This window comes from Camelus ferus, chromosome 20 (genome assembly GCF_009834535.1).
Source record: "Camelus ferus isolate YT-003-E chromosome 20, BCGSAC_Cfer_1.0, whole genome shotgun sequence".
Classification (NCBI taxonomy): domain Eukaryota; kingdom Metazoa; phylum Chordata; class Mammalia; order Artiodactyla; family Camelidae; genus Camelus; species Camelus ferus.
Window position 1 is genome coordinate 9,074,832 of NC_045715.1, and position 144,179 is coordinate 9,219,010.

General features: G+C 47.5%; 2 protein-coding genes and 2 long non-coding RNA genes across 10 annotated transcripts in view; 2 read left to right on the forward strand and 2 right to left on the reverse strand.

The window, feature by feature from the left end:
* Positions 1-1,184, reverse strand: part of TBC1D7 (TBC1 domain family member 7) — a 19,068-nt gene extending 17,884 nt beyond the window's left edge. For 2 of the 7 annotated variants that reach the window (XM_032462508.1, XM_032462506.1), the window contains exon 1: positions 975-1,179. The gene's annotated coding sequence lies outside the window, so the exon portion shown is untranslated. Of the gene's footprint in view, positions 1-930 lie in introns of all 7 variants that reach the window. The other 5 variants (XM_032462509.1, XM_032462510.1, XM_014557476.2 and 2 more) reach the window with 5 other exon arrangements.
* A 22,407-nt stretch (positions 1,185-23,591) lies between these two features.
* GFOD1 (glucose-fructose oxidoreductase domain containing 1) lies at positions 23,592-115,130 on the reverse strand. Its single transcript, XM_032462505.1, has 2 exons — positions 114,177-115,130; positions 23,592-30,615 (listed from the first exon to the last, which is right to left on the reverse strand). The coding sequence occupies exons 1-2, from the start codon at positions 114,427-114,429 to the stop codon at positions 29,696-29,698; spliced, it is 1,173 nt and encodes a 390-aa protein (XP_032318396.1). The 5' UTR covers positions 114,430-115,130; the 3' UTR covers positions 23,592-29,695.
* LOC116658204 lies at positions 38,445-63,654 on the forward strand. Its single transcript, XR_004313426.1, has 3 exons — positions 38,445-38,568; positions 51,633-51,637; positions 63,641-63,654. It is a non-coding gene; the product is annotated as an uncharacterized LOC116658204 (long non-coding RNA).
* A 417-nt stretch (positions 115,131-115,547) lies between the features above and the next one.
* Positions 115,548-116,231, forward strand: LOC116658205. The gene is made up of 2 exons (XR_004313427.1): positions 115,548-115,684; positions 115,763-116,231. It is a non-coding gene; the product is annotated as an uncharacterized LOC116658205 (long non-coding RNA).
* The last annotated feature ends 27,948 nt before the right edge of the window (positions 116,232-144,179 follow it).

Sequence of the window (144,179 nt, forward strand, 5' to 3'; positions counted from 1 at the left end):
AAGAGTACATACACAATGATTGCTTTTGTTTTAAATATGATGCATTTTTAAAATTAAGACTATTTGGAAATATTAACAATGGTTATGTTTAGGTAGCAGAATTCCAGCTCTCTTGCTTAGCTGTAGCTTTCTACAATGGGCATTTCGAAAATGGGTAAAACAAAAATTAAATTATAAAAGTTTAAAAAAATCCACAAGCTCCTCAGTTTTCCTTCAAGCACAGTCCTACCAAATGTAATGGTCAAAATTCAAAACCCACAGATTAAGCATTAAATTAATTATAAATTAGAAGAGGGGCAGGAATGTTTCTGGTTGACAAGGGATGCTACAGAGTCAGAGACAATAACGACTTAAAATCTGGCATCAGAATTCAGAAAGTTTGGTGGTTTCAGTTTCTTTCACAATAACCTACAGTAGACTAATGGCAAGTCATCAGGAAAAGGTAAAATTAGGTTTGTGTTTTAACAATAGAATGGATATAAAGCACTTTCCAAAAAGTACTGTCCTGCCCGATCCAAATGCTTAAAGCGTCAGTGTGAACAGAGTATAAGCCTCAGGTTTTAGAAATTCTGAGCTGTCCCCAGGGACCAAGGGGGCGTTCTAGACAGCCAAGGTCTTCCTTATTGACAAGGGCCGGCTCGGGCACAAGAAAGAATAGGATTCGTTTCCACTGAGGAATTCTAAAGGGTTTTCAGGCTTTTAGGACCAAATTAAAAACAAAACAAAAAACAGAATTCCAAAGCATTAAGAAGCTAAATAAGTAGGGATTTTATTTAAAAGAGGCATCCAAACAGCTGCTAGGCGTTACGGTGGTTGCCGCTTAAGGACACCATCCTCGAATTGCAACGCAACAGCAAACGCGTCCTCACGGGAGGAAATATGTTTCCTTCCTGCCCATGAACGCCCACCTGACGGGAAAAGTACACACACCCTGGTCTAACACCCCAGGTTCCACTCTCCCTGTTATGCTTCACCTTCAGTAGTGGAAACCACACCCGGGTTGAGACTAAGTGGTCCGGGGAGGCAGCGGAAACCAGGCCCGGCGCGCTGACCAGCCGGCGGGCGGGCGGGCGGCGACGACGGGGCCGCCCAGGTCCCGGGGACCACAGCGCCAAAGGCGGGCCGGCGGGGCGGAGCGGAGCGAGACGGCGCGACACTCGCGCACGCGCGCGGGGACACAGCAACCCGCCGCCGCCGGACGTGACGTCAGCTCCACGCCCCAGGGGCGGGGCCGAGTGCTCGTGCGTCAGAGCTTGCGCAGTCTCCACCCACACCGTGCGGCCGAGGGCTTCGGTAGCAGACGCGAGGAGGAGGGACGTGCACCCGGCGAGGGCGGCGCAAGCTCCTCTCCCACGACAGCGTTCCCCGCATCCGCCCCACTCTGGGTTTGGAGAACCTCGCGAGCTACCTTACTACCGCTGTCCTGGCGGTGAATGCCAGGATGCTCTCGCCAACCCTGCCATGCTGGTGACCTCAGAGCCCCCAAACAGTGCTCCTCAAGCTGTCTGCTGACCCCTGCTGCTTTGTTCCGCTTCCTTTTTCCCGGTGTGTGGAAATAAATGACCAACCAAATGGAAAGTGTAAAGGCACCTTACTGAGAACTTGCTGTACAAGAGGCAGCCCCACGCTCACGTGGATTTTGGCAGAAACTTAAAGGCAGGCAGAGGAGGGAAACGGTTGATAGTGGGAAAAAGGAAAGGTTTCGGGTGTGCCCTGTTGGAGGCTGCTGGCATAGGGAAGGTGTAGGCAGACTAGAAGCGGGCGTCCTATGTGGTCCGTTAGCCATGTTTGACTTTCTCTGGTTGTTCTTTAATTTGGAAGCAGAGACAAAAGTTCAGTTAATAATCAAGTCCTGTCCATTAATCGAGTGCAGGCCAATTGTTACAGTAGTTATTGTTCAGCTTCCTGGGTTGTTACTAAAGCTAACAGTCAGGCTCCCTGCAAGTCTGACTTACAGTAGGCTGGCTTTTGTAGATGAGGGTTTGGTTTTCTAGGCGGGTTGCTGCAGTTTGTGGGGCAGTCCTGTTTTTACATATGGTCCAACCTCTGTCTGTATACTCCGCCTCTCAAGTAAAACACTATAAAAAATAAGGCACTGTAAAACTAAAAACGAAGTTCTAAAACAAGATATACTAAACACAAGCCCCAACTTACTAGATTCAGCAGTCGAAATTACTCTTTAAACGAGTTATTAAAGTTTATAAACACTTTGCTTTCCCCACTGACCTTGTAACGGACCAGCACTGGTCCCAGAGACATCCCTGTGAGCAGCACTGCCAGAGCAGGTTTTTTAAACCCGTTGGGTTTGAGAAGAACTGTTCCTGAACCAGACTCATTTTGCCCAACGCGCAGCAAGCCAAACGCTGAGACACCAAGGTTTGCAGCAAAGAGAGGGAGAGCAAGCCTCAAACCTGGTTTGCGGAGGCAAGAGGCTTGGGTACTTATGGGATGAAAAATAAAGAAGCAGGGCGGTCCGAGGCGTGGGGAGCGTGGAGAAACGTGATTGGGAGAAGGTGCAGTAATAGTCATTCTGCGCAGGTGCAACTAAGCTACACTTTTAATCGCGCATGCCCAATTGGATGGTCAGTGGTCCCATCCAGTCTTAACCAGCTCAGCTCTAACTAGACACAGCTAACTCTAAAGTTCCTGCAAAACACTTATGGCAAACAGCTTATTGTTTAGGCCATGGGCCACTTGGAGGAAAAGCAAGCCTTAAAACGATCTTGATTAGTGAAGTCACATGAAATGGTCTTGACCTACGGTTTCAGTACCATCTCAAAAGAAATAGGTTCAGTGATAGGAGCTGCTTCCTTAAGAGCCCAAATCTGTACAAAACAGACTACAGAGGGACCAAGCTCTAGAGGGAATCTTAGGAATCAACAATACAAAAGTCAGTCCAGTTAGAGTCAGTAAGCTTGTGGTGTAGCGGCTCCTCAGAACTTTAAAGCAGTGTGTGATAGTTGAACTCAAACATTTATGCTCCTCCAACCCCCTACCATCACCGTCTTTAACTCTGCAGTACTGGGGTACTAAGCCTTGCTTAAGCAGTGTTTCTGCACGTTAGCAAGTAGCATTCTTCAAGTTTTCATTTTCAAGAATTCCACTGACTTTATCTAAACCTTGGACCAGTCAATAACTTGGACCAGTCACTAACTTTTATAATCTTCTTTTTCTCACCTCTAAAAGAGAGCTAATGGTGGTGATGCTATCATAGAGGTTATCAGAAGGGTTAAAGGAGAAAGTACGTCAAGTGCTTGGCCCAGTGCCTGGCACCTGGCACAGTGAGGATGTATTCAAATTGGCTGCTATTAGCTAAATGGTGACAGAAGATGGTTGCCTTTAACCTCCATCCACTGTGCTTTTGGATGAGCTGATAAACCGAATATTTTGGAAGCTACTATAGAAAATAAGTCTCTTGGAGACTAGTCTTAACACTGCAGCCAGAGTGACCCTTTGGAAAGGTCCTTCTGCTCACAGTCCTGCAGTAACTCCCCCGTTCACTTCGAGTGTATACCTTGCTGGCATCTCTCCTTACTGCCTTGTAACACGACTGCCCTCTGGTGGTTAGTTATTCTTACTAAATTATGGGAGTAATTACACTGCTGATCAAACAATCAAAATTTCAAGGTTGAAAGAGACTCAAAGTTCAGCCAGTTCCATTCAGTGTGGTGGGCCTGAGAGCTAGACCTCAGGGTATGAAAACAGCAGAAAGTGTTTAGGAATGGCATTGCGTCTTTTTAAATTCACCTGTAGTAGGATAGTAATGATCAAATACCATCAACCTCAGCCCCTTGGCCCTCTTTTTTTAAGAGGTAAGGAAATGGAGACCCAGTGAGGTCCTAGCTCTAAGGCAACTGTCTTCATTTTCAGTAGCATCTAAAATTAACATAGTTTAAAAAAATCCAATACAGTGCAAGACTGGGACGTTGTGCTGTACACCAGAAGTTGACACATTGTAATGGACTGTACTTCAATTTAAAAAAATCCAATACAGCATGATGGGGCGGGGTGCTATATAAATTAAAGTAATTGACAAGTCAACTCACATCTCCAAAACATCTAAAGAGGGACAAATTTGGATGGTCGTAGAGGCTCATTTTCTCCTTCATTTTGGTCATTTGACAGAGAACTGGTTGGTTCCGCAGGTCTGGGCTGGCTAATCACATAGACAGATACCAGCTGCAGGACTCGAGTCTCCCCTTTCTAATCAGGAAGCTTCCCTTAGTGTCATAGCCGTTCTGTGCTTCACCCCACCCCGACCCCATCACTGTAAATATATAAAGAATCAGGGGCACAGGGGCTCTCCTTGATTGCAGCGTCAGCTGCAGTGCATGTAGACCCTCTGGGTCTGGTCTAAGCCATGGGATAGATTTGAAGGATTGTGTACACTTGACTATTTCCTATTTGTAAAGTCTTCCTCTAATAAAGCCTACTTTATACTTGCATCATGTTACAGTAGTGATGGTCCTTTTTGAGGATTTATAACTGTTAGAGGGAAGAGACATTACTTTACCTGTCAAAACTGGGAGCATATATATCAGGTGGATGTGATTATAGACTTCCAATACTGTCCTGGTATATGGAAACCCCTGGTCGGAGGTCGCAGGGTGCCTCGTACATAGGGGGTCATTTAACAAATAATGAAATCCATTAGCCATCAGTAATTATTTGGCCTTCGCCGTGTCTTATATTTTGCATCAATCTTTGGCCCTTTAAGTGTCAAGATGGCACATAAAGTCAGCAGGGTAAAAATAAAAACTGCATTTCAGTTTCAGTGAAAGTAGAAAAAATATATATAAAGTAGAAGTTTCCAAAAGCAGTGGAGATCAAGCAGGGCATACATCGGAGAAAGTAGAGACTCCAAAGCCGCAGACCTCAGAGCTAGCAGTACACGCCTCCCAAAGGCGTTTTTATCAGGAACAGATGTTAGAATTTGCCGCATGTGTTTTCAGTACATGTGGGGATAATTACACAGGTTTTCATACATGCTTTTTTAACATGGTGAATTACATTAATTGATTTTCAAAGGTAAACAAATTGTGCATTCCTGGGATAAACTCCGCTTGATCATGATGTATTATTGTTTTTACATATTGTTGGATTTGATTTACTAGAATTTCATGTATAAATTTTGCATCTAATTTCACGAGGGATAAGATTCTTTAGTTTTTTTTTTCTTGTAAAATCTTTATTCAGTTTTAATATCAGGCTAATGCTGACCTCATAGAACAAGTCAGGACGTGTTCCTTCTTCCTATTCTATTTTTTGGGACAGTTTCTGTAGAATTGCTGTTATTTCTTCCTTGAATGTCTGGTAGGATACCATCTGGGCTTCGAGGTTTCTTTGTGAGATGGTTTTAAACTATATATGCAATGTCTTTAAAAGATAGAGGGCTATTCAGGACACCTGTTTCTTCTTGATTGAGCTTTGGTAGTTTAGGTCTTTCTAGAAATTTCTCCATTTCATTTAGGTTTTGAAATTTATTGCAATAAAGTTTTTTTTTCTGCCATGAGCTGTTTAACCCTTTATATATATATGTATTTTTTTATTGAAGTGTGATCAGTTCACAATGTGTCAATTTCTGGTGCACAGTACAATACTTCAGTCATATAGGAACATATATATGTTTTCATATTCTTTTTCACCATAAGTTACTACAAGATATCAAATATAGTTCCCTGTGCTATGCAGTATAAACTTGTTACTTACCTATTTTATGTATATTAGTTAGTATCTGCAAATCTAGAATTTCCATGAAGTTTTTCATAATGTACCCTTGGTACATGTAACTGGACTTGTTTTGTGACCTAACATATGATTTAGGTCTGTTAGGTCCATCTGGTCTAAGGTGTAGTCAAGTCCAGTGGTTCCTTACAGACTGTCTATAGGTTCTATCCATTGTTGAAAGTAGAATATTGAAGTATCTTATTATTATTGTATTGCTGTCTATTTTTTCCTTCAAATCTGTTAGTATTTGCTTAATATATATATAAGTTCACTGGTGTTGGGTACATATATATTTACAATTGTTGTGTTGCCATGAGGAGTGACGTCTTTATCATTATGTAATGATCTTTGTAGTTTTCATCTCTAGAATTTCAACTGCGGTCTTTTTTATATCCTCCATGCTTCTACTGAACTTTTTAATTTAAGGAATAGGGTTATAATAACTGTTTTAATGTCCTTGTCTGGTCATTTTAATGTCTGTCAGTTCTGGGTCAGTTTCAGTTGATCAATTTTTCTTTCCATTATGGGTCATATTTTCTCCCTTCTTTACATGCCCGGTAATGTTGTATTGGATGCCAGACTTTGTCAACTGTAACAGTTTGGGTGCTGCATATAACTGTATCCCTGTAAATATTCTTGAGCTTTGTTCTGGAAAGAAGTTTAGTGCCTGGGAAACAGTTTGATCCCTGTGGATCTTGCTTTTAAGATTTGCTAGGTGAAACCAGAGGCATGGGTACTCTAGGGCTAATTATCTCCCACTACTGAGGCAAGAGCCTTCTGAGTCCTCTACCTGATGCTCCGTGAATTGTGAGGCTTCCCAGTCTGGCTGGTGGGAAGAGGCACTAATGTCCCCAACCCAGTGGATACAGTTCTCTCTCTTTTGGGGTGGTTCTTCCCCCAAACTCGGGTTGTTTCCTCTCATGCATGCACTGCTCAGGACTCTGTGGAAAACTTGAGGGGGTCTTCTACAGATCTCTGAATCTGCTCTCTGCACGGTTCTCTCCTCTGCAATACTCTGTCCTGTGAACTCTAGCCATCTTGGGTCCCCAGTCTCTCAGCTCTGTCCTCAACGTAAGGAGTCCACCAGGCTCCTCGTGGGCTCCCTTTCCCTGCACCACGGCTTGGAAACTCTCTCAAGGCAGTAAGCCAGGTTAACTGTAGGACCTGCCTCCTTTGTTTCCTGCCTTTCAGGGAATCAGTGTCCTTTGTTGCCTGATATCCTGTGTCTTGAAAACCACCGTTTCATACATTTTGTCCCATTTTTTGGTTGTTTCAGATGGGAGATAAACCTGTCATTTTTAGTCTACATCTTGGTTGGAGGCAAAGGGCCAAAAGTATTTTTAATTTCATCATAATTTTCTTTATGAATTTCCCAAATTTCAACAAAACGTTTTATCAGAATAGTAACTTAAGTCTACCCAAGTAACAATGCATTTGTTCGGGGTGACCTGAGTAACACATAAGAAATGCGATAGAAATTGAGGCACTGTTTCCTGGAGTGTTAAGAGAAGACAGTGGAGGAAATAGCATTTGAGCTGAGTTAGTAAAGAATTTTTGAAGAAATGAGGGTATTTTTGACAAAAGAAACAGCATCTGCTAAACCTCAAAGGAAATCATGGGTATATGGAGATGGGAGTTGGCCTGTGGCAGCCGTGTGGGGGTCACACAAGATAAGACTTGAGAGCAAGAAGGGTCAGATGGAGGACAAGGGAGCGCGGACTAAGTGTGGGCAGTGGAGACGTGACTCGGATCAAGAAGACGTTATAACCACGGGTCTCAAAGACCTGTAAAGGGGAGAGACTTGGAGGCGGGGGGGGGGGGGCCCTGTGGAGGTGCAGAGGGAAGGAAGGATGAGTTTGGGCAGCGGAGAGGATGTGGGGTCACAGCTAACTCGGCACTCAAGACTGGACCTCTGGAATATGGGGGCATGAAACATCAAAATGAGGACATCAGCAAAGAGCAGGTTTGAGAGCTGGCCACATTCGATTGCAAATAGGCTGAGCTTGAGGTAACACATAATCTGCATTTGATGGCAAAGTCCAGAAGCAGTTATAGATGGTCTGCCCATGTGAAAATGCAAAGCTATGATGTGGAAGGCGAAGAACAAATTCTAGGACATTTCATTAAATTCTGAACACAGTACAAATTGATAATCCCCTCCATTTGCGGGGAGATGTTGCCAGGCTGCCGCGGGAGAAACACTGCTCGGCGTCATCCCCGACAGAAGCAGCAGAGGGCAGCAACGGTAGGCGGCTGGGACGTTCCTCACACTGAGCTTCAAGCCAAAGGGGTGCTGGGATTCTGCCTCCACCAAGATCTAGCAGGTACATCCAGATGCTGGGGAAGGGAAGATGGGCCCTGGCTTGTCACATAAACCACAGATTCATCTTCTTGCAGATGGAAATGTGAGCAAGGGAACAAAGACCTCTTCATTCCCTCAGGTAAAAAGATTAACAGCTAAATTTACCAAGTGCCTTCTGTTCGAAGAGCTGTATGCATTCTATGCCTTTTAACTGTCTTAATAACCCGAAACAGTTGGCATTATTCTTACCATCCACATGTTACAGGAAATGAGTTCAAGTGGATGCAACTTGTAAATGATCGATATCTTGCTCCAGAGTCCATATACTCAACCTACATTGTATTACCTCTGTAGGGAGTGGTATTGTTATTGGGGGGGGGTGTGTGTATGTGTGTGGCGCATAAAGAGTTTTTGTTAGTTGTTTAGATTTAGGGTAAGATGGAGAACTTGTAGGCATTTTGATCTTTCCTATAAACCAAAACACTGTAAGGTAGAAACAAGATACTTTGGTTTGCTGGAACAGAGTTGCTTTAAAGTGTGGTCCTCTGTCTAGTGTTGGTCCATGGACTGTGCGTGATGGGTCTGCAACCTGGTAAGTACAGAAGTTCAGAGCACCCAGTCAGACACTCTGATAGCAATTTGACAGAGTAGCTTTATGCCTGTTGCATCTAATAATCAAGACTGGGGACTTACACGTGTATGTCTTTTTTATTTCATTTTCGAGTCATTCGTCTTTATTATATTTGAGAAAAGTTAAGTCCAGAACAGAGTGGAATTTTTTTTTTATCAAGAAAGCTGGTTCTTTGCCACAAGATTGCTTGAGAAGCCCTGCAGTGGAATTCATAACAGAGATGTAAAAGTCTGTAGGATTTTAGATCTGTTCCTTTAACAGGGAAAATGAGCCCCCAGCACAATGATTACAACATGGAGGAGCTACTCCTGTAAATCCTCCAACAGCTCCACTGATGGTCGTGATTATAATATAATGAAGAGGGAGGCGGCAGCGGAGGAGGGAGCAGTGGGAAGAAGATGAAGAGGGGGAGAAAGAGGAAGGAGAAATCTTGATAAGACTTAAGGAACATGGAGAGGTGGGTGTAGCTCAGTGGTAGAGTGCATGCTTAGCATGCACAAGGTCCTAGGTTCAATCTCCAGTGCCTCTGTTTAAAAAAAAAAAAAAAGACTTAAGGAACAGGAACCTTTTTCACTTCTTAGCTTTGGGCCAAATCACTGCAATGAATACAGGAAAAGCACAAAATAATGAAGAAACAGATGGCATACGGAGTAATATCATTTAACACCGGCCCTTAGGAATTTCTAATGCATCTTTTGCACATACATTTGATACAGCGAAGGATCCCAAGATCCATGTAATAAACCAGGCTTCCACACTGATTTGTTCCTAGTCATTTATGATGAAAAAATACCTGATTCTCGGTTGAAAAATGAGCCCTTGGCCTTCCTCCAGCTTTGGCATCAAAAAGTTGCTATTTACGAGTGTGGGTGTCGGGGTGGGGAAAGTTCTAGGAGAAGTGGCATTTCCCATAGGAAAATCAAAAAACAGAAAAGAACTTGTCAAGGCATATGTAAAATTTTTAAATGTGGAATGGGGTTTGCTAGAGTAAAAGAAGAAGAAAATGCAATGTTCTTTATTCACTTTCAGGCATTTTCCTTCTTTGAGAAAATAAAGGGGAAAATGCTCAGCTCTGCCTTGATATAGGAGCAGCTGCCTCACGCTGCGCAGACACAGAGTTGATGTCCATCCATCCAATACGATTTGCCAACAAGTGTTGCCCGGTTCCCCCCACATCTTCCCGCCTCTGCTCCTGCTCTGCTTTAAATGCCACTTCATTGACTTAAGACTCTCTGCTGTTAGAAAGCAAGGAGCCCTGGAAGGATCCAGACTTTCAACCAAATTGCTCATTTGTGTCCGAGAGCATGTGAGTTTATCAGATTCTCTCCAGAGAATGTGATTTGATAGGAGAGTAGTTGAGACTGGAGGTGGCTGCAAGCCTTCATTCTTCTTCCACAAATGTTTTGAGTCCCCACTATGTGCCAAATACTGGGAATGCACATCCCTACTCTCAAGAAGCAGCTCAAAGTCTACAGAAAGAGACACAGATGAATCCCCAAAACCACACAGATATCTGATGTTGTAATGCATATACAAGATGGCGTCTAGGAGTCAGAGGAGAATTCATGCAGACTGGGAGGGGTCATAGAAAATGAGGAAATGGGGGCTTTGCTCTAAGAGCCACGGGAAGGCACTGAAGAATAACGCATATAGAAACAGGAGCCCAAGCCCTGTGATCCAGGATGAGGTCAGGCTGTTCTGATTTGGCTCCATCTGAGCCTATTAAGACCGATTAAGAGCAGTTTACTTTGGAAAATTACATTGGACTTCCATCCCTTGATAATTCAGCTCAAAACCAATGTTTAATTCAAGTTCAAGTCAGGTTTCGCTCCCTCCAAATTAGTAACTGTCATTTTCAAGACATCAAACTTTCTGGCCAAAAGGCACAGATGCATTCTGGCTCCTTGATTTACTGGTTGGGCACAGTACTTAGCTTCCCAATGTCTTCTGTAAGACGGGGAGAATGGAACTACGTGCTTCACGGTGTTATCATGAGAATTAAATAAAAGGAATATGTCGAGTGCTTAAGAGTACCATGATTACCTGCAATTGCTCAAGAGTGACATCCATGCCCAGTAGTTTGATGAACTGAGGGATGGTGGGAGGGACTGCTTCTCTGACTCTATGGACAAGATAGTCCCAGAATTTGGAAAGAGAGGGTTGGAAGTAAGGAGCAGCATGTGGACACCCAGGTGGATCCTCAGAGAGGCTGAAGCCATTGAGATGTGCCCCAGATTAGAAGCAGACCCTTAAGGAGGGCCTTTGGTACAACACAAGCTTTTAGCAGAAGGAGAGAGTAACTTTTTGCTGGTCAGGAGCTGGTAGGAAGTGTGGTCACTGGTGCCTCCTCTGTTGAGGACACACACCAGCTATTCACTTTTCCACTAATGTTTATTGAGTTCCTACTATGTTCAAGGCACTTTTCTAAGGGCTTGGGGCATGTCCATATAAATAAAGAAAAAGATAAACATATAGTAGATAAAAAGTAAAATATCCCTTCCATGGAGTGGGGTAAATGGATAAAAAACAATATATACAACAAATAAGTAAATTTGGGGGAAAGAAGAAAAGTTAGATGAGGGTCACGGTGGTTGGGGTCTTGGGGGTGAGATTGCGTATGTCTTTACTTGAAAAATGACAAGGAGGCCGGTGTGCTTGGACTGCAGTGACAGAGGGGCAGAGCTATTACAGCGGTAGGCAGAAAGGTTTATGGTGGGGTGGCGGGATCACATTGGTAACTGAGAGAACTTTAGCCTTTTCTGGAGTGAAATGGGGAGTTCTGAGCAGAGAAGTGACATGGTCTGACTCATATTTTAAAAGAACCACATTTGTCGCTATGTTGCCAACAGACTTCAGAGGGACACATGGAGAAACAGATACCTGTTAAGAGCCAAGGCAGAAATCCAAGCCAGAGGATGGTATTAAGCACGTTTGCAACTTCTGTAAACGTGATGTTTTAACATCTATCCCACATGTACAAGCCGGACACGCCTCATTCTGGAGGACCTCAACGTGCCGGGGTCCCCACGTGTCTCCTGCCTCCCTCGCTGGCCCCCTTCTTGGGAGGAGTCCCCCTCCAGGAGCGTGCTTTTCAAATGCAAACCAACCAATCCAGAGTCCACACCCCCAAGCACCTCCCTTATCAGCTCTCACACTCTGGGCCTCGATTCCCCTGCCCTAATCCTCCCAGGGCCACACACCAGACACCTAGGGACAGCCCCTGTGCCCAGAGTCCACTGGAAGTATTCGAACCAGCCAATCCTAAGCCTCCTTTCCCTGCCTCGTCTCTGCTTTCCAAGGGAAGCCACAGCAAACGCTCTTGCCCACAATTCCCCTCTCTCGCTGCCTCTTGATGACCCTGGTGCTTCCCCGGGTGCCCCCCCCCCCCACAGGGCAGCATGCCCCCCTCCTCTTAGGAACTATGAGTCAAACAGTCTTTTCAATGGCAGTCATCTCCTGATCCTGTGGCCTTATTCAACCTTGCACTTTCCATCCATCCACTGTGCTTTAGAACAGGGATGATGATGATGACTTGAATGGGGAAGTAACACTGGATAGGGGGGCAGGTGGTCAGATTATAGATATATTTTTAAAGGTAGAGCCAACAGGTTTTCTTCACAGATTAGATACAGGGAGTGAGAGCAGTGACTTGGAGAGACTTGGGCCTCAGAAACTGCAAGAGTAGGGAAGGGAGTGAGAATTTGGGAGAATTTGGACACTGGTTCAGCTGTGGACACAGTAAGCTTGAGATGGCCATCAGACATCCCAGTGGAAATGTCATGTAGTTGACTGATCACAAGTTTGGAGATGTCAATTATATGCCTCTCAGCTCCCAGCCCACCTTTCAACACCTGCTGTGTGATAATGGAGCTGAACCCTGTGAACATTTTTACTTGGCCCTCTGGCATGATATTAAGTTTCCTCAGCAGAGTGCATTGGAGGGACCCTGCAAGAAGAAAGGGTTTCCTTTCCTGATTCTGGTTCACTCTTCTTGACAGACACTTGCACTGTGCCTGGCATCTAGAGCTTGGCTCTTGCAGTGACAACCAATGACAGCCCCTGGCAGGCAGGAACACAGGATACCTCCTCATGGATGGCTTCCTCTGGTGCTCTTTTGTGAAGTTTTGCAGCAAGTTCCAAAGTACAGCACCAACCAGCAGAAGCTTCCCCAGCACCAGAGAGGGCCGTTCTCAGTAAATCCCACCAGCACAGCAGCTAAGTGGACTTCTCCACCATCCCATGAGCCACAGCTCTGCCCCATCTAACTAGGTCTGGATCTCAGTCCTAGGGTGTGAATGGGGGGGGGGTCCCCTCTTCCAGATTTGTTCCCTCCTGGGTTCTCTATCTCAGCCATAGGGGTAGTGGGTGTTCCCTGTAGCTGCAATTCCTGTATTCTTTAGAGTTTTCTTTACTCCTTGATAGCCAATCCTCCATCACTCCAGTCCCCTGTCATAATTATATTAAACTGTCCTGGTTCAGGTTACTGTGTTGTGTCCGTCTCCTGACTGGTCACAACTGATGGGTTCAGCAGAGGAGTCCAGGCAGGAGATACACACTTGGGAGTTGTCAGCATATAAAGGCTACCTAAGAGCCATGAGGTCACCAAAGCAGTGGGTAATTGAAGGAGAGAAGGAAATAGAAAGACACTTCAACTTTAAAAGGTCAAGAGAGAAGGAGGAAATTGCATAAGAGGCCAAGAGGGAGCAATCAGTGAGGCAGGACGAAAATCAGGAGGCTTTCCTGGAAACCAAATTTTGAAAGTGTATCAAGGAGGGAGCAATTAGCCGCGTCAAATACTGCTGATACATCAAGTAAAAGAAGACTGAGAACTGATCACAGGGGGTCGTTGATGATCTTGACAAGACCACGAGACCAAAAGCTTGGTTGGAATGGTTTTAGGAGAAAATGGGAGGAGAGGAATTGGGGACAGGACATATCAGCTGCTCTTTTAAGAAGTTTTGTTGCAAAGAGAAGTGAAGAACTGGGCGGCTGTTGGGTTGGGGTGAGAAGGAAGTTGTGTCAAGGTGAAGCAGCAGCAGGGACGCGATGGTAGGTTAGCGAAGGAAGACTTGGTAAGGGGGGTGCAATTTACTGGAGCCACATCCTTGAGTGGGGGAGATGGTCCAGGATCTGGAGCACAAGTGGGAAGACAGCTGAGGACGGGTCTTTAGGGGGTGACCTAAATCGAAAGTCAAGTGTGAACATGGAAATTAGGTCTAGTTGGATCAGAGTAGGGCAATCTCAGGTGGGGATAACAGAACCACAGAATCAAGGCTGCATTTCTCAGCCTTGCCTGCAGGTAGGTGTGACGATGAGGCTAAGTCCTGGCCACAAGTTGTGAGGGGGACATTTGTGTGAAACGTTGGGTCATGCCTTCCAAGGGAAGGGACATGTTCTCCCATGCCCTTTTCATGCCGGCTGGGATGCAGACACAGTTGCATAGTGGGGAGCCCCCTAGAAACATCCGGACACAGACAACGTTTTAGGGAAGACAGAGCCACCAGATAAAGAAGCCAGGCCCTCCACTCTAGCTTCAGCTGCTACACAGACAGAAAGCTACTCTTACTTTGCCTAAGCCACTGTTATTTTGAGACTCTGTTTTATGCACCTAAACATAGCCAAATGAATATAGATTTCCAAATACGCCCCACAGCATGGGGAAGCTGTCTTGGAGGCTAACTCGATCTCATCTGGGTTTAACAACAGTTAGAAGTTAAAACATCCCCTCAATTGTAAAATTAAAAAAGAAAAGAATCAAAGATGCAACCAAAACATTAAACAAGATGCAAAAATCTCTTTACTCGTCAAGGCAGTAGGAACGCTAAGAAGTAGTGTGTGGAATCTATACCTCTAAACCTTACCTATCTCCCCGAGAAACTTCTAGGTGGCATGATCGGACTGCAGACCTGGGGTCCAGAAAACAAGTCTCTTCAACGGCAAGGGGCACATACATGAAAGAGAGTAAAAGTCACTGGTCTTGATCTGCACACTAAATAAAAAGCACGGCTAGGATTCTCGGCCAGCTGCACTTGAGTCTCCCAAATTCAAGCTGAGACATGGGTTAGGGGCTTAGAACTGGCTGGCCACACCCCCTCCCTGCACATCTCCTCCAGAAAAGACAAGTTTTCTGATGATAGAAATGGAGAAGGGAGTGAAGGTTAGAAGGTGAAACTCTTGCACAAAAGATAAATGCTGGAGAGTGTGGAGAAAAGGTAACCCTCCTTCACTGCTGGTGGGAATGTAGTTTGGTGCAGCCACTATGGAAAACAGTATGGAGATTCCTCAAAAAGCTAAAAATAGACTTACTATATGATCCAGCAATCCCACTCCTGGGCATATATCCAGTGGGAACCTTAATTCAAAAAGACACCTGCACCCCAATGTTCATAGCAGTAATATATACAATAGCCAAGACATGGAAACAAACTAAATGTCCATCAACAGATGACTGGATAAAGAAGCTGGGTATATATACACAATGGAATACTACTCAGCCATAAAAAATAATAAAATAATGCCATTTGCAACAACATGGATGGACCTGGAGAATGTCATTCTAAGTGAAGTAAGCCAGAAAGAGAAAGAAAAATACCATATGATATCACTTATACGTGGAATCTAAAAAAAAAAAAGAAAGAAAAACAAACGAACTTATTTATAAAACAGACTCATAGACATAGAAAACAAACTTGTGGTTACAAGGAGAGGAACGGGGTGGGAAGGGATAAATTGGGAGTTTGAGATTTGCAGATACTAACTACTATATATAAAATAAACAACAAGTTTATACTGTATGGCAATATGTTGTAGTAACTTATGGTGAAAAAGAATATGAAAACAGTGTATGTATGTTCCTATATGACTGAAGCATTGTGCTGTACACCAGAAATTGACACAAGATTATAAACTGACTATACTTCAATAAATATACCTATATTAGTAAATAAATATATATTTATATATATATAAAGAAGGTAGGACTCTGGCATGTTGAACACAATGTCCAGATCTGCACTGTCCCCAGAGTGACTTGGGCCACAGCTGGGAAGGCCTGGCTGTATTCTCTGGCCAAGTTCCCAGGTTCCTTTTTCAGTGTTTCTTTTGCGTTTCTGAAGGAATTTCTAGACATTCGAGATCCACTTGGCTAATTACATAGTACCGTTGACATAAGATCACCCTGAAACCACTTACCATCCTCTCTCAGCCTTCGAATCTCATCACTTACTGTCGGGGGGGGGGGGTTAGGAGGGAGAGGAATTCCAACCTATCTTGTTTTCCGGGAAGAAGAAAGTGAGCCAACCAAAAACATTAAGCAACTGATGCAGGAAACACTCAGCCTATTCACTTTCTCCATCCTGGCCCACTCGGCTTGCTTTTTTTTTAACAGGAGTCTGTACGTTAGCACAGCACAGGCTGATTACGGTACAGTTTTTGCTGAGCCAAGAAAAAAAGAGGGGAAGGGGAGAAGGAGTCAGGAGGAAAGGCAGGTAGCTGAGTAGACGTGAAAAGAGTCAGGCGTCCATGAACATGGGGTAGCTGGGCTGAACGTGAACATGGGCCGCCCTCCAGACAGACTGCTGAGGGCCCGCTGGGACGTTCTAAAGCAGAGTAAGAACGCAAACCGTTGTAGCGGCTTCTTTTTTGGCATCTGTTTGTCTCAGAGTACCAGCTTCTTTTAGACTCAACTTATATTTGGAAATACTACAAAAACACAAAATTGACCAGCTCACAATATTTTCTGTCCATCCTGGAGGGAGTAAGATTAAATATTAGCAATTCTATGCTGAAGACAAGTTCTGACCTTTCAAAATCTCCTAGGACATAAGTTTTGTTTTGTTTTTTTGCTGGAAAAGACTTTGACTATCAACTAGCTCTCCGACTTAAGAAAGGAAGGAATTATTAATATAATTTCTGTTTTAGACATGAGGCAACTGAGCCCTAGAAAGATGAAAGGATTTAATTTTCCTGAAGTCCTGCAGCAAGTAAAGGGGGCTGAACCCAAGTGTCCCCTCTGGCAACGCTCTGTCTTACCTCCTGTTGTCTCTCAGGCTGATGAGGGATCATGCTGAATTACAAGGAGTAATTCCTTCTGTGCTGGAAGGAGGGAAGTGGGGAACAAACCGGTGGTTACTTACAAGGCTGCCAAAATCTGCAGAGAGAGGAGCGTGAGTGGTTCTTGAGCCCGGGCTGTGCATTAGAATCACCTGAAGACCTGTGATTGGGCCCCTGGCAGAGGAGTTAAATCAGAATCTCGGTGAGGTGGGGGGTGGGGTCAGCCTGGGTATCTATTTTGTGAAAGTTCCCCCAGGTGATTCTAAGATGCAGCCAGGGCTGAGAGCCACTGTTCTAGAAGCATGAGTGATTCTACAGGGGGCTAGATGGAAAACAAAGACTGGCCTAGGGCTGTGATGCCTCACCTTCACCTGGAGGGCTTGCTGGGCCCAGGTCCGAGTTCCCCTGTTTCCCGAGACCGAGGATTTGTGTTTCTAACAAGTTCCCCAGCTGATGGCACTGAGCCAGGGAGCACACTTTGAGAACTGCTGCTCTGCAGGTCACTTTTCAAACTGCCCCCAGCCTGAGAGTCTGTTGTACCCCCTAGAGTGGACTTGGGGAGCACAGGACGGGGAGGGGGGCAGTTCTGATTAAGACTCTGAGCAAAAATGATTGCAGCGTACATGGCACCCACTGTAGTTGGTGCCGTCTCTCAGGAATCCTGGGCAGGAAAACATGGCCACAAGCGACCCACGACACAAAAAGCAGAACTGAAAGTTAATTATATTTCCTTTCTTGGCTAAAAGTCAAGTCTCTTGAAAGTCATCCTAGAGTTAATTGTCGGGAAAGAGTTCTGAAAAGGCTACACGTGGTCCATGATCAGGCCACTGAGCAACCCAGCCACCAGGAGCCAGCGCTGGGTTGAAGAAAACCAGCTTGCCAGGAGATTCGGGCCTTTGGAGCTCCGTGGGGCTTGTCCCAACTCCTTTTCTTCACCTTATAGGGTAGTTGCCAGGACCTCAGTCACAGAATGAGGTCTGAGAACAATCTGATCTCAGAGGAAAGGCAGCAGAGAAATGAACACACAATGGGTGTGGCAGCCACACAGTTCTCTGGATAGAAAAGCCTGGCACTGCCGCTGCTCCTCGGTCCTGTGCCTTCATGACGAACCATGCCTGGGCCAGGCAAGGCCACAGCGGCTCAAAGAAATGGTGTGTGAGCCGGTCAAACTCTGAAAGCGGGGACAGTGGCCTAGAGTTCACGAATGCATGGAAAGACCGTGTAGGCAATGCGGGGAGGGGGCTGGCACACAATGAGACCTTCCAGAAAAGTAGCCATTAGTAACTACGTAGGGCGTAGAAAATTGAAAAGACTCTCCAGTGAACGTGTAAGTTCACAGCCATGCCTCACCAAAGACTCCTTCCATGAAGTGTTGAAGTGTTGATGTGTGCAATGACACAGCAAAGCACTCCAGGGAGGGGTGAAACCTTGGGAAAATTCTTCTCTCCAACAGAGTAACCTCACGGGCAGGACCCTACTGATGGAGACGCGGACAAACTCACAGAGCCAGCTACATATATGTGGGAAGTACACATACAGGCTTTTCAACGTGAGATTTTAAGTTATTCCTTAACAGGGAGAGACAAGAATTTGGTGCCACAGTCACTTTTCCAGGTCACTAAGGCAAGGGTCTGACTTGGTGCCCTGAGTCCGTCTGCAGCCAAGAACAAGAGCTCCCACGGACTTGACATGAAACGTGGGACCGAGGCTCTGGGCAGTGGGGGCTGCCTGGGAGGAGGGCTTCACCTCTGATCTGTTCCCTCTGATCTGAACTGCCCGAGTCCCCACATCAGTGGAAGTGCGTTAAACTGCACAGATACACCACCTGGTGCTGAATTTCAGGGGACATAGCTTATCTGAACGTGCCACTTGTGAAAAAGGCTTTTTCCAAGCCCATTAGCTGGGTCAAGGATGCCAAAAAGCCAGTGAAAGAAAGCACATGGAGGCGTTAGTGTCGACTTTGGGGTTGTTTACGACCAGGCTTAAATTGTTTCACAAGCCCTGGCCTAATTTCTGCAAAGCTTTCAACACTGAGGATGAAAGGCATTCCAGAGCTGAAAAGGATGCTGTCCTCCCCAGCGCTGGGACTGTCGGTGGTAATGCCAGCTGTTTGCTGCCTCCTGACAGGCTTAGGGAAGAACCTTTCATCCACTTACACTCTGCTAACAGCCACCCGTGGAAAGGAGGGCTTTTGTTTCCATAAAGAAATACGAATGAAAGGGCTCTGAATGGCGGTAGACAGGCAAAAGAGAGGGGGCGTTTCCAGAATGTCAGATTGGCTGACCTAAAGGGGGGAGGGAAGAAGAGGTGGGGGAGGGGTGGGAGACGAAGTGGGGGAGGAGGGGGAGGGAGGGAGCTGGTGGGGGAGGGGTGGGGGCTGGGGCTGCCCCTCAGTTACCTGGGGAGCTTAAAATTTTTTAAATTGTGGCAAAATATACAACACATAAAATTGACCATCTTAACCATCCAGCTTTGTTGAAACAAGAACTTCCTAAAGATGGCAGTTTGGGCACCTAGAAGGGGTCTTTTGATGTCAGCGTATCATTATTTAAATCATATTCAATCACGATGGAAAATTTTCATAGTTGAGAGTAAGAATCATGCAAAAGCTGTTTCTGCCAGACTCAGGGGTTCTCAACTTTTTTGTGCCTTGTATATCTTTGGCAGTCTTGTAAGTCAATGGATCCCTTTTTGGAATAATGTTATTATAATTTAATGACATTTGGAATAATGTCATTAACCTCCAGGAAAATGTTTTCAAATGTATAAAATAATACACATATGACTATAAGGTAGTGAATTATATTGCTATACAGGTACCTCTAAATTTTTTAAAGTTGTGATAGGGCAGTGTATGGGCTTTTTACTGAAGTATTAAATAACAAGATCTGGTTGTAGTCTAATGATTTCCATAATTTTAGAGAAGTCATGAGTATAAATGATATTTTAAGATATCGGCAAAACCAGTGATGAGATCTGAAGATATATGTGATTCCTATTGGTGATAAAGTCACAGATGCCACTAATCCACCTGTGACTTGATGCCACAATTGAAGAAAATGCTGAATTTCAGTTAGAGTTAGTAAAAATTAAGATTTTTGTTTGTTAGTTTTTTTCTTTCGATCCAACTTCAAAGACTGCCTGGAATTCATATTCTGGCCCAACTGAAGGATGAAGGGAGTGTTGAGTGGACAAGGAGAGCTTCAAGGTGGGAGCGGGAGCAGGCTGGGAAGGGATGTGGTCCAGCATAGCAAAGGCAGAGGTACCCGCCTTTGTTTCCAAGCAAGGATGAGGAAGCAAGTCAGATACAACCCACACTCAGTGATCAGGAAAACAGGCAGGGAGGCGCTCATCAGATGACCTCTGTTTGGATGAATGGATAAATGAAAGCAAGAGGTTATTGTCAACAAGGGGAAAAACCTGAGTGTCACAGCAACCCGATGAGATCGGGGACAGAGCTGAGGACTGAGCGGGGGGTCCAAGGCAGCAAGCCACGGCTGGATGCGGCTAGGGAGCACCTCCTCCTGCTCCCCGAGGAGAGTGCCTTCAGAAATGCTCTCGGCAAGAGGAGAAAGCAGATTGAGTGATGGCCTGGTGGGCGGGGTCCCCGAAAGCTGAGGAGGGTGAGACATCCTGTGTGTGGGAAAAAATAAAGGCTATCTGGCAGATTCCTGAATGTGTCCCCAGGGGGGACGAGCAGACAGGGTGAAATGGAAGATGTAGAATCCTTGGGGACTGCAAACAGCAAAAGCAACAAGAAAGGAGGAGGGGACCCAGGGTGCACTCGGAGTCTGGTGCTCATTTAACACAGAGGGTCGTATGGAAATTTTCCCAGCAAACGCCGACGGTTTGATGGCTTTGAACAGCTCTAGAAGTGAGTCAGCCCAGCTCTTCCAAGTTCCTGTAAGAATTCCGCCCTCGTGCTTTCTCGTCTTCTCTCCTCCTCCTCAAACAAGCTGTTCTCAGCACACAGATAAGGCTGTCAGCCGCAGAGGAGCCACGTCTCAGGTGTCTCACGTAACACAGTTATCTCCAGAACCTTCCACATCTTACATGCGTGCCTCTGGTCTTCTACCTGTTTCCCTCCGCTCGTCTTTTTACCCTTGGCAGGAATGTCCACTCTTGCTTCTGCCTCATGTCCCTGCTGCCACCCCCCAAGACCCCAGTTCCTTCTCTTTTTGCTCCCCATCACTTCCGCCCACTCGCCTTCTCAGTGAAGCAGATGTTTTAGCTCCTCACAGCAGGGCTGATACCAGATACCCAGTTATTCTTCCCCGGCTGGCTCTCTCTTCTGCTTCATGGTAGAAACCTGAGTACTCAGCCCAGCACACTGAAGAGGGACTGAGGCCCCAGCCTCACCTGTTAGCTGCCACATCCCAGACAAGCAGCCTCAGAAGACCTAGAAAGACAGCAGGGACTCTGGCCTTCCTTTCCGCCTCTATATTTTCACCAGCTATTCTGTCTGTTTGATCTTGGTTTTAAGGAGCCTAGAGTGAGTCACTATTCCCAAGGCAGCCCCAAACAGCTTTGGTCTGGCCTGATTTAGACCCCTCAATGCTCCCTAAAAGGGAGTCAGTGACTTGGTGGGGTTCAAGGCTGAGGACAGCCTAGGGCCTCATGGGCTTCATGGTCACGATCCCCATGGCCCTCTTAGGTTCCTCCTCCCAGGGCATCCGGCTTCCAAGGGGCTGATGGCCAGTGATAAATGGGTCAGAGACAATGGGACTTACATACATGTGCCTCCCAGGTTGTAATTCTGGGATTGAGCCCCACCAATGTACAAATCATCTACCAAGAAAGAAATGCATCTATAACTGCCCAAGAAGTTACTCCTAAAGTTAGTCTTTCATTTTTACTCATGGCCAAAAGGAGAGTTTTGTTTGACCTAAGATGGTTAGAATATGGGTAACATTAGGAGAGAAAGGGGTTCCCATCATTAGGATATTTGGGAGCAAGTCCAATAACCAACTTAGAAGTCCATCTAGTAGAGGTGTGGTTGGACCACAGTGGTGCTGCAAAGACTGTCCTAGCTCAAGTCATCTCTCAAGAATTTACCCAGCAGATGGAGACTCAGAGATAGGATTCAAAAGGGAGCCTGAACTTGAATGAACAAGGCAAAGAATTCTGAACATTTTGCATAAGCGTCTTCATAGAGGTTTTGGCTAAAGTAAGCTGTAACGCTGTCTAGTTGGTCATGACAAGGCTCACATGCTATCAAGTGCCTTTTTTCTATTTCTGTGGTTGTCACTTCTCGGCCAGCCTTCCGCAGGGAGCACTGCTCCTGACAAAGGCATGTGGAGACTGCCTAGGACAATCAAGGCAGAGGGATCTTTTCTCAGGCAAGATTCAGGTAAGTGTGGGTTCATAAAATGGGAGCATACAACTTATAGAGTGAGGTGAAATTATTTTTCTATGCAAAATTCTGCATACTTTGTACATGTATAGTCCATTCTCATAACAATTGTAGCAGTCATTTTATTTTTCCACAAAAGGTGCTAAAACGCTTAAGACAAAAGCAGCAGGAGATAAAACCAGAAAATGGTCATGCATGTGTGCGCACACGCATGCACGTGTGTGTGGTGGGGCAGGGGCTGAGGTAGCTAGGCACGGGAGGAGACACAGATTTCTCTTCATTTGACCCGTAAACTACAACCTCAATGACTCGCAATGTAATTGCAACTGTTCTTTGGAAACCGCAGTCCAGAGACTATGAAAGCAATGCGATCATATCCTGTGATTTCGTAGGAGGCAGCATAATCCCTGGTTTATGTAACAGGAAATGAGCCTAAATTGAGAGGAACCAGCATCACCAAGAGATTCCAAATCTGCGAAGGAACAACTAGCTCCTGGATTGAAAATATACATAAGTGCTTAGGAAAGTGATGTCTTCCATGAGGGGCTGGTTCCCAGACCACTCTGCTGGAAGAAACTCAGAGGACCGGACCCCACGGCAGCCACGTAGTACATTTGGGCAAGTGAGGCGTTCAGCTTTGACAAAGTGTTCTCTCTCACTGCCTTCTTCAGTACTGAGCTTAGACTTACTACAGTGTCATAAGGTTCAGAATGTTATACGTGCATCGTAATAACCCATGTGAACCCAAGAGTTTGCTGCAATTTTATTGCCTTAACAGATGGGCTGCGTTCTGAATGCATTAACATCATGACTTGCTCATGAAGGAATGAATCACGGAATCTCAGCTTTTGTTTTCTTCTTCCTGAGTCTAAACTGTTTTTAAGTGAACGGAAAGCATGGACCAGAAGAATTACCTACGTGCGTTCTTTAAGACAGCAGATGGTGGAAAGGAAAGGCCAGCCCATCCTCATTCATGCAAATTTGAAATTCGGCTGAGCTCAGTTCTAGATGGTTGCCCTTAAACACTACTAAGAACGAAGTAAGCAAAGATGCTCTTGAAAATAGTCAGCTGAGCCTGTTAGAACATGTCTTGCAGAGCTTGGTGGGTGGTATTAGGTCAAGATCTTGAAATAACAGAGAATTCTAAAATTTTCTCCCCCAATCTAAAGTCTATGCTGTCATCTTCTTGTTTGTTGGGACCAGACTTTCAACCACCCAGACACACACACACACACCCCAAATGGCCTTATACAGGTTATCTCCCCACCATTTCCACATTTTCAAAATGAGGCTTTGAACCAGATTGCTCTAAATTGCCTCCAGTTCTAACATCCACATCTACATGTATCTACAATCAAAAAGAACAGCTTCTCCCATGCTAGATACATACACACAGACACCCACACACACCCTGGATGCTCCACCATCATTCCCACCCCATTCTTGCTTCACATCCCATAAACTGGCCAGGTACCTAACTCATCAGATGGAGCACCCTCTAATAAACAGGAAAACAGCTGGACTCGTATCTTCTCTTCAATATTTATTTGGTACTTCCATTCCTTTATCCAACCAACGCAAATTGAGGACAGCAGGAAGCCAGGTTTGAAGTGGTACAGGCCAGTGGGTGGAATGATGGTAACCACAGCCCCCTGAGCATCGCAGAGGTAACAGCAGGCATCTGCTCTGGGCCGGGGCACGGACTGTCCAGCCCGAGGGCCTGGTAGGGAAGGCCGCCTCCCACAGCAATGTGGCCTTTAAAACACTAAGAACAGTTGCATTCATTGTCTTTTTTTGTTTTGCTTTAATAATTAAAAAAAACCCAAACCTTCTATAATTTATAAGCTATTTTTTTGCTATCACATTATATATAAAATATAGACTCTGTTTACTTTATAACACACATCTTTTGCCCTTGATAAATAACTCTTTAAAATATCTAGTATACATGCCTTGACTTTTATATATAAGTTTGGTTTTATACATATACATACATATATATACTCATGTTTGTAAAACACAATAAATATATACTCGACGCTGACAATCAAACAAATGCAATTTTGGTTAAAAAAAAAAATGAAGTACAGTAAAAGCACCAGGCAACAAACAGAAAGCCATACTTGCTAGAAACTTCCCCCTCCCCTGGGCAAGGCACAGGGCGGAATACTAAATTCAGCTGGATGCCTGGCAGGGGTCCGGGTGGGGGTGGGGGTGGCGGACAGGAGTAGGCAGGTCTCCTGCTTGTGTTTTCTTTCTGAGCCTCGGACTAGAATCACAAAGAATCCCATCAAGTTTATGAGGAACAACTACGGGGAACATCCAACAACATAGCCTTTGTGATGGCTGCGGGGCACAGCAGAGACCTGGATGGACGGGGAAGGACAGATAGCTGGCACCAGACTTAGTCTGTGGGCCCTGCTCACACCCTCCCAGACAAGCTTTTGACTGCCACGCTAAGCATGGAGCCACTGCATGTGACATGGCCTCGTGATGACTCTCCTCACTGCTGGCGTAAACAGAAAGGGGCAACAGATTCGAGAGCATTCAGTAGTGCAACACTTTAGGAGCCTGACTGAGCCAGCCGCTTGGGTAGCCCTCCCAAGAACTCCGGCAAATAGGGACTGTGTCTCGGGGAAGGAAAGGTCGGTAGGCCACCAGCTGCTGCTGCTAACTGGTGTAGCTACTCGGATAAGGTCTTGGCTTCACCTCCAGGCTATGATGAGACCACTGTGCCCATCACCTCTTTAAGCAGCAAGAAGGTCTTCACTCCTCTTGGGAGACATCCTGAAGCACTCCCCACCTGCCCACTTCTCTACCCCGGGGTGGGGTGGGGCAGGGCAGGCTGGGGGGGGCCTGCGGGCTGCAGACAAATACAGCTTTTCTTTCATTACCTTCCTATCCCCAAAAAGGAACTGAAATGCAGGGCTCTGAGAGTTGATCAAAAAAACAACAACAAAGCTCCCCAGCGTTGTGGCCTCTGCCCTATAAACTTCTGGATTTGGACGGCCGGAAAAGTGGGTGGCGGGGAGGGCAGGGGTCCTAAGGGAGTCAAGGCCTAGATCTGATCCGGGAGAGGGGTGGGGGCCTCAGGAATCCCAAAGGTGGACATCTGCATATGTGCCCTCCACCCTGGCCAAAGACAATACAAATTAGAGACTGTTGTTCACATTACAGTCACAAGGGGAAATTTTAAACAGCTAGTTTTCTGAGTCCTCTCAAGACATCATTGAGTTTCTTAAAAAAACCAAAAAAAATTCAGCTGCAACAGCTCAGGTCCACTGCAGGTCTGAGTTCTAAATGCAGCTCTTCCATCAACTAGCTATGGGACCTCAGACGAGTCATCGCACTTCTGTAGGCCTCCCGCTCCCCATCTGAGAGCTCTGAAGATGCTGTGTGAGGCAGGATGGGATCTTAGAGTCAGAAAACTGGAATTTTAGTCCTGGCTCTACCGCTCTGAAGCGGTGTGACCTTGGTCGTCACTTAACATCTTCGGGATGTAAAAATAAAGGAACTGAACATATTGATTGGGCTCTGAAGTCCCTTCAGATGAAAATAGATTTACCTTCTCCCCAAGGTACCCTTAGCAATACTGAATCCCCACCCCACAGCCACCAGAATAAAAGCAATGCAATCAGAAACCTATTTTATGACCACAGGTCAATTTCCACAGCTGCAGCTACGAGACATGATGAAGACTTAAGAGAGTCTACAGGTAGAAACACAACGCACAGCTCAAATCTGAGTCCCAAACAAATGAACTTTAGGAGCCCCATTCCCTGAGAAAAGCCATTTTCCTGTTATACTCAGACCAGCAAGAGCAAAACCCAACCGTCTACAATAATCGGCCAACAGTGTTTTGAAACTTCCCAAATCTGCAGTTTGCTGCATCACCTACAATCAGAATCAACCCACGAAGTTGGTTCTAAAAGAAGCTGAGTGACATTCCCCTTTTGGAAGGGGAAGAAAAATCGACTCTTCTATATGCAGCTCAACAAGGAACCTTCTGGCAGAACATCAAACGTGGCGTCCTGCTCAACGGGAAGGTGCCGACAGTGGCAGAGTGGAGCCCCACGCAGGTCACACTGAGCTCTAATTGCTGTTGCTCCATAGACCCCAACAGGGTTCCACCAGGAGTGCTTCCCTGCCCCGCACGGAACTGGAGAAACTCAAACCTGGGAGGCAGCGTGGTTTGGAGGCGAAGAAAGGTTTGGGATTCGAGTGATCCCTCCTCTACTTAGTAGTTCTGTGGCTCTGGACAAATTACTTTTCCTCTCAGCCCCCATGTTCTCACGTGTAAAATGGAACAACCCACTACTATGGAGTTGTTTTTATGGATTAAGTGAGATACTGTACTTAAAACACCCTGCACACAGTGGAAGGTCAGGACATGTGGGAGTGTGGGGAGTATTTAGATGGATCCCCGCAGACAGGGCAGGGTCTGGGAGAAGATCATCTTCAGCTGGAGTCAACCAAGACTGCCCTTAGAGGCTAGAGGTACCTGCTACCAGGTAGGCTGAGGAGCGTCCCCTGCCGTGCCTCTGCCATCGGGGGCAGAAGTCGTAAGGAAGCTGACAGTGGTCCTGGACTCTCTCCAGAAGAAACCTCAGAGCATCCAAACCTTCTAAGCAAGCACGGAGCATTCCCAAACCCTTGTGGGCACCGGGTAAGAGCCTGACTTAGAATCTCAGAATCTGGAACATCAGCAGAGGCCACCAGTGGCAAACATACGATGATGGCCACAAAGCAGGGAAGGAGGGACTAAGTGTGATGCCCCTAAAATGGAGACTCCATTACTCCAGGTCCCCAAAACACAATCAATAAGGCAGAAAGGGGCCGATCACTCCCAAGACTCCATCTGAGCCCAAATCCTTCTGATGGTACCCAGTCCCCTGTGGGGGACTGTTAGGGATGCTGGGCCGGAACAAAGTCCTTCTGTAGAATGTTGCTGAAAGCTTGAGATTTCTGCTGTACCTTGTGGCTCCCAGTCAAGTCTTTGCAAGTAGTAGGGCAGGGGCCAAAGGGGCACCAGGGAACCCATTTACTATAGTTTTTGTTTTTTTCAAAAATGAACTATCTAGGTCTTGTCTTCCTCTTGTCCCTACCACATGCATTTCAGTAGATAAAATTTGAGAACACTTACTAAAATATTTTCATGCTTCTTTTAAAGAATATATATTCTTTCTCTATACCCCAGCCTCAAGTGAGAATTTTTATTTTAGACACTAAATATTTATCACAGAGCTCAGAGATCTTTTAGGGGAAAAAAACTCCCAAGTATTTTAGTTAAGTACAGAAACAGGAATATCCCTACTTAGATTATAAATGACTTAGAAAAATGAGACCCACAGAGTCACTAGTTTCCTTTTTCTTCATCCTTAATCACAGCCTTTGGGCTAGCTAGGAAAATAAAAATTATTTCCACTCAATTTCCACAAAAGCTATTTATCTAGAAAGGAATTTAGGACAATCTGAACCAAAACAGTCCATGGCATGACCCTCTGCTCAAACTGTTACTGGGAGACTTCCATTCTACCAAGTCTCTAGTTTTGAACTGATAGCTACAAAAGCTGGCACGCTGATCATGAACTTTGCCAACAGCACAGGGACCTAACGTACAATGGTGAGTTTCAGGTGACTAACCTCAGCATGTTGCAGTGAGGCCCCAGGAAGCAAGGTCATTCCTTCTGGGAATGTAATCCTTACTCCTCTGTGTGAGAGAATCCCAACATCCCCGTGGTGTTGGGGCTTGACCACGCTGCACCCTCGTGCACCGACCTAGGGAGGAGGAGGGAGGCTGCAACTGACCAGACTGCTCAGTTTCAGGTTTTGCTCTGAGAGCCTGGGGGTGCCCTCTGGGCCCCTTAAATTCTCTTCCAGGCCGCCTGCCAGCCGTCTGAAAAGAAGCTTAAGCCTCACTTGTGTGCCAAAGACAACAGTTGGATTTCTGTGACTGTAAACACACACTATGTAGATTTACAAGTAACAGTCTCCACACTGACCTTGACAAATGTCCTATGGGGGAGAGGAAGGGTGAAGGATTAAGAAAAGAGAACAAAAGTGTAATTTCCCATTTTCAAAATGTATTTGACTTGGGCTTTCTTTTTGGTTTGAATTTTTAAGAGTGATTTCTAGTAACACTGGTGATAGTGAGCATTTATCAACGTGTGTGTGTGTGTGTGTGTGTGTGTGAGTGAGTGAGTGAGAGAGAGAGAGAGTGTGTGTGTGTCCAGTGAGTCCCTTCCGCACTGCCTGCTCCAAGCCTACAGTTATAAGCAGAGGGTGACAAGACAAGAGAGACAGGAGACCAAGGGAAGGAAGATTTTTTTTTCCTACATTAGGCTTTTCAAGCCTACGTGAAGTATACACATCAGAGGGCTTTGAAACCCTATTTAGAAACACTGAAAATGATATTCCTTGCTGGCCTTTTAATACCTATTCAAAATTTTTCAGGTGTGTGATTCATGAAAGCAAAGGTCAAAGCTAAGGAAAAGAGCCTTGACTTTTATTTATTTATTTACTTTTTAAGGGAAGAGGATTATATCTGAGTAGACCTGAAGATTTCCCTTTTTCAATCCACAAAGCTGGGGAATCTCCGAAGAGCCCTTCCCCAGTTTCCTAGGAGAGCCTGGGCCTGGGCTGGCTCACTCTCTGCTGCTGGGGAACCGTCACTGCCACCCGGGTGCGCACAGCTGCCCCCAGTCCTGGAGACCAGCACAGAGCAGGCCCTCAAACCCCAAGCTCCTGCTGTCTCCTTGGCCCCGTCAAAGGACAGCCTCCCCACCCCAGTACCCGGCCCCTCTTACCCTCCACCCCATCCCACGGGAAATAGTTACACGGTGGCTCCTCGTGGGCTTTTCGCTGCTCACAAATCCAAAGGGACATTTTCCTCTCTGCCTCATCTGTCTGGGTGCAGGGTGTACCCTTGCTCTCTCCTTTCGGTTCAAGGGAACCCCTCCCTCTTCTTGTGGTTCCTGGCATTCCCACACCCCACCTCAGGTCAGAAGGGCAAAAAGTCAGTGAGGAAGGCACGCCCTCCTGCGTCCTGGGAGGAAGACCAATCAATCAAGAAAGCTACACACTTTGCTACCAAGTACTTTCTCCTTCAGACACTAAGTGGCTTCCTGGAATCTGAACTTTCTCGTTAGCCGCTGCGCCCCCACCTCTCCCCAGACCCACAGGCTTGCGTGGACGTGTGAAGATGTGCCTTCTCCTGCCAACTGAGCTGCCACTGGATACAGGGCCTTGACCTCGCAGGAGCATTTGGCTTGCAAAGGAGGCCAAGGTGTCGGGGAGGGACGAGGTGCGGAGGACCGCAACCCCGCCCCGCCCCACAGTGAAGGGCAGCAGAGGCAGCTGAACCTCCTCTCTCTACGCAGGCGCCAGCAGGGACGACCTCGGAGCAGGCCCTCTGAATACCCCCAGGTACTAGCTCAGCCCTGCAACAGTCTTGTTGGGGGGGGGGGCCCTCACCTGGGCAGGAGCTCGGTCTCCCAGATGCCATTTTCTCACACCGCCTTTCCCCTTCCCCGTCCCCACACTCCTCGAGGCCGCCTGTCCCCCTGGCCTTTCCCACTCTCCCGGCCCCACGGGGGACCTAACCAAAGTCGCGCTGGGTCCCCGTTCCTTGCTAGCAATACAGGGACATCCTGCTCCGGCGCATGGCCTCGCTGATCAGGTAGGCGGGGCTCAGCTCGGGCTCCTCCGTCATGACAGCGATGTTCTGCCACTCGCCCGTCTGGCTGGACCTCTTGATGGTGTCCACCACGCACAGGGCGTACAGGCAGTCGTCGAAGGTGGCGGCCATGGTGAGCGGCCGCCCGTCCCACGTGCGCCGGTCGTCCTGGTCCTGGAAGGCCTGGCGCACCGCCTGCATCATCTTGATGGTGCCGCGCAGGTAGGGCGAGGGGATGTCGCTGAAGGCCTTCTCGGGCAGCAGGGAGTTGCTGACGGGCGTGGCGTCCTGCACCAGCAGCTCCTGCTCTGGGGCGCTGTTGCGCTGCCCATACAGGTCCGTGCCCACCGCCAGCAGGCGCCCGGCCGAGCCCACCACGGTCACGTCCTGCTTGAACTCGCCGGGCACGTTGAAGTTTAGCGTGACGGTGCAGCACACCCCGCCCTCCAGCACCATCTGGAAGGTGCAGAAGTCGTCGCTGGTGATCTGGCGGATGCCCTTGATGTGGTCGGTCTGCTTCACGAAGGTCTTGAGCAGCCCGTGAACCTTGACGGCCTTCTGGCCGGTGAGGAAGGTGAGCAGGTCGATGATGTAGGTGCCCACCGAGTGCAGGCCGCCGCCGCCCATCAGGTCATCGCAGCTCCAGTTGTACTTCTTGCCCAGCAGGCTGCCGCCGTGCACCTGCACCTCGCACACCAGCAGCTCGCCCACATAGCCCTCCTGGATGAGCTGCTTCATGCGCACGAAGGCCGGCAGGAAGCGCAGCACGTTGCCCATGATGCTCATGAGCTTGGGGTAGTAGTGGGCGGCCGACATCATGCGGAAGGCGTCCAGCGGCGTGGCCGTGCGGTCGCAGATGACGTTCTTGCCGATGCCTGCGGGCGGGAGGACAAACAGTACATCAGGGCCCTGGCGCCGAGACAGCGACAGGGGGCGCTGTGGCCCCCGGATGGGAACTTACTGACGGACCCAGACCAAACTAGGTACCCTTTTTACAATTTAGAAACATTTTATAACGCCTTTTATTTATACAAAAATAACACTTGGGTCCAATTATTTAATTTTAGTATTAAACCATCGGCATTGATTTCAATATTTATTTATTTTCATACATTTAAATAGTCTATTTTAATATTTTTAAATGAATGTACCAATATCAAATGTTTTAATTTTTTATTTATATTAATCTATAACATTTTATATACAAATGTATTTTACTTGTAATAATATATTCAAATATAAATTTTAAAATATATTTAAAATATTTAAATATGAGTTCTATTAAAGTATACAATATAACTTTTCACATACAAAATATATTTTATTAAAAGTTATCTTACACAGGAAATGTTTGACATGTTTTATTTTATATGTAAGATATAACTTATTAAAAAGACCATATGTAGAGAATAGTGTCTTTATCTGGACAGAACCAGAAGACATAAGCTGAAATCATGGCCAAGGAGAGTCTGATTAAGTATGAGGAAGAATGTCTTCATATCCTTCAAAGGTCTAAGCGTTTAGCCATCTTCCCCATAACCATCAACAAAGGATTGTTTTTTGAGTGTTTTCTTGCTTGTCTGTTTTGCATTATGGATTAGGACTGGCAGTGGTCACAGATGTGTGTGTTTGATGTTCTCCTGCTCCTTAGGCCAAGAGCAGATATTCCTTACACCTGAGGGGTGGGCAGTGGCCCGACCCTCACCTGTCCTCACGGTGGGGTTTGGTTCCTTTGGCAACGGAGCTGAGGCCAAATAAGAATTCGGCTTATGTGCTGACTGTACTGGGTGCACACATTACAGGTAGATGGAAACCCTTTCAGAGACTGCGTAGTTCTGGGTCAGGAGACAACAAAGCTGAGGGAAGGCGAGTGGCAGAGAATGAGAAAAGGATTTATTCCAAGGTAAAGCCAAGAGTCAGGGAAGAAAAACAACTCAGCTGAACCTGGAGAAACAGCCAAGTGGAACTCAAAAATATAAAAAAAATAGTCTCTACTGTCTGGTCATGTTCTGCACGTAGGCCCTCTTATGAAGAGCTGAGCGCTTGGCCACAGATGAGGGACATGCCACAGGGGAAATGGGGTGATAAGACATGCGCCCATCCCAGCTATCCTGACCATGGATGGGCACTCGACTTGTCAAAACCCATGAACACTCCCAGTAAGCTGAGCTCAGAGGGTTTGGTGGAAGTCCTGCACCTGTGGGTGGCCATCCAGTGGAGATGCCTGGACAAGGCTACGGACACGTGGCACTATCATTTCCCCTCTGGAGAGCTAACCAGAGCTGGCTGAGCAATAGAAGTGGTCAGCACAGACTGGAGAAAATAAATACAGTCAATGGCTGTCAGTTTCCACGGGCACATCTAATTCTGGCCCCAGTGAAAGGCCTGGAGCCCACACAATGACCACATCTCCTGGCCTCTTCTACACTGGCAGAGCTGGGCTGGCTTTCCTGATGACCATGAGTGAGCAGTAAGAGCACCTTTAACTCTGAGCAGCCAAGTGAAGGGATGGGGAAACACTGGTGTGTTAAACCGAATGTGCCGGGCACCCATGTAACTATGTTCTGAGAATATGGCCCTATCAGCATGAGGTTCATGTAACATGGGCTCATGTTGGCAGGAGCAGATTTATATGTGAACAGATTGGCAGGTCATTGTAGGTACAGGTGACAAATACTGCCAAAACCTGCCTCCCACCCGATGGATGTAGGCTGTGACCCTCTTATATCTAATTCATAGTCTGCAAAACCAGCACCCAACTGCTATCGTCTTAATACACTCTACTGGTCGTGTTCATGACACATGAAAAAGAAGTTTATCTTTTTCTCTTATAAACACTGTAAGATAAAATAGTAAGAGAAGAAATAGAGAAAAACAGTTCTCTCCCACTCGGTATACCCAAAACAATATCGCAGGGGCAATTCTTTGAAGCGCTGTAGATGAAAAGATACTGAAGAAAGCTCTAGACTCCCTTTCCAGAAAAACACAGCGTGGCTTCCCCCAAGGTTCTAAGACCCAGGCATCTCTTCCTCCGGGCTATTCAAGTATGTTATGGTTCCAAGCATAAAGGCTGGGCCGTTTTATTTCTTAAGTCTCCACCATTCCTGCAGCGCCTAGAGGCGTGCCCTGAGTGTGCAGGAACCCAGTGTGCCTCACTGCCTGGCCGCACCACTCTGCCCGCAGTCCTTTGCAACGTCCACACTTTACAGGCGGGTCTTGACAACATATTAACACACAGTATTTTCAAAAGTCAAAAGAGACTTCTAGGAATCTCTCATACAGAAATCATCTAAAATGTAGGCACGGCTTACCCAAAGATGCCTCTCAGTGCATTATTTATTAAAGTGAAAAGCTGGGAGTGTTGCAAATGCCCAACCATAGGAGAATGGGTAAGTAGGCTGTAGCCCAGCCGTATAATGGAATATTGTACAGCCACTGAAAATGATGCTTATAAAACCTTTTTAATGGCAAGCAAGATGATCATGAGGTCATGTTAAGTGAAAAGGGCTCTATTCATAGACATACTATGATCTCAGCTCTCTCTTAAGAAGACAAAAGAAGAGGAAAAAACCCCGAAAGGGAACAGCTCAAAATGTTTACAGTAGTTAATTAATAGGATTAGGACTCATTTTTCTTTTCTTCACTACTTTTTTCCAGATTTTCTAAGTGTCTTTCTACTTTTATGGTCAGCAAAACATGACTTTTTCTCTCAAGCTCAAAGGAGACATGAAGAGCTCATGTGATGGTAGAAGGGCCCTCCGAAGCCTGGGGCAGGCAGGTCCTGGCCCAGCTCCTGCCCACCCTGAACTTGTGACGCTTCGAAGGCTCAGGCTACATTGCTACGTCTTTCTGCTCCAGCTCCTCAAGGCATCTTCATGATTCTGGTGAAGGCCAGGGACCCTCTCCAGAAGATGCTATTCACACATACACACAACACTTTACCCACATCCCAAGCCGGTGCACCGTCCCCTCATGGTCTGAGGAATGGGCATCTCCATGGTACATGCTCCTGGAAGCCCATATAACATATTGTCAAAAATAATATAGCGCTTCCAGCTTCAAAGGAACCCAAAATGCAGAGCTAGCAGGCCCTTCACAGATGTATAAGGCAGAGTCTGTCTTCTCCTTGTTCTACACAGATTTCCCTCAAACCTCACCTCTGTGGGGCTTCTGCAAAGCCCACTCTGCGAGCCACCCCTCCCCCACCTCCCTGCTAAGATCCTTCGGTTCTCTCGCTCAGCTTTTCCACCCAAATCTGCCCTTCTGAAATACCCAGAACCCGAAACTCCAGGGGTCTTAACAGCGTGACAAGAATCAAGGGCTTAGGCTAAAGGAATACAATTCTAATTGTGGACTTGCGGTCATCAGATAGCATGTGAGTGTGCAGTGCATGTGTGTGTAGGTGCATCAGTGTGGCACAGAGCACCCCCTCACCCCTAAAATCACAGGGACGTGCACTGTCTGCACAGAGGGCTGACACAGCCCACAGTCGGGGGTATCACATGCCATTGAATATATGCAAGGATTTTTCCCAAAGAAATCAGTCAGCTTCCAAATCGCCCTGTCAGCCCAGCCTTTGGGACTGGTTCTCCAGGAATACCATAGGGCTTTGGTGTCTTCATGACTTTCCTGTGGCCTATCACCACGCCTTTCTTGCCACCTGCCAGAGAAAGTACTGGAATGGGCTCTTTAGAGAAAAGCTCTCTCTCTCCATTTTGTGCTGGAAAGGAAATAATAGGGGCACCCCCCCACACACACACACATGCCCATGGCTCTGAGATTCCTTTGATATGAAGGTAAGTAGACTCTACCAGGGAGATAGAGACGGGAGAGGGCAGGGAGAGGCGCAGCCGTGGCAGACTCCTAATGGGGGAAATCACCACCCTCGTCTCCGCTCTGGAAACCCTAGGAGGACAGCCTGTACACTCTCATCGCTGGGTGCACAACCTTACCAAAAGGACAGCAGGGCTGTCTCTATTGCCCTGCATCCATCCATCTCTCAGAGAGCAGCATGGCACACGCTCCCTTGAGGCTTGGGGTTCATATTCTCTTGGGGCCAGATGCATTCTCCTCCTAAGGCAAAAGATCCCACACTTTAGGGCCTCAATCATAGAGAAAATCATATGGCAGAGAATCAAGCAAAGAGACCTGAAACATATGGACTTGATTTCACTTCCAATAAACAGGCTGTGTGAAATGGACTCACTGAGTGCCTGAGAAAAACGCCTTGCATGTTCTGCCAGAGCCCAGACATTTCCCCAGCAGTTGGCGTTTCAGCAAAGCAAGAGCTCCCTCTCCATAAGAGGGTGGGATCAATGCCTTCTCCCCCATGTCACGGAGCTGAGGTTGGGGAGAAAATGAGATTGATGGGAAATTTCTGGAAGGGAAAGTGCCACGTGCAAAGCAGTGGGCCTGCTCTTTGTTGGAAGCTTTTGCATTAAATCATTTCAGAAGGAAGTTTACCTCCCTCCTGAGACCCCTCATGGGGAAATGCAGACCTGGCCTCCTCCAGCACCTACTGAGCATGTGCTCTGTAAAGGAGCCCAAATCTCCAAGGCCCTTGGAGGCATCAGTGCCGTCGGGACTCAGGGAAGGAGTTTCCAAGCAACAGACCCTAAAGTCTGTTCAGGGAGCTATACCCCTCAGGGTCTGCAAGCTCAGGGTCTCTAAGCTGTGGCTGAGAACCCACCCAGATCTCTTTCCAGGGACCAGAGCTTTTATAGGGGCTGATACTCCACCCCGGGGGCCCCCCAGGAGCAGGAAAGGAACGGCCCATTAACACCTCCAGAGAAAGACACCTGCCCTCTGCTGTCCCACAGAGCATTGGTCCTCTCCTGCCCTTGATCAGGTAGGTTATCTCTGGGTACCTGGAGGATGGCTGCCGCCCCGCCACCAAAATCCTTCCCCAGCATCATCAGCCTGGAACTTCAAAGCCCTCTCTGCCAGCACATTTCCAATGACACATGCCCTTATCTAATCGATGGCGGTGATCTATGAGGCCAGGGCGACTTTCCCACCCATTCTCCCTGATTATTCCACTTGTGTTGACAGCCCCTTATCTCCTGAAAGCCAAAAAGGATGCTGGTTCCCTAGGCTGGCTTGCAGTGGTCCGGGCAGGTTGGCGGAGCCCCCACAGGAGGTCCCATCAGATACGGCTTCCTAGTTTTTCCTCCCATTCACACAGTGTAGAGAAGGCTTTCTCTGCATTTCAACCAGGAAACTCGTTCTCTTCCTTCATACTCCATTCCTTCAGCACTTCTGGGCTAGGCACTGGGACCCAAAAAATGAGTAAGAACGATGAATAGGAGCTCACAGTCTAGGAGAGGAGACCAACCAGGAAATGAGGGATTAGAGGACCTGACAGACTACAGGATCTAATAGAGGGATGAACCATGGGAGGGGCTGGCCAACCGACTTGCGTCTGGTAGAAAGCTCTGCCGGCAAGGTGACATTTGGGCAGGGTTCTGAAGCATGTGTAAGAGTTTACCTCTTCATTCAGAAGCTTCGGGTCCCATTTAAAAAATGGTCTAAAACGTGGGTGTTTGATCTGGGTCTGAGAAACCACTACAATGTGACTATTTACAAAAAGTGTGTATCCTGATGTTCAATGTTCTGAGGAAGAGGGTTGTTATAGTCTTAAAAGAGTCTTATCATTCAAAGGAGATCAAACAGGACTAGAGTTTAGAGGGAAGGAAAAATAAAAACAAGTCAAGACAAATCTCTGCTTTTAACAGAACTAAGTATCTGAATGGACAGGTCCAGCTCAGCCTCTTTCTTCCTTTATCCCCACTTCCATTTCTCCTTCCCCTGCCCTACCTCCCACCACACACACCCCCCACCCAGAGAAGTGGCAGCATCAGCAGAAATGTCTTGTCAAAACCCCATCTCTGCCCCCAGCCCTTCTTCCGTAGAAGTTGGGAAGAGAGTCCCTTTGCAGAGATGAAATCCTTCATCTTCAGCCCCACTAGACCTCCTGACAGACAACTTCCCAACTCACATCGCTGACCTGATGTGGTCACAATAATTCTGATGTCATTTAAAATAGCAATGATGACCTTTCACAGGGCACTTACCTTGTGCCAGAAGAGGGTGCACATCTTACACACACTTCCATTTCTGTGTGTGCACAACCCCACGTGGCAGGTATGACACTATCCCCATCTCACAGACGTGGAAACTGAGCCCCTGAGAGGGTAAGCAACTTGCCTGCGGCTCCACAACTCAATGAGTGCTACCACTGGGATCTGAACCCAGAATGCCTGGCCCCAGAGCAAACCTGGTCTTCACTCCTGCACTCCTATGCCACCGGCCACCCTCGTCTTCCAGCTGGTTAGGTTATTCTCTGCACCCACATCTAAACTGTGTACAACACCCAGAGGCGACATCCACCTCCATGATACACGGTCCCATTCTTGTGGCACATACCCGCAGCAACACAGGAGGGCTCCCAGGAGGTGATGTGCGGTAGTGAGCACCAGAAACCAGGGCGGTGGGGGATGGGGTGCCTAACACTCAGCTGGGTGACCCCCCCCCACCCCGCCGAAAGTCTCAGAGCAACGTGATGAAGTTTCCATTCTAATGTCAAATTTCAGATGGAAACGGGTCAGGGAGACCCATATTTAGCTCCTTTTGTCAAGGCCCCCTGATGCCGGGCTCTGATAGGGGAGGACAACCAGAGGAAGACAGTCAGCAGGCCTAATGTGGACGGGACTGGATATGGAACTGAATTAGATGTTCAAGTGCTTTTCCATATCCAACCCACCCTTCAAGGCCAGCCCCATCCCACCGTCCCTTTTCATGGACTCTCCCCCATGACTCACGCCTGTCATCCAGGCCCTCCTTCTGCACAGGAGCCCCCATCAGGAGTTAGGTTTTCTCAGATTGTTTCATGCATCATCTTACCGTTGAGCCTACACCATCCATAACGGGGACAGCACTCCTGAAACGCTTTTCATTCGGGGTTTCCTTACTGGTAAATCACACACATCTCCATCACTATGGCTTATACGTGGTGAGGTTGAGGATATGATGCTGGGAAGTTACCTGACAGCTCATTCCAGCTATTCCCCAGGAGAGAAAAGAAAAGCTAGCCACGTCTAGCCCAGGGGAGTCCAAGAGCGGAGGTTTAGAAACAGCAGGTAGGTAGGCAGGAGCCAGAGCCCTTCCGGGCTAGTGGCAAGCGTCCCAGGTGGGTGGCCTGAGGCAGCTCCTGCCTGTAGACCCAAGTGAGAGGGGCAGGGAGGTGGGGAGAGGGCCCCTGGGAGAACAGAGGTCTGGGGTTGGATGCAGTGGCTGCAGTGGTCAGGGACTTGGGGACAGAAGAAAACAGCCAGAACCATGGGTCCTGCTGTGTTGGTCCCATACAGCCAAAGGACACCTGCTGCACCTTAGCAGTTGTTATTCTGGGGAGTGGCCTGGAACAGCCTCTCTCAAGCCTGCACCACCATCACACATCTGGACAAGCCAGGAGTCAGAGGCACCACCTGCATCCAGGGAACACAGCCAGTCGCACCAGCCACACTTGTCCCATAGAAGCAGCCACCTTCTGCACTAGAGGCAGGCAAAGGGCAGAATGCTGAACAACTCGGCCACCAGAGTCACCTAAAGGAGACCTAGCTACTTAAAAGAAAACGTAGGTGACTGGGTTGGGGAGGATGACCGGGTAGCTCCATTCCCTACCTTCCCTCCTAAGCGTGGGGCTCAGAACGGTGATCAGGATGGCTGCAGAGAAATAAAGAAACCTGTACTTCCTCTTCCTAATTGAAGTGGGAATTCTCGTCACACATCTAAAAGGGTGGGAGACTTGTGCTAGCTCCCAAAGCCCCCGCGTGGCCCCAGACAAAACCTCCAGTCCCTGGTGGTCACTGCAAGTTTACACTCTCCAGAGAAACACGATCTTCACTCTATGTGTGCGTGAAAGACAAAAGACTTTAAACTAGGCAACTCCTCAAAAAAAAAAAGTAGGAAACCCCACTCAAGAGGGGTTATGCTTTAGTGAAGGGATCACAGGTATATTGACCCAGCAAATGTTTTTGTAAAAAAATCAGTATATTTCCCACAGTCTAAGCTTTTGGCCTCTTTTTTTTTTTTTATGGAAAGATCCAGAAACATTGGGTTTCTTCCCCCAGAGCCTCCTGCACGACAACAATCAGTTGGAACTGAACGGTGGCCTCTGTAGTTGGGTGGTGTGGGCACCTCCTGTAGGTGCCCCCCAACCCCCACAGCCCCTAAATCCTTCTCATGCTGGGAATCCCTCTGACTTCCTCTTTGGTCAACAGCCAGAGAGACCTCTGTGTCTTTAAAGGGCTCCTGTGATTAGATTAGGCCCACCCCACCCACACTGACCCTTCTTTGGCTGTATAACCAATCAAAGGAGTGACAGCAGGGGCAAAGGCCATCTTAAAATTACTCCAGCCCAGCTCCCTCATTTGCCTGTGAGCTCCTGAAAGCCCCGCCCAGAGGAAGATTTGAGTATTTTCCCAAGCAAAGTGCCTCAGACGTCCATCGACATTCCTTTAAAACCCCGCTTTGCTTCTATGTTCTTGTGGTAGTTTTTACTCCATCAAAGACTCAGCAAGGTACTCCAGGCTTTTTAAAACTTATTATAAATCTCCCCGTTACCACGGAGATTGTGTCCCCAATTCAGGGCTCCCTGTAGGCAGTGGTAATAGGAACAGAGCCGGGAAGGTGGCAGACTCCATCTTGGGAGTGAGCAGGAGGAAGGGAAGAGGAGCTGAAACTGCTGTGAATCTGCCAGGTGCCCGGGCTTCCCATCCCCTCAGCTGAGCATCACACTAGCATCGTTATCCCCTTTTGTCCAGAAAAGGGAGCGGAGGCTGGGAGTGACCACAATCACCCACAGTCACAGACACATGGCAGGGCCCACTACGAATTCAGTTCTGAGATCCCAAAGCTTGACATTTTCCATTTTCCGTCCAGGGAATTGCTCTAGCGGGAGGGTGGAAGCAGAATTAAATCACCAGGCCTCAGAGGACCAGGCGGGTTAATAAAAGAAGCCCAAAGCCTTTGGGCCCCACAGGAGCCCAGCACAGAGTTGAGAAGTGATGCTGGAGGGCAGAGGCTGGATACTGCTTGGAGGGGGATGAGCCGGAAGTCAGGATGGGCTGGAGGCTCGACGTGGGAGAACCACAGTGACTGCTGTCCTTGAAAGGTAGATGTCCTTGCTCCTGTAGATGTCCTCTGTCCTTGTGGCCAGAGCAACCAAAAGAATATTATCAGGAAGGAGAGTGACTGGGGAAATGGGCCGCTGTGGTGACTGGTTCCCACAGACGAATAAGGAAGCCCTGCAAGGGCCCCAGGCGCCTGCCGTCCTGGCAGAAGGAATTGAGCGGCAGTGGGCTCGCCGCAGACTTCAGCTCCAAGAAGCAGTGTGGCAGCAGCAAAATCACAGCGGGGCCACACCACCACCTGCCTTGAGGCCCAGGAACGCAGGTCCCTGGAGGGATAAATACCTCGGGGTGGCCAGAGACCTGCCTGGGGAAAGGAAAGTAGCACCACGCTCCAGGCTTCCTCACCAAGAAACTACGGATCTCGCCCTTCAGCCAGAAGCTGGGGGAACAAACCAGCTGTGAGACCATCTTCAATTAAAAGGTGCAGTGTTTCTGGGGATGATCAGAGAACAGTAACCAAGCCCTCCCACGGCTGGGGGCAAACTGGAGCCAGGGCTGTGGATAATCATTAACAAACCACTTCCCAGAGCACTTCCACCTACATCAGCTACACATTTTAGACCACGGATGAGGTGTGGCGAGTGGTGGGAAGGTGGTGACGACTAGAAACAGAGAAGTCCCCGACAACTAGGTGTCTGTGTGTGTTTGGGGCAGGGTGGTGGAGACTTGTAACGTTCGGGGCTGCCCGGCACCTGCACCCCTTGTTCCTCGTGGGAAGCTCCCTGTTGTGTGAGTACTGGTGGGAAGTACAGCTTCTTCTCACTACGGAAGCCAAGCCGGGGGTCACTTTCCCAGCAGCCTTTGCAGCAAAGGCATGGACACATCTGGGTTTGGCAACCAAGGATACCGCCTGGGCCTGACACAAGGAAGGAGAAAGGTGGCGAGTCCAGGCTGGCAGTGGGGGCAGCAACATCAGTTTTCAAGGGCTTCAGTGGCAGTGATGCCAATGACAGCACCTGTGGTTCAGGGCCAGTATCATCACAAGCATTGGGGTCTGTCCACATTGGGTGGGTTCCTCCGTGTGATCTGGACTGATTCCAGCTGCCAAGCCTTTCTTTGTTCCTCCTGTTTTCCAACCCCGCTCCCCACCACCTCCCCAACAGAAATGTTGGGGATGAATTAATGTCTTTTCAAATTTTTCCATTCTACTAAAATCAGTCAGGTAATTTCTGTTGTGGGCAGTTAAAATGCTTCTCGAGAACAATGGGTTTATGAGCTCTCTGGACTCTTTTCTGAAAAGATTGATTTGGGCACAGAAGAACCACTGAGGGCCTATAAATAAAGCAGCCCGAGACCCTGGAGGGACTTACTGGAAAGGGAAGTGGAATGGGGGTCGGGGGAAGTGGGCTCAAGTTCTGATTCTGGCACTTGGAGTTGTGTGACCTAAGCCATCTTACATCGAGAAAGCTCAATTCCCTTATTATAAAACTGGGATAACGAGACCTTCTTCAAAAGGCTGCTTTGAGGACAAAATGACACGTAGGTACCGTCCGACCCATGAAAGGTGTCTGCTCATGAATGTCTGCTGAAGTCAACAACGCTTCCAAATAAAAACTGCTCATGTCAGCTCTGAGAGCTACAAGAATTCAGAAGAGGTCAGGGCCAGGGAGGTAAGTACACCACAGTCCGGCAGTGGGTAAGGTACCAAGACTTGAAATTAAAATGGGTTCTAAGTCTGGCTTTGCCACAGATGCAATGTGCAAAAACCATCTGTGAAATGGGGCTGATATCTGGCCCTGCCAGCTTTATCAGACTGCTGAGAATATGAAATGAATAGTATAAAGGAAAGTCCGCTGGAAGGAATAAGCCTATTGCAAGAATGAAGTTCCTGCTGAGATTCAGTAGCAAAAAAAATCCCTTGAAAAAAACAAACTGATGGCGGCGCGCTCTGCCCAGAATCCCTGGGCTGGATCCTAGATGCTCTTGTGAAAACAAAATGCAGAGCCTACAGGCATCAATTGGGGTGCCAATTCACTTGACACCAAACACACCCCTGGCAAGGACTTCCGTGGGCATTACTAGTTGTACGGGGTGGCGCAGGGAGGCGAGGTCGTGCAACCATAAAGGCGAACGCAGCGTGATATGTTTAGCTGAGCACCTTATCAGCGGCCCCTGGTGAATAACTGAAGCGCAGCTAGTGGTCCAGGCTGTAGATCGGGACCTCTTTCCTGAGAATCACCCCTACCCTTGGTTGCAGCTGATATCTGGACAGATCTATGCTACTGTCATCACTAGAATAAGGGTCTTGTCCACAGAGCCCAGAATCACAGAAATGGGCAAGACCAGGGAGGGTCAGGGTGGCGGGGAGTTTACAAAGCCCCTAATTGAATGCAGAGATCCCTGGAACAGCCCAGAAGCCAGCCACGGGCCAAGGCTTCCCTCCTCCAGTCTTTTCTCTTAAAGGGACAGTGTTCAGTTTTCCATCTCTGGACCGGATGACAATCCCTGGTGCTGAGCTGATGAAGGTTTCAGCAAGTCCAGCCAACCGAGGAGAGGCTAAAAGGTCCAGGCTTTGGGGCTTTCTTGTTATTTGAGGTTTTGTTGATTTTTTAAAATTTTGTTTTGGCAACAATTTGCAAACAATGCAGACTTTTTTTTAAATTCAACTATTATCGGTTTACAATATCGTGTTAATTTCTGGTGTACAGCATAGTGATTCAGTTTTTATATACATTTATATATATATACCTTTTCTTATTCTTTTTCATTATAGGCTATTACCAGTGCACACTTTTTCTTTCTTTCTTTTTTTAATGGAGGTACTAGGGATTGAACCCAGGCCCTCATGCATGCTAAGCATGCACTCTACCACTGAGCTATATCCACCCCCCAACTCCCATTGCAGACATTTTTTAAAGGCAAAAACCTAGAAACTAGGCACACCGGGGTATGTGTTTGCCCCTGCAACGCTCACTGAAAGCCTGAAAAGCTAGAGAGCTTGTGGGCTGCCTGGCGGTGTCAGGTGGAAGCAGCCCCTTCACGGATGAGGAAATGGGCGGAATCAAGTCTTAATACTTTCTCTTCCACATAGTATAATTCAAGGCCCTGGAGGAGGCCGGGATACAGGCACACAGGTAATAAAGGCTTGTAAGGCTCCCTATACATCCTGAGGATGCTCCTGCATGGAAGGGGAAGGGGGTCTGACTCCCAGGAGAGGGTTCTGCATGGGCACAGCGCTGGAACAAGTCTGGCCTGGGGCTCCGGAACATCCGGCCACTCATCAGATTGGCACAGGACCATGGGGAGAGGTCCCAATGTCTTAGACACAGCAGATGCCCTAAAGGTGTGTCAGAAACAGACGGAGAACCAGGAAGAGATCAGGCTTGGTTCACTCTGTTCCACGGTGAGTAGGGGTGTGTCGGTAAGGCCCTCTGAGAGCAGAGAGATGTGGCTTGTCACCTTCCCGCCTCCACGACTCACTCATCCTCCTCTCATTTACACTCCGTTCTGAGAAAAACTTGTGATGCTCAATCACACTGAAGTCTAAATGCCCACCCCAGGAGTAGAATTACAGGAGGAACTAGCACAGACTGATTAAAGGCCTTACTAGGTACCAAGCACCTGGCAAAAGGCCGTTCACGCCTCATATCCTCCCAATACCCTGAGGAGACACTGTCATCCCCAACTCACAGGCCGTGAAGCCAAACCTGCAAGAGTGAAGATCCAAATTCACAGCCTTGTAAGTGGTAGAGCTGGGATTCACACCCACATATCCTGGTTCCCTCTGCGTATCTGTGGCTCATCTTGAAAAGTCTGTTGCAATTCGACAGGCGGTAAAACATGACTGCAAAGGAAGCCAGTTGTAATCATAGATTTTCATGAAATTATTCATTCAACCCACAAACACTTATTAACAGCTTCCTGGGGAAGCAATGGGAGGGGGTACCCGGGCTCCACCTGGTCCTTGTATTTTCCACTACTAGTTTCTGTGCTTTAGAACCACAGTTCCCAACCTGAATGTCTTGGGACCCAAGGCATCTAGGGGTCCCACAGCGAACTCGCAGGGGCACTGCAGTGTATTTTAAATTTTTGAGGAAAACAGTGATATTCAACATCTATTGGATGCTTCAGGACCTGCTAACTCAAAAAAGTTCACAGTTTCAATATTGGATTGCACTGCCTTCCTTTCAATAATATCCCATCTCTATGACGCTTGGTTTTTGGCAGTTGCTGTGATGAAACTAACCAAACACAAGTACCAGGCAAAATTCAAGGTAGGACAGGAAGTGAGGGTGACTGTGTTCTTTCTGATTCCATGGTTTGAGAAAGGTGCCCCACAGGCACACATATCTCAGTATAACTCATTCTGATTATTTAAGAATGAAATACTAGATAAAAAAATAAATTTCTTCTGTATAGTACAGGGAACTAACTATATTCAATATCTTTTAATAACCTTGAATGAAAGAGAATATAAAAATGAATATATGTATATATATGCATGACTGGGACATTATGCTGTACACCAGAAATTGACACACTGTAACTGACTGTACTTCAATTATTTTTAAAAAGAATGAAATATATAAATATCTTTATTCTTTCAATTCATGTGTTATTTTTTCAAGCATCTGCTATGTTGTTAGGACAAATAATATCTAGATCTTATTATCTGGACTGACAAAATGGAATTGCTAGTTCTTTCTTTTGGCCTAGGAGCACCATGAAAAACTACTGGGACACTAAGGGCACTGTGAATGGAGAATGGATGGGAACCTTTGTTCTAGAACATTCTGTGTACACTCTCCCCTCACCCATAATTTGAAGTTCTTTAAAGGCAGGAGCCATCTTTTACTGGTTACTACTTTGGTTTCCTATCACAACAGTCCTTGGCCTTTTTAGTACTTGTTCACAGTTTCCAATAAAAGACTGAATCTAGCCTTGGCAAGCCCTTAAAGATCCACAGAAGTCCAGTGAAGTGTGAGTGATACAGGGGCTCCTGACTCTCCAGCCCACAGGTCCCACCAGCTAGGGGGCAGAGACGTGTATGGGACCTTCTTGATCCTAGAGAATAAATGCAATTTTCTGAGCTGATACAAATAAATGTAATCAACTGTCTCTTAAGGGTTTTAAACACACATGAAGCTCTAAACTTTAGGTAGAGATCATTTTAAACTTCTTAGATTCTGTTTTATTTGAGTTGAATCTATTATCATGTCATTGATCGAGATCATTCTTTCCAGTGTCAAAAGGCAGACCCTACACCTCCAGGAAGAAGAGGCCCTTGGCAGAGAGGGAAGGGTCAGAGGTGGTCGGCAGCAGCAGAGTTCAAGTTCCAGCCCCTGGGTATCTCCCAGCTGGAACTCTCCAGCAGGAGTTGCAGGCCTGCTTGGGTATCTGCTGACTGGGAGAGTGAGGATAACCTGGTTGCTTAGCAACAGCTGCAGCCCGCTTCACTGAGAGGGTAGTGGGGTGAGGGGAGAGCAGAGGAGGTATGTGTTCACGGTGAGGCTGAAGTTCTAATCTTGGGCATGTGCCAGTCTTCTATGTGGGTATCTCAAGACAGGACCAGCAGGAGAGGATCCACAAGACACCTGCTCCCACAGGGCTCTGGTCCTAATCAACTGGAGATGAGATTAACAAGCTGAAAATGCCACTGGAGTCCATGCACCTGTCTTTAGAGCTGGCAAGTGATGATGGTGGGAACCTTCTGTAGACTGCAACAAGGAAGGGTTGCTGCCCCACTTGGGTCTGGGGACAGGAAGACAGGGATGTGGGGTCCAGAGAGGACTCTTATGGTGCATTTCTGCTGCGCTGGGAAAGGCATTGTGGAATCTTTTTTTTTTTTTCTTTCCGTGCATTAAGATTAAGCAGTCATCAAGGGTTTGATGAGTAGAACCGGCCAAATTGTCCTATTAGCTCATTGAATAACTGAGCGCAGGTCGATTTCTCTTGGAGGAAGGTGGGTGGGAGAAGAGAGATAAGTATTAAAAGCAGAAGGGGTGAGGGTCAGGTAAAGCACAGCACCTAAAACACAGCCACTCACCCGCGTCCAGGGCTTAAAGCCTCCAGAATGTACTCTGTGAAAGGCACAGCACTCACAGGGCAGGACGATAATAAATAACAAAATACACCAATAAGTAATAATGTGTAAGAGTAAAGTCACTGTGCCCTCCTCAGGCATGTCTGCTCCACAGAAAGGGGACTTGATCTCTGCAGCTCAAGTCTCCTTTAAATTTTTCACACCCTATTCCCATCAGACATGTTTATGACTCTTCACCTTTATCTTATCAGTAACCTCAGGACAGTGAGTTTGGACAATGACCCTTATTTTCTCAAATAACAGCTTTGTATTTACAGTTCTCTGTTCTCCTTTTATTCCCAGACCCTAAAGGGTCTTCACACTGATGTCCCAGGGGCCTCCTGTTAACCCAAAACCCCCTTTAAAAAATTGTTTTTTGGTTTTTGGGAAGGGACATAATTAGATTTATTATTTATTTATTTATTTAAAAAAATTTTTTTAATGGAGGGAAGATTGAACCCAAGACCCCATGTATACTAAGCATGCGCTCTACCACTGAGCTATGCCCTCCCTCCCAAATCCTCGTTTTTAAACCCAGGCAAACAAACTTGCCCTGCGTTTACACTGGACACATGCCCAGTGAATCGGCAATTCTAGAACCACTGACTGGAAAGCTGATTCATAGCAGTGCCTCCAACCTGACTGCAGAGGAACCTCATCCTCCGCGGGAGACACCTGCTGTCCCCTGCCACCTGGAGTCAGCAGAAGTACCGTTCACCTGGCAGAACTCGCCATCGCCTGCTCCCCAACCAGTGCATCAGCCCCACAAAGCTCTCCTCGACAAACGCCCTCCTCCAGCTGCTCTGCCCGATGGCTTTAACAGGCGCGTCCCCTCCGCACAGCACACATCTCACTGTTAGAGGTTGAGCCATCAGTACCCCTGGGCGTGAGGCTGGCAGCAGGGGCTCGAGACTTTCTGTGCCCCCTGCACCCAGGCCGCAGTCCCAAGTATACCAACCACTGTGCATTTTCTCATCTGTGAAGGGAGGGGACGGGGCTAAAACAGAACTTTCGAGGAATGAGCGTCCCGGGGTGTCGCTGCTGCGCATGCGCAAGAAGAGGGTTCTAACGTCAGGAATCTTGGGAAGTGCTTGTTAAAAATGGGAAAAAAGTGTCAATTCTTGGTTCCAGCCCCATTTCCTAGCCTAGATCTCATTCCTCACAGTCCAATCACCACCCTCACCTCCTATGCTCCTGTGTGTTTTGATGGGGTTTTTTGTTTGTTGTTTGTTTGAGGGGCATAAATTAGGTTTATTTAATTCTTCTTATTTTTTAATGGAGGTACTGGGGATTGATTCCAGGACCCTGTGAATGCTAATAAGCACACGCTCTACCACTGAGCTATACTCTCCCCTGCCCCTCATTTTGATGGTTTTTAAAGCAATGTTAAGTACCCTGTTACAGAGGCACACACACAATAAATTGAAGTTTCAACTACCCTCTCCCATCAAGAAAGTTTCCCTGATGTACTACTATTTCGAGCCATTAACATTTATGTGAATCTGCAAGGAATCAGAGAACAATCCCCAAATGATCCGGCCTTTCCCTTTTCTAGTAAAGCATGCTGGAGAGAAGATGGACAGCTGGTGCTGAGCCTAGATGTTCTATAGGACGCCTCCAAGTGTACCACCCATGGTTTACATTCTTCACTAGGTGCCTTGCTAAGTAAGCCACTCATATGCATTTATTTGGGGGGCGTCGGAATAGAGAGAAGACGAGGGGCCAGAGGGGATCTGATGCTAAGCCAGGGCTACCCATGGTGCCACAGCTGGCCTCCCACGTGGCCTCAAGGGAGGGGAGCGCTTTAGCTCTTAGAAGGTACAGTTCAGGGAAGGCGAAGATGTGAACGCATTAGAACAGGCTGGGTAGCACATGCTTCCCACCCACCAATGCACACCCGCCTTGAAGTTGAATGAGTAGAAAGAGGTTTGGTAAACTTCAGAAAAAATCTTAGCAACTGGACATGGAAACAGCTCTCTGCACAATTCACACAGGGGCGCTTTTACCAACCGCTGATATGCAATCAATTTTCTAAAGGTCCAAACTGTATCAGAACAGTGTCTTTAAAAAAATGTCTGACATCCTGTGGGGAGGGTAATAGCTCAGTGGTAGAGTGCATGCTTACCACGCACAAGGTCCTGGGTTCAATCCCCAGTACTTCCATTAAGAAAAGTGTCTAACGTGCCTTTGCAATCTATTTTACTATTAGTCTTTTCCAAACATAGATGTACAAGTGTGCGGGTGTGCGCACACACACGCCTCCTGTTTAGAAACTTAATCTTTGCCATTGCCCATCCTAAGGCATTTGAGACTTGGCCTTGGCCACGGTTTACCTCTCCAAAGGGATTCTCTATTTCCCCCAGCTTGGTCCTCAAGTTCAAACAGGTTCAGCCTCGCCGTACACTTTCTCCTCCTCATACCTTTACTCCCTTCCTCCCTAGTCCCCTTTGTGCCAAGACCCCTCCACAGTCCAACTTAAGTCCCATCTCCTCTGAGACATCTTTCTTGAGGACCCCAACCCTCAAGTAGCTCTCCTTCTCTAATACCTGCTGCCTGCCTGTTATAACTTTCTGAGCCTTTATAACATAACATCTGGAATTTTTAGCCATATTTTCAGTGTTATAGTAAAGCTGCCAACCATCTGCGAATTCTGTAACTGTGAGCAAGGTCCCCCAAACCTTCTAGGCTTCAGTTTATATTAAACCGAGATAACAGGAGTATCTGATTCAAAAGGTTGTTATGAGGATTAAATGAGATAATGCATGCAAGTTACTTAGCACAATGTCTGGCACAGTGAGGGCTTCGTAAGTGCCTTTATTAACCAGCTAGTGAAACTCTTCGGAACAATAAGGAACCACGTCTGTTTCTTAGTGTCTTCCAATGGTCTAGCTTGAGTTTCTGTGCCACTTGAGTTCTAAAATATTTTTAAAAATTGATTCAAAATAACTTTTTTTGGGGGGGGGGACATCATTCCTTATTCAATTAATTTGGACTCTACAAAATAGTACATTATTTCCCTTGGCCAGTTTCTCAAAGGAATAATTTATAGGTATTTTGCTAGCTAGCTAGCTAATAAATACGTAACCTGTTTTTCAGAGATTTACTTTAGTTGTCATGAAACATGATCTTTTTCATGGTTTATGTAAATTTCATGCTTCACATACAAATGAGCAGGCTCTTCACACATGATACAGAAAGTTACACAAAAAGGGCAGGATGCCTGGTATATTACCAAGTGTATACAAAGCAAAGGATAAATGTGTATTTGCTTGTATTTATGTAAAATCTCTGTGGAAGGGAACACTGATAACCAGTAACACTGGGCAGGAGAGTGAGTGAGAGAGCAGGAAACGGGAGGGCGGCTCTTCAGTGCATCTGCTTTTGTGCTCTTTGAACGTTGAACCAAGTGAGTGCACAACACACTATAAAATGAACAGATAAAATTACAACTTTTATTTGAAAAGGAAAAAAACAACCCCTACAATGTCCTTTGGATGGAGGCGGGGGCCCAAGCTTCCGGAGGGAGGGTCAGGACGGATTAACCAAGGAATGGGCACATCCAGGAGCGGGCCAGCCACCGCCCTGGGCATGGCCCTCTTCCAAGATGCACTGGGTGTGTGATAACAAGCCTATAAATCACTCGCTAAAGCTCATACATCACGGCCTGGCCTCTGATAGGGGAATCTTGTTTTTCCTTTCCTGTAATACAAGAGATTCATGCCTTATCCAGAAATTCAGATACAGTGGTGTCACGGGCTGGTCGGCGTAGAGCTGGCCAGATGCCAGGCTGCCCTGTAGTAGCTGTGCAAACGCAGATAAGAGCGTTCGCCTCTTGGGGTTTTAGCTTCCTCACCAGCAACATGCAGGCAGTCATATCCCAAGGAGCAAATAAAGATAACTTATGTAAACCAGCACTCACTCAGAAATGAGCGATAAAGGGCCAGAAACCATCGCCGGGGGAGCCTTCCTAAAAGAAGAAAGCCTTCTTTTCTGGTCTTTGCTCCCCCAGAAAAGAAACTTCCCTGGCATAGCTAACTAGCCAGCATGACTCCCACCCGAGGGCAGCCCCAGCCACGAGCAGGGGAAGCTGGGGCCCCTCCCTGGGGAGGGCTCGCTCTGGTTTGTGTAATCCCTGGTCTGGGGGCTGGGACAAGTCCAGGCCCAGCTCGGTGTTCATTCATTCCAGAAAGGTCTGATCCTGGGACTAAAACTGCCAGCCACTGAGCCTGGGGTGAGTAAGGGCAGGCAGAGGGGAATGCAGGAAGGCCATCCTAGGCTGTCACCGTCACCATCACCATCAACTGCCCTTCCCAGACTTGCAGCCGTGGAATTAGAATCTGGGAACCCCGGGAACAGCATTCATACGTTCAGTATGTTTTTCACAACCACAGATGCACCTAGGAAGCCACTCGACATGCAAACTAACCTCAGGGACAGTATCAGTCCCACTTCTAGGCAGTTCACTAGAAATTCTCCAAATAATTATAGGCATCATTTATTGAGCACCTATCGTTTGCCAGCCATAGTGCTAGATGCTCTATCTTCGCTCTTTCCTGTAAAGTTAGATGCAAACTGCCTCTGTTTTATGGATGAGGAAACGGAGACTCAGAGATGATCTATTTCACCTGCCAGAGGTCACAGAGCTACCAACTGGGTCAGAATTGGAACTTGGGTCTAAGCGCCTCCCCAGACTTTCAGATGCGCCTCTCAAAGTGAGTACCATGCGAGTGTCTGCGAGCTGTACTAGCATCTCAGTTACCTACAGGACAGGCAGCCTTTCCCAGGAGTTGGTGCCAAAGATTCTGTGCTGTGATCCCCTGGAAGGCCTACACCTTCAGAGCACAGAGAGGCCTGGGGGAGAAAAGTGCTCAGGGAAGGACAAGGGCACCAACCGTCACTGAGTAAGCTCGCAGCAGTGGCTGGGGACCGTGGGCCCTGCAGAAGCCGGTGTCAGGCCCTCCTCCTCTCCATCAGAGAGAGGCCAGCCGGCCAGCCTGTGGTGAGGAATTCACCTGCACCGTCACAACATGGCTTTCACTTCCTCTGTCTCCAGGCCCTCCATCATCTCTGGGGCAGCCCCGGCTATACCCTGAAGGGTGGGAGGCAGGGACTCGTCATAAAACCCAGAGGTGGACCGTGGGAGAAACCAAGTGCCCCGATGCCACCTGGCAGGGCAAACCTTTGCCTCTGTCTGCCACGTCAGAAGCCAACGCAAAACAGGAGAGCAGGTGGGAAGGAGGACGTATATTTAGCCAAACAGCAGCTCAACCTCAGCGTCACGAGAAGACGGCGGTGTCCCAAGTGTGTGTGTCAGGACACACTGGCCGCCATGTATCTCCCTGCCATGTCCTTGATGTGACCATTTGGGGGGGGGGGTGTGAGCATTTTTATAGTAACTGTATCTTCTAGTAAAATTAACACAGACACATGTGGAACCACATACAAATTCTGCATTAATTTTTAGAAGGAGAAATTTCCAACTCTAGGCCACGTCCCCAGCTATTCCCTGGGTCCCCTTAAGTATGCATTCCCTTTTCTCTCTTTTTAACAAATATTTCAGAAAAGGTCTGAGAAATCAGGTTTAGGGAAAAGTGCCAACAGGGGGTCTCTCACAGCTGTGCTTGACCCCTGGCACAGCCAGCAACCAGCTGTATCAGGTTACTGTACTGTTATCAATTAGGAGATGTAACAGGTATTATGTATAGAATACACAGTGCATATAACATATATATGACATGCTATATGGTGTATATTATATGATGTTATGTATGTGTACATAAAATGTTGGCCCTCCTGAGCTTCTATGAAACTATGAGAATACTGATTTTTGCTTTTAAAAGGAGAGACCTCTGGTCTTCTGATATATTGGAAAGAGAACAGACTTGACGGGAGGTGGAGGCTCTGGAAAGGACAGAGTACAAGCTATTAGATGGAAATGTACAGAATATCTAGGTGGTATTCAGCCAGTACACGATCAGTTCGAGGCAAAAAAAAAAAAATTAAAACATGTACTTATCAGTTGGTAAATAGCCTCTGCCCTGAGACTTCTGAGTATCTCCCCATAAGCCAGGAACCCTCCCCGCCTCCCTACGGTCCAGTAACTTGAAGGGTGGCAGCTACAGAGCCAAGACCCTACTCCAGCTCCAAGGTGGCTTCTGTGCCAATGCGCTGGTGCCCAACCATACCGGATGGGGAAATAGTTTTAGTGCCTCCCCTGAAAGAACAACTGAAGTTAGGAGTAAGCCACAAGCATACAGTGATTTTAAAAGAGCACACATTTTGTCAGGATGGAGGGCCGCCAATGGAAAAACCACAGAAGTGGAATTTTTTAAGGCACATGCCATGTAAAAACTCTTAAGGGATTTTTCCGTTTGTAAGCCCTGCTTTGACTCTAATTGCAGACTTGTGTCTTGCTTCCAGGTCAACATTTTAAATGAGGGGAAGAGGGAGGAATCTTGGAAGGACAGAGAGAAAACTGTATCTGGTGACTGGAGGCCAGGGAGAAGAAATGGGAGCAAAGGAGTGAGGGAGAAACTCTTCCGGGCGGGCCGGGGCATCTGGCTCACACTATTAAATAAAGTGAGAATGAGGAGAGCCTTCTTCATCACTCCTGAGAACAATCAGTCATTGTTATTCAAGTGTGGGGGTGGGGATAAGAAACAATGGTGATCTGTCCAGCATCTTCAGCAGGGAGTATTTTCTCCGCAACAGGTGCTTGGAGGGCCAGCAACAGCATCACACATTTGCGTAGACCAACGGCCCCACCCCTGCAGGAAAAATTCTGTTTCAAATTTCCTCATCTGAAACGAAGCAGGAGGGCTCTGACTCTGTCTAATGAGGATTATCTAGCTGTAGGTGTTAGCTTTGTATAAGGTCAGAGACTTGCTGTGCCTGAATTACACAAATTTAAATCCTCCAGGCACAAAAAAGAGAAAAGAGGAGCCATTAGAAAGGGAAGGAGATTTGAAAGATACCATTGCCAGGTTTAAGGCAAGGGCGTGTTTGGATCCTGATTTGAGAGGTCCAACCCTGAGAAGACATTCTAGAGACAATCAAAGAAATGTGAATCTGGACTGTGTGGTGAATGAGAGCAGGGACTTGTTAATTATTGTAGGTCCAATAGCGGCATGGTGGCTAATTGGAAGGAAGGAAGGAAAAAGAAGGGAGGGAGGGAACAAACAGATGTTAACTTAGGTATTCACAGGTGGAATGTAATGTAAGTATTTTGGGTGGTGTGACACTATTTAAAATTATGCAGGAAAATGAGCAATCTGAAAATTAAATTAGGAAAACACATTTATAACAGCATCAAAAGGATAAAATACTTAGAAATACATTTAAGAAATGCAAAACTTGTACTCTGAACACTAAAAAAAAATGCTGAAAGAAATTAGGGAAGACTTAACATAATAGGAGAGACATCTGTGTTCATGGGTCAGACATCTAACACTGTTAAGATGCAATACTAAACCAGAAATAGATTTTGATTTATGGACACAGAAAACAAACTACTGGTTACCAAAGGGGAAAGGCAGGGAAGGATAACTTAGGAGTTTGGGACTAACAGATACACACTTTTGTATACAAAATAGATAAACAACAAGGACCTACTGTATAACACAGGGAACTATATTCAATTTCTTGTAATAAGCTATAATGGAAAAGAATCTGAAAATATGTGTGTATATATATATGTATATGTATAACTGAATTCCTTTGCTATACACCTGAAACTAACATTGTAAATCAACTTATACTTCAATATAAAATTAAATTAAAATAAACAATGCAACACTACTCAAATTGATCTACAGTTTCAATGCAATTTCCATCAAAATTCCAGCTGCCTTTTTTTTCAAATTGATAAACTGATCCTAAAATTCATATGGAAATGCACCCAGAATAGCACAAACAATCTTGAAACCACAAAACTAGAAGACTTACACTTCATGATTTCAAACTTACTACAAAGCTATAGTAATCAAGATGATGCGATACTGGCATGTGGAGAAACAAACAGATCAATAAGATAGAACTGAGAATTTAGAAATAAACCCTCACACTTACAGCTAATTGACTTTCAACAATGGTGTGAAGACCATTCAATGGGGAAAGAACAGTCTTTTCAACAAATGATGTTAGGACAACCGGATCTCCATATGCAAAGAAATGAAGCTGGACCTCAACTTGATGCCATATGCAAAAATTAACCCCAAACCAATCAAAGCCCTAAAGGTAAGAGCTAAAACTATAAAACTTTTAGAAGAAAACACAAGAGGAAACTGTGAGAACTTGTGTTTGTAAATTAAAACCATGGCATCCCAACTACATGGGATAGAACCTCAGCCATGCCACTTTCTTGCTATGGCTAAGTGGGTGGCTTAATTTTGCTGAGCTTCAGAGAAAATGAAGATACAACCAGCCTCATGGGGTTGTTACAAGAACTATAAAGAGGCAACACTGTCCTGGCATCTCCCAGAATATGAACTCAGTCCATGTGAGTTACCTGTTAGCCATGTCCTTAGTGAAAGAATATGTAAGCTCCAGAGTGAAGCCTCTCTGGGGACTTGGGTGCAACATTAAAATGCCATTTCAAGATTTAAAAAAGAAACTCCAAGTTACAAAACTCAGTTTGAATTCTCTACAATGCATAATTTTCATACAATCTGTAGTGTACAATAGTTTGTTTTAAAGGTCCCAAGATAGCAGGCTGGAGTCCTCTGGACCCAAAGTCCACCTGAAGACATTGCTTATGGAGTAAAAAGCATTTTAAAATTTTTAATTTGGATGCCTTTATACAGGGTCCCTCATCCCATTGAACCACAAGCCCCACCATTCCGTACTGATAACCTCAGGCAGACCTCACTTGTTTACATCACTGTCTGGTCCCTGAAGGTGATTAAGTTTCTATGCTCTATCTCAAATGCTGTGAAATCTCTTTGTTAGCTATTCAACTTTATTCTTACAAATGTTTGGAGAGCCTCTTTTTTTTTTTTTTTTTAAGACTTTTCAAGTTTTGGAAGGTTTTAATATTCATTTAAATGTTCGCAATAGCTTTAAAAATACAGCTGTAAAATATTTTAAAACACAGACCAGCGCTATCCTAATGGAAGTGTAATACAAGCTACAAATGCAAACTGCTTGCATAATTTTAAATTTTCTAATAGTCACATGAAAAAAGTAAAAAGAAATATATTTTCTATTCTTATTTCAAAGTAAGTCTTTGGGATCTGGTGTGTGTTTTACACTTGCAGCACATCTCAACTTGGAATGGCTGCATTTTGAGTGCTGAAGAGCCACCTGTGGCCAGTGGCTCGCAAACTGCAGAGTGCAGATACAGAAAACCAATGACAAACCATGCAATACAAGACCTTAAAGGAAGAGGTGGGGTTACACAGGAAAAGAACATCTACACTGGAAATTATTTAAGTGGCAGATTCTGGAGCTTTGATAATCATGGTGGTGACAATGGTCATGATGAAGTTTTGAGGTCACATGATTCCATTGCTGGGAGGAGGGTAGGGAGGGAGTAGGAGAGAGGACATCATTCAGGGCTTCCTTTTCTGCTGTGGTTTCTACTTCCGTCCTCCCTACCCCATGCATATTGGAAGTGGGAAAGGACAGGGTTGAAAACAGAGCAAAGAAGAACAGAAGGTGGGGTTGAGAGCTCACCACTCCTGACATTTACCTCTGCTTCAAGCTACGGCCCCAACTCACCAGTGACCTGAAGGTCCTGGGGCAAGGATTCTTCCTGCTACTCCCGACCTCCCCTCCCCGACTTCTGAGGCAGCCTTCTCTATCCCCAAAGAACAGGCCTTCTGGCTCTGCTATTCGAGGAATATTATGTTCTCCCAAGTGTGATATTTTGGGACTTTCTGGCAGGAGGTGGGATGGGCAGGGGTGGAAATAACTCACGAATGTTCTCTGAACAAGGAACCATAAAGCACAGACATCTGGCCCCAGGATCTTGCTGGCTCCAGGGACGTCACTGTAAACCCACTAACACTAATTGCTTTCACGTCTGCTGCCATTTCTAGTGGAAATAAAATGCCTCCCTGGCTAATGGAAGACAAAACGCCCGCTTGCTGTTTGTTTGCCACATTACGTAAGCGCTCTCTGTCCCACCACTCCTCCCGCAGCCCCACCCTGAAGCCCTTTAAAGGGCATCTTGTGCAAAGCCTGCAAGAGCCCCACATGCACAGGGTAACAAGGTTCAGAAAGGATGCCTCCTTAATCCCAGACTAAACGGGGGAGGCAGAAAGAAGGCAAAAGGGGAGCTAGAAAAGGGAAGGAATCCTACTCGTTTTTAATTCATACTTTCAGGAATATCATGGATCTCCTGACTTGACATGAAGTACAAAGACCTGAACCTCAACTTCTGAGTTCAGTTTGACTGCCATAGAAGGGAAAGTACAAGTTCAGGTGAAGCTGAGGTTTAAGAAAAAGGACTCTCAACCCATGGGGCCAAATTCAGTTGCCCTTTAAAATGATTTACAGCAGCTCACTAGGAAGCCTTCCTTAACAGCCCTGTTCCAGCTTGGCTGCCTGTGTTCACCCCCATGTTAGGACTTACTTCACAACGTAGTAACAAGTGCCTTGTCCATCTCCCCACTGACGGCCAGCAGGACTGCATCTTACACACCACTCTATCTCCAGCGCCTTGCCTGGGTCTTGGCAAAGCACGGGCTATCCTTCCTCTCCCCACGACGGTTCTAATAACAGAACCAAGTTTTAGTTGGACCCATGGTTGCCAAGAATAAGAACTACATTTCCCAGCCTCCCTTGCAGTTAAGTGTGGCCATGGGACTAAGTTCTAGCCAATAGGATCTGAGTAGAAGTGATGTACAAACTTCTCACGGTGCAATTCTCCATCTCTCCCTTCTTGTGTGAGTACTGACAGGGGTGAGGCCATCACGGGCCATGCAGGCAAGGACAACACCCTAGGGATGGTGGCACAACAAGACAGAGGATCCTGGATCCTAGACAATGTGGAGCTGCCAGACGGCTTTCAGAGAGGCTGCCATGTGAGAACAAAACTATTATTTTGGGACTGGGTTATAGTAGCTGAAATTATATGCTTAGGATTTATTTGTTGATGAAAACAGACAAGGACACCTCTAAAACAGTGAACCCCACTGTGATGGTTATTTTATGTGTCAACTGGACAGGGCCACAGGGTGCCCCACACAGTAGGTCAAACATTATTCTGCGGGTATCTGGAAGGTGGTTCTTGATGTGACTAGCATCTGAACTGGTAAGACTGGGTAAAGCGGTTTTCCTCCCTCAGTTGGGTGGGTCCCGTCCAATTAACTGAAGACCTCAGCCTGAAGGCTGAGTAAAAGGGAACGTCTCCTGCCTGACTGTCTGAGTGGAGAGATAAGTCTTTTCCTGCCTTTGGACTAAAACTGAAACATCAGCTCTTCTCGAGTCTCAAGCCTGCTGGCTTTCGGACTAGAGCTTACAGCACTGGCTCCCCTGGGGTTCCGGAGTACCGACCACAGCTGTGGGGCTCCTCAGCCTCCGTAACTGTGCTGCCCAACTCCTCGCACTGAATCTCTTCTTTTATTCTTGGCAACCAGCATGAAGTTAATGGTTCTGTTACTGGAGAAGAAGGTGAGAGCTGATTAGAGGAACGGCCAGGGGTCTGTGCTATGCCTATAATTTGCCGAGACCCTGCCAGGTGCTGGAGATAGGGTGTTGTGTAAGATGCCGTCCTGTCAACAGGGAGATAGACAAGGCATTGTCTAATTACACCATACTATCAGATAGATAGATAGATAGATAGATAGATAGATAGATAGATAGATAGATAGATAGATAGTTTTCATCTCTAAGTGGATGGATGGATGGATGGATAGATAGACAGACAGACAGTTTCCATCTCTAACTAGATGGATGGATGGATGGATGGATGGATGGAAGGATAGATGGATAGATAGATATGGCTATAGATATAGATACGCTTCCAATTGATTCTGTTTCTCCAGAGCATCCTGACTAATACACCCACTATTTGGCTCTCATTCTGAAGAGCCAGCCTCTGGTTCTTCCTGCCTCTGTTACTGATGAACAATCTTACATCCCTACCGAGATTAGATGCTCTTGGGCTGCAGAGACGCACCTTTCTCATCACCTTCTTTTGCCTCCACCTCCCTCTATATGCTACTTACTCCAGGCTGGACCCAGAACAGCACTCCTAGATCCTGGAACAAAGGATCATGTTAAAAACAAAGCCCTTTGTCACATCTCTTTGGAGTGCCTCTGAAACACCCTGTTACAAAAGCTGAGAAAATTGTCCAAGATGGCCAAGTTCAAAGGGCTTATCTTAGAATCAAAACCTTCTTCAAAGCAGAGACTGAGTTTTTGTATAAACACCTTCTGCCTAGCCATGAGGTTCTACATAGCAAAATGAAAGCGGACAGTTTGGGGGAAATTAATTTGGGGGGAAATCGAGGTCAAACGGGGGTCAGAGGATAAACTTTTGCAACAGGATTTAGTCAGATGGCTTTTCCTGAGTCACTGAATTTCATCAGGAGAGAACTGCAAACACGAACCCTCTGTTTAACGAAGATGGTGATGAAATAAATCGGGTGACTCCCACTCAGCAACCTCCCTCCTCACACTCACCCAACCGACTCTCCAAGATTGCTCAACCAAAGAGCAGAAATTCACAGGATCTTTCCTCTTGGGTCAGCTCCCACAGGATGGGAGCACTTGGCTGTGCTCCCAGAAGAACCGTGATCCAGCGAAGGTATGTGAGAAATGGGCCCTAACCACCGAACACAGCAGAAGGAGACAGTGGCCAAGAGTCTGACCCCGAAGCTTTTGTCCTCCAAGTGGAGAATGTTTAAGAACTGACACGTTCTCTCACCAGCTCCGGAAATAGCTGCCTGGTCAGAACACAATTGAACCTGACCTTGGACCCCAGCTGTGGCAGGCAGAGGTTAATTTCCTTTCCTCCCAAGGCAGGTCCCAGTGCCAACTGTCTTATTAATCGTGCCTAATTAAATTTTCTGCACAATATAGCAAGCATCTTATCTTGGGCAGTGGGGCCAAGGCATCCCCTGGTTCTTTCCTATGGTTTGAATCAGAAGTTTGATAAGGGGCAGATTTTGCTTAAAAAAAAACAGTGATGATGGTGAGGAGAAAGGATTTTTTTTCTTTTTTTACTGGTGGCAGCTCCCCCAGGAATAATTTCTATTTGCCTGTGAGAACCTCCCCTTGTGACCTGGCAGGGAGAAAAGATAAGACAGCCATGTAAAGGAGCTCAAGTGAACACCTTCGGACCCAAAGGAAAGTAGGCCAGTGGGTTGAAATAAAATCCACTCAAAAGCAAACAAAAGGTTTGATAAACAGAAGACAACTTGATGCCGGCACAGACCTCGGGCCCTCTGCCTACATCGTGTTCCTGGCCCACGGCACTCTGTGTCCACCTGGTCAACACAGCTCTGCTAAGGGACTAGTTGGGCTAATACAGCTGTTCACTTATATATTCATTTATTTCAGAATGACTTCATTGCCTTTTGGAGAAATGACACATACTCCTTTTTTTTTTTTTTTTAACTTAAGCAACTTAGAAAAATCTGAAGAAAATGAAACTCTAAACCCCACCACCCATTAAGTTAGGTGACCATGATCCAGTGACATCTTTATGGCCACAGAGGGCTAGGAAGACGGGTGGACTTCTAGATAGCAATAATGTCACAGGGAGTTTACCACACACCACCTCTGAGAAAGAGGATTCCATTAGTTGAACTCGACAGGTTAAGAAAGAAACTGAGATGAAACGGAATCTGCCACATTTCTGAAAAGACACAGATTGTGATCCTGGTGGATGGGATTCTGAAGGCAGAGTGAACGTCCCAGGCCAGCTGAGGGAGAGGATATCAGAGGTGCAGGTAACGCAGGGAAACAAAACCCCAGCCCCTAAGAGATTTAAAATGCTTTCCTTGGCACTCTGGAGAGATGCCTTAGTTGACATACGGTAGCCTCCTCTGGACTCAGCGTTCTGGAAGCCCGGGCCCTGGCTCTAGCAGAACAGCTGGCTCAGCCTGTGTTTGCGTAGATTACCCGACCTCTGAAGAAGGGAGCATCTCCTCGGTGCTGGAGAAATTCTGGCAAGAACGAGGAGGACGGAGAGGACGGTGCTGGTCACCTAGCAGGCTGGCGAGAGAAAGCGGGGAAGACTTTGAAAGCTCAGAGTGTGTGTCAGGAGACTCCCAGATAGACTGATGGAGGTCTGAGCAGTTTGGATGAAAGAAGAAAAAGGGAAGAGAAAGACTGAAGGAGGAGGAGGGTAGGAGAAAAAGACACGTCTGGCAATCTTGATACCGAGAACCAAAACCTCAGCTCCCCCCAAAGCCCACCCCTCGCCCTCTGCCCGGGCCTCTGAGGGGACATTGTTATTCACACAGCAAAGCAGTTTAACCTCGAAAGACAATGAGAAATGCTTTCAAAGTAACCAAGGCCTCATACCTGATTGTATAGTAAAGCCTCAGGATCTCACCCGGGCCTACAAACAGCCAAGCCCGCGCAGTCCTCCAGCCTCGCCGGGAAGGAGGAGGAGCAAGAGGGAAGGTTCCAGGCAAAGCGACACCTCGGATCAGAGAAGCCTGCTGTGAAAAGAGCAGCTCCAGACTCTGCCAGAAGCAAACCTCCGGCTGTGGGCCTGCCTCCTCCACTCCGGAGCAAGGACCCACAAAGACATCAGCTGTCCAGTCTCAGCAGCGGGGTGACGTGCGGCCTGTTCTCCTCAGATGCAGGCACAGAGTGTCACCTGGGGGACCTCTGCCCACGCGGAAGGGTCGGCGGTTGGCCGCACCGACGAAGGCCTGTCCTACTGGCCTGCGACGGGCGCCAGGCCCGAGGGCAAAAGAGCACCTCGGTATTGTCTTCTGTCGCCGAACTGAGGCCACACCTCTCCCCACCCGCTCACCGACACAGGCTCCCACAGGAGACCCGCGCTGAGCCTTTGCTTCCGAGGCTGCAGGGAGAAGCTCAGTGCAGGGGCTCTGGAAGCAGAACCCCGAGTTCAGGCCCAGCTGCTTCCTCAGGTCCCTTGTGCCTCAGTTTCCTCATCTGTGAACTGAGGGGGTACTCGTAGCTACCTTAGCGCTATTGCAGGGACAGGAGGAGCTGGTCCACTCAAAGTCTGAGCACAGCTCCAGGACACAGTAAGGGCCACCAGGACCCTCTACCACTGAGTCTGAATGCCAGGTGCTTGGGGCTAAGCTGTGTCCCTGGAAATTCCCAGTTTGAAGTCCTGACCCCTAGTCCCTCAGAATGGAACCGTTCTTGGAGACAGGGTCTGTCAAGAGGTAATTAAGGTGAAAGAAGTCAGGAGGGTGGGCCCTGTCCTTCAGTCAGGCTAAGCAGCATTAAACCACCTCTAAGCACCCACTAATATTCCAGGTGCTCCGGGGAAACGGGAGGAAAAACAAAACCTGGGCCCTGATCATTAGCATCTTACAATCTGGATGGAGAGAAAAGATGTACGTATTTGGCAATGACTGGAGGTGGCAGTGCGATCACACCGGATGGAGCGCCAGATCGTGGGATGCAGGCACCTGTGCTTAAGCATCCGGAGAGCACCAGAGTCAGCCAGCCCTGCTGTGCACCCACCAACGAAACCAAACCAGCCAGCGAAGACTGGAGGGGGCAAGGGGCTAAGCTGCCCATCTGAAATCAGGCAGGCGGTGCACTGGGAGACTCAGGGTCATCACGGCTATCTCCAGCCAGACACGCTGCCCGGCACAGAGCTGGAGAGAGTCTGAGAGCAACTGCTGGCACTGCCATGTGCTATGTGTGTGACCCCAGGCCCCTCACGTGATCTCTCTGGGCCTCCACAGCTGTAACATGCAGACCGGTCAGCGGCACTCACATCACTGGGCTGTTGCAGAAAGGACTTCAGCACAGTGCCTGGGCCACAGGAAGGGCTGACAAGCGTCAGTCATATTACCACGGGCCTGGACTTCTGATGGGGCTCCCATGGTTAACAGCAGGAATCGGGACATTCAGTAAGTCGAAAGACAGACTAGGTGAATGGAAAGTAACTTTAAACAAGACGAGGGAGGGAGATTACTTACAGAATGGAAACAGACTCACAGACAGAAAACAAATTTACAGTTACCAACGGGGGAAACACAGGAGGGATAAATTAAGAGTGTGGGATTAATAGATACTCACTACCATATATAAGCAGATAAACAACAAGCATTTACTGTACAGCACAGAAAATTATATTCAGTTTCTCGTAATAACCTATAGTGGAAAAGAATCAGAAAAAAAATCTATACTAAAAATATATATAAAACATAAAATACATATACGTATATAAATGAATCACTTTGCTATGCGTCTGAAACTAACATAATATTGTAAATCAACTATACTTCAATTTAAAAAAAAGAGAGAGAGAAGGGAAAGAGAGGCCCAAGAGTCCCATGAATATGGTGTTAGTCACAAGAGGCTGTAACTCAGAGTGAAGGCCATCGTCACCCCAGCCCACGTGGGTAGGGACAGGGGCAGCCTGCTGCTCTTGCGAGTGACCAGGGGCCGTGGGAACTGAAGGGAGCGCTGAAGGGAAAGGGCATCAGTGATGATGTCCCAGGACACCTAGCGGCAGCGAAGGAGCCCCACTGGGCTGCACGGATATGTTCAGTTCACTCCCCAGCCCTGCCGCCCTTTTTGGTGAGAACCCTCAGAATAGAGGCTAGACTCAAACACCCTCCTCTTCTCATGTCCTCTTAAAGTCAGTCCCCTCCCGGCTCCCACCCTTTCCAGCACTGAACATGCGCTTCTCCTCATGAGACTGTCCTAGAACACGTCCGATTACAGGGGAAACAGGATCCTTCCTGGCCGGCCAGCACGCCCTGCCCTTCACCCACAGGGACCCTTCAGCACTGATGTCCCCTCCGAGGGACGGCACTCTCTCCCCTGAAATGAACGCAGTGTGGCTGAGTCACCCCACCTCCTCTACCCTCCTTGTCTCGGCCACTCAAGCCCAGAACAGAAAACAGAGCTCTTCGACTGTGGATGCTACCAGGAGTGGTCCAGCCCCGAGGGCAGCTGCAGATCTGGGATGCCTTCCCACCCTCATCCTTCCTCAAGGGGAGGCATCTGTCCGCATCCCGGACCTGAGGGGGATTTGGTTTCACCTCCACAGGGCATCAAGCAACAGAGCAGAACCTGTGTGGGTTTGGCTTCGATACCTGGGCAAGCTGACTTCTTTGATGGTTCACTTCCTTGGCAGGTGAAGTTCTGTTTTGGACTGTGGAAAGGGCTCAGTGAGGTGCATGAACACAGAGCACACAGGTGCGAGTCTGGCACACAGTGGCCGTTTGCCCGCCAGATCATTAGCATCGTTATCTGTTTATGATGATGGTTAGTGTTCAGTTTTCTATTCATTCATTCAACAAACGTGGACCATGTTTTCCCAGCATCAACCATGTGCCGGGCGCGGGGTCCCAGCCCTCCCGGAATTTACAATCTAGTTGGGAAGACAGCCAACAAACAGGGAAACAGAGAGAAACATCATTTCAGGTGTGGAATGAAGGCTCTGAGGGACTCAAGCGTAGTTTGTGAGACAGGATAACAAAAGGGACCAGGGACGGCCTCCGTGAAGGGACACTGCAGCTAAAACCGAAAGGACGAGAAAAAGCTAGAGGAGGGACAGGGCGCTCTGAGCAGCAGGAAGAGCACACAGGTGGGCCCTGGGGTGGGTAGAAACTTGACGGGTCCAAAGAAGGACAGCAAGTCAGCGTGGCTGGCAGGCCATCCCAGAGGGCAAGTGTCCCTGGGTGAGGCAGGAGAGCCGGGGCCTGAGCTGTAGGCCTTCCTATTAAGAAGTTTGATTTTCATCCTAAGGGTGATGGGGAGTCTCTGGAAGGCTCTCACCTGGAAATGGTACCTCATATAGATGCATCACACTTTCTTCAATTATTCATAACAAACATTTATATCAGTCCATTACTGAGCACTCCCTCTGAGCCAGGCTGCGATACGAATTTTACCTGCATCATCTAGGCAGACACTAGGGTGATGGCGATGGGGACAGACAGGTGGCCAGAAGTGAGACATATGTAAGAGCTAAGAGGGTGGGCTTTGCTGACAGAATGAATGGGGCCCAGGGAAGAAACCAGCTCAGCCATGGCCACCAGCTTCTCCAACTATCTCATCATCATCATCATCATCATCATCTCCGAGTCACAATGATCATTTAAGATCGAGATGAATTCAATTAGCCAATGTGTTTCTAAAGCACCAGCTATGAACACGGCACTTTGAAGGACAATGTGTTCAGTAAGAAGCACGTGCCCTCCAGAGTATCTAATACTCCATGCTTGGGGACCCCATCCAGACCTACTACTGCCAGTGGCTCAATCTAGAAAGTTTCCAAAAGACCCTGACAATTGCTGAATGGTCCAGATGACTTAAGTCAGCTCCAAGAGCAAAGCCAGGGGACAAACATCCTAAAGACACAAAGTACCAGTGCTGTTTACCAACGCAGCGGTGCCGAGAGGACAGACAGCATCACATGGAAGGTTCCTACTGCGTCAAGCAGCCTGTCAAAGACCCATAATGTCAGCTCAAAATAGCAACAGAGCCCTCAGCCCAGGGACAGCTTCTCATAAAGGCGGCAGGTAAAGAACTGCTGGGACACGGGGTTTTTTCGTCCACAGCTTGAATACTCGGTGTAGAGCACACTCATTTCAGTAAGAATGAATTCGGGAAGACATGGACCACGTTCAATGGACAAGTGAATTATACAACGGGTGCACTGAGGACATGAAAGCAAAGTGAGAAGATAAAGGTGAACGCCTTGGGTCCCCCATCCTCCCGTGCCTGGAAGGAGGGGTTACCTTGTAGGTAAGGAAAGAGAGAGGCATCTGGCTTAACTGACCTGGCTTCCACCCCAGACCTGGACTAAGGCTGTCACTTTTGGAAGCTAGCCACTCCCCTACTCTAAAATCTGCACCAAGGCCACCTCAGGGGACAGGCAAGACTGTAAATCAAAATAGGGACTGGACCCCCCCCCCAAAATGAAGGTTGGAACTGCAGGAAACAGTCACCTTTTGAGTAGTTACCTGTCTCTCTCTCCTTAGTTTCTCTTCTGAGATGCCGAAGTCCAACCTAGACGCACAGCCTGATGGACACACGGCTGATAAACTAGATCCTTCTGTATAATATGCAGCCATGGGGATAGTTCTCCTTACATGGAAAAAATTTTATTCTTTTTTTTTAACTCAGGCTTCAGTTTGCTCATACTTCCTTTAACAGAACAAGCCAAGTCATGCAGCCCCTGATACCATGAAAATTACAAAAGTGGAGCCCTAAAAAGGGACACAGAGAAGGCCGCCCTAAATTTAAACCCAGACCAGACCACCACTTGAAGGAATCTGTCTCCTGAAGCCTAGGGCACTGGTTTCATTCAACACTTACTTGGAATTATAAGACATCAAAGCTGAAAGGCATCTTAGAAATCACGCTGTCTGGGACTCATGTTCAAGATTAAGAAGCAGACCCACATGGATGATGCTCGCAGGCACACATCTGGCAGAGCTGGAGGGAAAACCAAGGCTTCCGGAGCCCTGGTCTAGCGAGAGCCTTCCTGATATACTGGGAAATGTTACTCCACCCTTTACTAGCATCTTCAATAATGCAAAGCCCTAGAAGGAAGTCTGACAGCCGCCAAAGCTGACGGGATATTCAAAATGCAACCCGACAATTGTCTGCTCAGTGTTTCCTGGTCGGATTGTATAGCTGGGGAGCTCTAGCAGGTGGTTCCTGGGTTTGTGGGGCTGGTTTTTTTTTTTTTTTTTCCCTTAAGTTCCCATCCAGCAGAAGGCTTGGCAGGGAGGGAAAGAAACAGACGGTTCTGGCTTGAGTCTGGGTTGCCATGTTGGACTTCTCCCGTATTTCCTGTTGAAGAAAGAACTCGGAAAGAAAGATTCATGCCAATGTGAGAGGAACGCTACGCATCTTTCCAAAAGGAGATGGATGTGATTGAGAATTGGAGATCCCAATTCCGAAGAGGGAACAGACTATTTTAGACGTTTCCAATCTTCCCTGGAGGAGGGAAGGCCTCCACTGGACAGAGGTCTACTTGCAGGGGATGGAATAAAGGCAAACGACACCTGACCTCCCCACGGTGTGTGCCCCCGGGGACCACGCCTTGCTTCCCAGAGCTGCCCCCATCCTCCCTGACCTGGACCATGGCTGTCACTGCCGTTCTCCTTGCTTCACTCTGCCATCTGCTAATCCAGAGCCAGCCTCGTAAAGCAGGACATCGCATCATGTCCCTCGCTTGTCACCAGCCCTCCGGTGGCTTTGCAGTACATTTAACACCAAAACTGAGTCCTCGCTGTGGCTTCTCGGGCATCCACAGATCCACGGTGCCTCCCTCCCCGACTCTGACTCCCCCCACCCGGTTCACTCCTTTGTGGCCCACTGGCCACCCGCTGTCGCAGGACAGGTCAAACACCCTCCTACCCCTCGGTGCCAGCTGTGCCTTCTACCTGGGGGCATTCGCCCTGTGAACAGCCCCAGACGTCCCCAAGTCTCACTCTCTCACTTCCTTCAAATCTCTACTCAAAGGTCAGAGGGCCCTTCTCTGGCCCCATCACTCTCTGTTCCCTCCCGGTTCCCCAGCGGAGGGGCTGCAATCATCCTTCAGTGTTGCCCCTCCTGGCTGGAAGCAGCGAGCGCCGCGTGGTCTGCCCGAGCGCCGCCCCGTCTGGGACAACAGCAGACGCACAGAAGGAACTTAGTCCACATTCGGCGGCTTGCGTGGAGCTGAATGAAGCCAGGCCTTTCAACTAGGTGTGGACGGAGAAAACACAATTTCCACTGGAAAACTCAAAGCTGGCTGGGCCCTCTGGTTTCTCTGTATATACAGATTTGATTCCAACTAGATACATCCTTCTGTCTGCCCACATGGCCCTGCTTCTGAAGGGTGACAACCAAGCCTCAGGGATGCCGCAGGGAGGCCTGGCAGGGAGGCCGAGGGAGCAGGATCAGCCTTCAACTTCCCGGAGGAGAGGCCCTCCCAGGGCTCCGATCCAAGCACAGCCCCGACTCTGACGCATCTCTCAGGGGAAGGTCCCATCCCACCTCCTTCTGAGACACGGCTCACCTCGGAGGGGAATGCCAAGGAAGTTAAGAGCGGCAGAACAGAGGAAAGCTAAACGCGTCATTAACCAAGCCGGCCCCAGAGCATGCCTGCAACATCCCAGCCCCATGAGGACAAAGGCATGTGCTTTCTCTCTCCAATATGCCATGTCTAATTTGCATCATTGGGAAACACAGTAGAAGAGCTGCTGTTCTTCTTTCCTGGGTCTCTGGAATAAATTTTGTCAGGTATTTATCTTAATTTTCAGGACTTCAATTTACACAACAGGCTGGTATCTCTACTTCCATGAAGGACTGATGTCCTGAGTCTTCAGGAGGAAGTAGGCACAGGCCCTCCCTCCTCCGTGTGGCAACGGGACACGACACTAAAGCAACGTGCTGACGTGTCTTAAGAGTGATTTTTTAAATTCCATGCCCAGTAATTGTGCTTAGAAGAATTGACTCTAAACAGGATGTCATAAATCAGGCAAAAAGTTATTTGCACAAATAGTCATCTAAGCACGATTTATAATAGAAAAATACCCCTGGGAACAACCTACATATCTAAAAATAAGACTAATAATGCATGTGACATTCTTAGTCCAATGCCAGGCACACAGGAGTGGGTAGAACATTTTTGTGGGGTACACTGTATGGTGGATAGTCACACGCCTGCAAAAACCTGAGTAAGAGGAAAATCAACAATTACCTTGCAACAGGAGACTGTCTATCCACCAGTATTTTCAGAAAAGCCCCATCTATCTTTTCCAGCCACCGCAACCCCTATATCTGACAATTGCACAAAAGGACATGCCACCCACAAGCTCTGTTCTCGCTACCTGAACTGCTGCTCTGTGGGTCTTCATTAGCCTTCCCTTGGAGCGGCAGGTGGAAAAAGAACCACTCTGCAATTCAGCCAGCATGTCTTTCCTTTTCTTTGCATCTACCATGTTTTTGTGCCTTTGCTAAGATGCATGTCACAGGAAGGACCGTACAGACTAATGGGTCGGAAGCCCCTCCTGTCCAAGGAGCATCTCCAGGGACAGTCCAGAAGGCCTGCTGGGCAAGTACGGCCTTTCTCCAGGGTTGTCAGTCACACCCTGCAATAGTTAGAGCAGCAGCTGGCTTCTTCCTCTGGGAAGCACCAAGGGGAAAATCTGAAATTATAAGCTATCCTTCCTCTAAGGAGAAATATATCCAAAAGAGGAAGAACGCAAATCAAGAGGCTGTCAGAAAACTAGGGATTGGTTGGGAGCCCTCCCCCTTTTCACCTCTATATACACATAAGGCATGTATGCACTCACGCACACACACACGTGAACACACAATGCACCAACACACACGCACACACACAGGTGATCTCCTTTCCTCTAATCATGCCCTTTTGCAATTAAGGCTGCGATTCCATCCTCAGGTTCTAAGGACAACAAAAAACAGGAAGTTCATTTGAATGGTTTGTGACGCTGTGAAAACCCCAGGTGGAACCAGAGGCCCATGGAACTCATGCCGCCCAGCTGGATGCTCCCAAGAGTAAAAGACTGCAGGTGCGCGGAGAACCACATGGCTGGAAGGGACTTGAGGGACGTCCCCCACCCCCTGCAGAAGAGCATGCTGAGGTTTCCCAAGTGATGCTTAGTGTCCCCAAGATGCTACACAGAGGCTCTGTGCCCTCCCCAGCTCCAGTCCCAGTCCCAACCCAATAAATCCTCTCCTTCATCCCCCTGCTTCTCCACTTGCTCGGGACTTATTTGAAATCATGCCGCCACAGGACCGAAGCAGAGGCTTCCCAAAAAGCAGAGATGCTTCCACATCTGTGCTGCAGCCCTCTGCACGTGAGTCACTCGCTGTTTCAGGTGGATGTGAACACAGAAAAAGAAAAAAAAGAAACTCACGTTCCTTTTGATTCAGATCATTTCCATCTCAGTAGGAAGCAAGTGTTCACCCAGATACCAGTGGGCTGGTTCCTTTGTTTAAACAAAAGGCTTTCCTGAAAGCTGCAAGGAACCAGAGGGCAAGGATTCTTAGCAAGCAGTTTAGTGAAAGCAGGAGGCGCTCCGGTGGGAACGTCTTACCCTGGCTGGACAATTCTGGACACTGAGCTGGCAGCGTGGACCGTGTGAATGTGTGTGACTAGTGGTTTCACCCAAGGAGTGACCTCACATCCAGCTTGCTTTAATTGGCTATTTCCTCTCCATCTAATGCTGTTTCAAATACACATGTGTGGTAACAAACATGATTCTCACAAAGAGCTGGTGTCCAAGGGGCCATGATGCCCTTCAGCTGGTCTACCAAAAACATTCTTGAAAGCCAACCAAGAGAATCCCCTTGAAACTCCGTTTCACTTCCAAAATAAATAATGGAAGGAAACTCCAGACAGCATTACATTTGGTCTAAAATGCCCAGCAGAGTACCTGGCAGACAGAAAGAGACGTAAATCTCAGACTCCCTTACTCCAGCGTTTCATTTGAGAACAGGTTCCCAAAGACGGCTGAAATTCACACACAGTTACACCGACAGTCCTGAGAACGAAGCTAGGTTCCTTTCTTGAGAACCTGTTCCATGCAAAGCACTAGGCCAGCTGCTCTTTGTCCGTGTCACCTGTCACCCTGAGAAGGCAGTCAGACCCACTTCGCCATACAGAGGAGGGTGCTGGGAGTGCCCAGGTGCCTGGGCCAGCGTCATTCAGGGAATCAGCAGCAGAGCCAGGACTGGACCCACTTTGATCCAGAACTCATTCTCTGCTCACTATAACACACTGCCTTCCATGAAGGATCTTCTCAAAGTAACTCAGAGATGGCTCCTTCCTTAGAGACCCTTTACAACCTGCCTCCCACCCAAAGCAGGAATGTTCCCAGCAGATGGTCATTCCCCCTTTGCTTAACTAATTATAGTGACAATGGGCTGAGAGAGTTGCCACTCCATGGCTGAGCTGAACCAGCAGTCTAAAGTTCTGTCTCTACACTGGGCTGAAAGCTGCCCCAGCATAACTTTGACTCCTGGGTTCTGAGTGCTCAGTTCTGTCCCAAATTTTGCAAGCACCAGGAAGGTGATGCTGACAATGACACGGCAGTGATGCCATGAAGGTTCATCTTAAAACCTCGTTACAGAGAAGCCAGATGTCAAGGGTCCCCTTTCAAACCTGACACCCCATCCAGGACATACGGGACATATCAAGATGTGAACAAAAGAGAACACTTAATATATTATGTCATCTGGATGATGGATATTATAAAACTATTAAAATCAAGTTTCAAGTGATACTCCGAATCATAATACTCACCACGCACTGTTAACAAGAACATAATAAAAGCAGCATAATTGCAACTCTGTTAAAACAAAAAACCAAAAACCTACAAACATATAAAAATATATAGAAAAAATGCAAAAAAAAATTGTGATCACTCCTGATTAATGAAGAGGGCTTTAAAAAAAAAAAAGTCTTCCTTTTCTATTTCTGCATCTTTTGAAATTTTACAAAGTTTTTTTTTTTTTTTTAATGTTTCGGACTTAGCCATCCAATCTAAGGAACTACCCGTGAGCACATCCATATAAAGATTAGAATAATAGTAGCAATAATAATGATAATAATATCGATAGCAGCTCCAAAACTTCTATGACTCACTATGGGCCAAGCAGCATTCTTAGGACTTCATCAAATACATTAACACACTGAATCCTCACCACAACCCTTTGAGTTAGATACTACCATTTGTCACCATTTTTCAGAGGAGAAAACTGAGGTCAGAAAGATTAAGGCACTTGTCGAAGGCCCCAGAACTAGTAAAAGGTAGATTTAAATCCAGGCAGTCTGACCCAAGGGGCCATGCTCTGGGCCACTCCTCTAAGGCCCGTGTTCCATCAGACCTGAGCTAAGATTCAGAGCAGCAAAAAATGGCTCAAAACCCCATCTGGTCCACTGCTGGGTATATGTACAAAATAACTGAAAACCAGATCTTGGAGAGAGAGTCACCCACCCATGCTCACTGCAGCATTAGTCACAATAGCCAAGAGGCGGAAGCAAACTAAATACCCATCAACAGATGAGCGGATAAAGAAAACGTGATATATACACATACACACACTGAATTCTGACACACACTACAGCATGAGTTGTCCTCGTGGATAAACCTTGAAGGCATTAAGCTAAGCCAGTCACAAAAGGACAAACAGCGTAAGATTCTGCTCACATGCGGTACGCAAGAGTAGTCAAAATCAGGGAGACAGCAGCATGGTGGCTGCCAGGGGCTGGAGGGAGAGGGAAATGGAAAGTTACTACTTAATGAGCACAGAGTTTCAGTTTTACAAGATGAAGAGATTTCTGGGGACGGATGGTGGTAATGACTGCACCACACTATGAACGTATTAAATACCACTGAGCTGTATACTTAAAATGGTTAAGATGGTAACTTTTCTGTGATGTGTATTTTACCACAATTAAAAAAAATGGGAAAGATTCAAAATGAATAAAAAGCATCTGAAGACGGTGAGCTTGTGGGGTTGCTCAGAGAGAGACCACAGGTCGCAGTCTTCATTCAGGACTGAAAGCTTCAAGGTCTCCAATACCTGCCTCTTCCTGACAAGTCCACATGGCCTGAGCATTTCTACCCCGGCCCCTGTCAATCTCACCAAAGAGCCAGCAAGGAGGCTCCACGTGGGAATTCTAGAAATTAAAATAAAAATGACAGCCATGTTCACCACTTCTTTCCGGAAAAGAGGAAGAGGGTCTTGGGCCGTCCTGCTCACATAGGTGGGGGCACAGGCACACGTCACCAGGTTTGATGGGCGCCACTGTTGCTGGGAGCAGGTGAGTCAGGCTGAGGCCAGGCCTCCAGCTCCCCACTCCCAGCTGGCTTCCCAGTGCCTCCTCTGTGAAAGCCACACACAGCAAGGCGAGCCTCAGGCCCAGCCTGCCTGGTTCTACAAAACAGAGGACATGAGCACCAGGAAGCCACAGAAACAGCCGTCGAGGGGCTTGGTGTCCCACAAACTAGCCTGGGTCCATCCTCCCCCGGCCCTGACCATGTCCTCTGGGTCACAAGGTGGGGTGGGAGCTCTAACGGGGGTGAGGCACAGACTTGTCGGCTCCCAGGAAAATGACTGCACCCTCTCCCTCAGGCCTTCTGAAGCTGCCCAGGGTCCCAGGTGCACTGCCTGCCCCTTCAAAGCCTGGGAAGTTGCCATCTGCTCCCCCAGGATGCTGAGTATCCTGCTGGGGTCCTTCAGGCACCCAGGGAGGGCAGGTCAACCTTTAATGAGAAAAGAATATGAAAACGAATATATGTATGTATATGCATGACTGGGACATTGTGCTGCACGCTAGAAACTGACACATTGTAACTGATTGTATCTCAATTAAAAAAAAAAAAAAGGGAGGTCACAATGAGAGCCTGGAGCTGGGAGAACAGCTCCCCAGAGCTCTGGGTGGATTACAGGGCAGACTCCGAGCAAGGGACAACTCAAAACCTTACAAGCAGGATGGGGACGGGAGCCAAGCTAGAGCAGAGGACAGAGAGCCCTTTGACAAAGATGGCAAGTTCTTCGCAGCTTTCTCCTGCTCTGGGAATGGCGACTGTGTCTGCAGGGAGAGAACAGGGCTCTGTTGCCAGAGGCTGGCGTTCGAGTCCTGGCGTTCGAGTCAGCTCTTTCTCTTGCTGCCTGTGTCTTGGGGCAGGCTATTTAACGTCTCTGGGCCTCAGGTTTCTCCTCTGCAAAGCAGGACGGGAGCAGTATTTCCTTTGCGTGGTTGCTGTGTTGAGCACAACCACGGGGAAGCAGGGGTTGAAATCACAAGGGGGCAGGAAGTGGCCCTGACAGCACGTGTTTGGAAACTGACAGGACAAACTCATGCCAACCGGGGCTCTTGACATGCTGAGCTTTTCTACTTGGACCAAATCACCCTGAAACTACATTTTCCAGGTGGTGTGGAGTTTACCCAGGACCCAGGGCCCCAGGTCCTCTGCACATCTCAGGCCTTGGAAGAGAAAATGGGCCGACGGGAGACCTCGGCTGTCAGAAGATCCAGGAACTGTGCAAAAAGCCAAATTACCAACAGAGAGGCTCAAGGCTGAGAAAAGACCTGAGGGAACTGGGAAGAGTTGAAAACAAGATTTTAAAAAGCACTGTTTTTCAGCAAACTCCTCTGATGTCTTTGAGACACTCAACCGTCACAAGTCTGAGCTGCCCGCATTTCAAAGGTGTCACCAGCACATTTGATGATGAAGGAAGGCTGATGCCACTGCCTGCTGGGCCGGGAGCTCCCTTGGATGGGGCACTTTTGGGATGCGGGGGCCCCGAAGGGCACCTCTCCCTCAGGACCGTGGGACATCACATGAGCCTCCTGACGCTGCGGGCCCCAAGCGTAGGAAGGGACTGCAGAACTTCGAGGTCAACTCTGACAAAAGAGAACAATGACCAGTCCCTGATGGAGAGCTGTGACTGCTCCCTTTTCAGATGGCTCCTGGCCAGCAGAGCACAGAGGCCTGGCAGCCCACAGACCTCAGCAACACGATCAGCAACCACACGCACGCGGGCCTGGGAATCCCAGGCACCGTAGAGATGGGAAATCCGGGTGGAAACGAGCTGCCTTTTCTATCAGCCACGTTTTAGTGCTGAACTCCCTTTTCTTCTCAGTGTTAGAAAAAGAAAAGCAGCCCCCTCCAGTGTCTGCAGACGGCTGGTCCCCTCTCTGGCTCCCCAGCCTGGCTGAGCAGCCCCTGCTCTGGCCCTAGTGCCTCTTCTGACACCATGTGAGCCCTGGTCCAGGGTGACACTCATCACCGAGCGGTGTGAAAACCGGGGGCTGGGGAGGAAGTGGCAAGTGTGAGAAAACGGAGGGGGCAGGGTGCCCCAGGAGCCCCACACACAGCAGTGGAAACGCAAACTTGACATTGTCACTTTCCTGTTACCTTTTGATCTCTGGCACCCAGGGAGACAGTGCTGGCTTTTCATTTCCCCTGCCTTTCACACCTGGCACATTAAAGACTGCTTTAAGGGAAAAAGAAAAAGGGCTCAAGTGTTTAAATCATGAAGCTGAGGAACCAGCAGAGAGTCCTCTCTCTATGCCCCACTGAAGCGCCAGGAAGCTTCTCTGAGGGAATCCCCGGGCCTCCTCTCAGGGCAGGAGCAGGGGGCCCTCCTCTCCAGTATCTGCACTTTCATGCTTGTTTCTCCCGTCACCGCAGCCCAGCTGTAAGCTCAAAGGGGCCCCATCTCCCTCCATCAAGAGCAGAGGACTTTCTGATTATTCCCAGTTGTTAAATCAGGTCCACCGGGGATCCCACGATGCACAGCTTCTGTCTGCTTTTTCTCTGACCTAGTTAACAAGTATCAGGTTAGATGCACATTTTCTTGATCATCCAAAAGGTGGAAATAAACATCTTAATTAGTACCAAAGCCCCTGAACAGGGGATGCTAGCTCACTTGAAATCCAGACAAGATGCTAAGAGGATGAGCCCAGGCATGAATCTACAAAGATGTGCTCCTGGGAGCCTCACAAATGAAACAGAGAGGAAGGACCCAGAGTGAGTCAGGGTGGGTGGCAGATCTGTTATTCCTATGAAAGAAAGAAGAGTACAGGTATCTCCCTGTTCTGCGGGATGAGAGGCCCTGGCCGGCCACAGCACACCTCCCAGTCACCGGCCTCAGCTGCAAGGGAGAGCCAGTCCCTGCAGGGCAGGCACTGCGCCGACAAAGGGCTTTGTGGCCCCAACACGAAAGGGTGGCTGCATTCAGGAGCCGGTTCCCTCCTTCGCATGCCATCCACCAGGGCATTCAGCCAGCTTGTTGCTGTTTCCAAAACTGCCCAACTGCCTATCTAATGCAAAGGAGGAGGATCTCGGAGACCATGAGGGGTTCTCACAGGCAGAAAGGTATGTGTTTCCTGCTGGCCAAGATCTAGGAGTCACTCAGGTATTGCTGGTATAAAAAGCTTGGCTGGAAACTAAGTCAGGTGGTGCCCTGGGCCTCTGGGTGTGACTCAGACACTAGGCTTCTTAGAAACAGCTCTTTGCCCAAGACTTTCTGGAAGAACCAGATTAGGGCACAACACAATAATGGCATGAAATTGACTGAGTGGGTTGATGGAGGGCATCTTTCTTAAAAGAACAGAACAGAAAACAGTGTTACCCGATGTAATAAGTTCATTTGTTTTATGTATTCATATATTTCTATACTATATAGACATACGCATTTACATGTTATTATATAAATACGCACATATATTACCTATGCGTATTCATGTATATATTGGTGTAGCAAATTGTATTCTTCAAACGTGAGTGCAGAATCTGTAACCTCACATATTCTTTTAGAATCTTCTTACTTCCTGATGAAGAGGCAGACCGTATGGCCCTCCCCTTGGATTTGGGTGAGTCTTTGTAACTGGCACAATGAAAAAAAAAAAAAAACTGCAGGGGAAGTGGCACTATGTGAGTTCCAAGGGCCGGTTATAGAAGGTGATACAGCTTCCCAATGGCTCACGCTCTCCCTTGGGATGCTGGCTTTTGGAATCCAGCCACCACACTGTGAGCGAGCCCACGCCGCACACAGGTGTTTCCACGAGAGCCCCAGCTGACGCCCCAGCTGATGCCCCAGTGAGGAGCCGCGTCTGGTAACTGACCAGATGGGTGAGTGTGCCTTCAGGTGACTCCAGCCACGCAGAAGATGCAGTGTAGAGCAGAGATGCGCTTTCCATGCCAACCCTGCCCAAATTAGAAATTCAAGAGCTAAATGGATGACTGGTTTTGTTTCATGCTGCTAGATTTGGGGGTGACGCAGGACACAGCCAGAGAGAAGCAGAATCGTTGAGCTGTGATAGAAAATGTATCTCCTACATCGACCCCATGTCAAAAAAAGCTTGGGAAACACTGAACTTGACCACCACTTATTTTCTATTCATTCATTCACTTATTTACAAAAATTTACTGAGCCTAGTAGTGTGCTGGGCCTATTACGTGCTATCCATTCAGTCTTCCCAGCACCCCTGGGAGAGCCCACCCTGCTCTCATTCCTACTGTACAGAGAGAAAATGAGGGAGGTCCCCTGAGCCTAGGCAACAGGTGAGTTCTCAGTCCTGCTCAGGGCACCAGCAAGGCAAGGGGGGATGGGGAGGAAGGGCAGACCTTTCTATGGGGAGATGCCACAGAGAAGGCTGCTTCCTGGAGAAGTTTTGTCCTAAAGGCAAGCTTTCAAGAACTCACATAACTTAAGGTTTAGAATTGGCTGGAAAAATTATCTAACCCAAACCCTCCTTCTATAGATGAGAAATCAGATTCCAGAAAACACAAGTTTACAGCTAATACGTAGTTGAGCTGGGACAAAATCCCCATACCCCAGTTAGCAGCCTGGTCCTCTTCCCACCACACCACAGGTAGCATCCTCGGGCAGCCCCACCTGGGATTTAGTTACACACCAAACCAAGTGTCTTCTGAAGGAATGGGAACCACAGTATGGGGTGGTGACCGTCAGGAACAAGCACAGGGAAGGGATTTGCTGCACTGTTATCTGTGTTCCCAATGCTCCTATATGGGCCGCTGGTCAAACACTATCCTAGGATCAGTTTTTAAGCAGCTACTGCAATGCTGAGGCAGAGGAGAGAATAAACAACTGACAGTAAAAGAAGAATCACGTTTGTGATTTCAGATGGATCTGGGTGTGCCTGCGGGTCTGAGAAAGTCAGACCATGGCAGCACGGCCGCCCCGTGCAGACCTAACCCAGAGGGGCTCCGATGCTCAACCCTCCTTCTCGGCAACCACTGCCGGTGCAGAGGACACTTGTCTGTCTGTCTCAAATAAATGCAAAACTGGTCATCCCGAGCCTTCCTTCGCGGATGTAAGAAATGTCACGCCTGCATTTCTGGAGTTCTCTCTGCAAGCAGAACAGCTGAGCTAGTAATGCAGGTCGTCCTTTACTGAGCTCTTACGATGTGCTGGGCGCTGGACTCTGCACCCGGCGTGTGTTATCTCCTATCTTCACAGGAACCGTCTACGTTAGATAACGTTATCCCCACTTCACAGGAAAGGAAACACAGCGAACTGAGCTAGCACACTTCTCCACAGCCTTACTTAAACACTCGTCCCCAGCACGGTTCTCCGTTATGGGGTGGGAGAAGGCAAATACTTTAAAAAATATCCATGCCTGTGTTTTACCCTCAGAGATACTGATACACTTGCTCGAGGATACAGCCTGGACACCCAGAGTTTTAAGAGTCCCGGGGGGGATTCTAATATGCAGTCGGTCAGGACTGAGAACCACGGCACCAGGGTAAGTAAGTGACGGAGGCAGAACCTGAACCCAAGTCTCTCCAGTCCCAGAGCCTGCAATTGTGACCGCTTACCCTCACGACCTGCGCTGAAATAAGAACACGTGGTGCAGGCAGTCAATAATCATTGTTAAAGACAACCCCAGTAAGACCAGCTCCCCAGTTCTAGGCTGCTCGGGTTGCCCACGTAGTTCCAGGTCTTTCCATTTAAGGGTTTACATGCTTTCTCTGTGTGCAGTGCCCACCTCCTGCATTGTAATGTGTCCTCAGATGTCTGCTCTCAGAACTGCCCCTGGGCACCACTCCTCATTTCTAGAAAACTAAGAGCTCAGACGTCCTCCCATCCCAGGACCGGCCTGACCTCCTGGCAGCAATTTTGCTAACAAATGTTTTCAAAAAATCAAAACCAGCTATGTTTCCTATTAAATCAGAGAGCAGCTTTCCATGTAACCAGTACTCTGGTTATTACTCAAACATCCCTCGTTCGTTTTAAGAAATGCGGAACCCTTTCAATACTTTCAAGCAAGTGCTTATGTTTTCTTCCAATGCTTCAGCTTTGCCCAGTGAGCCCTGGTGTGTGTCTTTCCTGCTCTAGAACCACTCTCTCCTCTCTTCTTCCTACGTGACAGACGGGAACAACTGCAACTCTCTGGGCATTCAGACAGACAAGAATAAAAAGAATAGGGTTTGGCCTGGTGCACTAGTCACTGTATCAGCCAATCAAAAAGTCATCAGACCACTGCAAAGAAGTCATTCCACCATCCACATCGGCCAGGGTTGGTATCATTTCATTACATGATAAGCATTAACATTAAGCTCCCCTCCCCAAGCCCTCCCTACAGGGGTGAGGGCAGCAATGTGCCCAGGGTGGTACCGTCAACATTGAAGAGCCACACATTTGATGTCAGTTCCCAGCACAGGAAGGTGAGTGGGGATGCATCTGCAGCCCAGAGCCAATACTGCCTGGCCCTGAGTTCAAATGCTTTGCCCTGTTCCTGGAGAACCGGCCAAGTCCATGGTGTGATGGACTCCACTGGGCTGAGAAACCAGGAGACTTCTCTCACCAACGATCCATGATTTTTAACTAGCTGTGAGCCCAGACAAGCAACCTAAGACCTCAAACCCCTCGGGGCCCACGTTTCCTCATGGACTCCAAGCCCCTAGAGGCCCTGCAGGTTGACGGGCACCAGCGTGGGTGTCAACTCTCCTCCTGGATCCGCCCACAAGTATGCTGCCACCACACACCTATGGGCTTTGGCCTCCCTGGTTTCTGAACTGGTGGGGCTATTGGTGAAAAGTTTCCAGGAAAAAAACAAATCTGAGATCACTGCAAATGACAGGTCTCTTTAAAATGAAATGCAGAACAGATGCATTCCACAGATAGACACTTATCCAAGGGCAAAGGGGGCAAATATTTAAATTTAGAGTTCTCCTCAATGTCATACTTTGTGCAAAGAATTTATCTTCCAATCTTCTCAGCTCCCCCATAACGATCAACCTCCCCTAATGACTTGAGTCCCCCTAACAGGTAACTAAACAATAACACAAGCAACAGTCCTAGAGCCGCAGGTCCACCTCCAGGAACACAGTGACGACCTGTCTTATGCACACAGTGCAGGAGATGAAACATGGCCAAGAAGAGGTTCAGCCTCTGGCAGAAGGCAAAGTGGAGGAAGGTTGGGGAGGGCAGCAGAATTCTGGCAGATTCTGGCTGGCAGCCATCCAAGCCTGCTTCACAACCCGTCTCCACAAAGGGCCAGATTTCCTGATGTTCACGGAGTCCTCCTCATATTTACATGTGAATATTGAGGAACTAATACGCATCTCAGTGGGACGTAGAGACTGCCCGGTCATAATCTCCTCTTTGCTCACAGTAATAACGTTCTGCACTCATAACTGGGTCCTTAATCTAAGGAGCTCAAGACCCGAACCCACCATCAGAATAGCCACAGAATTCAAATGATTTAGGAAAACAAGCTCTTGTTTGACATTTTTCACCGGCCAAGGCAAACAGATCTTGTCCTTTGGCAACGCCTGGCTTCTTTCTTCTCAAAACAACAGTCTGGAGCGAAGAGATTTCTCCGCCCACAGAACCAGTGGGGATGACAGCTGGGTCTGGCGTTACTATTTCTCCTAACCAGCTCGCTTTCAAAAGAAAGGTAATGCTTCTCCCTTATTCCTGCAGAATCAAGAGATGTACTCAAGACCGAGATATCTTAATGCTGCAGCTCAGAGGATGCACCGATGTAATAAAGCACATGTCTCATCTTCAAGAGGCCAGAAGCCTTAGGCCACGTGTGACACAGCCCGTCCTGCTGGGTTGCACAGACGTCAAACCCTTGGCTGTCCGAAGCCTCTTGGGCTGAACACCACATTGAGCTCTGATCTCTTAACAGAACATCACACCAAGGACCCAGCCAAGTATGGCAGCCTGGATTAAAAGAAATGCACAGGGTGGCAGAGGGAAGGTTGGAGAATGTCTGTCCAATCACAAAAGGGGGAAAGTGATGCTGGCAGGGACCAAAAAAGGCCACCCGAGGGGGAGGGGACCACAAACCACCATGCTGGGGTTTGGACCTACCACTCTGCCCACTGGGCTACCAAGCACAGCCCATTCGTAGCATGACAATGAGGCCAAGAACAGAAAGTTACCAAAGCCACAGCTCTGGGGGCAGTGACACAACAGGGGACAAGCTTTTGAAGTATCCATATCTTGAAACAGAATTTATGTCAAACCACCTTTAAAACTCCCAAACACAGATCTAGTCACCTGCGATGCCCAAAATCAAATCCTAACAACCAGCACTCCCAGACAGCCCCCTGGAGAATGAGTCCAGAGCATCAAAACAGAGGCCTGTGTTTGCCAGAGCTCTGGGGACCGCCGGTGGGGTGACTAGTTACACCACCTGGTAGCCTGATCTCTAAGCTGGAGGCTACAGTGTGGCGAGGACAATCTTTCTGGAAAAGCCACTCCAAAGGGAGAGCCTGGGTGTGCAGCCCTAGGAGGGTGAAGCGGGGAGAGTCTGAATGACAGTCAAGAGTCAAACAGGCCTGCGGTGGGCACCAGCTAATCCCAGAGTGACCGTCTCAAGCACTGTCAGCAGACATGCCCCTGAGACTGGTGGTGAATCGCATATGCTGGCGGCATCTACTCCTCCAAACACAGCAATGTGGGTGGCAGCCAGTTACGGCAAAGTGAGCCGTGCAAGGACTGGGGGGTCCTAAGGAAGGTGGAGGCCGACACCATCCCACTAACCAGCCTGCTGATGGTGAAATGGTTTTGAGAGGCTGGGAGCACGCCTTTGGGCCTTTCGCCAGCCTTTATCCTCACCACGCCCCCACCTTGTAGAGGCCCAAAGCAGAGGTGGCTTCCCCAATTCTTGGTCCATCCGCACTAGATGTCAAAGTTTTTTTTGTTGTTTTAATTGTGTTTTGCAAAAATTTGCTAACCTAATAGGGAATGCTTTTTTGAAAGAACAAATGAATATACGTATATATATGCATGACTGGGACATTGTGTTGTACACCAGAAATAGACACATTTATAACTGACTATATTTCAATTAAAAAAAGAAAAGAACAAATGAAGCCCAAAGTCAGTAGAAAGAAGGAAATAATGAAAATTTTTGTTTTTTCTTTTGTTTTTATGCTTATGGTTAACAGAGGGAGGGGTTCTGCTCATGTGGTCAGTCAAAAACCTGGGCTGATCAAGAATCCTTCATTTGGAATTCCATATAAATTTTAGAAACAAAATTTTTACTGAAGGCTAAGGTGATTTTTATTGGAATAGTATTGAACTTATTAACTAATTTAGAGAGAAAAAAACATTAAAACACAACCGAATCTTCTAATACACTAGTCTAAAATAACCATTCATTTTTTTCTAAAAATTGAAATTAATTAAAATTTGAAAGGGAGTGCTTCGGGGAAGTTTTCAGAATCTACACGCCCTCCTAAATATTAAAATGAACAAGTCACAACTTCACCATCATTTCAAAAGGTCAGAGATTCAGGCTGGGAGGTCTATTGGTTTGCAGGGCTGTCACAACAAAGTCCCACAGACTTGGTGGCTCCAAAGACAGAAATGTCCTGTCTCACAGTCCTGGAGGCCGGAAGTCAGAGACCACGATAATAACAGGGTCGGTTCCTTCTGAGGCCGAGAGGCAGAATCTGTTCCAGGCCTCTCCCAGATACGTCACCCCAATCTCTGCCCTGATCTCATGTGGCATTCTTCCTGTGTGCCTGTCCCTGAATTCCCCTTTTTAAAAGGACACCAGTCATGCTGCATTAGGGGCCACTGAATGACCTCATTTTAACTGGGTGACCCTATTTCCAAATAAAGTCACATTCTGAGGTGTCAGCGGTTTTTAGGGAACACCAGTTTTGAAAAGTGCTCTGGGAAGAGAGAACCCTTCCATAAGGATGCACCTGTCCCCAAACTCATCAAGTTGTGTATGTTACATGTACGATTTTTACATGTTAATCATATGTCAATAAAGTATTTTTTAAATAAATAAGATAAATTAAAAATATATATATAGAGAGAGAGAGAATGAGAACAAATGAATCCTCTGTTCCAGTATGTTTAAGAAATGCTCCAACTCTAAACTAAAGATTCATTATTACAAGAAAAATTTATGAAGTGTGTTCTCCATGTCAGGCACTCACCTTGGCTCTGAGACTCTAAAAATAAGTAAGACCCAGTTGCTGCTGTGGAACTAGGTCTAGGGGTTGGAATGGAGAGTGGGTGGGAGCGGGTGCGATAAGTGCTGCGAGAGAGGCAGGCACAAGTCACTGTGGGAGCCCAGGGAAGGCCTTCCAGAGGGGAAAACTAGCTGGGTTTTTAAGCGCGTGTAGGAGTTTGCCAAAGTCATCAGGGAAAAGGCATTCAGGACAAGAAAGCAAAGGGAACTCAGCACACATTTGAGGCAACATCCCCGGCTGAGTATTTCTAGATGACAAAGGATAAGGTGAACGGGCTGGAGGGGAAGATGAAGAGGTGCAGTTCTTAGGAAATAAATACGATGTATTTAGGAAGTTAAGGGCCATGATAAATGCAATGTACCCTCCAGTGGATAAAGAAAAGATTAGAGGAGTGGGGGCTGTGTGGGTGTGTTTGTCTGTGTGTGTGTGGAAGGGAAAGTGCACAAAACAGATAAAATATTAACAGCAGGTGAATCTGCATAAAGGGTCGACAGTGTTCTCTGCACTATTCTTATGCTTTTTTTTTTTAATAGGTATACCCTTTTCATTTAGTTAATCTTATATTCTTGTCTGTTGAGTCATTTATATGTTTTTGTTTTTATGTTATGTTTCAATTGACAATAAAGGATTTAATAGAATAGATTTTAGAACTAAGATCAGCATCCAGAAGCAAATCAACGAAATGAGAACCCTGTCTTAAAAATATTTCATCCTTGAAGAGAAAACATTTTCAGGCTTAACGACCAATGAGGCATTCTCTAATACTCATATTTATAGCATTTCTCCTAATTACAGTGACATTTTCCTTTCTGGTAAGTACTTTAGCAAAATAACAATTTTAGGTTTTATTACTTGATTTAAAATGAATATGCACACTTTTCTTATTCTTACAACTTTTCTGTAAGCTTGAAATTAATCCCAAATAAAAGGGCAGGGGGAAAATGATGCTGAGAGCCTGAGCTGGGCAGCAGTGAGGAATAGAGGTGGCAGAATCTGGGCTGACTGGTAGGATTCAGGGGGACGAGGGCGGGTTAGAGCTAGAATGACTTCCAAGTCTCTGGTGTGTGAGCCTGGGGGCCGGCAGCGTCCCGAACAGAGGCAGGGAAGGAAGGAGAGCAAGTGGGCCTGGCTGGACAAAAGAGATGGTTCTGAACGCCTGTCTGGCTTTAATGGTTCCCTCTGAAACCTCCTTCTTAGTAACTTTTCTAAGCGGCCACACCTGGCTCTGGCTACGATCCCTCCTAGGTAGGAGGCGGTTCACGTCCACAAGTACTTTCAACTGATTTATACTTCTGCTTCGCAAGTGCCCATCAGTCATCAGGTTAACGGCAGGGGTGCAGGGCTGCCCCCTCACTCAGCCCAAACGGAAGCCCTAGAAGGGAGATGAGACCCTTGTCTCCCCAGCACCCCCACCCCCACCCCAGCAGGCACAAAGTACAACCAGCTTTCTGTTCATAGGAGGTGCCCAATAAAAGCACTGGCCAACGCTTTCCTTTTTTGTCATTTTAGCCCGAAGGAAAGGGTGCTATTATTAGTCCTCCACCCAGTGGAGATCTTATAATAATCCTGAAAAGAAAACGAAAGTTTCCAAATGCCATTGGAACACTCAGATTTCCACATTAGAGCCGAGAGGGGCAGAAGATCTGCCCACTCCTCGCATGTTATTTGCAGCAGCTCTTTGTGTGATTCAGCGCCTTGAATCTGCTCCTCCAAGGATAAAGGGAAAACGTGTTTAATCCACATGTAGGTGAAGTCAGTGTCTCAGGCCCGGAACTGCCAGGGAATTCACAGACTCTCAGCGCAGCCTGACAGCCATGCTTGTAGCAACCGCCCTCCAGTGGGTGGAGGCCTGGAGCACCTCCTGAGATGCTGCTCCTACAGCTGCTGACTTCCAACTCCGGCTCTGGAAACAGAGCCAAAAGCAGATCTGAAGCAGGGGGCTAATTTAAAAGCTGGAATACGAAACGTGGTCGAGTGACCCTTCCGCCCTTGGAGAGCCAAACACTTAACTACCCGGGCGACCAACTTGCCAGCAGAACAGAGAGCTGCTTGGAGAATCAAACTGGGGTGATCTGGGTGCTCCTGGCCCATGAAAGATACAACAGCCAAACACAAGAGCTCATTCTCTCTGCTGACTTACAGACTCACTGTTCTTGCCACGAAGGGTGCAAGACTCCACCTGCCCAGAACAGACCTCTATTCTGAACAGAATGCTTTCCTAAAGCATTCAAGGAAAGCGATGTGGCTTCTACTGGAAGTTCACATAAGCATCTTAAACATGCTAAGGTTAAGACCTTGTGTCTCCTTTCAAATGACCTTTCCTCCATCCATCATTTTTTCCTAACTCATAGAAGGCTTTCCTGACTCGACTCTAGAGAATCTATACCCTCATGGGATAAGGAATCTTGCAGCCAGAGTTGCCCTGAAGAGAAGGCCTGGCAGCCACATTCTGTTTCAGAAAACTCCCTCCTTCTTCTGGAACCTCAAGCTGAGTCGAGTTCCTTGCTGACTTTTTAAACCTGGACCATGAGTGATCTGGCCTCTCCATGGACAGTGCGACATCCGGATGCTACATGTGGCTGGTGGGGACGTGAGTGGGAAGGAAGTGATTTTAATTGAACTGAAGTGCCTCTCAGACCAGGCAGTGGAGCCCAGAGCCCCAGGGCCGTGAGTTAGCCCGGGAGACCACACTGTGGTGTGGGGCTCACCTTCATTTGCTCTCAGCCACTTTCAAGTCCTCAAGGCCGCCCCCAGGCCTGTTAGGAGGTGAACTGGTAGGAAGGTCCACAGGACTCAGCACGGGGTTACACCCCCAGCTACAATGGACTACAGTGAAAGCGAATAGCAAGTAAATCAGCAAAAAGAAAGGGCACGTGGCGTGAGGTCTGGGGGAACCAGACACAAGTTTCCAAGTGTCCTCTCCTGGAAGAGTCACACTGGACACACTTAAGTCCTCCAGCGTCTACCTGTGACCACGAGTGGGAGGTGTCGTCGACCAGGGAAACCCATCAGGAACTTAGCGCCCAGGGTTTTGCTGGAGGCTAGTCACACAGGCACCCTGCTGCCTGGCATGTGCCAACATTCCAGGTTCCCAGAAGGAAACGAGTGTTCAGTATAAACCATACTGTTTGCACAGACAGTTCAGGCACAGTGAGCCGTGACTACTCCCTAGGGGAAGCTTTCTGTCAGGGTAGGGAACTGTCCACCAGTCAGGCTCCCAGACACCAGCCAAGGGTCAGCCTTGCAGGCTGGCCTTTCCAAGCCGAGGAGGCTCAGGCCTGCTCAGCGAGTAATCCGGGACTCAGGCCGAGGACTGTGAATCCCAGAGCACAGCTGCCCAGGCTGCCCTTGTGAGGGCTCCTACCACACCTTGACGTCAGAGTGGCGCTCCCCGGCGGGCTGGCCCACTGCGCCCTCCTCCCGGTCAGCTGCAGTGCTCACTCCCTGTACACCCTTGGCAACTCCTGCCAGAGTTCGTAATGGACATCACAGAATTTCTCAGAACCCAAAGGGCCCCGAAAGAACATCTGGTTCATTCACCTGGGGGTACAGATGAGGAAAGAGACCCTTAGGGAGGGAAGTGACTTGCCCAGAATAAGACTGGATTTGAAAGTCTTTTCCTCTACCAGACCCTCCCAGCCTCTGACACAGACCAGGCCCCACACACCGGCCTGAGAGAAGAGAAACAGACCAGCAAAGTGGAGGCCTGAGCTCAGGGAGCGGTCTGGCGTTGTGACCGGGCCTAGTGAGGTCAGGGACAGTGGCCAAGAGTTCATTCCTGCTGAACAAGAGGCCACGGAGCAGGCAGCTCCAGCCCTGTGCCTCCCGATCCACACAGGGCCCACCTGCAGCTGCCTTGAGGTTTCCTCGACAAAGCCCTCCACACAGCTGTCAAGCAGGGGGTGGTGTGATGGCTCCAGGGCCCCTCAGTTTGACACCAGGAGATTGGAGGACAAGGACAGCCAAAGGCCAAGCGACTCCCCTGGGCCCCAAGCAAACGGGCTGGACGGTCATCCCGGGGCAGGAGAACTGCAAATCAGCAACTGAACAGAAGGCATCAGACACAGGCAGGAAGAACCGAGGGTGGGGGACGCCCACCCCAAGTCCACCTGGAGGGAGGGGTCTACATGCTGTGTTTCCTTAGGCCCCACCTCCCAGTTCTTCGCAAGGGGAAGCAGACGCGTGCGGGTGCGGACTGGAGGAGAGACTCCAGCTCCATCTGGCTACCTCTTAAACTGAGGAGGGGTAAAGTCAGGTTTGGTGGTGGCAGACTGGGAAACGGGAAAAGTCAACGGTAAAGAAAGAAGCTCAGATGGGAAACAAAGGGCAAAAACTCCCCGGGGTTCCCTAGGCCCCAGGTTCTAACTCCTCCCCAGGGTGAGCCACAGCTCTGTCTGGGCATCTGGGAGGTACCGTGGACCCTCCTCGTGTCCCCCCGCCCAGGGCCCTCTAGGTCTGCTCCTGGAGCCAGTTTCAGTGACCTGCCAGCAACACAGGCTTATGAATACAGACAGGTAGGATGGGCTGACCCACGCCTGCAGAGTTCAGTTCTTCACTATGATAAAGAGAGGCTGTAGGAATGTTCCAGATTAAAGGAGTCTAGAGTCAGGGACTGGGGGCGGCAGGGCCCAACAGGTAAGATGTTTGCCCTCAGCACTTCCCCAGTCCTGATCCTCCACCCTCAAATCCTGCCGTGACCGAGCTCGGGCCAGGGAGCCAGGCTGCACGGCTCAGAAAGCGGATTCCATCCCTCTGAAGCTTTGAGCCCTGAGCACACAGTGTAACTCCTCTGTACCTCAGTGCTCCTGGTCTGTAAAATGTCTAATGGGACCCGGGGACCTTTCCCCAAAATCTCTGGCCACAGGTTCCCAGACTTCAAAAAGGTAATAATGCGGTGCATTTCCCAGATGTTACATATCACTCCTTTGCTTTTCTGTAGAGAAATGTGTGGACATTCACATGAAGTGAAAATAATAAAACGATGGGTTGCTTCCCATCAGTTCTGCTATCAAATGAGGCTGCACCCAACCAAAGAAAAAATTCAATTTTCAGAGTTGAGTTTTTTTGGATTTTTTTGTTTCCCCCGCTCCAGAATTGAGGATTAGGGACCGTGACCCTGTATGCATCTCATCAGATGACTGCATGGATTATGCGGGTAAATCCTGCTGCACTCTGTGCAGAACGCCTGCTGCCGCCTCGGACTGCCTCGCTTTACGTCCGTCCCTCACTAAGCTGCGAGCGTCTTAAAACCCAGAGATACTATCTTAGTCTTTTTTTTTTTTTCTATCCACCCTAGCACGTAGTGAAGTGTTCTGTGCAAGGCCTGAATAAATGTTTGTTAAAAGAGTAAACCTAGTTACAAAGACAATTATTTTTCAGTATTCACAACACAACGGAGCCTTGCAAATTCCCTGGAAGGGACAATTACCTCGTCATCTGAAGATGTTATGAATGTAGAAATTCAGGTGGTAACGTCCTCACTCCTTCCAATTCACCCTTTTTAAAGCGTCCTCAATAACACCAAGTGCTCGTCACTTTAAACAAGCAAGTGAATAGTGGCGGTAACAGCGGAAGCAACTTACATTCGGTGAGAGCCAACGTGCCAAGTGTCATTTAAAGAACTTGAAGTGTATTTACTTATTTGATCCATCAACCTTTTTTTTTTTTTTTAATTTGCCCACTTTACTGATCTGGAAGCAAGGCCGACAACTTGCCCAAAGACACACAGCCAGTGAGTGTCAGCTTTCAATTCCACGCCGCTGGACCCCACCACACACGGCCTCTCGTTTTGGGTGAGCACAGAAACCCCTTCTGCCTACCTTACGGATTGAACTGTGTTCTCCCCACAGCCCCCAGGACCTGTGAACGTACTTTTATTTGGAAAGGAGGCCTTCACAGACCATCGTGTTAGACTGGGGTAGCTGAGTGGGCCCCAATCCAACATGACTAGTGTCCTGACAGAAAGGGGGACATGCAGACAGAGACAGACACACAGGGAGAACACCAGTGGACAAGAACGCAGGCCAAGGAATGACAAAGATGGCCAGCGACCCACCAGAAGCCTGGAACAGAGTCTCCCTCCCCGCCCTTGAAAGGAACCAGCCCTGCCGACGCCTTGGTCTCAGTGTTCCAGCCTCCAGGACTGAGAAAATTCACTGCTGTCATTGAAGCTGCCCAGGCTGCGTCTTTGTTAGGGTGGGCAGGCCAGCCCAGGAAGCGCACACAAGCCCACAGGGCTAATAAAAGCAGCAGGCTGGAGCCAGCAAGGCCTGTGTCCCCCTCTCAGGGACAGTCCTGCGGTGACAGGAGCCGGCAGAGTAACATGTGCTCGTTGGACGGGAAAGCAAGAGACACAGGACACAAGTGGGGCTTCCTGCTCCCTGGCCGGTCCCCGAATCCTATCTCCTGGCCTTTCGGTGACTTCTTTTAAAACCAACCAAAAAGAAACCAAGAGACCAAGAGAAGACTCACTGCCATGCTGCCTCCTGGCTCCCTGGGGTGAGTAACGGCACTGCCCCGCCCACGGGCACACTGCTTCTCACTCACGCAGAGACTCCCCTCGTCGCTGCCTAAGGCCACTGCTGGTACCCTCCACCTCCCACGGACCAAGGCCTGCTCGGGATTCAGAGAGGACAGCCGACAGCTGGGAACGGAGGCCAACACCTCCCAGTCCCTCTGTGGGCTGCGAGGCCGAGACAGCAGTGGCCCCCTACGTGGGACAGCAGAGCTGGGAAGGAGAGAGGGGCACTTCAGACCTCAGGACCTGGACTCATCCTCTGCCTATCACTCACAGCAAACCTCATATCGCCTGCTCTGATATGAAAAACCTCAAGCAGATTACAAGTGCACTTGGGTGAGAGTTTATATCATCTGATACCATGGCTACCGCTAGAGTTCAGGGTTTAGTCATCTGAGGCCCTCTGATCTAAATCTCTATGCATGTGTGCCCATCATACCGGGTCTCTGCATGCATGTGCGCGCACGCAGACACACACACACACACACACACACGCTCTGGCCTTCCCCCCAGACTCCTGCCCCTGCAAGCATCCAAGCAGAAGCACATGCCTCCTTGGGGATACTGGAAGCTTGGCAGTGAGCAGGTACTCTCCAAGAGGTGCCCAGGCAGTCAGGTTTCTGACCCTATCCAGACTGAGTTTTTCACTGAAGGTTGGTTCTTTCCAAAGTCCCTATCACTAAATCACCTTGGTAATTCCAGACGCCCATCAGGCTTTTGACAGAGCCATGGAGAATCGTCCCAGGCAGGAAGGCTGCCTGGGTGGGAAAGCAACCTTGTCCTTGGTCTGAATTTGGTTGTAGAAACAGCCAAGATGCAAATACACGTTATTTCTAGAGAGAAAACGCTCATGACACCTCACCACAGATTGGCAGGGAAATTTCTGAAATTGCAGGCAAAAGGGGATCCTTAGGCCAAAACAGGAGCAAGTTGGAGGTCCTGCTACTGCCTGTCAGCAGTGCCCTGCCTGGGCCACCTCGCATCCTGTTTGAACCAAGGAGAAGAGGAAGAAATGTCTCAGCCACATTCAGCACAGACACTCACACAGAGAGCCACGTTAGATCAGGAAGAGCACAGGAGGTCGAGTGAGTGGCCTGGGTCCTTCCTGCGTGTCTGTGTCTGCACGCCCTCCCACTGGAATCTGCTAAAAGGGAGGGGAGACTGGTGACTCGGCCAGTCGTGGCTTAGCGTCTGCCTGGTCCCCCCCTCTGCAGACAGCATTTCCAAACAGACACCACAGGCAATTCGTAGACCATTCTTCCAGCTTGACTACTGCTTACTCCTAAAACATTGCCGGGCATGATTTTGCCACAGCAGGCCTGACAGGCTGGGGACTCTCCTGGTTCAGTCCAGCTCAGTCCCGGGAAGCCCTGATCCCGGGCACTGCCTCATCTCACAATGGATATGGGTGTCAGAGGGGGACCCGAAGTGCAACCACCCTGCTGCATAAGATCCCAGAGGCTTAAGAGGAAGCGAGGCTTCTTATAGGTTGTTTTAGCTTTTAAAAAAATTAAATGAGTATCACCATGGCAGCTGAGGTTTATTTCATTTTTGCCCATTAAGTAGAGGTTAACTTTTAAACCATGCATCGCAGCCCCCACTCATCCTTTCTAGAATAAAGCAAGACTCTAAATAAACATGCAGACAGATCTCAATGGCTCTCTTGCTGCCCGCACTCAATCCTGAGCAGGTCAGGTCCTGATGTGCAGCCTCCCGGGGCGACTGCACCCCTGTTCCCCCAACCACACACACACGTGGCATACGGTAGCCTCCTGGGAATAAAAGCTTTCCTGTTCAGATAATCACAGGGACACTATGGAGTAGAATGAGAAGTTCACATGAATTTTTCAAGTGAAAACAAGAGACCTCAAAGAGATACGACTGTCCCTGCAGGAGGCACTGAGCTATGCCTTTCCCCGACTCTGGGGCCCGGAGCCGAGGAGTCTGGGGAGCATTGTGCAGGGGAAGGTCCTCACTCCTCCCTGCTCCCATGACTGACGGGTGGCTTCAGAGACCCACCTGGGAAAATCCAAGACGGGTCTTTCTAACAGACATGAGGCAAAGGAGCAACAGTGCTACAGCCCACAGCTGTGCAGGCCAAAGACGCAGCGGCCCCAAAGGGAAGCAGGAAAGATGACTTCAAGGGGAGCTTAACCTTCCCTGACCTGCTCCCTCCTGTGGATCCTGAGTCAGACTTGCTAGAGGCAAATGGGTACCTGCCAGAGATTTGAGAGGTGACCCAGACTTCCTGTAATTTTCCAGAGCCAAAAAAATGGAGAATTGGCTCTAGAAAGTTGTATGGCACGTAAAACCATGCCCTACAGATAGCAGGTACTCAGTCAATGATTGGAGATGATGATTAATAAGCTTACCACCAGCAAAGAGCCAACTGAGGAACGTGACTCCCCCGTCCACCACTTTCCGATACCGCAGGGTAGGGAGGGGCCAAACGGCTCCATTTTTAGCAAGCCCTTCGTCCAACCCCAACCCAGGATCCTCAGAAACACTTTGAGAAACTGATGCAGAAACACACACCGGGGGAATGACAGAGCTGGGAGTGGAGCCTGGGTCTGGATAACGTTACCCTTGATACTTCTCGTATGCCAGAAGCGATAATTGATTATTGATGGAGAGTGGGTATTTCCCGCTAAGCGTCAGCAACCGTCTGTAACGAATGCCTGCAGCTGGATGTGATTCAGAGTAAGCAAGACATCCTCAACGTGGCTCCAAACTGGACTCTTTATCATTTACGTTCTTTGGAAGTGGCTACCGGCCTGTTTACATAAGAAAAATGAACAGGGAGCTTTCACTGGCTCTGTCCTTGGGGCTCTTAAATCATTTTCCTGGGCTGCTTCAGGGACAGCCTTCAGTGGGAACCAAGAGGCATTTTCTATCCAGGCAACAGCAGAGGTTCCAGATACGATTCCTGGAGCTCAGGCTGGTGTCAGTGGTTCAAACAGATGATGTCACACCCTCCCAGCAGCCCAGCCCAGCCCATGAGCAGAGGGACCGTGAACTCTTTCAGGGCAGGGACCCCAATTTGCTCTGCTTCCAGCAGATTCGAAATAACCAGCTGTCGCAGGGTCGCTGAGCCCAACTTCAGTAACGCCAGTGAGCCTCCCCTCGCAGCCACAAACGACAGGTTGGGGGGAGGATTCTTGGAGAGAAAAGAAGAATCACATCGCCTCCTGACTGGCCCCAGAATCCGCCTTCGGTTTCATTTCCCACCTCGGGGTGGTGGGCCCCGGGGGCGCCCACGTTCGTCTACGGGTTCCAAGGACGTCAGTGGCACACGATGAGTCACAGATACCCTGGGGCGCAGCAAGTCACTTTGAACTTGTAAGTTGCTTGAAGTTGTGAGGCAGCTCAGCAGAGCAGCGTCTAAGAGGCCAAATGGCAGGTTCAAATTTTGACTCTGACAGTTTCTGTTTTGTTCTGTCTTTTTCTGCTCTCTTTTTGTGTAATATCTATTTTTTAATCTCCCAACCGGATCCTTTGGAAGCTGAGATCCATCTCATTATGTTTTGAGTGTTTCCTCTGTAGCCACTGGCCGAGTGTCTTATACCTGGGGGACCCCCCCCATCGATGCTGTGATGATAGGCAGCCCTCTGCCCCCGAGGTGGGCTCTGCACCTGTCATGTCACTGAGCCGGAGCAGCTGGGGAGGTGGGGGATGCCCCAGTTCAGAGGGAGCAGGAGGCAGCCACCCTCCCAGGCCCAGCCCCGCCCAGACTCCTGCCATCTGAAACATTCCAGGTCCCCTGAGTCAGTTACCACCGCTGTGATCCCTCCCGCACAGCCTGGATTGGCTGATGACCCAGGGCGGCTGCCCCACCTTGTTTTTCCATCCACTGCCAGCTCATACCTCCCACCCTCTCGAGCAGGGCAGTGCTCCCTGGCCCTCGCACCGCCATCCCTCCTTCAGCAGCTGCTTCTTGCTGGCTGGATCTTCGAGGGGTGCGCTGCTGTTTTCCCCTTTATCTGCTATGCGTGGGGTACACTCTTTCCTTCAACATGAGCTCCTTCCCTCTGACTTAGAGACAAAGAAAGCTCCTTCTCCATCCCTCTACCTCATAATCACTAACTTTGCAAACCACGTGCAACAAAAGCGAACCCAGACTGATGGTTAACCTCTGCACCCTGATTCCTGCAGTCCTCTTCCTTTGGGTTGTTACACTGGAGAGAGGTTCCCTCCACTCAAGAAGAAAGCAGCCAATGAGGGGGGAGGGTATGGCTCAATGGTAGAGTGTGTACTTGGCATGCATGAGGTCCTGGGTTCAATCCCCAGTACCGCCATTAAAAAATAATAATAACAAACAAACAAACCTAATTACCCCCCTCCCCTACCAAATGAAAAAAGAAAGAAAGAAGCCAGTGGAAGCAAAGTATCTTGAATTCAGGTCGCAAATGCCACCCTACTCAGAGCTCAGCAAGTCGGAGAACATGGGCTGCCACGATTTCATTAGGCAGAAAGCATCTCTCTTTTCAAACGGTCAAGTCACACGGGGGAACAATTAAGCAACTGAAAGGGAAGAAGGGAGAGGTTTCTTAAGGACCATTTTAAAAATGCAAAGCACCTTATCTCTAACACCGCCCAGGGCACTGAATCAGCTGTGTGCCCCAGGTAAGCGTTAGGCCTGGCTTTCCTGACCACCAGACTCCAGAAAGGTGGAGCTGGGGGTCCTGGGGGTGTGGTGAGGTGGGGGTGCACTGCGATCCAGCTAGCGAGAGGCAAAGGCAGGGCAGGACCCCAGATCTGTGCTGTCCACCCCTGGAGCCACCAGCCACACGTGGCTGCTTACATTTCAATTAATTAAAATGGAATAAAAGGTAAAAGTCAGTTCTTCTTTGGCACTGGCCACATGGCACGTGCTCAGTGGCCACAGGGGGCCTGTGGCACTCACACTGGACAGCGCAGAACAGAATGTTTCCATCACCAGAGAGTTCCACTGGATGGTGCCACTTCAGACAAGACTCCCCAAGGTGTTCCCACTCCCCAGGGGTTTGGGTCTCACTCTCAGCCCAGGCAGGCATCCGTGAAGCAGTATGAAACTGGGTCAGCGGGACAGACCCGCTTTTCTTCTTAATGAAACAGCACAGCATAGAAAATATCATAGTGCATCACATGCCAATGACATAAGGGGAAGAGTCAGGTGATAAAACGTTTTCAACTGACTCAGTTTTACTTATACACACACATTCATAAGTTTTCTGTATCTATATATTTCTAGTTATATATCTACTTGGCCACGATATAAAAGGTATTTCTTCCGGTGGGTCAGGGTCAGGAAAACTTAGAGCCTCTGCACTCAAGTGCTCCATGTCTGTAGATATTTGGGTGCTTTGGCCCTCGCTCACCTTCCCCTTTTCCAGATGACTCAGATCACGAGAGAGTGAGGCCAAGTGTCTGCTCCTAGCTTCATACACGGGTTTTCCTCCAGACCTGATTTTCCCCGTGAGCTCTTCCTTGCTCATCCATTCCCCCGGGCATGGAGCCAGTCAGCCGGAGGGACCCAGACACTTGTCTGGGCTCCAGGGCCCACACACAGGCAGGGGCGGGGGGAGGATGGACAGACAGACCCACAGCCTCGCTGATACTGATTCTGTGGCTTATGAAGCCCGGCCCTGATATATTTATGGCCCAGCAAAGGCTTGTCGGATCATCAACAGCCACAATGAAGACATGCCTAGAAATCATTCTCCTTGCTCCCTTGGCCCACAAGCTCCTCCGGCCCCAGCAGTAGTTCCCTCATTTATAGAGGCCCAAAGAAACTGGAATACACTCTCCCTGACGGTGGTGGTGAACTTACATGTCAACTTAGCTAAGAAATGACACTCAGACATTTGATCAAACATTATTCCAGATGTTTCTGTGAAAGTATGTTTTAGATGAGATTAACATTTAAATCAGCAGACTGAGTAAAGCAGATTATTCTTTATAATGTGGGTGGGCCACATCCAATCAGTTGAAGGCCCTTAATAGGAAAAAAAACTGATCTTCACTTCAAGAGGGAATTTTGCCAGCAAACAGGCTTCAGACTCGAACTCCAACATCAAGTCTTCGCTAGGTCTCCAGGCTGCTGTCCTGTCCTGCAGGTTTCAGACTTGCCAGCATCCACAATTGCATGAACCAACTTCCATATATATACACACATACACATACACACATATATATACACATAACATAGTTGACTTTTGATCAATATAGGTTTGAATGGTGTGGGTCCACTTACATGCAGATTTTTTTAATAGTAAATACTATAGTACTACACGATCCTCTGTTGGTCGAATCCATGCAGGTAGAGACGCAGATTCAGATGAACTATAGATATGGAGGGCCGACTATAATTTATATGCAGATTTTCAACTATGGGGAGGCACCCCCTAACCCCAAAGTTGTTCAAGGATCAACTGCAAACACACAACACACACACATCCTATTGGTCCTTTCTCTGGAGAAACAGAAGTTTCCTGGACTAATATACACTCATATTCTGCCCAAAGAAAGCCTCCTCATTGTTCAAGTGCCACCTCCTCCATGCAGCAACCCCTGATTCCCTCTGTCAAAATAACTGCTGCTGCTTCTGAGCTCATTTCTGCAGTATATTCCTTGTGCCACATTTTTACAAACATAATTCTTGTGCCTTGTACGAGGGTTAAGACTTAGATTCTAAACCCTGTTCAAAGCTTGGTCCACGAACCAGCAATGCCAGCCTAGCCTCGACACTTGTTAGAAATGCAGGACCCCCACCCTGACCTATGGAACCAGAATCTGCATTTTAACTGGATGCTCAGGTGGTTCATAGTGTATTAAAGCTTGAGAAGCACTGTTTTAAATAAAGCTGTTTAACTTCGAGGAGGTTTTAAAAATATCAATGCCTAGTTGCTGCCCTCAGAGACTCTGACATAATTGGTCTGGGATGCAGGCTGGGCATCAGAACATTCAAAATCTTCCCAAGGGCTCCTAATGTGTAGCCAAGCTTGAGAACCACTGTAAACAAACCCTTCTTTTATAAGAGGAATGGAGATTGGTGAAGTTAAGAGACTGTCAGGCTACAAAGTGAGTTAGTAGCAGGAATAGGACCCCCACCAAGGTTTCCCGTTTCCCTCAAAATGTTAGGGAAAGAGAAAAAGCTCCCTATGCGCTGTCAGCAAATCTAAAAGGAAATCTGGGTCACCCAACGCCCAGCAGACACAAGACACTGTCGCTACACCACGTGGCCCCTATGCAAAGAGGAACCAATGGGATTCTCAATGAATACAAAGAACCACTCAGTGTACGCTGGATCCCCAGGAACCCTTCCCATTTTTAATGACTGTCAAACACCGAAACCAATGTAAAATGAGTGCTGGGAACGACAGGAGCCACCCTGGTCTAGGGTGACTCAAAAATGTCCTATGCAGACACAGATCCTGCCTTCACTGGCACCTTTACCCTCTGCCCCCCTGATTCTCTGCTTATGTAATGCCTGTGGAAGGAATAAGATGATATGATTGCACTTGCTTAGTGTTGCCATATGGCATGGAGTTTTCCTCGGAGCTAGGAGACTACAGGGAGAAAAGAGGGGAGGAAGCAGTTATTTTCCTTGCAAACTCTCTCTGGGTTTATCTTTACACAACCTGGGGAAGTCCACGAATTCCTCTGCCACGGTTATGGTCAGTAACCACAGGTTTTCCCCCCAGTTTATTTCCACCACCTGCTCCCTTTTAGGAGGGGGTGACTAACATGCAGAGGGGGCCCGTCTTGGACTGCATCCAGACAACAGCTCACGTGTGACAGGGTGACGTTCTCTAAAACGGCCTGCTATCAACTGGCCAGGAGTGGCCTGGCGTGACTCTCCCTTTGATCTGCTGCTAACAGTGCGGTAGTTCTTCTTGGGCAAAACTCCATCCTTCCTCAGCACAGTGGAGGACAATCTGCTTAACCTTCGGAAAAAGCTAACCCCAAACATCCACTGCATGTGTGCCCAGAAACCTCCCAACTCCCACTGAATTATCAGCTTGGCAGTTGGTAGCAGCAGCTACGCGTCTAGATGTGTTCTCAGCAGTGACATTAAAGGAACGAAAACCCGCACCATCAAGGGCATGAGGCATGTGATCGGGCGTTCGGACACGGGCACACACACACACACCCCCCACACACTTAGGCAAAAAGCCTTCCCACCGAACCACACTCTGGTCAGGCCACTCTGCCCCTGGAACACAACTCCCCTGCAGATAAAGGGAAGATTGCTTCCTGGTAAGGAGGAGAGCTGTGTCTGTGCAACAGATGAAAAAATGGCAAGTATAGGTAATCAACCTTAACTGCAGCAACAGGAATGAAACAGCACTTAAAAATATTTACCAAACCATATAATGTGGCCCAGTCAGAGCCAAGCCTTTAATGTGAGTTACTGGAATAGGTACACACAGTGGGAGCTCTTATAAACAGACTCTGGCGCCGGCATTTTACAGCGAAAGTAATGAAAGTCTAGGGAGGTGCGGTCACTTGCCCAAGGTCACAGCTAATGAGCTTGGCTGTCGGGACAAGAATCACCTGTCCAGGCTCCCAGGCCAACACGCTTTGGCCATATCACATCACTATCCACAGCCCAGGAAAGAGTTCAAGCAGACGGTGATGAATTTTCCCAGAACGACGGTTCTGAAGCTGCTCACCAGCCGCCGCAGCACAGAAAACCTCCAGCAAAGAAACGGGGAAGTGAAACTGGAAATGTTGTCCCTGCACCATCCCTGTATTTCTTTGGAAGGCTGAAGCCAGCAAGGGCTCCACTTCCCATCCTGAGGCAAGGCGGAGGAAAATGACAGGGCCACACTGTTTCAAGCAGTGTCTGGGTTTTAGCTGGACATGGTTAGAATGACAGCGAAATCCCCCTACAGCCAAGAGCTTCTCCCCAGAGTCAGAGTCATATCCGACCACCTTCCCAAAAGACAGCAGAGCCCCTGGACCTTCACGCATCCACTTCCACTTCCTGGATGGCTGCCTTTCCCCTTCGGCCAACACTGCACTAATTTGTACACATCATCAACGTCTGCACGTGCCTGGGGACAGCTGTCCCAGATTCAAAGAACCACAGAATGTAAGAACTGGAGAGTCACTCCAACCAAATGTTCTCCCCCCATGTTACTGTCTCTTTCTTTGGAAAAAAAAAAATCAATGTATTTTTTTTCCATTAAGATTGTATTTTTAAAAATTGAAAATTTAGGAAAGGAAAAATTCCATAGTCTCACAACCCCATAATAACCATCATTAGGATTTGGGCTTATTACCTGCCAGACTTCCATTTTCTGGGCCTGTGTGTGTGTTTTAAACAAGTCTATCATCATAATATACAAATACTTCTGCATCGTTTTTCTTTACCTGTAATTATATCATATTCCTCAAAAAACTAAAAATAGACTTACCATATGATCCAGCAATCCCACTCCTGGGCATATATCCAGAGGGAACTCTAATTTGAAAAGATACATGCACCCCAATGTTCATAGTAGCACTATATACAATAGCTAAGACATGGAAGACCTAAATGTCCATCGACAGATGATTGGATAAAGAAGTTGTGGTTGTGATATATTTATAGGATGGAATACTACTCAGCCATAAAAAAGAATAAAATAATGCCACAACATGGATGGACCTGGAGATCATCATTCTAAGTGAAGCCAGAAAGAGAAAGAAAAATATCATATGATATCACTCATATGGAATCTAAAAAAGAAAAAGAAAGAAAGAAAAGAGGACACTAATGAACTCATCTACAAAACAGTAACAGACTCACAGACATAGTAAACAATCTTATAGTTACCAGGGGAAAAGGGGTGGGAAGGGATAAATTTGTGAGTCTGAGATTTGCAAATGATAACCTCTATATATAAAAATAGATTAAAAAAACAAATTTCTTCTGTATAGTACAGGGAACTATATTCAACATCTTACAAATAGCCTTTAATGAAAAAGAATATGAAAAGGAATATATGTATATATACACATGACCAGGACATCATGCTGTACCCCAGCAATTGACACATTCTGACTATACTCTAACTTTAAACATACATATATAATTAAATCATAAAAGTTCCACATATACCTGTAGCCTTCCTTTACAGGATTCTAACAGCCATTTAGTATTTAATCAACTGCATTTACCATATTTACCTATGGAACATTTATGTTTGTTTCTAGAGTTTCATGACATAAATAAGTCTTCACTGAACACTCTTGTGAACACAGTTTTTTTCTAGTTATTTCTTGAGGTTATTTCCTTAGGGGAGAGCGTCCCAGAAGTCAACCTCCACCTTTTCCTCTTTGTTGGAGAAACACAGGCCCCAAGTGATGAAATGTCCGATTGGGTAAAAAGAGCAAGCTCTAGGTAGCTGGGTTTGGCGCTGACTCAGCTGTCAACCACCAGCTGTGTGCACACCACTAAGCCTCAGCTCCTCTGAGACTCGGTCTCCCTTAGGCGCTAGGCGACAGGTCCCCCCAAGACCTGCCACCATGTCTCTGCCCACCATGCCACATGGCCTCCCATGAGACACCAAGTCATCCACCACTCTCCCTTCTAGTTCTCTGCCTCTTAACATCAGCTGCTCAAGAAAACGACTCAGGTGAAGCCCAACACGGGACCAGACTTGTTTAAGCATGTGAGGGTCACGCGGATCAGGTCTAGGGCTTGTAAAGTGCAGCCATATTGGCTGTTTTTCCCCCTCACAAACCCCCACTCCACCCCTAGTCCTTGGCACTCCTTTCTGAATCCAGGTCAGCTGTGGAATTCAACAGTCAAACCTGAGAGTGCTGATCACAGGGCGTTGCGACAACCATAAACACACACAGGCCTGCACGTTGGGACTTCCCAGAATTCAGCCAAGCAGAGGAGGGCACTGGCCTGAGTCCCTGATCAGGGTTCCCCAGGACAGTCAGGAGGCCACTGTGCCTGTGACCACCAGTCATATCCCCAGTGGATCCCGGGAGGTGAAGACACCGCCCACAGAATAGAGTATACCTGAACCAGTGGAGGAGTGGTTTCTACCTTATCCGCACGAGAGTTTGCCATTTATTTTTAGCCTCTGTAAACAATGAGTTATAATCAGCAGAGAAGGGAAGACGATGAGATAACATTTTCTCAGTCTCTGAACATCCTGTCTGACATGTGCAGCTCCCCCAGCTGCCGTCCCCACTGGGATGGGATTGGATTCTGTGCGCTCTAGTTTCCCCCTTTTCATATTTCATGCTGAAACCTTATGGCCTCTGTGCATATGGCGCCTGGATTTTGCAGTATATTGTGCTGGCAAAAACACAGGTTTTAGAGTCAGACAATCCTGCGTCGAAGTCTGATTTCACTTCTCTGGAGCTGGGTGAACCTGACAAGATACCCTGATTCACAGGCTCTAAGCCACCACTGTGAAGACCTGCGGTGAGTTTACCTACTACCAACAAAGAAAAGCCACTGTCAATTAAGCTACGACCTGACACCGACGGTAGGCATGTCCTGATTTTAGATGTTAAAGCGTAAAAAAAAAAAAGTCTCAGTATCAATGATCTGCGATATTTAACCTCTCTCCAGTTAAACTTCTCACCTGTAAGACAGAGGCACTAAATCCCCGCCATGAAGGCTGGTTGTGCAGCGGGAATTAGGTACTACATGTGCTACGCCTGGCTCTGGACCTGGTACAAAGTACTCAATAGAATGTTAGTTCCTCTTCTTACTTCGAAAGGGATGGGGGTAGGTCCTAGATAGAGTGTAAGCTTTTTTCAGAGTAGTTACCGTATCTTATGTATCTCTGACCTCTTACCTCTTCTCACCTCCCCGTCATGACCCAGAACAACGCCGTACACGTCCTAGGCACTCCACAAATGGATAGTGAATGCAAGGGTTGAACTAGCTTGAAAACTGATCAGTACCCACTGGGGGAACCTCTGCTGGAGGATGCGGCCACTGCAGTCCCACTGGCTCCCCCAGCACCTGGAAGTGATGAGCACACCTGTCAGTACCATCCCGGGTCGTGGGGACTGGAAAGAAGAAAAGCGAATGGCAGGGGCTTGGGTGCACAGCACGTGGGCAGGCTGTGGACAGCGGCCCACTGCATGTGGGTCAGCACTCGTGGCTACATCTCGGGTCTGCAGACAAGTGCAGCATTGTGGTACCCGCGGGCCTCCCAGGGAAAACCAGGCTGCCTCTGTGCCCTAGATGTGAACGGCTGTGCATATTAAGTCAGACAGGCTACGTCCCCACGGGCTCTCAACCTGTCCGCAGGACTCTCTGAGAGCAACATTGTGCGGTGTCAACAAATGACCCACGTGGGCGATGCTGGAAGGAGCAGAAGTTCAGACAAACAGAACCGTGCAGTGTTTTTTTCCCAGAAGTGTTTGTATCTTCTGCTTTTTTTTCCTCTGGTGCCCCAGCTCTACTGGAAAAGGGAAACAGACAGAGCAGGGAAAGAATCTCATTTCCCACCACCCACTTGTGATTATTCAGGGTCACGGAGGAGATGAGGGACACTGTCAATGACGAATGTAAATGACAAGTCATCCAAAATCCCGACTTTGCCCTTGACTTCAATCACAAGACAGTGTGTCGGAGGCATGAGTATGCTCACACCCTCACAGAGGCACTCACCGCTCCCTCCAAGCTCCAATTAGCTGGAATTTCACAGTCCCAGGTCCCTAAGGAATGCTCGCACAAATGGGTATCGCTTTCACAAAGTTAATGGGACTTGAAGGGGGAAAAAAATACTAATTACCAAAATAGCAATTACCTATCGGCTGAAGTTTCATGCTTTAGTGCTGTTTTAGCCTTGCCCCATGGATGGAGAGGACAGAGGGGGCCGGGAGAGGAGGAACTGTCAGAAACCTCATTTCCCCCAGAGTCATGCCAGCGGCGCAGAGAGGAGAAAACGACCCTCCTGTGAACACAGTATCCTTCTCCGCGTCATTGGGGACCGGCCGCGAGTGTTCCCTTGGGTTCTCACAGGATTAAGGGCCCTGAATCTAGTCCCTCCCCCGTTGTCCCCCTGTGCAGTCTCTGAGGTCCCTTTGCTTCTCTGTGCCTTGGACTCTACATGGGCCAAAAGGAAGGAAAACTTCAGAGAGCTGCTGAGGGCTAAGGAAGCGTCTCCAGGGAGGGGAGCTGTCCTGCCCCGGCGTCTCTCCAGCCACATCTGTGCCACTTGCCACCCAAAGTCCCTGCGAGGACCCCGGTGGGGGGAGTCATGTCACTTATCTGGGTGTCCATTCCCAACATCCAAAGGGGACCATAGGAGACTGTCCACAGCGCTTCTCTTTCTTACTAATGATAGAGTCCTGACTAATAAATAAAGAAGGTGGTACCTATACATCATTAAATATCTACTAATTACTCATGCAACTCCAGCAGCCCACATTGTAGACTCCCTAGCATCTCATTCCTAGGAGAAAATGAAACACCCAAAAGCTTGGATTGCTCAAAAATCCCTGTTTATATCAAGCACAAATGACTGCTTTGTTCATGGCTGAATCTCCAGCCTTGAGATTAGTGCCCTCCAACAGAAGTTTCTACCACGATGGAAATGTTCTGAGCGGCACTGTCCCACACGGTAGCCTCCAGCCAGCCACACGTGGCCGTTGAGCACTTGAAATGTGGCTAGGGTAAGTGAGAACTTGAATTCTTTACTTTATTTATTTTTAATTTTTGTAAATTTAAAGAGCCATGTATGGCTAGTGACTACTGTATCGTGAAGCACAGATCTAGAGACTGCCTGGTATACAGCTGGTGCTCAATAAAGATTTGTCCAAGGTTCACAGACATGGAAAACAAACATAGTTACCAGGGGAAAGGGGATGGAAAGGGAGAAATTGGGAGTTCAGGATCTGCAGGTACTACTATATATAAAATAGGTCCTACTGTCTAGCACAGGTAACTATATTCAACACCTTGTAATAGCCTATAATGAAAAAGAATATGAGTAGGAATATATATATATATATATGCATAACTGAAATCACTATGTCTTACACCAGAAATTAGCACATTATAAATTGACTAGATCGCAATTCAAAAACAAAAAGATTTTTTTCAAGGGAAGCATGGACAGGAGCTCACCAAAGTAAGTCCTGATTAAGCACGACTCCCGTGTTTCCTGAGCCCTCACTTGAAATAAGTCCCTGTTTAAGTAAGTCCACAACCTTCTGAGCTAGGTACATTTATTGTCTCTGCTTTACAGACGAAGAAACTGAGGCTCCGATGAGAAAAGTGGAGGACCCACAGCCACGTAAAATGCGGCAAGGCCCAGATTCAGCCCCAGGCAGAACGGCAGGGGCAGCCTCTTAAAACTAGGCGACTTCTCTGCTAACGAAGAAAGTATTCGGACGCCTCGCTTTACTGTCCACAGAATGACACCAAGTTCAACTTTTTTTTTTTTTTTTTGGAAATATGGAAAAGGAAAGAACATTTCCTTTTGAAATAAAGCAATGAAAATACATAGAGTGTCATGTTTGGAGATGTTTTCAAAGCCCAGCCAGCACACTCACCTAGCACGGCCCCACTGACCGGCTCCTGGATCCCGAGTCAAGAACTAAGTGTACATTCCTCCGCTGGGGCCTTTCCCTAAACCCACCTCCTACGGCAGCAGACTTTTCTGCGGTGGCCTCACAGTCATCATCTCCACGAGTTCTCACCTCCCGATGCTGACAAGCACGTCCACCGCTCATGCACTGAGTGTCCTTCTCCACGGACATTCTTTCATCCCTTCTCACCCAGTGACTCACAGCCCCAGGCCCGCCTTGCTCCTTGGACCATAAGGGGCTCGACAGTGTAACAAAGAGACACCACCGTCCAACACAAGCACAAAACTAAGCACGGCCCGCCCGTCTGCCCTCTCCTCCGCTGACCGTGCCCTCCACCCACCCCAATCACACAGGGAGCTTTGTCTTTACAAGGTTTCTTGCTGCCTCAATTTTTGCAGCTCTTTTCACACCCTCTAAGGAAGCCATTTGTGTCCCTCTCCACAGGGTCCTTCCCCACAATCCCGCAAGCTGTTCCCTCTCCCTCCTCCAGAGCTGTGTCATCTGTGACTGTCACCGTTTGGGATCTGGGGAGAGAGAAAATGGTGAGTGGAACTTACTGCTGATGGGGGGAAGGGGGTGGCTAGCAAAAAATATATATATTTTTTAATTCCAGGTAAAAATTTTTTTTAAATTTTGGACATTCTTGAACCACTCTAACTTTGCCCTAGGCAGCTGATGGTAGGAAACAATTTTCCTCAGAGCGCTGCCTCTGAGCCAGGCGGTTCCTTGAAGAGGAATCTATCACCTTTCAGCTATTTAAATCCGATTCCCTCTTCTTGGTCCAGTATAAGCCCCACCTCCTTCAAAGGTTCTTCCCAAGCCATTCACCCTCGGGAATTCCTCCATTATCTGCAGAGCCACCTCCTCAGGGAGCAGGCTGCCTGAGGGCATGGGCCCTGGGGACCAGTGTGGCCCTTTCTCACAGGCCCGGTGCATTTTATCTCTAACCTCAAACTCCCCTCAGGAAAACAAGGGCTCAGCAGTGAACCAGATCCGGCCCTTCTAGAAGACAACCTGGTAACACGTCAGCTGCTGTTAGGCGAAGCCCCTTCCAGGACTCACTCCCCAGCCTCTCCCATTCACGCACAGAGAGCGTTCCAGGAGGGGGATTCTGTTCAAACACTGTCTCTCTTTTCCCTCTTTGTTCTAGTTCCCTCTACAGACTGGCACTGGGAAGCCACCCTGATGGCCGACCCTTAATCTAATACTGATGTTCTGGGGTTATTCAACTGCCTTAAGCAAACACTTCCTGCCATTGCAGTGTAACGATCCTTTCTGTACTTAATGTATATATTTCACTGCATTGCTGTGTGTTCGCAGATGTTTATCTTCTCTCAAGAACAAAGACCGTATCTTAATATCTGGGCTATTTCTCACCACAGCTAAAACAGTGCTACAGACATTCAAAGGCATTTATTAAATCAAAATAAATGAAAAAAGGAGAAACCCTCTCCAGATACTGGGCAAAATTAGTGATGGAAAGGTCCTGGAGCAACTCTGAAAATCTCCAAATTGGAAATGGCCCTCAAAGAATGTTCAGTGCCTTACCAGGACCCAGGGCAATGCAGAAGACCTGGTCACCAGCATCCACTCACACGGTCATCTCCCTCTTCTAAATAATGAACCATTTCAACAAGTATTTGGCAAAGCTAATTTCACTTGGGTTGGAGAATTAGTTCAGCTGTATTTAGTTCCAAAATCAAAAATAAAGAAAGTACTTGAAAATCAAAAAAACCTACCCCTAACTTGACAACATCCCAGAATCGTAAAACCATTGCTTCCAATTCAATAATAAGATGACAGACAACCCCCATTTAAAATGGTCAAGTGAGCAGAATATTTCACCAAAGAAGATAGATGACTGGTTAATAAGCCTATGAAAAGGTGCCCAACATCATCAGTCATTAGGGAAATGCAATTCAAAATTATAATGAGACACCACTACACACTAACCATAAAAGCTACAAGCAAAAAGACTGATGATATCAAGTGCTGGCGATGAAGAAATCAGAACTCTTCTACATAGCTGGTAGGAATGCAAAATGGTGCAGCTGCTTAGGAAAACAGTTTGGCAGTTTCTTAAAAAGTTAAATCTTTGCATACCATATAACCCATCAATTTCACTCCTAGATGTCCATCTGAAAGAAATGAGAACATGGGTCTACAAAAGACTTGTCTGCATATGTTCACTGAAGCATTATTCATAATAGCTAAAAACTGGAAACAATACAAATATCCATCAAATGTTGAATGGATAAACGAAATGTGTTACAGCCACACTATGGAACATCACTTGGCAAGTAAAAAGAAAGAACTTCTGACACATGCAGCAATACGAATGAACAACAAAAACATGCTAGGTGAGAGAAGCCAGACATAAAAGACCTCATGTTATGATTCCATTCATATGAAATTTCTGGGAAAGGCAAAATGTTAGAGACAGAAGGCAGATGCGTGGTTGCCCAGGGTTAGGGGTGGGAATGGCGGTTGGCTGAAAACAAGCATGAGGAAACTTTTGAGGGTATTGAAGTGTTCTAAAGCTTTCTGTGCTGCACAACCATACGAGTTTACTAAAAATGATCAGATCACTCACAATGGGTGCAGTTTATAATATATAAAGGATATCTCAATAAAGTTGTTTCATTTTTTTAAAAAAGCAATGCTAAAGCTGCAAACCAACTTAATTTGGGGCTTCAAAACGCTATAGTTTTAGTTTATGGATATTACACTAACTAAAAGAGAATCTCATTACCCTAAGGGCTATTATAGTTGGAAATTGGAAATTTAAAAAACAATTCACATCATTTTTGTAGTTATTTTTCCATGTTTTTTAAAATACTCATTAACAATTCTCAGGAAAAGTCTAAACCCCAAGGCATCCCAGACTTGCCCAAACCTGAGGGACCAGCTCCTTCAAAGCCCTGTTGACGAGTGTAGAACCGTCCGGGTGAGGGAGTGACATGGCTCTCAGCAGCGAGTTTGAGAGCCAACATTCCCTTTGGCCTGAGTCTGAAATAAAAAGAACTTCCCCCTTCAAGCTCTTCCCGCTGAGAGGACAACACTCAGTGAGTGTGTCCGAGGGGCCCACCCCATCAGCTGAACTCCCCAGAGGGGCTTCTCCACCCAGTCTTTCTAGACCCACACTTGGGACACATCTTGATAGGCACAGCATCGCCCCATGTGCCTGCCAGGTGGCCTGGATCCAGCCAAAACCTGCATCAGGCAGGGTTCTCCAGAGAAACAGAACCAATAGGATGTGTATGTACGGAGAGAGAGGTTTATTTTTAAGGAATCGGCATGTGCAATCATGGGGATCGGCAAGTTCGAAATCCATGGGGCAGGCCAGCAGGCTGCACACCCAGGAAGAGTTGATGCTGCAGTTCCCAGTACAAAAGCAGTCTGAAGACAGAAGTGCTTTTTCCTCGGGGGACCTCAGCCTTTCCTAACTCCTTTGAGGCCCTACATTTGAACTCAAAGGGTCTAAGGCTCACAGTGGTCCTTTGCTGGTGCACGCCGTGCAGGAGGCGCTTGGTAAAGGCTTGCAGACCATAAGCCATTTGGACAGATGACCGTACAACTCCATGGAGTCAGTCATGTTTATGGGCTCTCCCATCACCTACTTTAAACATACGCACACCCTAAATTGAATAATGACAGTAAGGTTGACGCCATTTGATCGCCACATATATTTTTCTCCCCACTGGTTTTACTATGGCCACTAGAAGAAGAGCAAAATGCCAAATGCGTATTTCATAAAGTAGACAAAGAACCCACATAATCCAGAAATGTCTACATCTGTAAAATCTTCAACCAAGTCTAGTTCTTCTAATCAGCACCTTTGTGGAGCCCGGCCCCCAGCTCGGAATGAGACCACTCTTAATCCCTCCATCGCCACTACCCTCCAGTAGTGTGGTCCCCACAGCATTTCGTGATGTATCCCCCACATTGTGAGGGAACCTCCAGAAAGACAGAGCTGAGAGGAAGCACTGGACGTAGGCACACCTGGGGGTGGGGGGCAGGGCTGCACTTTTCAAGGGGCTGAACTGGTAATATTTTTATTTAGGAGCGGCATGTGGACGGTGTTCCATCCACCACATGGGCTCAGGAAGCAGAGGACGCTGCTCTAATGAGGGGTGGGTGATGAAGGTGACACGTGGGGAGGAGCAGAACACAAAATGGTCAAATTCTAGGAGTTCACAGTTCCCAGGTACCTACTGAGACCCAGCTAACCACCCTGTCCCGAGTTCCATGAGACGGCCCGGCATCCTTCTCACAAGGGATGGTAAATCTTCATAGGAGGATGCTAGGTTCCTGGTAACACCAGCAACACTTTCTGGATCACCTATCTATGAAGCAAGGACTCGATTTTCAGCCAAGATAACATCTGAAGCTTGGCTTATGTACATTCCCTTTTTAAAATAAAAAATTTAACTGTGTTTTCTGAGTCTAGCAGGAAGGAATCATCTCATTAGAAAATGAGAAAAAAAATCTTCAAAAGCACCATTTGGAATAGGCTAGACAATTGATCACACTGGGGAGAAGTAAAATTAACATTTATTGAGCCCATGGAGACAAGGAAGGGGGGCCATAGACTAGGTCTTTACACAACCTCCTCATTTTAATTGTCACACCTGTATGATGGTATCTTCAACCCCATTTTATTGATGAAAAACTGAGGCTCAGGAAGGTCGTTACCTGTCCTAATGTCACATAGTTGGAACCTGCCAACCCTTCCCAGCATTGGCTAGTCTTGTGAATCACAACATCGTAAATAATGATGCCCTTTGCTGGGCCATGATTGCCCTTAATCAAAATATATAACTAATTGCCTGTGTATTTCTTCATCAGTGAAACCCTTAAAACATTGCTATCTGCCTTCACTTATTTTTATTACTACTTTTTTGGTTCTTCCCCAGTTTCAGGTATCAAACTGTCCAACTTCTTCATTTGGTTTCACCTCACTCCATTTTTAACTTCTGCAGAATTGTACATTTTTCAAAGCCAGATACCATCAACAAAATACTCACTCAACTGAGCCTAATTTCAGTGAGATAAAAGGAGGCTGGTGATGCTTGACTTTTCCTAACTGTAAACAGAGTCGTTCCTTTCATTCCCATATGCCCCAGGGCTTCCTCAACACTGCACCAAATCAACAGACCGCAATGATTTCTCTCAGTGTCCAGCGGTAGAGACTCAGAAAAAAAAATGCATTCCCCTTTTCTAGAGTCTTCAGACAGGAACAGATGGAGAAGACTTGAAGGAAGAACAGGAAATGCAGGGTTTGCTGGAGTTTCAGAAGGGTTACTCTCAAGTCCAAATACACTGTTTCATTATCAGCAGCCGTATCTCTGATAGTGTGGCAACCCCGGCCAGCCAGCGGGGCCCCATCTCAACCCCATTTCCTCCCTGCTCTCTCAGGCCTGTTTCCAGCAGCCCTCCTCAACCTTGAGCAGTTTCTGACACTGTGAAGGAGGGCAGGAAAGGACACAGAGCTCCAGGTCCGCAGCTAATGATGACAAACAAGTTGGAGCAAGAACAGTGTGCGGCAGCAGGATCAAAGCTCAGTGAAACCCTACAGCCTCATTCACCATCCCAAAGAGCCATCCATCCCATGAGACTTCCCCAAGGGAGCCTGCACTACTGTCTCCCAAAACTGGGGCAGGGACCGTGGAACAGACATCATTATGTTACGCACAAAGGCAACAGGTGTTTGAACACAGGCCCCCTGCCAGGTTAATGACTCACGGCAGGGCACAGCTTCTTTTCCCAAAGGCCAGAGGGCTATCACACCTCTATCTGGCTGCTGCAGCCTCCACATCACCTGGGAGCTGGCTGCAAATTCTGAATCTCAGGTCCCACTCTAGAATCTGCATTTGGACAAGACGCCCAGGTACTGGGACTGGAAACTGAAGTCTGAGAGGCACTGGGCTATTGCAGGCAGCACAAAAATGTTCTGTATTGACTGACACATCCTGTTTGTAACCTGAGCATTCATTCATTCCATGAAAGGCATTCATTTGTCATTAAAGAAATATTTACAGTGTGCCCAGGAGGTGACTCAGTGCCTGGCACTGTCTAAGGGAGATAAGGCAACCAGGGGAGCCAAGCAGACAAAGGCCCTACCACCTCAAAGAACTTACATTCTAACTGGGGAGACAAGTAACACACGAGAGGCTGAGCAAACAAACGAAGGAGATTATCACCAACTGTGACAGCACTACCAAGAGGACAAAGAGGATGATCGAGGTACAATGGAGAGCCGCGTGGAACTTTCGAGTGGGAAGGGAGGACCAGAAACGCCTCTCTCCTGATAGAACATTTGAGCTGAAACTTGAAAGTGAGAATGGGCCAGCCAGTCAGAAGAGTGAGGGGAGAACCTTCCAGGCAGAGGGAAGAGCCAGTCTGTAAAGACCCAGAGTCAGGAAAGCGGTTAGTGTGTTGGGAGGAACAGAAAAGAGGCCTAAGTGACAGGAGCGGAGGGAGTGAGCCCCAGAGAGCACGTCATCACCCAAGGGGTGGGAGAGCTTCCGAGGCAGGACCATTTCAGCCACAGAAGTCACAGTGAAGAGCTCAAATGCTGGTCCTAGTGCCATGGGAGCCACTGAAAGGTTCTGAGCAGTGAGCGACGCAAGCACATACATACGTGTATATGCCACTCACCTGTTCTGTGGAGAACAGAGTGGAGAGGAAACCAGAGGGGAGTGAGGAGGCGGCTGACTGCACAGTCTCGGTGGAGTGGCCTGCTCTGGGAAGACAAACCGGGGACATGTTTTGCCTGACCAAGGGCCGGCCAGGAGTCACGCTGGGCCCTCCGTGTGATGCTGCTCTGGATACAAAGGTGAGCAAGACTGTCCTCGGCCGCCTTCAGGCACCTGGCAGTCAGGGGCTCGTGGAGAGAGGCACACGAGGAAATTGACAAAGAGCAGCGTCCAGTCAAGTGCCCGTTAATTTGGCAGTGTCTTTGTTAAATGAAACAAGCACATCCTTTTTCACCAGCAGTTAACGTATTTATCCTACAAGGAGATTGGCATCTACGCAAAATGCCATCTGCTCTAGATTATTCATTACATGTTTGTATAAGCAAAAGATTAGAAACAACGTAAATGTTGAGTAATAGGAACTGCTTAAATAAATTTTGATTTGTCCATACAATGAAACACTATGCAGGCCAAAATTAGGAACAAGAATACTTTCACATTTTGAGTTTTTTATATACACATATATACAATTTATGTATATAAATTTTCAAGATAATATATTGTTGCATGACAAAAATGGTATGTATGAGATTTCACTAATCCTGGGGTTTTTTTGGGGACGGAGGTAATTGGGTTTATATATATATATTATATATATATATATTTTTTTTTAGACAGAAGTAATGAAGCATGCACTCTACCCTTAACCTATGCCTTCCCCCACTGATGTCACTAATTGGGTAAAAAACATTTTTCAAATTTTCACACACAGATTCACCAGCACATACTCAGAAAAATCTTCAAAAGGAGACATAAAAAAGCTTATAATCGTGATTGCTAAAGGACAGCGACTGGGGGACACTAAACACTTCACCATGTACTATTTTAAATGTGTTAACAGCATTTGAAATTTGTACCATGTGAATATATAACCTATTTAAAATAACTAAATGAAATCTACTTTTTAAACAAATGTATTAAAATAAGTGCGAGAAAAGATGGAGCTTCATGGTGCTGAGACCTCAGATGGGTATGTGGGGGTGCAGGATGGAGGACAAGAATTCTGGGAGGAGGTAACACTGGAGCTGAGTCTTGAAGGATGAAAAGGCATCCATCATGCACACGAGGCAGAAGCATGTTCCTGACAGAGGTATGGACATATGAACAGATCAGGGCCCTTCCAAGAAACACCTGTGGTTTGGTTTAGCTGAAGTGCACAGGGTTCCACAACAGGCAGCAGGACATGAGGCTGGGCAGGCTCATTAGAGGTCAGCTCTTGCCCATCAAGCCAAGAAGTTGGGTTTTCCCAGAAGTGATGGAAGCGGGGAGCAGTGATGTGATCAGGTCTGCAGGTCTTCAAGGTAATTCTGGCAGCAGCGTGGAAGCTGGGTAGAGGCAGGGCTAGGGAGGGGCAGACTGGAGCCTAATTCGGAAACGAGGTAAGAGCCTCGTTCCTTTTACGGAGGAAGCAATGATACAGAAGCAGGAACAGATATGAGACAGATGAGGAGCTGGCATCAACCAGATCTGGGAACCCATTCCATAGGTAGGGTCAACACCAATAAAGGCTAACTTCTACCATCTCACCTGGGCTGCAACTGACAGAAGGGAGGCAAGGAGCAAGTTTAGGGGATGGGAGAGGAAGGGAAGACTCTGGGGGAGGAGCAACGGCGGGTTCACATCTCTAGCTGTGTGTCCTGAAGCAATTCAACTGTAGCCTCATCTGTAAAATGGGTACCTACCTTAGAGGATTGTTTTAGTCATGGAATGAAACATTTTACAGATAGCTCCTACCACACTGCACATGGTAGGTACATAACAAGAGGCAGCCCTGGACGCTGTAGAAATGATCCGTTGTAGAAAAGTCTCTACAACAGAGAAATGCTAGTTCACTAAGATAGGGATTTCAAGGACATTTTTAGTAATCAAAGGAGAACGTTGTGATTCAACTGATTGCAAGTTTTATGCCTCTCTGGTCCCTCCATCAGCCCCTCACCTCAGTCGGCCTGTGACCAGTATGGGTGGAGGGGAGGGGCACAGATCTCTCACCATTGCTAGAGAAGCAACCCAAAGCCCATGCCTTTGCTGATGGAAGGACAAATCGTCTAGGCCAGGACTAGTCAGGACTGGCTTGTTTCAATCCCAGGCAAACACTATTATCTATAAACCCCCAACGGTCAGACTGGCCCAATAACTGCTGCGGTTTTTCACTTCCTCTGTCGTATGTGTTGAACGTCTAACTGTGACAGCTAAACACACCATGATGACCACCCTGCCTGGTACTCGCAGGTACAATGAGAAGGAAAGCCACGTCTGGGGATTTTCCAGTGAAGATAAAGCCTGGAATGAGCCTAACATTCAGCTATCTCTCAATCCAATGCCTCCACATTTCCTATAACCACAGACTACCTCGAATTACCTGGGAAATCAGGAATTTAAAAAAGCCCAAGACTTATCTTGAAAATATGAACAAACCCCTGCTCCTTAGTTATGATTATTAAACCAAGTCTATTTCTCATGCCTCTTACTCTTGGTTTTGAAAAAGTAACCCACCTTAGCCTTGTCAAGGAAAAATCATAGGGATGTCTGAAAGTAAGAACAGAAGAAGTATCCAGAAATGTACAACTTGTGCCACTTCTCTCAAAGCCAGAGCCCCCAAATGCTCTCCTGGCTAAAGTACCAGAGATGGTCAGAAAACAGGGACATCCTTGTTCCCCAAATTGCCACCCTCCAGGAGACCTGCTCTGCGGGTCTGATCTGCAGACTGTACTACCCTGGGCTGGGGTGGTGTGGGGAGCGATGTTACAACAAGGTCTTTCTGATGTGATCAGTTATAAGCTCTCCAACAGAGACAGGACTCAAAATGGACCTGTTTTCTACAAACTGACCTAACAGATTAATGCTATAGGATGGTTATAATCTATTTTAAATGCACAGACCCATTGTAAGCCCAGAGGTTAGCCACCCAACATATACATTAGATCAAACAGAAAAGAAATATTGGCCAGAACCCAATGACGTTCAATTCAAGGCCAAAGACAACAGGCAACAAAGATCAGAAGCTTAATAAAATTAACGTGAAAACTGACCGCCTTGGATAGCCTCCTTAGGAATCCTACCAGAGGTCCCATCTGAGTCAACAAGAGAATGGCTTGAGATAAAAATGGTTTTCTAGGGTGAAAGAGTTACACATTCTGGTCATAGCTCTCAGAAGATCGAATTGAAGTGTATGTCCATGCCACCTACCCTAAACCCAAACCATGTTTTAAAAATAAAACGTTCTTTCAAACGCCAACAAAAATTCCAACTTTCAAAGGTGGGCGATAACATTTTCTCAGGATGGTAAGGAGGGAGCCACCTTCCTGGTTCGTGTGAGAACTGCTGATGGACAAATATGTACTTCTTTTTTCCTCTGGGCAAGGTAGTGACTGATGATTTGCTCTTACATGGTCCCGTCTGCCTGGGGGAAACCAGCCGCTGAAGGCTGAAGGGCTCATCCCCACCTGCTTGTCAACACCGGGCCTGGGAACTGCTGCGGGGAATTAAGGAGGGACTATTGCATGTTTAACGTGAAACTGGCAGCGTGGGGTTTTTTCGCACACCAAACATCCATGCCTCTGGAACTACTGCGCCTCTCCCCTAAGATTTTAAGATCCATTACTCCAAGTATGCGCAGAAGATAATTCCTGAGCTGCCGCACTCGAAAGTTAAATCCCTCTGGTTTTCTCAAATAAATTTGAACCAACCTATGACCTCCCCACCGCCTCCGAATCCTAATATATCCCCTCCCCACCCCACCCCCCATCCAATCATTCCCGCCACCCTTGCTTTCAGCGAAAAGGAAACAATTCCAGCTGTCCGTCACCTCTCTAATCTCACACTAAACTAACTCACAGCAGAAAGAAATAAACTATCCTAGCAGGGCGCCACAGCTGCTAACAGTCAGGTAGTCTACCGCCCCCAAGAAAACCCGAAACACGTGTGGGGCCCTTTATTCCGGCGTTCCTAGGCGCGCACTCGCCTGTCGCAGGCGCGCGCGCACGCACACACACACCCCGGCGCATCACACACAGCTGGGGACTTAGTTTTGTCTCCCTCAAGCAGTCCTTCCCTATTCCGCAGCATTTCCTCCGCCTGGTCCGCTTCCCCGGAACACACGCCTGCTACAGCCACCGCGCCACACACGTGGGGAAGCGCGTTCAGGTGGTGCCATAAGGGAGGAGGGAAGCGTAGGTGTGGGGAAGGCCAGGGATGAGGAAGGAGAAAGTGGGGTGTGGGCTATCAGGTCCCCGGGTGGGCGTAGATGCCACGTAAGCCGCTGAGATGAAGAGGGGGCGAGACGGGAAAAGCACCTGGAAAGGAAAGAAGGCTGGAGGGGAGGTGGGGGAGGGGTCACTTACCCAGGGTCTTGACAGCGATCTGCCTGGTGAGGGGCGGCGGCAGGTTGATGCACACCAAGTCCACGTCCTGATGCAGCAGCACCTCGTCAATGCGGCTGGTGTAGAAGGGGACGCTCATCTCCTTGGCCAGCTCCTCGGCTTCCTCCTGCGTGCGGCCCCACAGCGCCTTCACCGCGAAGCCCTCGTCTTTCAGCAGCGGGATGATGACACGGGCCGTGAGGCTCGTGCCGAACACGCCCACCCCGGGAAGCATGGCTGCTCCGGTCCGCCTGGCTCTGCTTTAGCTCGGATCTCCGCTCGAACACGCGCACACACACCCCTCTAGCCAGTCCTGCGCCCAGCTCGCCGCGGTGCGCCAGCCGCCGTACACCGGGCAAGGCGCCCGGGTGCCCAGAGCGCACCGAGCTGCGGACGGAGCAGGCTCGGGCGCCTCAGTACGGTGACTGCTGCAGTGTCCGCCACGAGGGGCTCCTGTCCTTCCCGGAGGCGGCGGCAGGGACCCTCCACTGGCGCCTGAGGCCCCGAAGCCCAGCGGAGCCCGGGTTCAGGCGGCGCCCCCGCCGCAGCGCCGGCCGGCTGCGTGCGCCCCGCCGAGGCCGCTCCATGGCTGGCTCATCCCCGCGCCCGAGCCGCCACAACCGGGACCGGCTCTTCCTCGCGTCGTTTCCTCAGCCGGCGAGTCGCACGCACGAGCCCCGACACGCTTCCAGAGTCCGGACCGGCGGGGCTGCGGGGCCCCTTTCCTCCCCGCCCGCCGCTCCGAATAAAATAAACCAGCGGCCACCAGGAGGCCAGCTAAGCATGCGGCTCCGAGGGTGCTGGGCGAGGAGCTAGAGCTGCAGCGCGGAGGCCACGACCCGAGCCCGGCCTTCTCATTCTACTGCCATGTTCGCTCGCCGCGCAGTTCGAGCGGCCTGAGCCCGAGGCCGGCTCGGGCTCCGGGATCCCGCGGGGGCGAGGGCGGAGTTGGCGAGTTTGGCTGTCAGCGGCCGGGGGTTCCTGCACCGCCCCCGCCGCAGCGCCGCGCGCCATTGGCCGCCGCGCGCCGCCCCCGCCCCCGCCGCCGCGGGCTCCGGGTGCGCGCTGCGCCGGGGCCCAGGAACACGCCGGGCTCCTCCCCAACCCCGCCTAGCTCGCCTCCCGCTCGCGTCTTCCCTTTCTTCGCCCTCCACCACCTCCTTCTCGCTTCTTTCCAAACCCCGCCCCAAGCAAGCCAATAAATCTATCAAGGCAGGACGCGCCCTAATAGGCTAGTCGTCGGTGCCTCGGAAGAGAGCAGCGGGCGCCCCGGCCCGTGGGAGGCCAAGGGACGCGGCGAGGTGTGAGCAGTGGGTAATTACCACCTCCGCTCCGGGAGCGCTTCCTCCAGGCCGGGAACCAAGCTAGGGAAGCTTTCCAGGCATTCTCTCTCTCTTAATTCTCGCACCAACCCTAAGTTAATTGAAAACCCATTTAACCGATGATGTAACTGAGTCCTGGGAAGGGACTTGAGCAAGGTCGCACAGCAGGTAAGCAACAGGCCTGGATGGGAATCCAGGCTCCAGAGTTCGGGCAACGAGCTGAGTTCTCCCCTCTCCTTCTAAGAGAAACTGCTCCGATTGTGCGCCCCACCCGCCGGCCGCGCAAGCACCGTCCAGCCGTCTTGTCTGGATAAGCCCTGCTTCCCGGCGAGGCCGGCGCCCCCGTAGACGCTGCTGTGCTAGGCGACGGCAGTGAGGTAGGGGTTCCCGAAGCGGCTGCGGCACGTCCTGTGTGTGTGTGTGTGTGTGTGTGTGTCGCGTCCGGTTTTCGAAACGAGGGGTCGCTTAGTCAGAAGAAACGCCAGCCTCTCGCCTCGAGCTTGGCTCCTTCGCCGCCACTTCCCGCGGCCCCCACCTCAACCCTCTGCTCCCTTCCCGAGTCCTCGCGTAGGAGCCAGAGCCAGGACGAGGGTCGCCCCGCTTCTCTGGACCCGTGGGAACCCTGCGCAGTCCGGTTTCCCGCCATATCCTGGGCTCCTATCACTCTGTCTACCTGGCCTGTAGTAAGAGCACTCAATAAACATTTGCTAAATAAGTGAATGTTCACTGATTGCCCGCTTTGCGGCCACTTGGTGCTGGGAGGGGGGACGCAACCTAAAAGGCATGGGACCTAGCCTCTAGTTCAGTCTCTGGAGAGGTCAGGCGCCCTGTCGTGTTCGTCTCTTGTCTTCAGCACTCAGCTCAATGTGGTACAAGGTCGGCTGGAACACAGGGGTGAAAAGCGAGATCTTCAGAAGCTTTTAAAACAACTTGTAACAACTGGCAGTGAGGCGGGGCGCTTGGAGAGAGCAGGAAACCAAAAAGCCTGTGTGTAACAATACAGGGAGGAGGCTGACCTCAGGGTGTTAGAGGAAAGGCAGCGAGGACATTGAGTGCTGGGGTGACTGAGACAAAAGGGGCGTAGCCACCAATACTGACAGGCTTCTTTAGAGCAAAGGTTTTGTAAGCAGTGAGGCAGGAACGCCCACGGGGGCGGGGGTGCGGGCAATGGTGTTAGACTCAAGGCTCGGTACCCAGAGGCGGGGTCACGTGTCAAAGATGGCCCCATTCACATGGAACAGGAGATGTGCGACTGGGCGTTGGGGTTGGAAGCGGAGCTGGAGCACCTGCGGTTGACTCTGGGCTGTGTTATTTACTAGCTGGAGGATCTTAAGCAAATTACTTCACCTCTCTGGGCCAGTTTCACCCCTAAAATGAGAATAATAATGGTATATACCGCTAAGGATTTGGGGGGATTCTATGAGTTAGTTTTATAAAGTCCTTAGAATGGTGTCTGGCACATACTAAGCTCTCCATAAACGTTTATTTATATATATATATATATAGAGAGAGAGAGAGAGAGAGTCTGTTATCAACATCATTTCTTGATGTGAGAGATAATTGTACAAGGGCAGCAACATCTAGCCAATCAGAGGAAATTCTGTGTTCTTTTAAAGGGAGCTCAACTCAGATTTATGGGTATAGCACAGAATGCTTCATTTCTAACCCTCCCAAACCACTTCTCCCTCAATTTTCCCCACCTCAACAAATGGTGCCACTGGCCCACCAGCTGGCCAGAAATCTTGGAACCATCCAGGACTCCTCTGTCTCATACACTCGAAAGCCTGCATCAGCAGACGCTGTCTGCTCTGCTTTCACGACCCATCCAGTCTGACGACTTGTCTGCTGCAGTCGGGGAGCCCCAGGCGGCAGCATCTCCTCCTCACTGTCTACCTGCTTCCACTCTTGCTCCCCATAGTCCGTGTTCACCACTCAGCAGCCAGAGTGATCCTTTAAGAGATAAGTCAGATCATGTCCCACCAGGCTTGACACCTACCAGTGAATAAACTCCAAAGTCCTCAGGATGGCCTGGAAAGCTGTACCTGACCTAACCACCCCACCTCTGCCTGGTACATCTCATCTCCTACCACTTTCCGCCCCACACCCTGCATCGCAGCATGCTGGCCTCCTCGCTGTGCGCTATGCTGACTGAGCCCGTTCTTGTCTCAGGGCCTTTGCACTAGCTGTTTCCTCTGCCCACCCCCACCCCCACCCTCCACACGTATGCATGTGACTCACTCACTCACGTTACTCAGGTCTCTCCTCACACGTCCCCTCCTCAAGTTGCCTTGCCTGACCATCCTATCTAAAATGAGTCTCTGTCCCATTTCACCCCTTCGTCTGGCTTTATTTTTCTTTCTAGCTCCTCTCCCGGCCTCACTTCATATTAGAGACCTGTTTATCTCTTTATCATCCATTTGCCTCAATAGACGATAAACTCACTGAGATCAGAAGTTTCTGTGTCTTGTTCATTGCTGAATTCCTGAGCCTAAAATTGTATCTGGCACCTGCTGGACATTTAATATACATTTGTTGGATGAATGTTTATATATTCTTCTAATAACCATGTACTATCATGAGAATTGTATGAGTTATTATTTATAAATGCCCAAGAACTGTGCCAAGTGCCAGGATGGCTTAGGCCCTGGAGAAGTGCAGCTGAGCACCCAAAGCCCTTGCTCCTGGTGGCCTGTTGACTGGGGCCCTGAATTACAACGGCAGCACAGCGTGACTCATGCCAAGGTAGGGGCCTGCGGGGGCTGATTTGGGAGCGGAGAAAGGCTTTGAAATTGGAATGGGAAGTCTTTGAAGACTTGCAGAGAGAGAAGTGGGCTGGACCCCGACTTTGAAAGACTTGTGGGAGTTAGCTAGAAGAGGGGAGGAGATTCTAGTCACAGGGAGACTAAAAACAAGCTAACCCGAGGTGGAAAGTGTGTGGAGGAGGCTCGGACATGATGGGAAATCACTGAAAGGCTGAAAGCAGACCATGAACAGACTGCACTCATCTCAGGCCTGCAAGGATACCACTGCCATAACCCGAGAGTGAAGGAAGGAGGGCTGAAACAGGGTGCTTTATGTGGTGGCAAGGGGATGAAGCCTCCCAGGCCTCGTTGCCAACTGGACGTAGGAGGTGAGTGAGGAGGAGTTGGGGCGACTTCCCAGCCTGGGGCTTGCCAAGAAGCTGGGTGAGGTGCGCCTTTGTGTCTCACTAGCTCGGCAGGTCCTGCTTGATCAGCACTGAGCTGGGGAGGATGACACATCGATTCTGAGCTTCTGATCACACAGACCTTTGAACCATAGTGCTTATATCCTCGGTCCCCTCAGACACATCAGGTGGTTATTCTTCATGTAAAAACGTCTTAAACCTGGATCCTGAATCTCAACACAACCTGACATTTTGACATTGTGAAACAGTTCTGAAAATAAGCCTAGAGTTTTCTTTCCCCCCAGTCCATGGATTAGCTGCCAACCTCTACTATTTGCATTTGGGTGAAGGTTTTAGGCCCAGTCTAATGTCATTTCACATAATTGTCACATGAATCCAAAAAGAACATTCTAAACCTTCTTTTAGAAATAAAAATAGAATGGATTCTTTTTTTTATTCACAGCCCTAGGATGATGATAAAATAGAAGTTTTTCTCCTGTTACTTTAGTTTTCATGATAATTTAGAGTATTTTTCATTATAATAGTCACTTACACATATTACAGAAATTTCAGAAAACAAGATGACTTCTACCTTAATCTCTCCATCCTTACATAGCTCGTGTAAATAATTTTTATTTTGCTTCCTCAGTTTTGGAAATATTTTGATGAATAAAAGAGAAAGTCTTGCTATTTCAATTTGCTTTTTTTGACACATAGTAGAAACAGACTTTGGTTATTTTTAGCTGAGTATCCATAAATACCCAATATCCTTATAAATCCAAGTACTTGTGGAATGACATACTTTTGCTCTTTGTAGAAATAAAGCTTTGCCAAGTTGAAAAGCTAGCACAGTTATGACTTCTGAGGAGTCTGGAGCAGATCTACTAAACAGCTCTGAAACGCATCATGCTGAAATTGATTCCTGAACTTGTTTCCATCAGTAGAGTTTTGAAAAGTACCCATCCGTTCATCATTATGCTTTCAAGTCTGGCTTTTTTTGTCATGAATAATAGCTACCATTTATTGGGGGCTTGCTACACACATGAAGACATAAGTAAAGTGCTTTGTATGCACTTATGCCTCAGAATTTTTTTAGGTAAGTACAATTATCCCCACTATCACAAATAAAGAAACTGCTCCATAAAAAAGCAGTTGGCTTGAGAATGGTCATAAAGGCAGGCATCTGACCAAAATCAACTGACTCCAAAATCATAGCGCGGAACCACTGAGCATGCTGACCTTGAACTTACGTTAGGTACCACAGCCCCTGCTTTGCCCTGACCCTCTCGGGAAGATGGAGAAGGAAGCACACTTGCCTTTCTCTTTGTCTCTCTCCCCATCCGCTAACAAAAGCCAATGATCCCCAGAGGAAGGCTTCAGTGGAGCTGCCCTCCAGGCCAGGAAGGAGGTGCCCTGCTGTGCAGCTGTGGGGGGGGGGGGGACGGGGCAGGGACAGGATCACCCATCATCATCTCTCCCCCGGTCAGCCTCCTAACAGGGCTGACCCTCACACTCCAGCTGCCTCTGATCTGTAAGGATCAGAGCATGCTTTGCAAAGCATGTCACTGACTTGTTTAAAACTGCTCTTTTTGTCCGGTGCTTACAACACAATCTAAACCCCACAACATGGCCCGGGAGGTTCTCTGCTCTGTCCCTCCCCATCCTGGTCGGACACCACTCACTCTCCAGCTGAGGCTCAGTTGCTCTTGCCTCCTCTCGACTCCTTGGTTCTCTCCTGCTTCAAGATCTTTGCGCTTTCTTTTCCCTCTGCCGGGAACGCAGCTCCTCAGCCCTCCATTCAACTATTGGCTTGTTCTCAGCTTCTTGGGCTCCATTACATGTGGCATCCTCCCCACCCTGTGATGGTGATTCTTTCCAAACCCCCTGGGGCTGCTTTCCATCGCCACCCGACTGCATTCCATTCAGCCACTTACACAGTCTTCTTGAGTTTGCTTCCTTGAACTGCCCATCTCTCCTGGCTGGAATAGAAGCTGCTTTCGTCCCAGACTCTTGTTGGTCTCATTTATCGCTTTAATCTCGACAGCCTAAAACAGTACTTGGTACCTTACTGATAAGTAATAAATCTTTGTTGAATAAATCAATCCCATAGACAGTCAAGTTTTCTAATATACAATGGCATGGAAAAATGATTATAGCATAATGTTATGTTTAAAAGCCAAGATAATATTGCCTATATAATATTATTGCAACTATGTATTTTTGTCTTTTTATTGAGGTGAAATATACATAACATAAAATTTTCCATTTTCATCATTTTAAGTGTACAAATCAATGGCATTCAATACTTTCACATTGTTGTGCATTCAACCATGTATTTTTAAGAAGAAATAACCTATGAAATAAAAACTGCTTTCTAGATGTATTTTCCTCTTTTCTTACATTCAAAAATAAAGGGAAAAAAACAGGTAAATGTTTAAATGAACTAACAGTTCTGGTCACATGCTCAGAAATTTCTTGTATCTCTAATTCCAACTCTGAGGAGATGAACTAGGTACTAGTTCATCTAACTAGTTGCTAGTCCTCTGAAATAATAAAAATAATAGTTGACTCAGCTAGGTGGTATAGCAACAGATTTCTTATCTGTGCCACTCACCAGCCTAAGAGAGACTCAGGTGCTCTTTAAATCACCATCACCAAATTCATGGCTCTTGGAGGGTCGGAACAGGTGTAAAGTAAGTACTCAGGGGCTTGGGCATCACAAGTTTACATGGAAAATACAGAACTTTTCTTCTTGATGTGTGAAAATCCTCAGGGCACTTGGCCTCTTCGTGTCCATGATTTCTCTGGGATAAGGCTCTTCTGAGTAACTTTCTGCTGCCTCAGTCAGCCTGTGAAGGTTTAGGGGCAGATGGTATAATTGCTCCATAAATAAACAGAAAGTAGGTATGGTGCTTTTTCCGGACGGATCAGTAAGTACATAGGAAACCTATTTAGCATCCCAAATCTTTAACACGCTGCTTACATACACAGATTAGCGCACCAGGAAAATAACCCTTGTAACAGTCTGGCAGAAAGAAAGCACTGCTGGGGAGAGGATGACGTGGACTTTGCAATTCAAATTAAGAGCCATTTCTGGTTTAAAGGATTAAGCACATAAGATAATATATGCTCCATTTTAAACAAGTCTCTCCTATTTTTCAGTTGAGGCAACATACAGAATCCAAAAATCAATCACTTGAACGATATGTATCTGGGCAGTGATACCATAATGTAGGCTCTAGCCCTGTAGTTATATGGTCCAAAGGGCTGAGAGACCCAGGGCTTGTTCTCAGGTAGAGGTAATTGGGGGCTAAGTGTGGTCTGGGGTCACTCAAGTGCAACGGGAGGAGAAGGAAACCAAGGCCACTCATTCATTCATTCATTCACCCAGGGATGACAGTAAAATTATTTAACATCTGGTATATTATGGGCACCAACCAATCCAAACAAACGCCAGTACCCTAGAGCAGGGTCTTGGAGGCCCCCTGCTGGATCAACCATCAACATGTTAGTTGCTGGGTCACGGTCAAGCCCAGGAGACTCGGGGAGAGGTCAGGGCACTGGGGTGGCAGGAAGCACTCAAAGCTCAGGGCAGCCGCTAAGCATTTCCACAAGCCGTACAACCACACCAGACACGCACTGACCTGCAGCCCTACATCCAATGAAGGTCATTTCCTGCCTGCTCTGCATGGGTCCCTCGGTTGCTCACTGGGAATAAAAGAACTAAAAGATGTCATCATGTTCATCAGGAAGCTCGTGGCCTTGAGTATCAGACAGAAGCAAACAGGTACGTGCCATGTACTATGTGAGAAGCAAAAACCACGTGGGAGGGGGCGGGGCAGAGGAGGGGGTGGTGGGTTGGGGAGGAGAAAGGAATAGGCGATGTTGTTTGCCTCAATGAAAGGACATGGAGATTCCCTTCTGTATCCGTGGAGGGACAGCCCAAGTAGGAGCGGGAGCAGCAGCCCTGATTCTCCCGGAATTCCCTTTCCGTTTGGGGAAAGTCTCTCACCAGCTACTGTTACCACCACGACAACCCAGCTGTCCTCCCCACCCCCCGTCGCTCCTCACCTCCAGACCCCCAGGCCACCTGCACACGCCTTTTATTTCTCCTCTTCACACACAGCTAGGACGTGACTACAAGTTTTCAATGAAACTTTGCGGAGGGCCAGGAGCTAAATGATATCAGGTATATATCATGAAACTTGGGCACGTGGCTCACAAACTAGAACATAGTTATCTTCAGCCCACAGAGCTTGCCCACCCTTACCACTTCATGGTCCGCAGATCAACAGTATTTGACAGTCTGTTGAGGTAAACCAAGGAAGGCCTCACACAGTGGGGGTGACCTATCTGTGGGCCCACAGGTCCCTTGGGGGAAGAGAGACCATCTCTCAAGCAGAACTTTAACTCACTGGCAGCTGCTGGCCCTCTGCCCGTGGGTTGAGAAGCTTGCTTGTGCCCCAACTAGAAGAACACTGTCTAGCAGTGGAGTGGTGCTCATGAGTGTGCAAAGTCATAGAGAGATAACAGGCAGATAAAGGCTACTGAAGAGCACAGATAAGAGAAGCCTGGCTATGAGAGTCCAAACCAAGAAAGGGGAAGAGAAGTCAAAAGAAAGTTCCTGGTGATGAATTTCTGGGGACAAGTCTACCAGCTGAAAGATGGAACCAGCCCCACAAGGACTCACATGGAACTACAGGAAGGCCTGGGTATAGGACGGAGACCTTCCCCAGCTAGAACACCAACCCCCAGGCCAAGCTAAATGAATATTCGATTCACTTCACCCACTCTGATCTAATCGGATCACATCCCAAGTTAAGGAACCCCATCAGGCAACAGAAAAGAAGAAGTATCTGAAAGAAGAAGGACTTGATTAACCAGCAGGTCCTAGCTGTGCTGGGTGAACAGAAACTACTTCTGCATCAACCAGCCGGGGCCCTAGGAGTGGGTCACAGGGGCAGTGACACAGCTGACACCCACATCGTCCTAACCTGCTCTGGCATTTCCAAGGGCAGGAGGTTACATTAGGCCCCCTGCAGCCTGGAGGGCAGAGAAGGGGTTGGCTTTTCCAGGACTAGGTGATGCTTTTGGGAGCCATAATTAATTTCAAACACTGTTTGAAGGCACCAGAATTTCTAACCAAATTCTGGTTCCTTTATGAAATGAGACCTGCGTTCGTGGAAGTCATAGGACAGGCAAGGTGTCGATGGCAGCGTCTGTGTAAGTTACCAGGATGTGCTCCTGCCAGGTTCGTGGGCCAATGACCACTGAGCACCTGCTAAAGGCAAAGGCTTACCCCAGTGCTGGCTCTGCCACACTAGTCAAGACTCCCCTGCGGTAGAAGCACCAGTTTCACTTTTAATTAGTTGGCGGTTCACCTGCTCAGCACTTCTTCCTTCTACGGATCACTTTCACTTTTAGTCTCTTTCAGCTTGCAAAGGACTGCTTGGGCCAAGTGCCAAGTAGGTGGCCTGCCTCTTCTTGCCTTCCTTGCAGAAACATAAACGAGGGCACAGTCTTTATCTGATGTTGAAAAGAGTCAGTAGAATAGTTCAGAGCAGCAGCAGAAACATCTTAGCATCTGTCCAGCACAGAGAGGGGAAACACTGACTAGAATGGAGACAGGTGAGAAGTCAAATGGAAATCACAGCATTTATGTAGAACTCTCAGTAGAGATATGAGTGTGGGACTTTTATGGCAACAGCTGGGAGGGCAACTTGAAAGCCAAGCTTTGGAAACAGAGGCTCGGGGTAGAGCCCTGGGGATGGAAGGATGAAGTAAGAGGTTTCTAAAGCCAGCTATACCACATACGAGTGGGCAGCAGGTGACAAGAATTGAGAAGCCCTCTGCTGTGGCCTCTGATTCTCAGATCAGCTTCCCTACCCAAAGTTCCGCTAAGCAGAGCAGCAGACAGCAGCCCTATTCTACCAGCCAGAGGGTGAGAGAGTGGACAAGAGAAAGAACCTAAAGCCATTCTCCACCTCTACGGTCAGTTACTGTTGGCTACTCTGAACGGAAGTCTCCTTCTCTGAAGAGTGAGAGGATTGTGTTAGTAAGTGATCAAGGTCCCACCCAGTTTTCATAAACCAGTGTCCATTGTCTGGTATCCATTCATTCCATGATCAGTTCATCCCTGTCAGATACTGCGCTGGACTGTTTCAGAAGTTCCACAGGGGAAAAGAGGAGAGAAACTGAAAAGGAACTGATCCAAAAGAGTTTTTAATGTACACACAAGTAAGCAGACTGGTACACTACAGACCAGTCCAGGTCTGGATCTAGAAGACAAAAGGCCGCCTTTACTTTTTTTCCCTGTGACTCCCTTTTAACCACAGCATATTTTTTTAATAATACCTGTGAATAGGTTTTGTGGTTAAAATAGAACACTCCTTGGAAACTGGCTCCAAGGTTTGGTAAACAGAGTTTTCTCTGTGAACAATGTAAGCACTTATTACTATGTTTATTGTGTGAAGCCCTAATACCCAAATATGCCCCTGCGGGACACTATGCCAACCCCGTTAACATTCATAAGATGCTAAGGACACAAGGGCTTTGAAAGGAAAACTTGGGTGGTTCGTTTTAATCCTGCAAGAACTCAAATAGTTACACTTAGCAGGAGCACATAGCTCACCAGTAAGCAAACTGAAATACATGAAAAACATTTTTTATCATTTTGAGGACTTGAAAATTTTCTATTCATATATTTGTGTTCCAATTCCATGTCAAGATTGTGCCAAGATTCAGAGAGCCATATTGCACTAGAAAAGAGTTAATCTCTCTAAAGGTGAATCACTTTTTTCTTCTCAGCTAATAAAGAAATTGGTATTTTTAATGAACTATAAGTAAACTGCAGTTTAGCTGCATAGAGAGCTATGAGAATCTTTAACTACTCTATTATCAGGAGACCCACTGATTTAATTATTTTTGTTCTAAACTAAACTGTTTTACTGATGTTCATTCTGAGTATTCCAAATGATTCAAATACACAATTAAGTACTTTATAATGGAGGCCACCTTCTAATTAGGTGAAGCAACAGGGATAAGATTTGGGGGAAAAAGAATATATTTTCTCAGATTTAGATCACTCTCCTAAAACATTAAAAACCTTCAAGATTTAGAATTTTTTTACTTTAAAAAGCTTTATTAAAAAGTTCATTCATCAAAAGTGGGTAGTGAATTATCACAGGGTGCTCGTATCTGTGTAACAGCTCCCAGACCATTAAGTAGAGCATTACCAGCAACCCAGGAAGGCCCCTCTAACCCCCTCATCACTATCCCCTCCCCAACTCCCCAAAGTTAACCACCATTCTCACCTCTAACAACAAACCTTAGTTTTGCTAGTTTTAAAATTTCTGATATAAATGAAATAATATAATATATATTCTTTTTTAGATGACTTTCTTGATTCCACATGGTGTCTTGGAGAGTCACCTGGGGTGTTATGCAAAGCCGTGGTTCATTCATTTGATTGCTGTCTGATACTAACACTCCATTGTTATGACGATTCAACAACTTACTCACTCATGCTACTGTTCCTGAATATTTGGGTTTGCTTACAATTTGGAGTTGTTAGAAATTGTGCTAGTATGAACATTCTGGTACATGCCTTTTAATGTGTAACTCTGTATGGATTTCTGTTGGGTAGACACCCAGGAATGAAACTGTGGGGTCATAGGTTATGTGAAGAATGTTCAATTTAGAGAAACAGTGCCAAACAGTTTTACAAAGTGGTTGTAAAGTTTCTTTTATTCTTGGCAGTCACTCTTTTTCTATTTCTGGCAACAGAAGTAGAGTGAGTAGGATTTTTAATGTCTTACAGTTTTCTTAGAACAAAACATCTTTTTATAAACACTATTTGAATGAGTAAAGCTTTAAGTAATTAAGGGTTTAGAGATGAAATTTATTTCTAAACTACAATTTTTTTTTAAGTGAAAAGTGCTTGGGGCAAAATACATTTGGGATTTCCTTGTTGCCAAAATATCTGAAAAGTAATTCCAGCTGCTGGGCTCAAATAACCCACAGCTGGGCTGGCGAGCCTCTGACCTGATACTATCCTGGGGCTTTCAATAAAATAAACAAACAAAACACAGAGAGAAGCTAAGGATCCCCCAGTATAAGATCAATGTCACTCCCAAGAACTTAGCAAATAAGCAAACATTTTCAACATAGCCATAGTGCCACCAAAAAGTGGGCAGCTTTGAAGACTGAAAAAGAAGTTTCTAAGTTTGGAAAATTCCTTCTCCCTGATATGGAAGACAGGCAGAAACCAATATCTGTAGTTGGAAAGAGAAGTTTTTCAAAGGACACTGCAATGCCCATCGGGCTATCCCCTACCAACTTCATTCAGTGTAGAGCTGTTTTTCTTCCCAGTGAGAAGTCTGATTCTCTCACCAGCTCTTTGTGAGCGAATGGGCTCGCCAGCGCCCCCTAGGTTCTGTAACCAATTTCTTGCCAAGATCAACAAGGTTCCAGCGAAAGAAATTAACATTTTTGTGTGTACAAGTTCATAAAGGCCAAATAGCCAGTTAACTAAAAATTGTTTTTAAAAGTTTGTGATTAAACTGGATAAATAAATTTCAGTACATTCACACAATAGAATGCTACATAGCAACAAGAATGAACCAACTCCAATTACAAGGGGCAATATAGGCAAGTCTCAGGGACATGATGTGGTGTGAAAAGAAGTCAGACGCAAAAGTTCAGAAGTGGGCAAATCTAATTTATGGTGACAGAAATGAGAATAATGTGCCAGTGGTGGGGACTGCCTGGCAGGGGGCACAGGGGGCTTCTCATGTGCTGGTCTTGTTCTATCTCAATCTGAGTATTGGTTATACAGGTGTGTTCATTTTGTAAAAGCTTAACAAGATATGTACTTATGATGTGTGCGTTTTTCTGTTGTGCTTGTTGCATTTCAGTATTTTTTTTTTCATGTAAGGTTGCTATTGAGAGAAAACCTTAACTGTGATTCTTTTTTTTTAACAGTCCAGCAGCTTAGAATAATGTTAAATAGCTCACTCCCTGCTCAGGAGCACAAAACCTTCCCAAATCTTTAGTAATGATTATCACTTTATAATGATCACTTTATGGAATAACAGCTACATATTAAGCTTTGTATAAGGTCTTATATATACATTATCTCCAGGTCTTCAAACAAATATTCAAAATAGGTAACATTGTCCCCAAAGCACAGATAAGAAAACAAAGTTCAGAGACATTGAACCATTGAGACATTGAACCATTTCCCCAGGTCACACAGCTAGTTGGCCCCGGAGCCAGATCTGAGTGCTGCCACCTTCCTCATCATCCAATCCTTTGGGAAGTTCACCCGGCTTACCTCTGCTGCAGGGCAGAGGAAGTGGGACCTGGAGCAAAATTAGGATGCGCTGAGTGGTAGAGGTTTGCCCACCTGTGAGCCCACGAAGGGGCCACATCAGACAGTGTCCAAGATAAGAGGTAAATTCAATCAGGGTCACTTTAGCAATTGAACCCTGATGAATTGCAATTACCTACCCAGGTGCTGTTATCACAGCTTGGAGCGTCCACTCATCCTCTCCAAATGGAGCACACATCTCCTCCTCCATGAAGCCTTCCCAGATACACGAGGCCACAGGGCTCTCACTTTTTCATCTTGGGGAATCCTTCCACGTAAACGGATTATTTCATCATCACAGTAAGTCGCCAGTTAGTGCTCTCCCTTTTCCTCAAAGGAGGAAACCGAGGCTTAGAGAGGTTAAGTGGTTTCTCAAGTTCAAAACACTAGAAAGAATTCAAGCAGGGCTTCAAAGTCGGGTTCGAAATCTCCTAACCCAACCCTTCCCCCCCACCTCTGACCTAAACCCCTCCTCCGCCACCTCATCACTCCCTGGGGGATGTGTCTTTGGATTCATCACACGTTCGTGTAATCAATGACTTCTTTGCTTGTCTCCCTGACTAGAAAGTGAAGAGAACTTGAAGAGGTTTGTTTGATTGTACATCCCCAGTCCTTAGCAAAGTACTTGATTAATAGGGATGACTCAATGCATACTAATCCTGTACCCCTCGGAGTTACTAGCTGTGGGCCCGTGGGTGGGACACGCAATCTCTCTCAGTTTCCATATTTGTTAAAAGGATGTAAAAATCGTCCCTGTTTCAGACGGTTGTACTCTTAGCTCAGGCTACTTTAACATAGACTGGGTGGCTTAAACAATAAACACTTGCTTCTTGCTGTTCTGGCGGTGGGAAGTCCAGGATCAAGGTGCCGGCAGATTTGGCACCTGGTGAGATCCTATGGAGGCGGCTGCACCCACCCTCATGATGTCTGTAAACCTAACTACCTCCCCATGGCTCCATCTCCTAATACCATCACATTGGGGGTTAGCACTTCAACGTCTGAGTTTGCGGTGGACACAAACGTTCAGTCCGTAATCGCTGTTCTGAGAATTAAATTGAAACATGTTAAGCACTCTGAGCAATACGTGGTACAGAGTAAAGGTAGACATATCTAGTACAAGGTGATATTAGCCAAGTTACTGGGCAGCTTACAATCAAAACCATTGTGGGAATACAATGGATAGGACTGTCCCCTATTCTTGGATGTGCACTAGATGCCAGGTACTGTGATCTGCATGTACATTCACCACCTCAACACTGTGTAGCAGGGGTATTATCACCTGTGTTCTACAGATAAGAAGCTTAGGCAAGAACACTCACCTGAAGACACCCAGCCAATCAGTGTGCAGCAGGGATGTGAACCCAGGTGTGCCTGCCTTTGTGGTCCATGCTCTTAAACAATGGGCTGTCGTAAGGCTGATGGGGGCACCTGGAGATAGCTTCAAGGATGAGAGAAGATGTGAGATGAATCTTGAAAAATAATTTGGATTTTTAGAAGTGAAAATAGTTGTAGCCCTCACTTTGGCACTTACTGATGTGCAGCATTGTGTTCTGGCTAATTGCTTTGGCTGGGTCCAACTCAGCCACTCAGCACTACGCACATTTGTTGTGGTGGCTGTCCTGTGCAGTATAGGGTGTTTAGCAGCATCTTTGACCTTTAACTACTAGACGCTAACTAGATTAAGTTACTGATGTTGGTGATTGGCACCTACCGTTGTGCTGGGTCCTGGGATGGACCCAGAAGATGCAAAGGTAAGCACAGCAGAGATGGTCCCTATCTCTCAACCCCAATCTAATTATTACACAAATAAATGTTTAATTACAAACTGTGACAGGTGTTAGGAAGGAAAGGCGCTGCGAACCACAAGAGCACATAACAGAAGGACGTCACCTAGGCTGAGGGCTGGGGAAGCTTTCCCTGAGAAGGTGATAATTGAGCTGAGATCTGAAAAATGAATAGAAGGTAATTATGTTCATGTGTGTTGAGGTGGTAGATGGCTCCAGGCTGAAGAAGCAGCAGGGCTGAATCTCTGAGGCAGAACCATGGAGGCATGAGGTTGAAGAATGAGGGTCACTGAATGTACACTGAGCCCTATGGGTTGGGGGTTGGGGAGGACAGGTTAAAGTGATTAAAATAAAAGAAAATAAGCTAATGCTCCATTCATTGTTCTCAATGGTGAAAGGTTCCCTTCCCAAGAGGACAAAAATAAGTTACTGCGTCAAAGAGAGGTAGGCTGGCTTTGCAGGCAGGGCTTCCAGAGTTTGAGAATGTTCAGCAATTCAGTTTTTTTCAGTTCATCCAATCAAATTCAGGGATTGAGTCACATTGACCAAAGTCACAGAAAACAGATGTGTAAATCAAAACACCTATATAGAATATTGCCATAAGACATGCAACCTCCTAGCAAATTGAAATATTCATGTCTATTGCTCTCCCTTCCCTATGAAGTGGTCCACAGGGGAAGGCAAATGCCCATCAGGTTAATGTGTGAGGAGGAACTGGAACAAAGCCTACTGGTGAAATAATCCAGCTGACCATTTAATGCACCATTCTCCACCAGAACTGAGCACATCTCCTGAGTCCCAAATCGGAACACAGGGCTCAAAACAAAGAACTCTAACCTGATTGATGAGTGTCATTCATTTAGTTAGCTGTCTCTGTTGGGCTTTACTAATTAAACAATAATATTGTATGATTAAGTAATTGTATAATGTTAAATTATTACATAATAATATAAAATTAATTATATAATAATAATTATATTACATAATAGTATAATTATATTACATAATGTTATAATTAATATTATAATAATCAATAATATATAATTATTGTTAAACATATTACATGGTAAATATTATATAATTATATTGATGTGATTAATATTATAATATTAATTACAATATTATGTAATGATAGTTGAATAATATTTTATTATATATTGAATTAGCCACTATTACTAGAAAGAATTAAATAACATGAAAAGAAATACAACCAATATTAATTCAATATTTGTGGCATCATTTTTTAAAACCTTCAGCTATCCAAGTTAATAGTTTGATTTCCACTAACAATTATTTTCTACTGATACTCAGTTTTCTCAATTATTATTTTTTCTTTTAATAAAAAAGTCTCTTAAAGAGTCTGAGGAACTTAAAAAATTGTTACAGTTTCATTCATTATTGAAGGTATTTTCAATTTAATGTTATTCATCAGACACGGAAACAATGACAATTCAGTGGCAATGAGAAACTCTCTGCACCAGATGTGGCTTCTTCTGCAAACCATTTCTCCCTAAGAGAAACCAGGGCTCCTTGGAGAAACAACTGCTTCAAGACATGGGGCAGGAATTTTTCAAGATGAGGCTGGGGCATGCTGTTACACCTGAAATCAAAACCACTATCAAAGACTCCTGGGGCCATGGCAAAAGAATATTGAAACTTACTAGAAGGAGCTCTCTCTGGCCATAACTGGGTCAATTTGAAGACCAAAAGAAGGTAATAATCATAACAGATTGAAATGCATCAAATACATAAAAATCCAAGAGCTCATACAACAATAATTTAAAAACAAATCAGTGATCTCCTTTGAAGGTTCTTAGGGCACCAAATCCCTGCCATGCTGAGTGGTTTATTTTAAGAGAGAAAGAGAGAGGTTTATTTAAAGAAATTGACTCATATAATCTTGCAGGATAGTAAGTCCAAAATCTGCAGAGTTGGCTGGCAGGCTGGAAGGAGAAGACCATCAATTCAAGTCCAAAGGCAGTCTGCTGGCAGATTCCCACCATAATCTTGGATTCACCCTCCACAGCTGTGAAAAACAAACATTTGTTACTTAAGCCACTAAGATATTTTCTTATGGCAGCCTGAGAAGACTAACATAGTGGCCCAGCCAAATTGCCATGTAAAATTAACCATCACACAAGCATTTATCTGATCTAGAGTTTGCTTTAAACTACTCCAAAAAGGTTTTTTTTTTTTTTTTTCAATTTAAAAAACAATCCCAGGGAGGGTAGATGAAATACGTTTGACAAAATGTTGGTAATTGTTAAAACTGGGGGATGGATAAGTGGAATTTCATTATATGATTATCTGAAATGTTCTATCATGAGCCATTTCAAAGAAATATTCATGAGACTCTGGTGTTCCAACCCAATAATGACAGGAAGAATTCATGCACCCTCTTTCTACTTTGGAAGATGGATGTTTTAATAATGAAATTCTTTAAGTACTTTTGTCCAGCTCCGATCTGTAGCTTCCTTTTTCTTATTCAGCCAGCAAATTCTCATTAAGATATGACTCAAGGACATGGAGTTCATTAAAATGATCATCATGTCACATGGTGAGAAGAACACTGTCAAAAAAATTCCCTGTCTCCAGCCGAGCATGTCATTCAGGGTTTCCTAAAACTGAAAGCACAGTGGCTGATGAGGGTTTTTGAGATTTGCCTCCCAAAGATCTAGATAATGTACCGCATTAGCATATAAATCCCTGTAACGAGATTCAAAATGCATTAAATATCATTGTTTTGCTTCTCTAGTTCTCATACTTTGCCTGGGAAAAGCTTGGACCATTTTCTACTAAAATTGTATTTAAATGCAAATATTTGCATATAGCTTCCTATTACTGCATTTCTGTTTTAGCTAAGGGATGCTGAGTGGTGCCACCTGTTTAAAACAAACAAACAAAAAAAAAAAACAGAACCAAAGTTGTTTTTTAGGATCTTTGATTTTTTTTTCCCTTAAGAATAACAGGAGCCTTTTCACCTGATAATAAATTTTCTCTTGAAGGCTGAAGAATTTTGATTAAGATTAGGCTTTATCAGAAACCTCATACTGTATATTGGAATCTGCAAACCAAAAAATCACTAAAATTTTTCGGTACAGGCAGAACTGGGTTAGAGAACTTGTCGAAGTGGACAGAAAGAACAGCTCCGTCCCTCAAATACCTCATCAGTGGGGCCCAAGCAGGCTCGAAGCGAGACAGGAGGGAAGCGGGCAGGGCACAACCATGACAAGGTTGACACAGCCATTGAGGATATGACAAAAACTGGTTGGAACCAACTAGGCTCAAGATGGTGGATGATTCTACTTCCAGGAGACCTTGAGCCTCATTACACGCTCATTGTAACACATTAGCACGCTAAATGACACACCGCAGCTGCCATGACAGTTCCGAGGCTGATCATAAAAGGCCAAAAAGTGGATCGTGGCCCAATTCCTGGAAATCCTGTTCCATCCCCAAAATAGTGAGAATAACCCTCCCACTTGTTAGTGCATGAAATTAACCCAGCCCATAAAACCTAAGCACCCCCAACACCTCCTCGGGCCTCCCCCTTCTGAGACTAGCCACGTTCTGCCTATGGCATGTTTAACTCTCTAAAACATGCTTTCATTTTACTATGGTTCACTCTTGAATTCTTTCCTGTGGAAGCCAAGGAACCCTCACTGGGTGGGGCGCATCCCAGGGACCCTCCGAGACCTGGGACATAACCACCCTCTTGTGCCGCTCATTCTCCTGCAGCTGAAGGACAGGACTCAGCCTAACTGTTTCTAAGTGAAAGTGGAAATCAGGTTTTTAGGGGAGTCTTCGGTGGAAAATCCTGATCAGTATATTGAGAGCCTTGTCAACTGGGTGCCCTGATTAGACGTTTCAATACATGATTCCAGGCCGCTGATGGTCCTTTTCTGTTCTGAGAGGTGTGGGTTGGGCAAGGTGAGAGCCAAGCTTCCTTTGAGATGCCGGGTCCCACGTCAGTCTGTCTGGCTGCCGGTGCGGGGAGGGCAGCCGGCGCTAGCACTCTGAGTCTTCCAGCCTGAGAGCAGCGAATCCCAAACAGTGTGGACCCCCCAGGGATATGTGACAGGCGAGGCAGACGGGACAGGCAGTGCCTGCAGGTGTCTCTGCCAACTGAATAGAACAAACACAAGCCCTCTGGGAAGGGGGAGTGGGTCAGTCTGTCAATGTCTAAAAATACCCAAGTAGGGACAGAGACAAGGCAGTCAAACAATAGTGCAGAGATAAAGCAGGGTGGCCACCACTGCAGGGCGGCCAAGTGAAAGTCACAGAAGAGTGTGTTTGCTGGAAAAAGAGGACAATGGGCAAGGGAAGGAGAGCCTGGAGATGAAGAAATTTGGGTCCCTCAAAGGCTGGCACAATAGTCACAATAGGAGACAGATGCTGGGAGAGCCTTGGAAATAGCCTCTGGGTCACTGCCAGGGGAGCATTTGTGTCAGGCCGGCTGTGAGCCCTGGGAGTCCGCTGGGCCTCGGGCAGGGCTGTAAGGAGCTGCAGGATCACAGGGGAGTCACACGGGTTCTGGCAACGCTGAGCCAGCAAGATATTCCAGAAACCACCTAAACTGGGAGCCCTGCGCATATTACATGGGGATGGTCAGGGTCCAGAGTTGGGGGAAATAACCTGAAACGAAGTAACGGCAACCATCATTCTGCACTTTTTTTTTTTTTTTTTTTTTTTTTTAACCAGAAATGCCCGTGGACAAGGAGAGGGCCGCTCTGGGGAGGAGGGAGGAGGATGCATCCCGCAGGCAGCATCCAAAACACTGGCTGGTCTTGTCACTGGAAAACTAGGTTCACCTCTGCAGTCAAGCCAAAGAGCAAGCGAAGGAAGGGTTTATTATTACCTGCAGCAAGTACGGAGATCACCGAGGACCTCTCCCAAAGCAGTGTCTCCTGGAACAACAAAATGGGGACGTTTTAAGCTAAGGGCACATGCATATTCACTAAGGGGCTGGAGCAGGGGAGAATTCAGCACAGAATTGGGGCAAAGGCCGACAGAGTCCAGGCTTTAGTTGGTTGAAGTCAGAAGGGTCAACATCATCATTTCCTCTTCCACCTGAGCAGGGGCCATGGTTCCTGCAGAACGTGTCCCTCAAAGACACATCATTAGGTGTATCCCCTGAGGAGGAACCAGGACTCTGCTTTATCTCTGCACTATTGTCTGACTGCCTTTTCCCTGTTCCCATATGCCTCTTTTTTCCTTAAGAGTATTCATTACTGAGACCTATTCAAGGGCAAGCATGTGTCCAGGCTTAGGTCACAAAATGGCTTAGACCAAAAATGGCTTCTCTTACGTCAAGGGAGCCATTCCTGGTTCTCTTTCTCTGGGGAACCCCTAACCTATCTGCTTATAGCATAGACAGGCCCGTGTAGCCAAAAATACAAGCACAAGAATCATGTGACAGCCTTAGGCTCCCACGGGGTCTCCGGGTACCACTGAGTTGGGCCCTTTGGTATAACCAGCAGTGGTTTCTGTGGCCCCTCCATTCCAGCCAGGCTGTGCTCTCTTTCTCTCTCCTGATGGCCGAATATTCCAGGCCTTTTCTGGGCCTTGTCCTTCCTAGTCACCCAGGTTTCCAGGCACACCCTCAGTCTTAGCCAAGGAGTGCTGGCCTCAGGCTCTTCAAGAACATTATATCTCCAGAAAGCTGAAAAAGTATCACATACACACACACACACAAACCCTTCACAGGCTCCCTCCATAACAATCACCCTGCCTTTCTCTTCTTTTTCTTGGATAAAACTATATCCCCCACAAGTATCAGAGGGGGAACAAAAGCTCATTTCTCTTTTGGGAAATCCTCCTAGAAAGATGGTAACTCATGAGCCAGAGCAAAGACCCACATGTGACAGAAAGGAATTTTCCACCACTGTGTGGTCAGACTAGCTCATATTTGTACAGTGTTTTCAAATTTACAAAAAACCTTTCCCACAGATTATCGTGTTTTGGTCTAGCAACCCCCGAGGGAGGCAACAGTTATGAATCCCATGCTAAGAATGTAGAAATTTTGACTTGAAGAGCCTCAATGATCATTTCCAAGTCACCCAGTTATTCAGTGACAGAACTGGAATTCAAGTCTCGTCATTTAATTCCAAGTAAAATCCTTTCTCTGATAAGGTGATAAAACAATAGCTACCATTTACTGAGCACTTACTATGTGCCATGCACTATCCTAAGTGCCTTAGACACTAAAATTTAGTTAATCTCATGAAAAATGTATAAGGCGATGCTACTATTATACCCATTTTAGGGATGAGGAAAATGGAGGCACAAGGAGGCTGAGTCATTGTCCCAAGTTACACCTCTATACCATACCGCCCCAGAGCTGTCTACAATTCTGCTATTTCTACTTCACTACAAATCAGGAACTCAGGCTAGGAAGCAAAGGAATAAACAGATAATGACCCAAATAGAAAGTGTGGGAAAGACAGAGCCAACAGTTAGGACCCTGATAGGGTTCTAAAGCTGAGCTCACAAGCAGTCAGCGGCTACAGGTGTTTGCTACTAACTCAGGGTAGACAGGCAACACCAACTTATTTTAAGCCTAAAGGAAAAGAAGGTTTACTGACAGTATCAGCCAGGGCCTGGCAGGAAACAGATGGCAGGCTCCAACATGTTGAACTGAAAAGAATTTAATGAAGGGACTATTTACAGAAGGGTAGGCGGGATTACAGGAAGCAACAAGGGATGATCAGGCGCCCAGGCGCAACAAATGCCAGAAGTTGTTACCACCTCTAGGACTGTGGGGCTGATGGAGGGACCATGTCACCAGAACGCAGGGACAGCTGCAGCTGGGAGAGGGGCTGCGGCCACCAGTGGGACGGCCCTTCCCCTGTCATCTCCTGCTGGTGCCCCACATTCGCAGAAAATCCAGGAAGCCCCAGGACAGAGGGACCTTGGGGAAGCTGCCCATAGACAACACCACGCTCAGGGTGGAGAAGGGCTGAGAAGGGGACCCGGGGGAGCGAGTGGGGAGCATCCCATCTGGCGTGACCGTGACCGGCCCCTCTTGTCCTGACCCCGCCCACTCCCGGATCCTCAGACACCTCCTCCTGCTTCTCTAACCCCGCCAGCGTGCCCTGGCTCGGGCTTCCTCCAAAAACACAACTGGTTTAAGTAGACCGTGTAATAAAGGGAGCATCGCTGCCTTCTGTGTTTCTTTTCCCTGGAAAGGCCCCGGGGTTCAGTCAGCAGAGCCTTCCCTCCTCTCCTCCCTAACAAAGGAGAGTTCTTTCCTGACGCCTCCCCCCCACCCCCACCTTATCAAGGACGAGTGGAAGCAGCATCAGAGGGCTGTTTTTCTCCTCTGGGCCTGTCTTTTAACCCTTGGCATCTCTCACTTTTTTTTTTTTTTAATTTAATTCAAGAGGAAGACAGCAATAGAGACAAATCCATTTCCAAACTGGCTGTGTTTACTGAGTCCTGGGGCTGTCTCTGCCGGCAGAGGTGACAGGGAGTGAGTGGCAAGGATTTCGGGAAGGAAGGAGGGAAGGAGAGGGTGGGGGGCGCCTGGAGAGCTCGGTCTGTTACCAAGGAAGGAGGAGAGGAAGGGCTTTCTCCTGATAATCAGGAAAACATGGAGAGAAGAAGGAAGCTTCCGTGCCTGAATACGAAACACCCAGATTAGAGGGAATGCTTGGGGCCAGACTCTAAGACCCTCCCAGCACTTGGCTGAATCTCAGAAAATGTCTTTCCAGAATCACAAAGCTTAAGTGACAACTGCTTTAAAACATTTGGGTGCAGATGGGAGGGGGCAGGTTGGAAGGGGAGTTTTTATATTGTATCCTTTTTTTAGTGACGAAGATGGATTTTACTTAAATGATGCAAGAGGGGGTTTTCTTACCCCCGTTAAACCTGTCACTCAGCTTCATCTCCCAAGGCACCTGGAAGATAAGAATCCTGATAAGTTTTGACAAGAATGTCTCTGAAGTGGAGAACGATTATACAAAACGGCAAGTTGGGACAAAACCCATACAGAAAAATGAGTGAGTCCCAAATACACCGGGGTGTGGGAAAGGGTGGAGTGAGGAACTGTAAATGGCTCAACCCAAGTTTCTTAGTCTTGGTCCTCAGGGTCCCACACGTTTTCCCTTACTGTCTTCACAAAGGGTCCATGGTAGTAACCAGAGATGTGGTGGAGAGAGTGGCCAAAACAGTCACTTTAAAATTCCCAGCGGTGTCATAAGGCTGGGAGGTTCTACTTCGGGCATTGCTCTATGAATGGCCCACCTATTAACCTGGTCACTTGGACCCTAAACCAGGAAGTCATCTTAGACTCTTCCATTTCCCCCAACATCCCATATTCCAACAGTTACCAGGTCTGCCTGAAAAGTCAAATAAAACATATTTATTGGACACCTGTGAGGTGCGAAGCACAAATGAAGTAGTGGAGGAGGGATGATTACAAACATTAGGACCTCAGAGTCAAGAAGCTTACAATCTGACCGGGTGAGACAATACTAAATACATAAACAAAGTCATCTCAGATCGTGTGCTAAACTGCTTTTGTCTGTTGGGTAAAAGAAACCAGGTTAGTTCCCCTTGTGGAAAAGACTTCAGGGATTTATAAACAGTGGTTCAAAAACGTCATCAACAACCCAGATTCCTTCCATCTTTCTGCTCCGCCATCTTGTTTTGCTTTATCCTAAAGCTAGAAGCAAGATGGCTGCAGCCACGCCAGACATCACATTCAGGTATTACCAAAGCTAGAGGGAGAAGAGAGGTCTTCTCTTCCTTTGACTCTGCAGGGAGAGAAGGACCTTTCACTCGAAGCACCCCCGAGACTTCCTCTCAAGTCTCATTAGCTGTAACTGTGTCACCTACCTATTCCAGAACCAAAACTAGCAGCGGGGATGAGATTACCTTTAGATCAAATAGGATGGAGTCTCTGCCCCAAGGGGCTGTGTGGGAAGGTGCTATCTGACCAAAATTAGGGTTCTTTTTAGGAAGGAAAAGGAGGGGAGCAAATTCTGGGTTGGCAACCAACAGTGTTGCCAAGAAAATTTAAGGGCATTTTAAAATTAAATTAAATGGGGTAACAAGACAGAGGGGTCAGGAAAGGTTGCCGCAGATCTCACCCTCATTGCCACTGCCTGGAGTTATGGCTGTAGCCTCCTAACTGGGTTTCCAGCCACCAGCCTCCCTCTCCTACTCCAGGAACCTGTTCTTTCCATAGCCCCATTGCATCTGCCTAAAATGCAAATCTGCTTAGGTCTTTTTCTTGCTTAAAATACTCCTGTAGCACCTTATTCCATATGCAAGGCACATTTTAAGCACTTTCTATTGTGTTATTTACTGTGCCTCTCGGGAAACGCCATTATAGCCCCGTTGTATAGGTGAGGAGGTAATCAGGCACTGGGATAGTAACTAACTTGTCTCTGTGTCAGTTTCCTCTTGCTGCCGTAATACATTGCCACACACCCAATAGTTTAAAACAACACAGATTTATTTTCCTACACTTCCAGCGGACAGAAGTCCAATGTCAGTTTCCGAATCAAGACGTCTGCAGCACTGTTTTCTTCTGAAGATTGCATTATCTTGCCTCTTCCACCTTTTAGATACTGCCTTCGCTCCTTGTCATGTGGCTGTATCACTTGACCTATGTGTCCATCATCACATTTCCTTCTCTTCTTTCTGATTTCCTGCCTCCCCTTATAAGGACCCTTGTGATTACACTGGGCTCACTTGGATAATCCAGGATCATCTCCCTGTCTCAAGATCCTTAACTTAATCACATCTGCAAAGTCCCTTTTCCCATGTAAGATAACAAAGTCACAGGATATTGTTATTAGGACAGGGAGCTTTAGAGAGCCAGTATTCTGTCTACTCCTCTCAAGGTTACATGGCAAGGAATTAGTGGAACCATGGTCTGAACTCGGGCTCCGCGGCTCCGGGAAGAAGCCATGCCTCCTTCCCAGTCTAGTTGTTTTGTCTTTTACCTAGACTGTCTGCCTTGTCTACCCCAGCCCCCCAAGTGGCTAACTGCCACTTAACCTCTCAGCCACCTCTTTGGGAAAGCCTTCCATGACAACATTCTCCCCTACTACTCTGCCCATAGACCTCTCAGCTGGATTAGACATCCCTCCACTGTGCTCCTCCATACTAGAGCTCACTGCTAAAATATCACTTAAAATCAGCGAGTATGTGGAGCATGAGCATGTGGAGTCGGGCAAACTGCTTTGTTGGTTGGTTGACTGGTTGGCTGGGTGGTTAGTTGGTTGAATAAATGAATGAGCTGAGGATAAGACATTTGAAAGGAGTGATATCGTTTTTAAGAGTTAATAGATGTTAGGGAAGGGAGATTTGGAGCAATAGTCTTTTGAAATCTGTTTTGGGGTTGGGGTACACTTTGGGGTTTGGATTGTCTTATCCTTTTATGAACCCAAAGGGGTCCATGTGGGGCTCAGAGAAAGAGGCAGGTAAGTGGCCATCCCAGGCTGCTCTGGTTTTCCAGCTCAGTCACCAGGTGGGATAGGAAGTGCGTTTCAGGGCAGAAGGTGGGTCCTGGAATAGAGTGGGCACGTGGTTGCGGTGCATCCCTCGGGGATGGGGGGTGCTGGTGACACAGGAGGAAAGATTTGGAACCCAGAGTGACAAACCTTTATCCAGTCCCTGACTTGTGAACATGCAGTTTAATAGAGCTTAGAGTTTGAAGCCTACATCTCACACACACACACACATACACACACACACACACACATGTTGGGGCAAAAGAAAATGTGTAGCTAAAGTCACAGAGCTAGTAAGCTCTGGAGCCAGGAAGCTCTGGAGCCAGGCTTGGAACCCGCCTCATCTGGGCTCAGCCCTGTGGGCTTACCCACTGCACTGTCCTGCCTCTCACATACCAACTCTGTTCTATTTTTAAAAGAAATCAGTATCTGGGAACTTTGGAGCCTGGCCTAGCAAGCGGAAAGGTCACAGATAGAAATAAAGTCTAGGAGGCAAGAGGGAGGAAGAAGGGGTGAGAACTAATTCCCAAGGGCGTGTCTCAAAACCAGATTGACAAGCGACTCAGCGCCTGCCCGGCCCCCGTGTCAGGCCAGTCCTTTGTCTTCTCAGTGACTTTCCTTCTCAAAATCTGCAAAGGTCATGCATTGAGTATTAGCGTGTTTGCCAGATAGAAAGGAGTCTTAGATGTGAAGCGTTTTATGCTATAATTCCAGCTAACTCAGTCCTGGAAACAAGAGGCAGAATGACGTCTCACCCAAAAGGGCGTATTTATTTCAACTATGTAATTTACCAATGTGTTGGATCACTCAGAGATTCCTAAAAGGCTCTGCCCACTAGTCTGAATTACAGTTTTATCGAATAAAATAAATATAAGGGGGAGACTATAGCTCAGAGGTAGAGTGCCTGCTTAGCATGCACATGGTCCTGGGTTCAATTCCCAGTACCTCCACCAATAAATAAATAAACAAATAAACCTAACTACCTCTCCCCCAAAATAAATAGTTTTTAAAATAAATAAATTAAAATAAATATAAAAACGCCCCTGTGCTAGGAAAGCTAAAACGCCAACACAGGTTGATACAAATCAGGCCCCCCCAGAGTAGACCTGTGTACACTTCTGTTGGATAATAGAGACACCAGGGCTTTAATTCTGATTTCCCCCAAGAGGTATTAATATGTATCAACAGGCACGTGTGAATGCACCACACATGTGCACACACTTCAGCCCTGCTTACCCAGCCGTAGAAGCACGTCTCCAAAATAAGCCAGAAACCTTAGCAGGGCAGAGCGCTGGCAATTTTCCAAAGGTTAGACTTTTTCCACCAATAGGAAGCTGTGCACCCATAAAAATTGGGCTATGGCTTGCTCAAACACAACAGTAAAGCCTTAAAACATTGAGGGTCGTGTCTTAGACATCATCCAGCTCACCATTTTACAGATGAGCAAGTTAGGGCGAGGAAGACGCATGGCTTACTCTAGGTCCTAGAGAACGAGGCAGAGACCCAGGCTGGAGGCAAGGGCTTGGCAGGCTTCAAGACAACCAGGAGAGGTGGTGACCAGAAATGGCATCATCGAAGGCTAAGCAGAGAAGAAAACAGCAAAGCCAGCTGAGAAGCATTCCTACAGGAAGAAGGAAAACCAAGAGGGTCTTGGATCTTGGAGACAAGGGGAGGAAGACACTCACAGCTGCAGCAGTCAATGCTGTCACGTGCTACGGAGGGTAAGAAAGAAGGGCTGAGGAAATCCCACTGGAGGTGGCAACCAGAAGACACTGGTGACCTTCAGCAGAGCTTTCTGTGAGTAGTGGGGACAGAATTAGGTCCTAAGGGTTCGATGAGTGGGTGGGAGGTGAGTAAGTGGAGACACAGTTGGGGGCTTCCTTTGAGAAGTTTGGCTGTAAGAAAAGAGATACAGTGCTCTAGCTGGAGGGGTGTCTGGGTGGAAGGAGACACTTCTTCGTGCTCCTGACCTATGCAGAAAGGTGTTAAAGAAGGAAGACTAGAAAGTGTCGGAGAGAGGGGGACTAACGATGGAGCCATCATGATGGAGTTTCATCCTCACTGGAAACCTACCTAGGGACACAGCAGCCAGAGGAGCCTGGTAAGAGATGTTCGGCTTCCGATGATGTTAGAATTCACTAAAATTGTGATTAACTGAAATGCTTAGAGAGAACTGACTTTGGTGTAGATTTGAAAGAGTTGAGGGAGACCCCAGGTCTCCCTAAGCCACCTTCCTTGGTCAGGATGTCCCCAGGGCTGGAGATTTTCGTTTCTCTGTGTCAGGAAAACATGACAGGTAAGTAGGGAATTTTTTCTAAATGAAGTCCATCAAAGAGTACTTTCTGATCCCAATAAATGGCCACAGAGGAGTCCCTGGTGGTCCTTAATTTGGCATTTTGACATAACCACTGATCGATTTGGGGGAATAATTTATTCTGTCTAGAAATGGGCTGAAAACATTGACTCAACCAGTTTTCAATGATTGTTATTGTTTTAGGTGAAGATGGGTAACAGGCAGAGCCTGACTGTTACCCACAATAACTGACTGTTCTCTATTGGTCCAGAAGGGAATAAAATCCAGTGCTTTTGGGGGGAGGACAGGGGTTGTCGCATGAAGGCAGCAGCATTTGTCTTCCCAGGGCTAACAGGGAGGGCTGGGAAGAAGTCCCGTCCGCACTGCACAGGCGTGCGCCGCTGTGAGAGCAGCGGTGGGCTCTTCGTGCCTCAGATCCCTGACCCGGTGCTAATAAACACATTCATCAGACGCTCACTATGCGCCAGGTGCTTCCCTCAACATTTTACGCATTTCCTCTTTCTGACAACCTGTGAGCTGGATATTATGTCTCTAGGGGACAAGGAGACCAAGGTTCAAAGAGATGAAGGAACTTGTTAGGGGTCACACATTAGAATGTCCCAGAATCGGATAATGAGCCAGACCAGCCTGACTTGAAATTCCCACACTTCACTCTGTGGCCGGCACAAGACGGGGATTAAACAAGTCTGGTCTGGCCGTTCATTCTCAAGATGAAATAAGACAATTACCGAACATGCTGTGACAGCTCAGGAAGAGAGAAGCCTCGTTACTGGTCTCCTTCGCACACTTACAGCAAACACGGGTCTACAACTTGGGAGCGGCATCCGTGTGGCCGGGGGACCCTGGGGAGGCAGGTGTTGAAGGCTCCTACCCAAGTGTGGGAAGGGTTTTGAGTGTAGAAAGCGTCTTTTTGCCTCTCGGAGTTAGCATGACTTCCCCTCAGCTGTGTACTTGGTTCGGCCAAAGGAGAAGGCATGTGTAGGTGTTCTGACTGAGCCCTCTACAAAAATTCTAGAATCCATTCCAGAACTTTCTTGGCCCAGATCTCCATCTGCTGACTCATTATTCAGACCTTTCAGCTCACAAGCCTCTCCACAAAGCAGCCCCCTGCCAATACTGTTTTATTTTCTTCATCTCTATTCTTAAAAATTATCTTTTCAAAATTTGTTTCTTTTGTGTATTATCTATTTCCCCCACTCACTCTTCTCAATCCCAGAATGGAAATAGAGGTCTGCTGTATCTCCCATACCTACAGCATTATCTTGTACATCATAGACACTTTGCTAAATGGGTGGATGGGTGGATGAATGGATGGAAGGGTGAATGGGATTTTAATATGATCTCCCTCTATTTGGGCTCTTCCCCTGTCCACAGGCCCAGGGAATATTCTCTCACTGATGACATGGCTGTTCTAGGACTTAGAAGCTAAACTATTTGAGGGTGAAACTGTGGGTAACAATTAGTTAAATCCATTTCACCTGTAACGTGTCTTCACTGGTCAAGGTCGATTAATTGCTGCTACAAAAGACTTGCATGTCCTCTAAGAGGCACGTTGCCACGCCAAAACAATAAGACGTTTGCCTGAGT

Excerpts from the sequence above, each read along its gene's own strand:
- GFOD1 (XM_032462505.1), bottom strand. The coding sequence starts at position 114,429 with ATGCTTCCCGGGGTGGGCGTGTTCGGCACGAGCCTCACGGCCCGTGTC. Across the intron at positions 30,616-114,176 it reads GATCGCTGTCAAGACCCTGG|GCATCGGCAAGAACGTCATC; the intron begins GTAAGTGACCCC and ends TCCCGCCCGCAG.